This window comes from Bombus huntii, chromosome 6 (assembly GCF_024542735.1).
Source record: "Bombus huntii isolate Logan2020A chromosome 6, iyBomHunt1.1, whole genome shotgun sequence".
NCBI lineage: Eukaryota > Metazoa > Arthropoda > Insecta > Hymenoptera > Apidae > Bombus > Bombus huntii.
Window position 1 is genome coordinate 16,457,138 of NC_066243.1, and position 120,313 is coordinate 16,577,450.

The following is a 120,313-nucleotide window of genomic DNA, read 5'->3' on the forward strand; positions in this document are numbered from 1 at the left end:
AAATCTTTCGAAAGAATCGCGCAACAGGTACCGACGGGACAACTTTGACCGAGTCTTTTTCGCTTTCCAGTCGATCGTCTCTGTCCGACGATCCGACGAGAAAGAAGGCGAAATAGGCGTTACGAACTGCTGTGAAAGACCGGAAAACGGTAAACGAAACGGTATAGTTATTTCTCGTGCGCTTCGCCATCGGAATACTCTTGCGAGAGAATTCGACGAAGGGAACGCGTTAACGAGATTTTTCGACGCGAGACACCCCGTATAGGAGGAGCAACTTAGGTACGAAGCCCGGTAGCCCAGGGCCATAAGGTCGGCCCACCTCTACACCCTCACCTACACGCATTCAACGGCAATGGAAAACGAACAGGAGGAGAAGACGACGACGAGCAGCGGTAGAAGAGAGAGAGAGAGAGAGAGAGAGAGAGAGAGAAGGACCGAGACGAAGCCGAAGAAGGAAAGGGCGAAAAACGGACAAGAAGCGATGGCAGAAGAACAAGGGAAGAAGGAACACGGACAACCACGCGGAAAAGAGAGGAAGAGGGAAGCCGAGAGATCGAGCACATGCGACTCTGCAACTTACACACGCTCTATACTTTGGGTCTACGTGGTATCTGTATCTCAATTCTGACGCCACACGAAGAGGTGACCGCGAGAGGAAAAGGGACGGACGAAAGGCTAAAAAGGAGAAGAGGAGGAGGAAGAAGAAGAAGAAGAAGAAGAAGAAGAAGAAGAAGAAGAAATCGCTCGGTAGGCAGAAGAAGAGAGGGACAGAAAGACCGAGCGGGTCCCTGCGTTGTGTCGGAGCTGACTCCGTAATTTTCTAATTATATACTCCAAAATAATTGGTTATTATCCCCCTGGCGCACGCGGCTGTGTGTGTATGCGATGCTGTGCCGGATCGCGGATCCACGTAGCTCGAGCCTAAAGGGAATCACGAGCTCGCCACCACGGATCTCTTTCTCTTCTTCTTCTTCTTCTCCTTCTTCTTCTGTTCCTTCTTCTTATCCCCCTTCTTCTTCTTCTTGGCGTTTGAATTTCTTTTCTAACTTTCCTTTCTCGCTTTTCGATGCGTGTTCTATCGATCGACGAACGACTTTGCTTCCTATTTTCCTTTCTCTACCTCCCGTTGGTGGAAACGCGGCGTCGTCTCGCGTCACGAGGATAAAAATCAAAGCGGGCTGATTCGCTACGCGAGACCGTTTCCAAGGCAGTGCGCGATTAATCTCTCGAACTCAGCGAGAATTTCGAAGCTACTCCGGAGGAGGTAGAAGGCGTCATCCCGGATGCAGGGGACGAAGGGAAGAGCGGTCCTCGACGATAAATTAGCGTCGAATTCATGAGTTTTCGTCGGTAGCAACGGTAGTCGTTCGAGGACAAAACGATAGTCATCTCCTTTCACGAAGGGTCGAAAAGATTCACGAGTAAGCGGTGCTTCACCCTAATTTGCCGGGGCATAGGCCGGGCATGCGAGCCGGGCTAGGGTATTAATAAAAACGCTGAAAAATAGCTCGCGCAATATCTGGAATCGGTTTTTCCGTTATCGATATTTCCTCCCGCGATTCGTTCACCGCGATACGCGCCACAGCCCCGAGACATTCCGCTCGTGGTTGCCGCGCCTGCTGCCATCGCTTAGTTAAATATGCGTCGATGCGACCGTGTCGATGGTTCCCTCGAGCAGCCTGCTCGAATCCCAGAGATCCGACGTTTACAAGCCGATCAAACGCGTAGTTTATCGTGGAGCCGACGAGACGACGATGTTTCAGCTTGTACAAATTTCAACTCGTGCTGACTCTGATTTCCTGCTGGTCAAGGCCGGGAAGAACGTGTCTCCGGGAACGAGCCGCCTTCGTCGTTTAACGTTCTTCCTCTAACGCGACGAACGCCCGCTGTCCTCTCTCTTTTTTTTCTTTTTTTTTTTTTCTTTTTCCTACTTTCCGTCCGAGAATAGTCGCGCGATTTCCAGCACCGAAGCGAATCGAACAGCTCGCGAGAGACACGGAGCGTGTATCGACGTTGGAAAAAATCGACCGATCGAGGAATCTCGGTGTATAAAAACGCAGGCGATAGGAAGTCGAACAGACCGATAGACCGTACGATATTCACGAAGAATGCGAAAGAAACGGAAATCTCGAACCGCCTCGGACCTCTCTCGTCTCGTCCTGTCCAGCGATATTTTACCTTTGACGAGACAGGCCGCGCAAGGATCGGTGAAAGCGACGCGACACAGAAACGGGTCGTTAGTTTCGAACCGACGACATTATAGTTAGCATTAGCGCGCATTTGTTTACGCGTATCGTCTCGATCGTACGATAGATCGAGCGAGTCTTGGGCAGATTCGTTCAGGCAGCCGGCTCTAAATGGAAAAATTATACCCGTTCGAAGCTCGTCCCTTGAAATTCATGAACATCCAGAGAGATTCCGATCTTTTGTACCAACGCCTGCTTGTCTCGTTCTATCCCCGTCCGAAGAGACCCCGTCATCGGAGAATTCGCCATCCGACGCGATATCGTTTCTCGCGTGATTCGCGAGATTCGCGGCGATCGATCGAGAGAACGCGAAAAATAAAAGGCGAACAGCAACGACGACGGCGATAGCGTCTCGCTGGCATGCGAGCGGGAGAGCGAAAAACAACGAAGCGTAATTTCGGCGCGCTCGAGAGGGCGAAATAAGTGACGGGAGAGGAAAAGAGAGGGAACGAGAGGGATAGGGAGGAAAGGGGTGAAAACCTCGGGTAGGGTAGGGTCGCGGAGGCACGGAGCCGTGGCCGATGGGTGGAAATCAAAAGGGCCGTCTGCCGGTGTCGACGGGGTTGATGCATATGGAAGCAGGAAGGCTCTCGTCAAAAGGTCGTCGAGTCGTTGGTCGTTCGAGTGTCGAAAGGTTATCTCCGTCGCGGACGCGGACACGGCTGTGTCGGACATCGAGGTCGCCCCTTTCCTAGAGACACGAAATGAAATTCAATCTTTGACTACGACAGATTTGCATACTTTCCCTGGTTCGGAAGCGCCGGCGACTGTCAACGCATAAACACGGCATTACCATAAAGGGGATCCATATCCCAGGCGAGAACGCCGATTTTTCGGGACGAACCGGTACGCTGGCATGGTCAACCGTCGACCGAGTGCCGGCAATCTATTTCTCGGACAGCCGTCGACCGATCGATCCGCGTTTCGAAGCTTCCCTTCCAATGAATTTTCATTCGTCGATCTCTCGATCGATACACAACAGGGCCAGCTCGCAGCCAAGCACCGCTCTTCGCGCTTCTCTTCTGGCGTCCATGATTTTTTATCGCGGCCTCGCTCTCTAAATACCGTGGGCAACGTACGAATCGTTTCGATCGACGCGCATTCTTCGAATCTTTGGAAATCGACGAACCACCGTGTAACCTGTTTCACGATGGTTCGACGTCCGAACACGACTGCGAAGCATCCCGAAGGAGAAACACGCGTTCGCAAGACGGTATCGGGGGATCCTGGGGATCGAATCGAAGATCAACGAGGAGACTCGCGAAACGGGAAGACGGGAGCAGAGGCGAGCGGAGCCAGGAAGAGAGGCGAGAAGAGACGAGAATCGAAGGAAACGACGGAGAAGCGGAGGAGAAAGGAGATAGGGCACCGAGAAGAGAAAAAGAACGGAATCGTGGGGTCGTCGTTCCTGCGGATGATGAAGTGGCCCTCTTGTTATCCCTAAATACCACGCGCGGCTCATGAGCAAACACCGACCGCAGTGAGACTGCCCGCCGGTTAACACCGCCGGTCCCTATGGGGCCCCATAAGACCCGCGCCTTAGGGGGGCCGGAGCCCCCACTGGCTTCTAGCACCCTTGTTCAACCCATTATAAACAAGGCCTGTCCGGACCCCAATGCATTATCCCGATATTCCTGGTTCAGCGTCGGATTCGGGACTCGCGCCACTCCTATCCTCCCCCTCGTTTCTGTCTTTCCGTTTCCACCTCTTCTCCTAACCGAATATCTCCGATATCATCGTGCGACCGATGCGAGAACCTCGTCTGCTCTCCGCGAACGGCTGAAATCGATCGCTGTGAAATCTCGCGACGCGCCTTGTCCCGACATCCCGCCAGAACGTTGATTAAATAGCGTACTAATTAAATAATTTATTATCGGCCGGCTGCACACCCACGCCCAGCTGATAAACGACGGCCCATTCCTCGTGACGGGCCCGGAATGCTGACGAATCCAAATAGGAGTTTCTTCTTGGGCGTCGCGATCGTTCAACGGAGAGAAAAAAAAAAAAAAAAAAATCATCGACCGTAAAATTAATGCTCAGCCAACGGTCCACGTCAAACGTGCCACAGTGCCGGGGCATGCGCTCCTTTCTTCCAAGAGAACCGCGAGAACGTTTAATCGAATCGCGTCGTACGACGCGAACAGTATTTCGTTCTTCCTCTATTCTTCGATCTGTTCCGGCGCTCATCCTGCCTTACGCTTATCGGCCAGATGCTCTTAAAAATGTCACCGCGGCTCTATTATTCCTACGTCGAAGCGGTTAACCAGCTTCGAAGAAACGCTCCGAGCGACACGTCGCAAGAGAATGGTACGATCGGTACAAAGGTATCCGCGAACAGATGTCTCCCCCGTACTTCTAAAGTCTATTTAAATCTTTCTTTCAAGATTTTAAATCTTTTTAGAGAGAGAGGATGATGGTCCTTGGACGCGAAGACACCGCCGTGGAAAGAACGATCGTTGGCGAACGATCCCGGTAACCGTCGCGCAAAAGCTGTGTCGCTTAACGAACGGATGAATTAACAGTTAGGGTGAAACGACGAGCAGAGACGACTCCGGATTGAATCGTTTCCGGTTGACGCGTGTTACATCCCCGTCGTATTACCGAGTCATTACTCGTCTACGGACGACTCCATACCCCGGAATACTCACCCCAATCATCGATGGAAATACCCCATATGGGAGATCCATACAGGGGTTCGCAGTGACCCTTCGTTTCGTGTCTCTCGCGCAACCGAGTTTTTTTCGCGTGATACGCGATTCCAGAAACATCGACGACCATTTGCGTCTTACGAAGAAGAGGCGATCGAACGAGGATCGATCGCGTCGCGTCGTATTTTTTTCGCGATATACGCGGCGCAACCAAAGTATACACTTAGACGGTCGTTACGTGGCACGGTCGATGCCAGAGCACGATGGGTCGCGGAATTCCGCGCCATGAAAACAACCTAACCCCCTCGGCCTGAATGGGCTAGGCCGGATCAGAACGAATCATTAGAACCGTTGCGACACAATAGAAGAGCCACGTGGATCCACAGGAAGTTTAGCGTGGAGGATCGACCCCCGGTTTCCACCCGCCCTTCTTTCTTCTCTTCCTTCGAACGGTCGTAATGCGCGCACACGCAAACACAGAACTCGAGGATAGCGGGCCCGGAACGAAAGAGAAATCGCGCGGCGTAATTTACGATTCGTCGTTCCATCTCGATGGTTCGTGCATCCGCCCTCGAAAAACGGCGGCCGCCGTTCGCCGTTCCTTTCTCCGCGAGCGTACACCGAATCGCGCCAAGTGCAATTTCATCCTGCATCGACGAAAGTCGGCACAGGCTACGGATCCGTGCGAAAGAAAACGCGCGACACGCGTACGATCGTTTCGCGTAATCTAACGACGGACCGGGCCCTGTCTCGCCTGCGAGAAACAGTCGAGCCACGTATTTGGAAAATATTTTCCCTATCCCTACGGAGGATCGGCGTTTGGCAAGCGATCGCCGTTCACGAGCGTGGCGCGGCTCGTTCGGTATCGTTGAACAAAAACGCCACACGAAGAACCTGGTCGACAATGATCGACGGAAAGCGATCCTCGGAGTTGTATTGTAGCCGAGAGACCCCGGAGCTCGAGGGACAAATTTCACCCCTAAACACGCAAATAAAGGATAAAGGCCGGCAAATTAGCCGAGTGAAAGCGGCATAAATCAAAATATTAGAAAACAGCGGCGAGGATGGCAGAGTCGAGGCGGATGAAGGATTTATGGGGTTGGTCCGGTATATGGCGCGTATGGTTGGCGTAAAACTCAGGGCGTTCCCTGTCGTCTCGTCCCTTCGCACTGCCTCCGTCTCGTCGCTTTTTCTTTCTCTCGATCCGACGCGGATCACACCGACTTTTGTTTAAAACATGATCTATCGCTTAAATAGCTAAAGCGGAGAATTTATGGGCCTCGGCTGCTGTCTCGGCCACGAAGACGATGCCGCGAAAAGACGAGAGACGCGATGGACGCGAGGGTGGTACGCAACAGCATCGTCCCATTCACGCAGATGAACCACTCTCTCACGGCTTTCTATTTCCTATTTTCCAACCGATCGCTCGTCCGACTACCCCCTTTCCATTCGTGTCCGCTCCCCCATCGAAATTTGACGCGTTCTTTTCATCTCCAGGGATACTAGCTCTCTTTTATCGTTTCGACACACTTTCTAAGATTCCCGCGCGGGGAGACTCGATCCCGCTGTTCTACCGCGCGACAACCTAACGCCTTCTTGTAAATCCGATAACAAGAATTCGTAAAGCGTACGTACACGCGATACGCGTTCGTCGTGCCGCACGCTGGATCGTCGAGTTTCTTCTCTCTGTGACTGACGACGGATCGAATCTGTTCGACTCGTATTCGACTCGTATTCGACTCGTATTCGACTCCGAGTATTCGCTCGAACGGGTATCCGCCGGATTTCGTCGACGAACGCGTCGATAGATCGCCTCTGGATCGTCTAGCGGATCGAATCGACGGAAATCTGATTCGCCCGTGCCGTGAACTTGCGAAACAACAATTGGCGATACGGAAAAGAGACGCGTATCTCGGAAGGTGACGAGAGCGGAAAGCAAGAAACGAAAACACGACTCGGAGGTGACGGCTTTCGACGTCCTTCGGACGCATGCGTTAAGTCGTATCCTTACGTAAAAGTAACAGCGGCGATACGGCGCGGCATAACCGATAAGCCCGTGGCACGCATTTCGATACCTACTAATACGCGATCAAATGGCTGAATAATGGATGTATTTCGGCGTTATCTATGTAGCGGCGGTAGCCATCGACGCGGGATATCGAACAGCGAGTCGATATCCCTGGAGCGACGTGATTCAGATAACGAGAGGTCTCGCCAGACCGACAGGAAAAGCAAAGGGCGTGAGACGTTCAGAAGTAAAATCACAGCCAACGTCTTCGTTAATGCATTTATGTATCTCCGGCGATCGAAACGATATCGGTCCTTCTTTGCTTTTCATTTTTCGGTCTCCGTGTTGGTCGTCGCGACCGTTACCGATGCTCGATCGAAAAATCGCGGCCGTCCCTGCCGACGACACGATGCGACGCGACGTCCGTCCATCGTCCGCAGTGTCGTGCTCGTTTCCTTGTCTCCCCTCCGCCCCGTCTCAAACTCGCTCTCTTCGATATATTCACGGACGAACACGCCCGTCCGGTCGTTCAAATATTTCTCCGTCCATCGATTTACATCGCGTATTCGGTCGTTCGGTCACCACGATTCCCCGAGATCTTTCACGAGATCGATCGTTGCGTCGATCGCGATACGGTCGATCGACGGATCGTTCCATTCCACTTATAACAGATCATAGTTTCTCTCGCGTTTCTCGTTCGTCTTAGCGTCGTCCGTTTATCGATTTGGTAGCGGTCGTGAGAGACGAAGAAACGAGAGAACACGTGTCCAGCTACGTTCGAAACAGCGTCAACGAATCGTCCGAGACTCGGTCCTTCTACCAGCGACGAACCAGTCTCGGACAGATAAGAATTATCGATGAAGGCGAGAACAGGGAAGAGGAAAACGCAAGCAGATCTCTAACTGTTTCGCGTTCGTGACCACGCACGTTTTTTCACCTTTCCTCTCCAAGCGAAACTCCATTTTTCACGGGCTACGTGCAGACCGAGGGTCGCTCTTTGTTTTACCTGATCTCGAACTGAAAACCGACCAGGCAAATCTTACGACCGGTAACAGCAACAGCAGCAGAAGCAGCAGCAGCGGCAACAACAGGTTGACCGGTGGCAGGTTGCGCCGTTGCTTTCCGGTACCAGGAACTGGTGCGGAACGACTATTCAGGGTGTTTTTTTTTTTTTTTTTTTTTCCTCCGGAAGATTATCTGATCCTTGCTCTCATCGCCGAAAGAACAAAATGCGACGCGACCTATCTGCGCACGATCGCGAACCTGCTACATGATCTACGCGCTGCTCTCGTTATCTCGCGGCGATCGAGGATACTTACTCGCCCCGAAAAACGAACGAACGCCCTTTCGATCCTTTCCGAGATCTTGCGGCCTTTCTTCCACGCTTCCATCAACTGCGCAACGTAACGCCACGAATAAATGTTTACTACGAGACCCGTTGTTCTACAAGCTGTACGGTCGCGTTAATCGATCCGGAACGCTCCACCGAGGCTCTTGCGGTTTTTTAACGCACCCCCGTTATCGCTTTCCCTCCGTCCCGTTGCGTCCAGTTCCTTCGATCGAGCGTTCGCCATTCGTTTGCCAAACGCTAGGTTCGCCGTTGTAGATAGAAACGCGACGTCGTCGTTCGTCGCGTTTCGCAGCGGAAAAATTGCGACGCGCGGCGCGAAAGTCTCGCAACGTTCTCCGCACGCGTCTCCGGCGTTCCTTTCATTACGATCGAGAAGACGTCTAGACGAAATTTTCAAACTTTCCAAGTATTTTCATCGCAAGTGGATTTTCCAAGGAATAGACCGGTTCGAGGGGAAGCCGAGTTCCATTCTCGCGGAAAATTCTCCAGGAATTTATCCTGCCGCTGCAAAGTCCACCGATCGCGTGATTTCGATGAAATAAAACTGCTCGAAGAACGTATCAGCCGTTCGAAAGATGTTCCATCTATCGTCTAATGGTATTTTACGAAACGGTCGAATCCCGAGCGGTTCGAACGAAATATTGGACAAAGTACTGGAAGAGTGGGACGACCGCATCGCAGGTAAACTAACTAAACGTCGAAACATGGTTCTATCGATAGCGGCGTACCGTCGAAAGGTCGAACGCACGATCGATTTAGGGCGCGGTGGAACCGTGAAACGAGCGGGTGGAGCGATTCCACGGAAATAAAGTTGCTGAGTGGAAAGGAAGATACAGGGTAGAAGGTAGGAGGGCTCGGGGACCGAGAGAGAAAAGAGAAAAAGGGAGCCACCGCTGTCAGAGCGGGAGACCCAACAAGTTCAGGTAGATGCTAATAGGAACCCATTGTTTTTTCTCTGTTTTCCTCGGACTGCATTGTTCTTGCAACGGGTCCAGCTCTGCTCATCAGTTAACATTGTCCGTACATTAGATCGGCCTTGTTCCAAATTCGAGTTGCGGTCGCGCGACCTCCTCTATCTGCGAAGAATGCAACGTTTCGATCCTGCGCGCACACACACGCGCGCGCGCGCGCACACACACACACACACACACACACACATACGCACTGTCTTCTCGGTAAGCGGAAGAAGAACAGAAAAGAACAGAAGGAGAATAGAGAGGAGAAGGAAAGAGAATGGAAATGGAGACAAAGGTGGCGAGCAGGCGAGAAGCTGCTGCCTCGACTGGTGTAAACGAGCCTCTCGGGTGGCGGACGCGTCCAGGGCGACGCAACGCTTGCCAGTTACGAGATACTTTCCTGTTTAGCCTCCCTTTATCCTTGTTGTTTGGTCGACCGAACGATCGACGGGTCGCGTAAAACAAACAAGGGTTCCTTTTCACCGAAACGAGCGATCCTGCATAAAATATCTTCAAGCGTCGTCAAACATCTCCAACGACTAATTATCGAGAAATTTCGTAGGAGCTGATATTTGCTCCGCGTTAATCCTAAAAGTCAAGTTATTTCGAGTAGTTGGCAGGATGATACGAGGTTCTCGTCGAATAACAGTTCCTGGCCGGTATGTTTCCCAATTATCGTCGAGATCGACGCGCTATGTCTAGGAGATTCGTACGAAACTGACGATGAAGACAAAGTAGCGACCTTCGAGACTGGACGGAGCCTCGGGATTAACCGCAAAGGGTGTCTTTAGAGGAGCAACGCGAACATACATACCCTTGGCAAATGAACAAGAGGAGGTGCCGATATCTCGAGCGTAATTTATCACCGAGCACAGACCGAGTAGAGAAGATGGACTAGGAAAGTTGGCGGGATGGGGCCAGGCATGGGGGCCCGGTCGTGGAACGCGAAATAGCGAAGAGACGCCGAGAGAATCGAGCGAGTTGCTCGGACCCAGCCCTCATTACCACGCCCCTAGACTTCCTAGTCATTATCTGGTTGTTCCAATAGCGAGATCAAATTTCATCACGGATTCCAGAACGGACATTCCACTGCGATAATTGGTCTTCCCTACGACCATCCGTCCGCGCCGGTTGCGGCACGATCTTTCCTTCGAACGTTTCTTCCATTTTTACATTTTTCCCGTCCAATACATTTATCCGGTGAAAGATTCGCGACTCGATCGGTAATCGACGCGATAGCACGCGATGCGAAGCGGTAATCGCAACGATTTCTAGGGGAGTGCGAAAACGCCAAGATCCGCGAACTGACCTCGCTGACGGACGACAGGGATGAGACTGGAGTAATCTTTTTCAAAGGATCGGGCAAGCGAAGAGCGAAGGAGTACCAGCGCGAGCCGCGAAGACATGGGACAAAGCTCGCAGGAGGGGCAAAGCAAACTAGACGGTTCCACTTGGGGGCTGGATGTAAATAATTAAACAGGTCCGGCGAAAACAAATATATCGTTTCGCGCAGTGTGATAGATGATGTTGCTTATTCAGCGTTCTGGATGAGGAGAAAGGTGTGGTAGACGATGAAAAAGAGAAAGATCGCGTGGTCCGAAGAGATGGAAGAAGAACGAAGAGATTCGGGTCTCGGTAAGCTTTTAGGACCGCGTTAGCTGGACCGAGGAGAGGGTTCAAGGGCGTGCTGGACGTTTCGAGGGAAGGATGGCGAGGCAATTAGGGGACTCAGCAGGGTGCCAAAATCTTTGCCCTCTTCCTCGTCCCTCCTTCTTCGCGTTGCATCTCCTCCTACGCCTCTGCTCTCGCGTTTCTGTCTCTATCCTCTGTCTATCCTGCTTTTCGCATCCCTCGCCGTTCTTACCCTCCTTCTCTTTCTCCTCTTGCTTCTCTATTTCTTTTTTTCTTCTTTTCGTTTTCATTCGAATCGATCTCGATACGTTCTTCTTCCTCTTTTCGAACGAATCAGGAAGAACAAGCGTTCTCGGCCCACCTCTCAATCGTCTAACTAACCGAAAACGCCCTTTCCCCTATGTATGTATGTATATATATATATATATATATATATATATTATACGTGTGCGTGCGTGTGTGTATACCATGGTATTAATGCAGGAACCGATGTCCTCGAAGCCACCCAAACGTTAATGTCGATTTTGGGATTTCCAAGCATTTAAAATATTTCGTCATAATGGTTCGACGAAGTCCACGGACATTCTAAAAAAATACTAAGAATTACCTGTAACAGCGTTTTCATCGTTATTATTGTTAATTCGCGAGGATAAATTCCCACCAGTGTTTACATAGCGTAAGGAACATAAAATACCTCAGGGTAACAACAAGAAATGCAAAGAAAAAATTAAATTTATCTTGGTATAATTCGACAATTTCTATCTTCTCTGGTATCGAAGATCTGTACGATGCAACCATGTGTCATGTTTCAAAGTTACGAAACTTATATTTTCCGTAAAACTGTGTTTTCCAACGTTCTAACCTCTGCACTCGATTTAATTGCAATAGGTTAAATCAGACGGTTCTGACTGCATTTTCAAGCAGCTTTGGCATGAATCGGTAAGATGCGTTTCCAATGTAACTATCACTAACAAAATTGGTATCTATCGTACCGATGTGACCAGTAACTCGATACCCGCTTTCACTTTCAAACCAGTTTCGCGCATTCCGTCTGAAATTTCATCTAAAACGTATCTCAAAATCATCTTTTTCGATCTCAAATTCGATTTGATAACAAGAAAAACCATTGATTATTTCTGATTCGAGGATGGTCCGCGTAGATGCTTCTGTAGGTTCTTGTTTCATTTTGATATTTTTTTTTTATTAGTACCTTACTCTCGTAAGATATTCAGCTTACTTTTAAAGTATACCTTATGATACCAACGTTTATTACGTAAAACTGTGGAGTAAAAAATGATTACAAATTCTTATGATTATTTCTTGTGATTTTTTAATTTCAATTATTTCTGTTGTAATTACAAGACATTCGTAATATCTAAAACGTTTTAGAATTAGATATATATTTAAAATATTAACGATAAATAAAACGACTATATAGAAATGTAAAAATAGTTCTCTTAATCCAGAGATACAGGTTTTTATAAAAAATGCACGGAATCAAATACTATCGCTGAGAACACTGAAAACTGAATTACAGAACTATGTCACATAACAAGGAAAACTTTGAAAGCAGATCTATAAGTTTTCGTTTGTAATTAATGTTGTCAAACAGAATCGAAGCTTGTTTTATAACCAAATATTGCCTTGATATTATCTATATATAACAAAAAATTATATATATCCTTCCCTTGATAATCCTTGATGAATGTGTAGATTGGGCTGCATATGCATCTCTAAATTTCGAAATTCCCTGCGCAGTCTATAACCAGTTTTCGCACCCAGATACAACAAACATGTAGTTAACCAATGTAACACGAATGAAATAACTGCCAAATCATATAACCACGATAAATGGTTAAAGTTTGGAGACATTAACTAGTCTCTACGCCAATATTGCCCTCCAAATATTGGTGCTGCTAAAAACAATAAGGTACCTAAAATTCAAAGGTTATTTGAATGTCATAAACATTTTTTGCTATATCGTCATGATAGGATATTGAAAACTTTTATTTACCTGCTATGACACAACGCACAAAAGCAGTGGCTGAAAACGACTACTCGTAATTCAATACAAATTTTAAAGGCTAACAGACTAATGTTAATGCAATCACAGCTTGTGCTAAAAACTAGAGTAGGAGAGAAAGTGTAAAAAATGTTTGCACGATCATTAGCCATCTTGGCAATAACCATACTATAATCAGATAATATTCTTCTGAGAAAATGTGACGACATCTATCAAATTCTTTGTCAAACTGATAATATGGATATCTAAACTGTTCAAAACAATATTCCCAATATGTTTAAAGGTACTAAAAGTCTCCTGGTAAGATTTAATCCAATAAGGTCTGAAATTAAATTAATTTAACCGTTAAAATATTTGTAAATTAACATATGCTTGTTAAAAATATTCTGTCATATATTAAATAGTACTAAAGACATCCACTATATATTCCAGTTAATTAGTATTGAAACATTAACGGTTGAAAATTATTTATTACAATTAACAATAAACCTGCAATACATGTAATTACCCCACCAAGTATCGCCGCGTCTAAAAAAAGCATATAATGGACAATTAATAGAGATTATTCATGTACATTTATATTTTTCACGCAATGTAAATCAAAAAATTATATTGCTTACTCGACTGTTTGTAGTAAACCTACCACACCTCTCATAGTGTTTATCATAGCCATGGCAGCGATGAAAACCGGCAGTCGGCTGTGCAGCGACCATTTAATGTTTCAGTATAGCCATTAACTGAAGTCCTCTGCGATTTCCTACGGTACAACATTATCGGCACGGAATTATCACAGCGACTCTCCAGCGATTATATCGACCAAATACAGTATAGGCATGACATTTGTGCCTACCGATGGTTTGCCGTTTTACCGATATGATTGCTAAGAACTGCTTTATCTACGAAAGGCTGCTGCATATTTGACATCCGAGGCTTGCATCTGATAACAGCAAACATCAATGGGAAAGTTGCCGTCTCCACGTAGGTTAGACCAGCTTATCTCCTACGACGAAGGGTATAAAAGGTCTGTATCAGCCGAGTTCGCACCTTTACCTTTTCGATATGAAATCTCTCGTGCGTTATTGTTTCCATTGCGTTACCTGTTGTTAGCGTTATCATGTATTATATTATCATATAAGATTTGTAATGGTTGTGCCAGTTTTACATCGCTTATTACGGAATATAAGGTTTTAATATACATTCTCGTATAAGTTCTTATTAATAATTAAATATTTTATTCATTTCTTAATCCCATTTCGACAAGTCGAAATTATAGATTCGATGCCCGGCAATATGAGTTACAAGGACCATTGCACGCAATTCTATTGTGAAACAGCACTGAGATGCAGTGTGAACATCTGCATACTGTTAAAAGCCATTCGTTAACCACGAATCTGGGCGCTCCACAGGCAATCTCGTGGATACCGACTATAGGTATCGCTCGTATCCACAGGCCATCTCGTGGATGCCGACTATAAGCGGCGCTCAGAAAGAGTCAAACAGCGGTACAGTCGAAGTTTCGATCGATATGTCTTCGTTATATCGTACGGTAAATATTGATAAGTACCATCTATACCGACTGTAGTTTCGGTCTAAAAAATAGTATCGATGAAATAGTTCTCAGTTGTACTAACCATAAATGTATATTTTTATACGCTCTAAAACAAAATATTAAAACTAATCATAATTGTTATCAATCTCAACCAATTTTTTAAAAATATTTAAACTTTCCCTTCTTTTACAGAAAAATAGACAATATTTAGTTAATTAATATAAAATCTTGGTCGACTATCGTAAAAGTTATATCAATACACACATAAGGAAAACTCTTCCTCTTTGCGTTTCCTTGACAACTGAAGTACACAAGTAGATGGTCTTTGAAACCATTACGAATTTGTGGTCAATCTTACAGCAGGCATTTCATAGAATTTTTTGCAAAAAGAGCGATTAATACGTAATAACGATTGGCTGAAGTAAAACTATCTATTAACATTTATATTTATAACTATATTAAGGAAAAGAGATGGCTACCAGAACGGATATGTGCCGAACGTGTAATCGTGGGATTCACTCTTACAATATACCGGCCAGGGAAGCAGATAGAAAAGAAACTTATACTTTTGTCAAGAGTCCAAGGGCAATTTTGCATGTTCAGAAGAAATATAGAAATCCACCCACGTAAGTTTTCGAAACGTTTCGAAAGATTATAGAAAAATCGCGGCATTTGGTTAGGAAGTCTTTCAAGAGATCATGGGCAAGCATCAACGAAATAAATTGTTTCTATTTTTCCATCTATTTCATCATCTTTTTCCATCATATTTGCCAATTTTCAAACTTCTTCTTATATTCTCATGAAAACTTTCTCAATCGCCTGGAACTTTCAACGTATTCCACGTACATATATCAACTCATGAAATCTTTACACAGTTTTCTGACATGGAAAACTGCTACTACGATCGCCTATGTTCGTCGTTATTATAGCTGGCTGTTCTTACGTTTCGCTAATCAATTTCAAACATCGCCACGCACGGTTTCTTACTTAGGACGAACGTGACACTGCGATTTATACATATAATACAAGAGAAACGAAAGGTTAATTTGTAATAGAAAAATGTTGCAAATTTTTATCGCGATAGAGAGGAAGAAACGCGTAAACAACGTTGAACACGATGGCTAGGTTTTTCTTCAACAATAACCATAATATACTTATCCAAGAGAGAGGTGTGACGATTTCCCGCTGATCGTACGTCAAACGTTCGAATATTTTTGCGATATCATAAGCGGATCATAACGCAATAACGTCTATGATCGATATACACAGCGACGTTATTAAAAGGGAAGGAGCGTAGGCAAAAGACTAAATTGACGATTACACGCGATCAGGCAGTTTAAACGATGTCGTTGATCTTTGTTGGAGTATAAATACAGCGACAAAGTAAGTAGAAACGTAACGCGAACGTTTCATCCAGAAGAGGTTGACGGAGGAGGTCGGATAGTTGAGGGGAAATTCTGGTCGCGGTGCTTTGCAAAACACCAACGGACATACGTGGTCATAGTTACCACCGATTTCGAGCCCCTTTAGCATGACTTAGGCATGCGCAAAGTTCGCGATGGTCAGCGTTATTGAGTGGGCGCTGGGTAAAAATATACGTGTAGCATGTCTGCGGTACATATCGGTCGATTCTAAGGACATTGTCCAGTCCGTGAACACGCTCGCACGATTGCGGATCTATTAGTGGTCATCGTGCAAGCGCTCGAGTCGTCTCGTTCTTCTCGATCTATCGTCCTCGATCCAAACCACTGATCTCGATTCACCGCCTGTTTAAAAACAGAAAAAGCAAGACAGATGAAACGTACGTACGTAGAGACCTGAGGAAAACCAACGGCAACCCGATCAATGTACCGTGTGGTTCGAAAATGCGCGGTATAATTTACCGTAAAACTTCCTGAAAACGCCGGCAACATGCCAGCTGGAATTTCCGCGTTGGCGCCCACAGCCAACGGAGATCCCTTTGATCTCGAACGAAAGAATTCTCCGGCATTTACCATTCTTCGGAAAGATGGCTTGGACACCAATCTGCCTCTTCTTCGTGTGAACGATTGCGGTGAGATGGATCGATCGGTAGTCGATGATTGTTTGGAAAACGTGAAAAACAACCTGTTTGATCGAAAACGTATCAGCAGATCGAACGATCATTTGGTGCAAGCGAATTTGCAATCGAACCAAGCGAATCCATTGAGGAGAGAAGCACGAAGCAGAAGCCAGGAGAGCTCACGATCGGTGGATAAAATACCAGCGATAAAGCCTAGTATGACCTTGTCTACGGAAGACTTCAACGAAGTTCTAAACGCGAAGCTGAAAAAACTTCAGGAACAGGAGCAAGAGAAGGAAGAGCAGCGTAAAAGCGCAAAGAAGAATCAAATTTTCCGTAGAAAACCATTCATCACGACCGTCAAGACAGGCGAATTTCTGATGCCACCGCCGGAAGTTGCGTCTCTTCTCGGCATCGCATCGAACTCTAACGACACCGAGGACTTCGATAGTTGTCCGCTGCGTTCCAAGTTCAAATCACTCGCGTCGTTAACCAAAAAGCCGGAAGTACGTCATAGCAGCCATATTGCCAGGTGTCCGGTTGCTCTCAAGGCCACCGTCGACTTTACTCTCGGAATGACGAACGCGACGACCATGGCTGCCTCGACCTTGGACGACCGAGCGAAGACCGCGAAGAGAAACGACGCGACGTAAGTTTGCCAACATTTTGGGAAACTTATTCGCTGCGTTTTATCTTACGTACTAGAGAAAACGAGAGAGAGAGAGAGAGAGAGAGAGAGAGAGTAACACGAAAGGGTAGTTAAAGTTTGCTTGTAAAGCGTTTAACAAAGCGTGTCGGGAACGGTAGAAACGAGAAGGTCGTAAATAATTTCGTTGCGTGTAAGCAGGAGACGCTGAAGATCATCGAGTGTGGTTGCGTGCACTTGGATCGTAGATACGTTTGTATACATATATACACACTGATAGTATTGTAACGTACACGTGTGTACAACTTAAAATACACCCTGATATGTAATTCATTGACGCTTGCCCAAGATTTCCAACTTAGCTCGCGAAATATGTAAGGTACCTTCGTTTCCTCCCTTTACAGCGATCAACCGATTCCTTTTGGGAATATTATGTTTGACCGTCGCGTCGTCCGGGGAAGCACGTTCGCCACTCCTCCTATCCTTGTAAGTAACGAACCGAACGAACTATCCGCAACTCGTGCACGTATATGGAAGAATACGTAATTACGCATTTGGCTTAGATCGATGGAGAACAATCGATAGCGGCGAGGCAAGCGGAAGCCAGAAGGAGGAATTTGGCGAGGAAACGAGCTCAAGCACAAGCTACTAAAGCTCTGGTCGCTAGGGCAGGTTCGCCACCGCCGGTTCCTGGTCGCAAGCACGAGCCGGTGCAAACGGAAGTTTACCTCGAAGAGGTGAGCAACGTCGCCCTATCCTCGACGATTCGTCGAACTCCCCTCTCGAGTGTCTTGCAACAGCACGTAATCGAACAGTGTACGTTATATTTGGCAGCTATTCGACAAACCAGACGAAACCGATGTCGCGACACAGACGGACTACTTCTTGGATAGACCGCCGACACCGAAATATTGCCCGGATAAAGTTGGCCAAGATGCTAGTACTCAAATCGAGCCTGGTGACGTAAGTTGGAGAAAATCCAGGCGATTCTTCTTCTTGGAAATGTTACACATTTGATCGGCTATCGATCGTTCGAGCAAACGACCTTACTTTCAGCTGTTCGACTTCGACTTCGAGGTGCAACCGATTCTCGAGATGCTTGTTGGTAAAACGATAGAACAGGCATTGATAGAAGTTCTGGAAGAGGAGGAGATTGCCGCTTTGAGGGAGCAACAGAGGAAGTTCTTGGAACTACGCGCTGCGGAAAGAGCCGAAGCGCGAAGACTGGAGGAACAAGAAAGGAGGCTGAGAGAAGAGAAGGTTTGTACATCGTCGATTAATTGTTCGAAAAGTTTCGTTCTTAAGCATCGCCGTTCGAATTCGTTCGACAGGATCAACGATTAAGGCAACACGAGGACGCGATGATAGCTCGAAAGGAAACGGAAGAACGAATCGCAGCGGCTACTCTTTTAACAGGATATATAGCCGAACTTCTACCAGCGGTTCTGGAAGGTTTGAAGATGTCCGGGTTCCTGTTGGACGAAATCAAGGCTGGTTCGTGAACACTCAAGAACACTGCTACTTTTTGTGAATTAGTTCGTTCAGAAAGGTTTATTAATTTTTCTTTATTTATAATCTTTATCCGATAATTCGATAACGAAAGAAGCGTTCGCCCATTTCTCCCACTTCCTTTTTTTTCAACTAGATTAGCAACAAATCAATTCGTTCTAATAAAAAGCTGCGATATTCGTTTTCACAGATGTCGAAGAGGGTTTCATGCCGTGGTTGATGAAGGAGGTTAAAAAAGAAATGGGCTACATGATCGAGAGCAGGGAATTACTCATGGGTAAATATCGTTGACTTATTACTAACTTGGCCCGACATACTGAAAACTCCCGTTGTTTCGACCGTTCGCGGAGAGACGCGATCGCGAGATAGCACGTCAACGAGAGTTGTAAGTTCCCGTTACGATTAAATAATCGACGCCACGAACTGATCGATCCCCTTATTTCGATTATGATAATAAGGGTAGTTCAATGAAATTCCACAGAATTAACACAAATAAATTAATGTTTATTTCAACAACTTATTAACTAGAAACACATAAATGGAACAAAAAAAAAAAAAAATGTAACTGCGTTTTGGTTGATAAGTAATGCGCGATATATGAGATGTGTTGACGGTTCGACTTCTCGGAAAGTTCTGAACGCCTTTCGATTTTTTTCGTTTTTTCTGGAAGGCGACCCCCACTACGTTCGGATCACGCCACATTCTTTTACGCGAGGTAAAATAACGGCCACGAGTCGACGTTTCTGGAGGTCGCCCTGCTTAATGAACTATGCGCTTGCCACTACAATGTTTGTTTGCCGGGCAGCCGCGACGATCCGTCTGCGACATTATAGTGCCGCGATCGACAGTTAAGAATATGACCTATGGCAAGCCACATGGCGTAACACCCGTGGTTCTAGATAATTTCGCTTTCAATTTAAATTATACAATCGAAAACCACGACATTGATACACGTATTATTACGTTCTCGCAAGACGAACGGTTCTCGAAGACGGTAGAAAGTTTTAGCGTACCCTTCGTAAAATACGATTTTTACCTCGCCGGAAGTTGTTCAAGATTTACAGAGATGTTGACAATACCGACATAACGTCCTACCCTTTTCTTTGTGTACTCCTAATGACGCTTTTAACCACGAAGGCAGCGCACAATTGCGTGGAAGATCCATTCCATCCATTTCGTCCTTCATAATTTTTTAGGAAGAACAAAGAATTTAAGTCGAAACTATTGGATCATTCCATAAGATCGTGCCGTTTTTCAAGAGGTTATATATGTGTGGCGGATGAAAAGAGAGTTTTGCGTTTCGTCCTGGGACTACCGGTGGACTCGTCAGTAAGCCTATGCCCGGTAGTCCCTGCCTTAGACGTAGAGGGAGTCTCGCTAGGTGCGGTATTTGTATCATGCGCCCGTATATTCGACCACTAGCGAGATAGACAGACTCGTTGTCGTCGTAGCCCTCTGGTGTTGGCGGTTGGTACCCGCGGATCGCCCGGGAGGTATTGCGCCGCGTTGATGCCTCGACCTGTCGGCGTCCTGTTGATACCGATCCGCCACATATGTTATTTTTTTTAAACACCTATGAATCGCTGTCTTAGGTATTTTCAGAACATTCGACATCTCTTGAACTGTCAAACTTCGTGATCTTTCAACAAGATCCCGAATTTTATCTTCGTCCGTCCGAGGAGGACGCCCGGAGCGTTCCTCGTCTTCTAAACGGAAATTCCCAGATCTAAAACGTTGGAACCACTTCCTACAGGTGCGAGATAAAAACGCATTTTCTCCGTAAACAGCAGATATGTTTTTCGTGGCAATCGTTACAGAACTTCCTTTCCGAAATTCATACAACACGAGATGTCGAAAATGGATACGCGTTTCATTCGTGATTTTTTACCTTTAGAAGTCACTGTGTTCGCTATATTACGATCTTATACCCACGAAAATCTGTTCTAGTCTGTTCTCGATCAGCTAAGCTCAAGTTCATTGGCCCCTTATCGCCGTATGTTTATAAATCGACACATGAAACGTATACGCAAAAGTCGGCACGATCTTATGGGATGACCTAATACTAATCGTAAACATCACATTTTATTAACAACGAGATTCTGACGCAACAACGCTGCGTCGCGTTATAACGACTCGAATCCCTACTGTCGCTATCTATCGTCGCTTTAAACAGACCATAAATGATAAATCTGCAACCATTTAACCTACATTCGTAACAAATTTTTCTGTCCTCTTGTAATCTTTCAGAGATCGTCAGAGAAATTCTAGAAAATCGTGCAGAAGCATACAAAAAGCTTGGCGAAGAGTACGACGTCTCCAGGAGAAGGAAACCGTCGATGGATCATATCGAGGATGGTGGAGATGACCCAAATTTCGTAAATTACGAACCACCCGTTATCGAAAATTCAGACGCCGTTTAATCAACCGAGTCGATCAAACATTCTCGTACGTAAAGTTAACGAAATAAGCCTCCTATACTAATACGTAACGAACTGTCATCGAGCGATCGACGAAGTCGGTGAATTTTTTACTATTCGGATCGTCCTTTGCCAAAGCTTTGATACTCGTTGATCTTGCGACTGAAAAACGAGCATATCATAGTTAGCTTTCGGATTTAGGGACACCTCCACCAGCACCGGAGCAATCCCCATCTCACTGGCTTCTACATTAAGCAGTGTACACAGCTGCGAGACAAATCCATCTCGTCCGGTTGCGCTCCGTGACAGGTCACCGCCGCGTTTTCGATCCCCATAGCAAACACCAACTACCACAGCCGTATTCCGCGAAAATCCATCAGAAATTAATTATCCGTTCTCTAATATATCCGTCCGTGCTGGACTTTTAAAAACAATTCTATCTTCTTCTATTAATTCTCACACGTGGAACAATGACAATTCATTAATTACTGTTTCCAGGTTCGTTTCGAATCGAGGAAGAACAACGACGAGTCGATCGACTGAGATTCATAGGAGAACGAAAGATTCGCAATGATAATTAGTTTCACGAAAGATACTTCGATCGATGCAAATAAACGAAATGTTTATTACTTATGTTACTTATATTATATATTACTTGTATCGTATATTACTTATGTTCCTTTTATTTTCCTCTATTCTTTCAGTGTAACTTCTGTCCGATAAACTTTCCCTTCGTATAATTTAGGAAAAATCGAGCTCCATATATTTGTCGTCAATTTATCTTTTTATCTCTTATTGTACACGGAAATGCAGCTGTGCAGGCGATCGTTAAGTCGAAAATACGAACGTCGCTAAAACCGTCCGACGTAATTTCACTTGTCAGCTCGTCTGTTATTTCAGATTACGAAGGTAAACTATGCGCACTTCGGAAGAAACTCGAATACAACGTGCGATCCTATTTTTCTCTCGTATAATTATACATTGTTTCTAACAGAGATAGGTAAAAATAAAAAAGACCAATTCTTGGGAATTTAAGAAAAAAATAAGGTTCATAGCTTCGAAAAATGAAAGTTATGACAGCAGTAAAATATATTAAACAGGCGCATACCTGGCGCCTACTTTCCAGTTACGGCAAAAACATACTTAAACTGCGATAATATCCATCGAGACGACGGTCTACAGTGAGATCCGTTATAACGAGACGCGACAAAGTGCACGCGTACCGAGCGAAAATTCAAAGTCGATTTTCTCGAAAACAAAGCCTCGAACGAAAAATTTGTATTCTATATTTTCGACTTATTTTTTCGCGTAGAATCACCCCCTTTCCGCTTGTACCATCAGTTACCAACCACCCTGTGTATCTACCAATATACACGTACACTCGCAAATTTTCTTTTTTTACGTTACGTCGTGTGCCATTATGTGCCTCTGCTTTCCCCGCTGAAATTTATTCGTATTCATATTCGAAAAGGAGAGGAAAGAAACAGAATGCGAGAATTAAAAAGAGAAGATTCAACGACGTTCTGTCGAAATGAGATAAGATTCGTCGGTACACCGCGAAAGTAAAAAAAACCTGTCAGGCTCAATCAGGATTAAATAGACGATAATAGGATGAGGTTTCACGGTGAATTGAGATCGGCACAGTTTTAAAAAGCCACCCACCCTCTTAAACCACGCACCCCTTCCGGCGATGAACACGACAAGGTGAGGGGAGCCATATCGTATTGGATTAAATTAAGCGGAGTAAGGAGAGGGAGGAATTGTCCCGATACCTTGCATTATATGCACAAAACTCGTGTGCCAAGTGAATCGTGTTTTTAGGGAGATTCAAGAAGGGAGTACCGTGATAGAGTCTAATCGGTCATAGGGGGTTCCTACGTTGTTCCACCATGTGATCCATGCCACCTGTATTTCAGCGCGTTTCTTTTATCCATCAATACGCGGGAAACCTTCGTTGCGAACATTCCTCTCAAAATGATCTCTTTTTCTACAACTTGCGCAACTGCCACTCGATGGTCGGCTTAAGGAACGTTTTTAAAGTAAAAACTAAATACTAAAACGAAATATCGTTAACGTCTACGAATAAGCATACCAGAGGGAAATATTTTTCGAACAACAGTTAGCCGATAATCGAAAAGTTCGATGCTGCGAGTGAAATGGCAACTTGATTAGACTTTGCGTATTTGTCTGCGTTAAATCATCGAATGAAGTGACTCCCTTAAAATCAAGTAAACAATACCTAATGGTATATAATGGTTAAATAGGAACCTGAACGCGGGGTGAAGCATTCTCAGTAATGGTGTTATAGGGTATTCGATCGGCACGTGTCACGTTACAGAACACTCGACGTCGAGAGACACGAGCAATATGTCAACGACACGTGACCGAAGCAACGAAGTTTTAACTGCAACAAATCTCAACGTGCCTTTACATGTACTCGTTGTCATCTTTATCTTTAGATTATTTTTTATCTTTAGATTAAATCCACGACCAGCAAACAACTAGTATTTGCAAAGATACTTGGCAAATATTAACAACACGCGAACCAGTGTCTCGTTGGAAGAGCTATCAGGAGCATATTTTCGACACTTGCAGAACCAAAACGAATCATATTTATAGTCACCTCCCCGTAAAGCCAACCATAATTCAGCCTTTACCCTGTAACATACAACTTGAATTATATCTATAGAATCTCGTGATAGGGCGCTGAACAATAAGATTTGTTACGTCTCTGTGTATCGAAGGGATCGCGCTTGGATTTTCGATGCCACCTAAGGCTCGAAGCCAAAGATTCGCACTTAAGTTTCCCTATCGAGTATTGAAATTCATACTGGTCGTCTAACGATCGAACGATATAAAGAGGCCTCTAAATAAAATAAGACAGAGCGTACGGACGATGAGTTGAAAAAGGAATGTACGGAAAAGTCGTTGTTGAAGATCTATCGCAGGGCACGTGACGTTGCAAGTGCCTTTGTAAACGTACGGTGATACTACTGTCACAGTACGCGTTGCAAGTAACAGAGCATGGACGCGCAAACTGAACAGGGTGTTTCTTACAGACTTGTTCTGAGCGTCGCACGAGGGGCTGACAATAATACGTAGATGATAATCGCGATATTAATATCGCATTGGGAAGCGCGCACATGCGTGCAAGGGTCCATTGGTCACGGAGGAACACTTGTTCGCTGACTGGCTTGCGGTTCTTTCAATGCACCCTGATTTTAGAAAGAGACAACGAGAGGGTGGAACTCCAAGTTCGGACGATGTCAAAAACTATCTAAGAGACGGACTAAGCCATCATGGAAATGCTATCAACGAAACGCAAAAGAGATTTTTACATTTTAAGTAGCACGCATTTCGCGATAAGGAATCGTTCTTCCTTTAAAAAAGGACACAACCTTACAACGACAGGTACAACGGAAGACAACCTTTTTTTTTTTTTTTTTTTTTTTTTTGTACGTGGAGAAATCCTCATGGACACTCCGCTGCTGCAATAATCGCGTAACAGCAGAGTAGTGTCGGACTCCTACCGACTAAAACTCCACGATGACCATCTTATGCGCGTAACGGAAGACAACCTGTCGTGTGTCGACCCTCTGATTTGTAAAACAATCGACGATAATTAATCAATTACGAAGAAACGCCGGCTCGAAACAGAAAGTATAAAAGATTCGAAGAACGCTTGCCGCAACTTAGCTCGGTACGCAATATTATGTGGTTAATGGCAAAAGACCACTTGTGCTTGAGTTTCGAGGGACCAGGACAAGGGTTGGTACAAGGGATGGTGCAGCTTGTGAACACTCGTGTCATTCCCTGGTCCGGCACCATTCATCCAGGATGAATCACTTTACCAATGGAGGAAATCCATCGAGGAAATACCATGCCCCTCCTTTGATTAGCTTTCCTTCGGTTTAACGAATATGTTACTTTGGCAGCGCCAATTTGTACCTTAAGATCGAAACGAAAATTGAAATTAAATGTTCTTTTAATCAGCTTTCCTGTAGATACGTTTGTTCGAAATGTTAATATACCCATCCTAAATACACCGATCGGAGAAGGTTTAAACAGTAATTAATACCGGAAATTTATCACGAATGACAGTCGAGTCCTTATCGGAAACTAAATTGCTGTAATAATTTTGAAATGTCTCTCTGAGCAGATTTAGATAAGTATCAGTAACCTCGGTCGGTACTAGGTATTACTACTAGAGATACCTGTAACTACGTAACTGCAAACGAGTCATATCGAAGATGGAGGAGCTCATTAGGCTTCCAAACCGTTTTCCAACTTCTTTAGCTGTCCCAAGTTCAAATCCGAAAAGACAGCAACTCATCAAGAAGAATTACTGTCCACCGAGAACAGTTTTCGTTAAGTCACGTACACGTATAGACACGTATACGTACGTGTACGTAACTTATCAGATCGACCCGTCTACTACTTTTTCTCGAACTTATTTTTCGTAATTTATTAATTATCGTAGATTGTTTTACAAATCAGATCAATGCAGAGGGTCGACGCACGACAGGTTGTCTTTCGTTGTATCTGTCGTTGTAAGGTTGTATCCCGCCTTTTTCGAAGGAAGAACGATTCCTTATTGCGAAATGCATCGAACTTAAAAGGTGAAAATCTTTTTTGCGTTTCGTTGATAGTATAAGTCTGTATACATATACGTTATAAGCAAAAAGAGTACGTTTGCGAAAAGAAGAGAATCGGTCATCGGAGATAAGACAAAATCCAAATTGCAATAGGTTAGCTCGCGAGGAGAACGTAAAGATCGAAGAACGATTAGGTAAATCCAAGCGATATCGTTCGATCACGATGTACGCACGCGTGCGAGAAGAATGAGCCACTTAATTTCCTAATCAACAGTTGATTCAGATGCACCTTTCGGCAGCATCCCCCATCCTCCACATGGGAGCTATGTTGGTTTGCAGCTGAGCCAAACAATGTCCTTTCACATGAGGCTTTTATAGCCCCATGAAACACTCAGTCAGAGCCGGCTCCTGGTGACGGCTGCATGACCTGTACGTATCACGTGCTCCGTGATCACAACCAAACGCGAACCAAGATCGACGATGATCCAGAAAAAAGGTATATAGTTCAGAAGAGTAGATGTAGGAGATCTAGCGTTGAATATCGATATTTTGACCAACTATAAGTTTATAGTGGTAACCGTGGTGCTGAACTATTGAACACGCATGAATCCTTTGAAACCATGAGAAAATTAAACGATACGGCGATAAGTGAAATGTTATGGAAATCGTTCTTATCTACGCGGTTGTAGATACAATACCTGCATGTACATTTTTCAACGAAATCTCCAAAAAAATCCTTATACATGTCTGAGATTACGGATGGATCACCCATAGACAATAGCCGATTTTGTGGGTCAAACAATACGGCGCTTATAGTATTTGCAATTAGCTTTGAACAAACAAAATGAGAATGTTGTAATCATCGCTTAACCCTTACTTTGCTCGGTTAAGGACATAATTTTCTCCTTATACCTGTGGTAACAATTTCATTAGACGTGTTAAACGTCTCGAAATTAGTGGAAGTAGGGGCAGTCAATTAGTGGAGTTATTCTTCTTAAGTTTTTCTTCCGGTAGGCTCCTTTTCAACGTATCGTCAGTTAACAGTTATTTGAAATAATGAATTACGCGAATCTTGCTAGGTATACTTTACGTTTCCTCGAAATCTTTGAAAAGGCCCACGTCGTTCGTTAACGTTAACCACATCCATATCTACGTTTACACACCCTCCCCTAATTGATAAAGCATCAGGATTCGCAAGTCGTAAGCACGTGGGCCGTTTAACCTTAGTTCTTTAAATACAATTACACGTATACTAACAGTGGTATGGGGTGTAACAGTGGAGGGGAGCGAGTGTCTAACCCCCTGATACTCAATTCGGGGTACGAGCCCACCGAATATTTAAGCCACGTGCGGAATGCAGTTCGAACTTAGTTGACAGATCGACGTCGTGTTACCATCATCGAGAAACTTTAATACCAACCAAGATCAGTGTCCGCCATATCGTTTTTGCACGAGATAAAGTATCTAGTGCAGTGAGGACAATTTGATGATGAACGCTGAAGAGTACAAAAAGATCGTTTTATTCCAAAAATATTTAAACAAACCTATCGTCAGAGCTGCGGGGCCCATTGGAAAAGATTCTTCGACGGAGATCATTGATGTGAAAAAACTGTCTCAGAATAGTGCAACGGGAATTCAGTATGTATGTATTAAAAATACAGTTTGTGATATCGAAATAGACTGCCGAAATAGAAAAGTGAATTCGTGTAAATTATTTCAACTGCATGGATGAATTGCAGGTTGAAATTATCGATGCGGAAGGTCGCCTGATTTGCGTAAATAAGCTGGTGACCACTCCTTGCTGGTTAAAAATCATCGAATTTGCAAATGACTGTCAAGCCTGTAACGTGCTCTTAATGACTACAGCCGAAGGTGTAATACTGAAAACGATAAGGGACATAACTCCCGGTGAACCACTGCTGATGTGGTTTACCGAATATATTCTCGCTATGTTGAATATACCATTCTTGTCACCATGTAACATACAAGGTAAAGCATATATCAGCAGATAGGACAGAATAAAAGTAAGAAGCAATGGAATTGCGTAAACAGCGAATAAGCATTTTGTAAAATTGTACCCAAAGACGTGTATATTGATTTTAGATCAGACTCGCTATATTTGTCACATATGCAACAACTTGTTCGAGTTCCCAAATCCTTTGAAGATACATTTAGCCCTAAAGTGCAATCGACTGGACAGTAGTCATCTCTGGACGTTGCTAAGCAAAGAATTCAACTTGTCGCCGAGACCAAGCTTGTCTCTCAACCTGTTCCCCAATCCGACTTTCAAATTCGAACTGACCAAATTGCCGCAAACTCCGCCTGTCAGGGTATCACCGATCACAATAAAAACCATAGATAATACCGTTCAGCTTGCAAATATCAATCCATCGAAGTGTTCCGATCAACCCTCTCCATCCTCTTCAAATGCGCTATCTTCTAATTCTTCATCCACCACGCAAATTTCACCAAGCAAACCAGCACCATCGACAAGAGAGCCGTCTATAACGAAAGATACACTTCATCGACAGTCTGCTTTCCAGCCATACTCAAATCAAGGCAGCATCCTTAAAAAGATCCATCCACTAACAAGGAACGAGACTGTTTTAACGCCCTACAATATGCAAACGACTGCCGCACCGATCAGTACCGACGTCCATGCAGCACAAGTGGAAACCATAGTCAGCAATCTCGGTAAATCGAAGCAAGGACACCTCTGCATTTATTGTGGAAAGGTTTACTCGAGAAAATATGGTTTAAAAATCCACATCAGGTCAGTATACCGTTCAGAGTTTCGTTTCATCTAGTATCTAACTTACGCGCTCCAAGTTTTCGACTTTCTTCTCAAAGGAATCATTCTCTATTTTCGACGAATTTCTTATCGAAAAGTTCATCACGAAAAATATTCGTGGAAAATTTTGCATTCTTTCTATTCACAGAACTCATACCGGTTACAAACCCTTAAAATGTAAATATTGCCTGCGACCATTCGGAGATCCTAGCAATTTGAATAAACACGTACGGCTACACTCGGAGGGCGAAACACCATACAGGTGTGACTTATGTGGAAAAGTTTTGGTCAGAAGGAGAGATCTTGAGAGGCATTTAAAATCGAGACACCAAGAAAACATAATCGATAGTACGGATACTTCGTCTGATGGTGCTGACGTTTAAGTAGAAAAAGAGGAGATATTACACGCCGCAATAGGCTTATAGAATTCTAATCATCTTTGATGTCATATGTATGTATTATAAACAACAATTTGCTCATATGTAGTTATAAACGGAATTCCCCATGAACGTCATTTATTTTATAAGTTATCGTCGAAGCTGACGCACTAATAGGAGAGCTGGTTTCCTTATAACAAATTTTATAGTCAAAAATTAATTATTTTTTTAATATTCGAAATAGTTGTAAATATTTTATTATGTAAATATTTAATTATAACAAAAAATTTTAATGAATGCAGGATGTTCGATATAAAAAAAGATATTTAAGTACGCATCATAGGATATATAACGACACTCGACGAGCACTCGATACTAAGTAGTACCAGACGACGACAACGCAATGGTTAACTTAAGTTAACGCCTTAACTTACGAACGTTCGGGACTCGGATTCTCAAGTCCCGACGATCGGACTCCGATTTTTCTTCCACGCATCTAAATTAGGAGAAAAACCGGAGTTACCCCAGCAGAAATCTATAGCTAGAAGCTGTATTACCAGTATTACCAGTATTAACACTTTTCAGAAAATATCATGCATTATGCACGGTAAGAACGAACGAAACAACAAAGTTACAGTCGAGCTTCAACGTGTTTCATTGATTCTGATAATTATTCGTTGTGATACATAAAGCTCTGGTTAAAGTATAAGCCTTTAAGGTAATTTCTTCGATGTTGTTTTTAAATAGCTAACAAGAAATTAGAACCGTATGTAAAATATGTAAAAATCGATCTAGATATAAGATGTATTATACAAATTGAATGTATTACATACATGATACCAGCACCTGCTAACACACATGAAGAATTAATAATGGCACAGCCATGTACATATATACATACATACATATGTATATATATGAACACTGTGTGGTTAAATAAATAATTACAAGTAACTCACGTGTGAAGTTTTTTTCTAAATGCAAAAGTTTTGTTAATTTTGCATGTCAGAGACACAGACTGAATTTCTTGAACACTTTTATTTCAATCAAGTTAATTATTTTCGTTAAGAGAACTTGAATTCGCGCAGCTTTATTTAAATCTAGCAACTGTAGGCAATAAAGAGGACGTTACTGAAACATTTCGATAGTAACGCCATCGTTTGAGCATAATAAAAACCTTGTCATCTGTACTACTTGGTACTATGTATATGTATTAATTGGTTTGGATTTCGTCTGCCTCCTTGCAGTGGCTGATACCAATTTCTACTTACATCTTCGATAACTGCCATAACGTAAGTATTTACAGTATGGAGGATATTTAAATAAATCTAGAAGATGAATGTATTGAACTTGCAGTCAAATTTAATTGCCTTCCATATATGTATCTTGTCTCTTTAACTCGTTTAAATGTAAGAGATGAACAATACATGTAGATCGAATTGTGATGTAACCAGTTTCAGTTATCATTTTATACAACTTTACATAAAACTTCACGAATAATTTTTTGTTACAGTATATTAAAATGGCTACTATCGCACGCAATTTACGCCCTTATTTAAAATATATTCGTAATCAAAAAAGAACTTACGCCGATGCATCCGTTAGCAATGAAATGAAGTTTACATTGGCTGGGGCTAATCAGGTATAAGTGAACACATGGTTTTTTCATGTACATATTCTTTTAAATTTCAATTTTATGAATTTCTAATGAAATTGTGTTACAGGTATTTTATAATGAAAGTGTGATTAAACAAGTAGATGTACCATCATTTTCTGGTTCTTTTGGTATTTTACCAAAACATGTTCCTACCTTGGCTGTATTAAAACCAGGCGTAGTCACAGTATACGAGGAAGATGGGACAGTCAAAAAAGTTTTTGTTTCTTCAGGGACGGTCACTATAAATGAAAACAACAGCGTACAGGTATATATTTGATATATTATATCATTTAAATAAGAGCAGCAAACTGTTAAATAGTTTTTAATGTTATTCTACCCTAAAATATTACAAATTAAAAAATATTGATAGATTTTGGCGGAAGAAGCTCACCCCGTGGAAAATCTTGATGGAACTGCAGCTAGAGAACTTCTTAGTAAAGCTCAGCAACAGCTTTCATCTGCATCGTCGGAACAAGATAAGGCTGAAGCAGCAATTGCGGTTGAAGTTGCAGAAGCTTTAGTACAAGCTGTGCAGTAAACATTGTGCAACTATTGTGTATATATTAAAATATCAAACTGTATAACATTAAATCCTTAGGCAACATATTTTCCATGTTTCTGTCATACTCCTACATGAAAATACAGTAATATTAAAGCTATACAGCTATATTATATATACGCGAGCGCGAGCACGCCTGTGCGTATATATATATATATATGTATGCATACATGTAATCAAACTTATTACAGAAAGAAAATAACAGTACGTACTTTTATGTAATAATTTATTACACGTTAGTAAAATTTTATTTAATCAAACAATCTTTTTTCCATAAGACATACTTTAAAGTAAGTTTTGATTTTTTGTTACATTTAACAAGTACTTTTAATACAACAAAGACTAAAAAATTTCTGTGATTTACTTTGTAAGCAATTCAAAATTTCATATATTTAACAACATTAACATTATTTTCATACTTCGTCACACTTTTTTTACAATTAATCTCCTTAAGTTGATGAATCACCTCCCTTCTGAGCGTTGTACATTAGAAAACAGTTGATAAACAATAAATATTTTATTTTTTCAACTATTAATATGTTTAGTACATCACACACTCGCATGGTCACAGATAATTTATTTTTTCTAAATACTACATAAATCCATAAATATTGTTGATTCCCAATATTACATGAATTTAAGTATCTTACAACAATCATTATGTATAAGAGTTGTATGTACATGGTAATTGCACATTAAAATATGTTATACCCTCGTCTTAATATACAAATATCAAATTTGGCATTTTCGTTTCTTACAATGACATTTTTCTATTTTTTACAGCACACAATGCAATTTTTCCTTTTCTATAAACTATTCAAAACTATTCAACAGCGATGTACATTTAAAAACTTTTAAGTAAAAAATCTACAAATAAATTGACATACTTTAAAAATATATAACATTTACATATTGCATCTATATAACAAAATCTTGAAACATAATACAAATATATACACACAGTCCCATACTCTCGATTGTTCTAGACAAAATTTTTAAACATTGACATTTATAAGAAAAATTAGCTTATATATTACGATAAATAACAGATTCTTATTCAATATTTATGTAAAAATATTTCTTTCGACATGACTAGTTACACACTAAAGTATTTGCCTCATTGGTTTTTTGTTAACTGGCACTTCATTAATGGGGATAACAATTTTTCTCTACAACACGTTATACTGTTAGTACTTTTACAGCAATTACGACTGAATACTTTTTGCAATTGCTGCAATGTTTTTAAACAAATCACAACACAACAAGACCCACAACCACCGGGCTCATTGTCGCAAACACATTCGCTTTGTATACAGGACACTAAATCATCTACTATTTTCGATGAAACGTGCTTTTTAGCCATTTCAGGAATTGTATTGTTTGAGCAATTTTGACAATTTTGTAGATGATCACATTTACAATCAATACATTTGCATATATCTGCTTCGGCTGTAATCTCCTGTAGGATATTTCTACTTTTTTTTATTTTTATTCTATTTTCGCTTTCTTTATCTTTATCGTTCTCTTTACAACATGTGACTTCGGTACATTCGGTATTAATGTTTTCCACGTCTACTAAATTTACATTATTTACTTGTAGTGGTTGCAAGTCATTTTCTATCTGTAAAGGATACGGTTCCGGTTCAACTAAGTCGACTAATGAGTGAACCGCTGTTGGAAAAGCGTTCAATTCCGACCAGGACTGCCGCCTTAAAGCAGATGGGGTTGCCAATGCCATGACATCTATCCAGGGAGAAGGTATTTCCTCCTCGGATGCTATGGCTAGTTCAATAGCTTCCGACTGCGTAGTTGTAATAACATTACAATTCAATACATGTTCAACTTCATTAAGAGATCCAGTTCGTAAACTATCATTAATAAATGGTAAATTTCCTATCTCACTATCAAAGAGTTGAGTCTCACTAGAGGAACTAATTATATTTGACACATGACTAGTAACAGAATTTGTGTTGTACAAAGTCGCATTATTGTTTTCAGCAACCGCACTTACATTTGTTTTATTATCATAAACTTTCTTAGCAATAGTATTGTCATTTACATATTGTTGCACATCACTTGTAAAATTCGTTCCTTCTGAGATGTGAACAATAGTATTTTGTAGGCCGTCTTGTATAATTTTTTGCTCCAAATTTAGTGAATTGGACTTATTTGTATTATTTGCCTTGTTATCTTGCACTTTCGTTGAAGGATTAGAACTATATTGTTGATTTTGCTCCCGTTGTAAATTCGAATTATTTACTTCATTGAATATTTTAAATTTGTCATAACTTTCATTATTATTAAAATTATCAATTGTATGCCCGGTAAAATTATCTATGACAATATTTTCCGACGCAAGAACAGTGACATTTGTTGATTTATTTAAATTTTCAGCATTTTTGTTAGTGATGTTATAATCAAGTTCTTTGGTTAGTCTGTTTTGATTTAAGATATCTATCATATCATTTGTAGAAGATGACTGATCATTTGGATTTTCAATAGATAAATAAGTAATACTTTCCTTATTTTGTGTATTGCTAGAAGATAACGGTATAATGGCATAACATGGCACATTTGTATTTCTCGACGTTATTTCATCAACATCGATTTCGGTTTTCAATATCTCACTGTTTCTTTGGTTTCTGTAATCATCTTTATCGACTTCATGTTTCTGTAATAAAGTAACACAATACGATAGAAACATTGAAAACTGCATAGTAACCCTGCAAAATTTGTTATGTACCGTTTCGTCGATATCAGTCGTTCTCTTATGAGTCTTCAAGTGACTCTTTAAACTATGAGGTGTGGTGAAGGATCGTTTGCAATTGCCTACAGTACATACATAAGGTCGTTCTCCCGTATGTGTTCTTCTGTGCGTTTTCAAATGATGTGATGCTGTAAAAGCCTTACCACATCCTTTTTCCCTACATCTAAAAAAATAATGTTTTTATCCATTATACATATTATATGCATATGTAGTCTGCTTTATGTAATTCACATTTAATATAAGATAGAAGAGATTATACAAATTGAATAGTGCAAAACCAAATCCATAGTTTTAGTGTTCCAGTTGCAATTGTATATTAAAATTTCAGTAATGTGTGTTTATATTCAGCACATAGCTGAAGATGAAAATCAGTTGAAAAGTATCAAAAAACATACTTGTAAGGTCTTTCTTGAGTATGAGTACGTATATGTTTCTTGAGATCACTTAGAGTAGTGAAAAATTTAACACATCCAGTCTCTTCGCAATTAAATGTGTTGCCACTGTGAAGTCTTTGGTGAGCTCTCAGTCTGTAAAGGGTATTGAATGCTTTTTCACAGCCTTTGTGGTTGCATTCAAATGGTTTCACTTTTGTGTGTACTCTAATATGAATCTTAAGGCTGTACGACGTAAGAAATGCCTTGCCACAACTTGGTTCTGCACATTTAAATCGATACTCGCCTGAAAGTTTTGAGAATTCCTTCCACATAAAAAGTTTGCTGGGCTACCTATTGCTTGCAGTATCTGAAAGCCATGCAGGTCGAAGCGTTCCCTTTATACCAGCATTGATGACTTTATAACCAATAGAAAGTATACATGAAAAGTTTGTAAAACATGAGCAGACATTATACCTTTTTATTCATTAATAACAAGTACCACACCAATTGATAACATTTCATAAGCTTACCTTATTTTCCTCAGACTTAGCAGGCAAAAAGAAGGAAAGACAAATTAATATAAACATTATACTACAAGCATAACATGCAAAGCATATAATAATTTTATTTTATTACACAAATAAGATAAGATCAATTTTAAAGCATTACCATTGATATTTTAAATAATTGAGAAGTATAAAATAAAATTATCATGACATGCTGCTACATATAAAGCACATTAGATATTAATAATATAAAAGATCTTTTTATTCCTTGTTTATACAAACTTAGTAAAAATTAACCTTTTATGAAAAATCTATGTTTTATTCATAAATTAAGATATATGCATACATAAAATTTTTACCTTTATGTGTTTTCATATGGGTACGTAGATTACCAACTGTACTATATGTCCTATTACAACCTTCATATTCACAGGTATATCGACCAATATGCTTCTGATTTGCATCTGGAACTATGCTTTGAATTGCAGTAGTTGTATGTGAAGATTTACTTGTTGAAATATCATCTCGGCCAGAATGGATACGCATATAAATTTCATGAGGATTGATTGAATGTATTGACCTATATTAATATATATTTATATACATATATGTCATGCCAACAATTGTATTTACATTATTAATAAAAATACTTTGAATGATAAAATATTAATTGCCACACAGTAATACAAAAGTATACGAAATTATTAAAATAGTAACACAAGTTATTAAATATAAAATACACTTAACTGAAAAAATATATTCTGAACTATAATTGAAAGAAAATGAAATTAATTAAATTTTGTATAATTAAATATATTCATTAAAAACTCCAATAATGTATAAAGGACTTTCGTTCACTGTATAAATACAAAATTTTACACTGAAAAGCAAAAATCTAATTTCAAAATACGTTATATATCTTATATCCTTATAAGGACGTCATACAAAATACTGTTTGCTGTTACAAATTAAGAGGTTAATAATTTATATCTTACTCACTGATTTTCTAATATTTGTATCTAGCTCATATAAAGGAAGTTTGTATTATAAACAAAGTAATAAATATTAAAAGTTTATGTGATCTTACTCGGTAACATTATTATTTGATAGTTTTTCGTCTATAGGAGCATCGTCATCGGAATACTTCTCGTAATCAAATACACCACTTTCTTCATACACTTTCCCAAAACTGGTTAAATCTAAACTATCATCCAGACAATCTTGAAGATCATGTGTCACGAGAATGTTATTAAAGTTCTCTTCGATATCATCGGCATTCCCGATTTCTTGAAATTTTTCGCCTTCCCACGCCGCCATACTTTTCTTAGCTGTACAAACAAATCATGAAATAACATTAAAATAGATGCGTTATTAAAAATACTACAATTTTTTTAAGTTACTCGATCGTTACATTAAATATTTTCTTTACCATCAGCCATATAATATATATTTACTCTAGAAAAATTTACTCTTTCAATAATTATTAAAATGTAATATTTATATGTTATATAAAAATACACTAAGATGTATAAAATACTGTAACTTGCATTGCATTTGATTTTAAATATAATTACTATGGCGATACATATTATAATCTGATTTTGTATCAAATATTTCCTCTCTGATGGAATCGAATCGGTAACGTTGAAATTGACACAAAAATAGTCAGAATGCCATCAGCGCGGCGGGCTCTAAAACTTTTAGAATGTGTAACAGAGAAATACATTGGATGCTAAATCTTATATATTTTATATATTTTACGTATGCTAAAATTACGAGATATTACGTGTATTTGCTACATATTACATCTAAAAAAAGATTTGTCACATGAAAACAGCCTCGATGAAAGATTCAATGCACCAATAATAATGAAATACTGAAAGATAGCAAAAAATATTATGTACCTCTGAAGCATTATATAAATATACATATGTATAATAAAGTATTTAGTGGCACTAAATCATAGTGATATAAAGATAGAGGTAGAGGAAGAGTTGAAAAAGCGATACAGGAATAGAAGAAGAACACTGCATAGAGACTTCTTGCGTCCTTGTCTAATAACACATGCACACTCGTATAGTAAATCTATAAGTATAATACACTGATCAACTGTGCGACGTTAGTGTCATGCCTAATTAGACAAGAATAGAAGACGCCTCTATGTAGCGTTCTCTTTCTGTTCTCATATCGCATTCACTTGCACATACATGACTTGCGTATTCTTTCGCGTATCTTTATATCATCTCTCTGGACTAAAAGGGTGTGAGGTGTAAACAAATTATACCAAAGAAAAAGTATTGAATAGGTAGTTTCATCACGTTCTGTAAATTGTATTTAAATATCAGCTGATCAAGCATGTGTTTTAAAAAAACACCACGAATTCTTTCGATACAAAGTCATGTAGTATCTGGTTACGTTGGTAATAAAAGTGCAGTATTTCCTTTACAGGTAAACAATATGTTCTTTATTATAGAAACCATATTTTTATCAGTAAGTTCATTCTTTCGTACTTTAAAAATGATTTTCATGCTTCATTGCATGTTTATTTAATAATTACATGAATAATATTTTTAACAATAAAGTTGCAATCGCTTGGGCACAAAATAAAAAATATAAAATCATAATCTGTTCTATTTAGCTGCTGGGCTTTGAAGTGGATGCAATTAATTCTGTTCAGCTTTCCAATCATACTGGCTACAAGGTCTTCAAAGGCCAAGTACTAAATGACAAAGATTTAGGTAAGATAGAATTTGTTTAAAGAATGTAATCAATAAAAAATAGTTTAAATATTTCTTAAATTTATACTTTAATTACTTTACAGTATACTTTACTAAATTTATACTATAATTACTTTACAGAGGAGTTAATAAATGGTTTAGTACAAAATAATTTAGATAATTATACTCATTTACTTACTGGATATGTTGGTTCTGCTTCATTTTTAAAAAAAATAGCAGAAGTAGTTCGTGTATTAAAACATAAAAATCCAAATCTTATATATGGTAAACAATTTACATAAATAAGTAATATTTGTTAAAAATATTATTTTATTAATCATACACTTCTTAATAAAAGTATGTGATCCTGTTATGGGAGATAATGGAAAAATGTATGTTCCTGAAGCATTGAAAGAAATTTATAGAGAAGAAATAGTACCATTGGCTGATATTGTAGTACCAAATCAATTTGAATTGGAGTAAGTTATAGACATTGATAAATCTAATATAATTTAAATGTATAATATCATTTTAATTATTATAGATTATTAAGTAACATAAAAATCAATACAATGTCTGAATTACAAGATGCTGTAACTGTATTACATAAAATTGGCCCCCAAACAGTAGCTGTCTCATCAACAGAAATTAATGATAAACTAACAGCAATAATTAGTACAAATAAAGGTAATGAAGTAATTAAGATTGACACTTAGACTAAATAAAATTTTTGAAAATAAAATTTATTTTAATTTCAGAGAATAAATTAATAAAAATCAATATTCCAAAAATACCAGCTAGTTTTACAGGTTCTGGAGATCTTTTTGCTGCTCTATTTTTAGCTCACACATATTTGCAAAATGATATGAAAACTGCCATTGAAAAAACTGTAAATTCTTTATACAGTGTCCTACTAAAAACTTATGAATATTCTAAAGGTATTTGTTCTTCATCATTTCCTTATATAAAGATATAAAATAAATGGTAATAACTTTTTTCAAAATTTTTACTAGCATGTCAAGATAAAGAATCCCAACTTGCAAGAAAAATTGAATTAAAATTAATACAAAGCAAGAATTATATTGAAACTCCAGAAATCTGTTTGTTTGCTGAAGTAATTGTATCAACAAATTAAATGGTCAAAACCCATTTGCTAATATATTATACACATATGTAATAAGCTTTCCAGTAGTTAAAATTATAAAATAACTTGTTGATTAAATTTGTTATATATATGTGTATATAAGTTACATATATAGTACACTACAAATGATATGATTTAATTGATTCAAAGAAATCTATGTTTTAATGTCTTCCAGTAAAAAATAATTACCTTATATATTTTTATAAGTAACTTAACGAATAAAAAATACTTTTATCAATATTTCAGCAAAATTAAATTACACACACAGATACTGTGAATATATAGAATGTCCCAGTTAAATGGAATCACCTGAATATCTTAAGCTATTTCAAGGATCACATTTCCACAATAGAACATAATGTAAAGTGACGTAATATTTAATTATTTAGGCAGATATTTAGGCGATCGCATTTAACTGGGTTACCTTGTATTTACATATGAATATCAGTAACCTTGATTCAAACTACTCACAATAATTTTTTAATGTTAAACGAGGTACAATGTTCATAGATTGAAGTTCTTGGAAAAGTAACTTGCAAGCATAGGGCATAGAAATCGTAGAAACACATGAACTAGAACGACAACTGTGACACCAACCACTATATGCCATCAAGCCACATTTGTTACATACATCAACATCAAATGCATCACTGGATATCATGAGTCTTTCTATTAACATCATACTAGCACCATATCCGATTAAACAATCCCGTTCCATTTCACCTAATCTTAAACCACCTTCCTTGGCCCGACCTTCCGTTGGTTGACGCGTTAACACAGCTCTTGGTCCTCGTGCTCGAGCATGCATTTTATCTTGTACCATATGTTTCAATTTTTGATAATATACCTATGTTTTAAGTTATATCCTTATAATAATGTACATGATCAATATTAAATTGAAATTAAAAATTAAGATATCATCGACTTACTGGTCCAGAATAAATATACGCTTGTAATGGTTCTCCTGTAATACCAGAGTAGAAGATATCTTTGCCCAAGTAATTATAACCATGCTTTACCAATTCGTTACAAACATCTTTAACTTTTGAACCTCCAAATGCTAAATAAAAATGAAAATTGTTATAAATTAGTATTTTAAAAAATTATCAAAACAATAATTTCTTATTATTATACCTGTGCCATAATGAAATTCTCCTTTTATAACACCAGCTTTACCAGCAAGTAATTCTATCAATTTCCCAACTGTCATACGTGAAGGAAAACCATGTGGATTCATTATCATATCAGGACATATACCATAATCATTAAATGGCATATCCTCCTGTTCCACAATTAATCCTGTGTATAAAGGTCGATAGTAATATTAATGTACTTGCAAAATTAAATGATAAAGTATGTGTAAATACATACCAGTTACACCCTTCTGTCCATGTCGACTACTAAATTTGTCACCTATCTCAGGTCGTCGAGTTTGTCGCAATAATAATTTAATTAAAAATGCATCTTCTGCATTACTGGAAATCATAACCTTCTCAACATAAGCAGGAACAGGTCCTTTAAAAACAACTGGGACATCTTTGTATTCTGTTTGCGTTTGAACATTACCAGCATTCACTGGACCTATATTTGCGGCCGGCGATGATTTATTTACCATTACCTACAAAAAGAAAAAATATATGAACTTCCTAATTATGTAAATATATGCAATTCAACTTATTTGTTACTACCAATGTTTAAAACTATACCTTTCTATTTTCCACCATTTCTCCAGGTGCAGCAATTCCATCACTATCGATTATGTCATGTTTCCAAACAGGTTTCTTTGTATTGGAATCAATCAATGGACCCATTATTCGATCGTATGTCTGATTTGCGTATCTTTTTAATGTACATTTTGCATTTCGATATATTAAACATCTACCAAATCCTCTATCAATTGAAGCCTTGTTTAAAATAAGAGCATCTTCAATATCGTAGCCACTATAAGACATAACAGCTACTGTTGCATTTTGACCAGCAGGTAGTTTATCAAAGTTTATTAGTTCTATTGTTCGGGATTTAACCATAGGTGTTTGAGGATAAACTAAATTATACATCAATGTATCGATACGATTACGTTGATTATAACCAATAGTTCCCATTGCTTGCTTTCCCATAGCACATTGATAAGTATTTCTTGGACTTTGATTGTGATGTGGATATGGTACTAGACCAGCACAAACACCAAGTAATGTAAATGGCTCAATTTCTAAATGTGTTGTCTTCTCATTAATGTGTGATTCATTGAATGCAATAGAACTATCATTTTCTTCGTTCACATCCAAATATTCAATTAAACCTAATAATAATGTCATAATATTATTAAAAACATGACAGAATTTTGTTTCTTATATTTTTTACCAACCTTCTTGTAAAAAATCTTCGAAACTTCGTATTCCTTGTTCAAGTAGTTTTATATGTTTTTCTTGTATTAGTGGATTGCCATTCTGTACAATAATGTATGGTCTACATAATCGTCCTCCATCAGAACTAATTTGAATACATCTATGAACATTGTAACAATTATACAAAATTGTAATGTCATATATTATATAAATTTTAGATAAACATTACCTATGCTGGTGCTGTGTATGTATAGAAACGAAACCATTAATTAGACCTTTCCTTCGTAATAATCTAAAAACATTTACTAGTCTCTGATAATTCTTTACTATACCCAGGATATTGCCATTTAAAAATACCATGTAAACTTTTTTATTATTAATTTCTTCTCCACCAAGTATATTAACGTTTTCAACTCCTAAGTTAAAAGCCAATCTAACAATTGGTTCTTCATCAATTTCTGTTGTGATATGTGTCATAAGAGCTAGGTTTTTAACTAAACCACAACCCTATAAAAGGTATTGTATAAATAATTTTATGTATCATAATTAATAATCTCGATTGAAGTATATGTATGGAAGTAACACTCACTTCTCCTTCAGGAGTATCACTAGGACAGAGCATTCCCCATTGAGATGGTTGCAAAGATCGGGGACCAGATACTTTCCTGGTTTTTTCAAATTGAGAATTAACACGTGTCATCATACCAAGTGCAGAAATATAAGAAAGTCTAGACAACACTTGCGTAACTCCATGTCGTTCCATTTTAAATCGTTTAATCGTCCAATTACCCTGTTTAATATATTTTTTGTGTGTAATCTGATATTAACATACTTTTATCTATATATTGAATTTAGTTATTTACTTACAGATGATATGGCAAAAGCCAATCCATTGGTAATTTGGTCTTGTCTCATATGTTTTACAATATCAAATTGTGCAGCCTTAATTTTTGGTATATTTTTATCAGCTATTTGTTTTAACTGCAAACATTAAATATCATAATTTGAACTATGATCCTTATTTAATATTATCATATACAATACCTCCCAATTAAATCTTTTAAATAAATCTTCAAACATCAAAGACAACAAAGAACCAGCCAGTTCTAATCGTTTATTTCCATAATAATCCCTATCATCTATAAGTTTTCCATCAGATTGTGCTTTCATAACTTTACGAATCATTAAAGCAATGTAGGTTGCCTTCATTTTAAAATTAAAATCTATAACCTGTAACACCAGATATCATAGTAATACCGTTTTAGATATTATATTATGATTATAATTACTAAATTACTAACAGGAACATGCGACAAAATATTGGTTGCCAATATATCCTTCATTTCATCCGTAACACTAGCTTTTATGACTGAATACCTTTTTTGCTTTCTTTTATTGCTAAGAAACCTGAAACAATGCTTGTAATCAATGTTCATAATATACATTAATACTTCTTATACTTTTTAATGAAATACCTTAATGCTTGATTTTGAGCAAATACATTTAAAACGTGACATTCTTCTAAAGTGGGTGCAAACTTTTTCATAAATTCTTCTTCTGTACCAATAAGTTGCATAATTTCTTGATCACTCACAATCCCCATTGCTTTAAATATTATTGTCACAGGTATATCCTATATACAACAATATATTTATATTCCATTAAACGTTATTCACACAAGTTTTACCACATAACTGCAATGTACGTACATCTTGAAAAATGTTATGTCTCATGTAATATCTTCCAGCTTTTCCTACTATGTTAGTCTTGGTTTTTCTTTCATGAGTGGAACTATTACAAGATGCTACAATACATCCCTTACTATCTTCCTCTAAAATAATTCTATTTCTAAGCATTTGTTCTTGTATCAAAATTACTTTTTCTTGACCATTCACTATAAAATAACCACCAGGATCATGTGGACATTCATTCATCTTTGACAATTCAAAATGCGATTTACCAGTTAATACACAATTTGAACTTCTTAACATAATAGGCATTCTAGGAAAGTAACAGGTAATTCAGTTCATATTGTTTAATTATTAATAGTTCAAAGATATTTATTAGTTTATACCTGCCAATCAGTAAATTATTTTTGATTATTGGTTGGTGACCTCTTATATATTCAATATCAACTGTAATTGGAGCCGAATAATTTAAATCCCTTAAACGACATTCATGTGGAGTAGTAGAACGTGTTACATTAAAACCTTCCTCAACATCTGGTAGACCTACATGAACGTTCAAATATCTACAAAAGAAAATAATGTAGTAAGTGGTGCAATATAATAGTGTGTAATTAATATGCAAGATAATATTGCTTACTTTACATAAAATAAAGGATCCGCATCACTAAGTACTTTCTCATTTGCTTTTATAATTTTTTTTATCTCCACATTTATGAAGTAGTTAAAAGAATCAATATGTTGCTTAACTAAACCTTTGCCCTTGAGGAAGGCAGGCACAAGTTTCCATTTATCCTATAAAAAAGTAAATTATAATTAATTGCTTATAATAAATTTTGTTAAATAAACCACAGTCCAACCTCCATCATACCTGAATATGTTTTACTACTTTATTATATTTTGTTTCCGACTTAATATTAATTTTCATTTCTCCCATCTTTCTGTTTATGAAAAGTATATATTATAGCGTAAGAATTAAAACAACTTGATGGAGAAATAATTTCACCGCTACACTTTCTTAACCTATATTTCATCGAATCATATTCATCTGATTGTTCCGATATTGTAACGTAATAGAAATCTATAAAAATTATTAATTATATGTGGTAAAATAAAATAGGAAAAAAATGGATTTGTAAACTGTAATATTTTGATATGATGTGGACGTTAGATATGAACCATGTTTAAAGCACTCAAATTTAACGTAATATAATATGCGCTATTTGTAAGCGTTGTGTGTAAGCCATGTTAGATTCTAAGTATGTACATATTAGTTTACATGTAAAATTTATGTTAGTTTTTAAATACATCGTCACAAAATCTATATTAATATTTCATGAAATATTAAAACGGAAATATGATAACAATTTTATTTATACATACAAATATATATAATTTTGGGAAGAAAATATCTGATATGTATTTCAATATATTAACTAGTAAATATTTAGTAGTATTGCTAGTAGTAGTAGTACTGATTAAATGTAAAATAGTAGATAAGAAAATTATCATACATACGTATATATACCGCTAAAGCTGCCTTTCAGTTTTATATATACACAATTCTGAAATCCATAGTAGATTTTTAAAAACATGGAGTTTTATACTAGTAAATTTATGAGACCCCTCTTATGGAAGTTTTTAAAGTCAAATAATAAATTTAATGTGAGATATTCTTCAAAATATTATACTGTAGATGATGATATCTTTGGACTAAACAAAGAACAGAAAGAGGTTAGTAAAATTAGAATAGAATTCGAATTGAGTGATTATACGTGCATACTAACATTGTTAAAATGATGTTTGGAACAAATCATTTTTTAATAATCTACGTTACTCTTATAACCGAAGTCTGATCTTTTCCATTTACATCATTTATTGAATTCAATTAACACAGATACGAGTATTAATAAAGTAAAGCATGCTTGTTTTTTGTAGCTTCGACAATTAATATTTAATTTTGCACAAAAGGAGCTTGCTCCAAAAGCGGCTGAGATCGATAAAAAAAATAATTTCGACGACCTCCGTGTAAGTAAGCGAACATTAAAGGAAGCATGAAATATTGTTTCAGCTATATTAATTATTTAAAAATTATTTCCAGGAATTTTGGAAGAATCTTGGCAAATTAGGTTTATTAGGAATAACAGCAAAATCCGAATACGGTGGTACAGGTGGTACGTATTTAGATAATATTATCGTTATAGAGGAATTGAGCAGGGCATCGGGTGCTATAGGTCTTAGTTATGGCGCTCATTCAAACTTGTGCATTAATCAAATTCACAGAAATGGGACGGAAGAGCAGAAGTACAAATATTTACCAAAGGTAATGTCCGAATTTATATCTAATGTGTAATCTTGTTACGTATATACCTTTTATAGTTATGTAGTGGAGAGCATATCGGGGCACTTGCCATGTCAGAATCGACATCTGGATCTGACGTAATTTCTATGAAATTGCAAGCCGAAAAAAAGGGTGACTACTACATTTTAAACGGTCATAAATTTTGGATCACAAATGGTCCCGATGCTGATACTTTTGTCGTTTATGCGAAAACGGATCCAAATGCGGCTAAACCGCAACACGGTGTTACGGCATTTATCATAGAACGAGGTTTCGAAGGTTTTAGTACTGCTCAAAAGTTAGATAAATTAGGTATGCGAGGTTCCAACACTAGTGAACTTGTATTCGAAGATTGTAAAATTCCTGGTAATTTACATATAATAAAATAATATAATAATTATATATAATAATAACTTATATGATTTTGTTATATTCTGTTCATAAATGAATAATTACAGTTACAAATATACTCGGGGAAGTAAACAAAGGCGTTTACGTACTATTTAGTGGTCTAGATTTGGAACGACTAACGTTATCGGCGGGGCCTTTAGGGTAAGATCTTTTATTTTAGATTAAGATAATGTATTAAGTTTTATAAAGTTATTATATTTTGATATGTTACATGTTAGACTTATTCAGGCTTGTTGCGATGTGGCATTTGATTACGCACATACGAGGACACAATTTGGAAAACGAATAGCAGAATTTCAAATGATCCAAGTATAAAATTAGTTTTTCTTCTTGTTCACAAGTTCTATACTCGAAATTTCTAAAAGTTCAAATTGACATTAATATTTCAGGAAAAAATAGCAAATATGTATACAAGTTTAAGCGTTTGCAGAAATTATTTGTATTCTGTAGCTAGATCTTGCGATGCAGGATATATAAACCGAAAAGATTGTGCCGCGGTGATACTTTACATAGCCGAGTGTGCTACTAATGCTGCGTTGAACGCAATTCAGATACTTGGTAAATTATTCATAATGTTAATTTCCGATAAAAATGTATTAATTTAAAATGTTTCTTGAAATGCATAGACTTCTTTTAGGTGGAAATGGCTACATAAATGATTATCCGACTGGAAGATTTTTAAGAGACGCCAAATTATATGAAATTGGCGCTGGCACCAGTGAAATTCGTCGAATGGTAATTAGTAGAGCGATTAGTGAAGAATATTCATAGACAAAAATATGACGCTCCTTTGAATCTCTCGAAAGAACTGTACTAAATAATTTGTATAAAATAACGTATATTCTATATTAAATTTGTATATCAGTTTGTAACATTAACATCTATTTGTGTATCATCAATCTATCTACGTCAACAGTAGAGTTATTTAACATCTTTAAGGTTTCCTCCTTTGTACAATTAGCTCCATTCCCATCGGCGTTCATTTTTAACAGTTAGCAATATTACCGGGGTATTAACAAATAACAGGCAATTAATATTACTAATTTAGATGCGATATCATTCGGATGAATGCGGCTGTTATGTATATACTTTCTTAGTATCGTGTAAATCGAGATAAATGAGTCACTAGAACGGTACACTCTTAAAAGTGTGATTGACTAACCTTTCGCGCTATAGGTTGCTAATTTAAGTCAAACTTACGTACAATCTCTTCCTCTCGGTTTATTTGATGTACTCTCTTTTACTATTTCTCTTCCTTTCTTGATGTAGTCTCATTAATCACGGTGCAGTCAATTAGATCGAAACAACATAAGGAAGAGACCCTTTCAAGTATTCGTAGATATCACTTACAATTAGTGAAAAAGAGAAGAAAGTGCGGTTGAGAGTTTCAAGAGCTTGAGGCGAAGATGTCTCTTAAATTTTCCGTAGGCAACTTTTACGAAACCTATGTGAGTACATATGTAGCAGCCTGATCAAATCCTACATTTTTCTTCATTTTCTCTCCTCTGTAATTTACGATGATGTAATCTGATGGACTATGTTTCATCCTGCATCGCTTTTTTTTTAAAGATTATATTGTGCAATCCACAGGCATATTTTTCCTTTGTAACTTTGAAGGAAAGCACCCATTGTAATTTATGAATGTGTTTAATAAATGATTTACGTGCAGTGTTTAATTCTGTACATTCATTCAATATCCGGCGACATTTTTCTTATTCCTTATAGACGTGTCATATAATTAATCGTATAATTAAAGTATTTTTACACAAGCATATTTGTTTACAAGTATTTTTACAAGTATATATTTACTTTCATTCATCGTTTAAAGCATACTTTGTAAAGAGAAGATCATTGTGGAAGAATAATGTTTGCGGGTTAAAATTACTAAGAATTTATAATATTGTGATATTTAATTTCATGCACTATCATTGATCCTATCGGTAGGCATAGCAAGGGTAGGGAGGCCGCAAATGCCAGAGAAATGAGTGCAGGTCGGACCAGAACAATACACACGGTATGCCAATTCGAAATGGGGCCAGAATAGCAGAAGCGGCGAGCCGGTAGTTGGGTAACTAAGCTCACAAAAGTAAAGCCTGTCAAAATAAAGTGGCGGTGCAGCCAGTAGTCCTCGTTAGCCAGTAAGGAGCGTAAGCACGGGTTCGATATTGCCTCGAGTCGTCGTACATTTCTCAACGATCTCGCAGTTTATCAATTTTCTCATTTGATTGGAAAAGCTTTTCGTTTCTTTGACCTTTTTTCGTGCTCTTTCGTTATCGTCTTGCTCTTAATACTCAAATTAACGATCGGTCTCTGCGATTTCCGTTCGTTATAAACACGCGATTGCGTTGTTCTGATAGACAGAGTAGAGCATGACGAGGAAACAAACGGTGATCGTGAAGCTTAAGAGATCCAGCACCGGCAAACCTTGGGGAATACGTATCGCTGGAGGCGCTGATTTGGGTACACCGATCGTCGTCACCCGCGTGAGTTCTTCTTTCATGTCTACTGTTACTGTTAGATGCACACAGCTTATGGTTATTATTGGATCTGCAGCAAATCTATTTATCTATCTATAACAGAGAACAGCAAGCAATGGAGATCATTTTCTAATGTACATAAGCTGCTGCTGTTGCTGCTTACCATACAACGATATCTATCCAATTTAAAATACACGAATATTTATTACAAACGGATTTTTATCTTATTCGCAAAGCAATTAACTACCGCCTAATATCGTCACGCTTTTAAACAAGTACAAGATGCCTGTAGATTATACCGTATACGTTAAATCATAATCACGTCTAGCTGACACTTGTGACCTAATCTTGTGCGTCTTTTTGATCGCCTCGACTGCATTTTATCCAATATGACTATTAAATGCAGCACAGAGAAATCGTAAACACATTTGAACGCTATCCAAATGCTTCTATCATTTAATCGTCATTGCATATTACTTTACGTATTCTAATTAAACGGCAAGTCTTCGCATCTTTCGCGCGATAATCTAGAATATAAAAACACCGATATTCGCGGTATTTATGTTTCTGATATTCGCTTGATAGCAACATTTTGTTGATAATGTAACTAATACAGCTTTACAACGTCCGATGTCATGCCTGTTATCTTAATTGTTATAGTCGGAGAGAGAGTCAAACTAACGTTATTTCAATTATTAAAAAAACGATGCCTCGAACGTAGAATTCTCTTACGTTAGTTAAGAAATAGCAAGCCTTTGAAAATCAACGATGAGTGGTTATCTTACGATAGAATTTGTATTTGCAGTCGGAGAACGAGACGCTTCAGAGGGGTGATGTGATCAAGAAAATCGACGATTACGACACGCGAGATGTGAGGCATGTAGACGCGCAGAATCTTCTTCAAAACTCTGAATCAATAAGGCTCGTGGTCGAAAGGTCTGAGCCGTCGAATGCATCTCGTATCAACATTACCACGTCATCTCCGATTATCCAGTTGAACACTGGCGACAGGGCTGCGGTCACTAGTCTGTCAGAAAGCAATTCCACCTTTATTATTATGCGTTCGATTTATCGCATTACTATCGGCACGCTACTACTGCTACGTAACACGACTATTAACGCTTCGTATTAAACTTCTCCCTACCTTATTTTATACATACTTTAATCGCAGCGCCTGATTGACAGCTCATCGCATCAAGAAACATCATCGTTAGTTCGACGATCACTTTCTTTCTTGCAATTACAATAGAATTTTTCGAATCCTTCGTTTCGTAGAAAATCTTCGAAAATTAAAGTAAAAGCGAAAAATGCACGTCTTTGTATCCTTTGATCGACGTATTATATTTAGAAGAGCCAGGGAAAACCACTGATAACTTCAGGGATCGATAAAGCAAGTTTTGGTCCGCTTTGAAATTTCTAACGTTGAAGCATTATCGTTACGCTACGTCTGTACACGATATTAAAACAAAATCTATTTTCTGTATAGTAAATTCAGATGTTTGAAAGTGATCGTCGAAAGTATCATCGAAGCTCTCGTGAGAGGAATTTGTTTCATATTGATTCGTTAGTAAGATACTTTCCCATTCCGCTATAGAGCTAAACAACGGAAAATACCGTCGGAATTACCGAAGAGCCCTGTACCGCCGCCTTTAATCGACGAATACAGGCCGCCTGCATCTTCACCGGAACACCTTAACTTACCGCACGAACATCTCGATGAGGTTCGCGAAGAGAGAGCCAATTTGTCGCAGGTACTTTGAGCAGATTTTGAAACACGAATTCACACGCAGGAGCAAGCAATCTACATCGCTATTCGTCCTGTTGTAATAAACTCGTTCAATATATATTATGTTCAACGTTCTGCCCGAGAATTTGAACAACGATCAAGCGAATGTAAGTATTTGCTCGCTTCTATCTCATCGACAATTAATTTTAGCAAGTGTATTTTAAACAAACAATAGAATCCACGTAACACACGGTATGGCCTCGGAGACAATAGTAAGAACGGATTGTCATTCACTCGGAGCATTTCATTGCAACATCGATTCTTGAAAAAAAAAAAAAAAAGAAAATTGTTTTCTATAGCGCTTCCTAAATTTGAGAATGTAAACGTCGCCTGATTAGTTCATACTACCAGAGTAGTTCGTTGATCCGTAAATGCAATACTATGAAGATGAAGCGAATGATACGTCTTCACGATTGTTGGATGTATTTATAATTCTTTTCCAACACCCTGTAACTCTTTTCGACGACGTTTCGTCGCCGCTGTACATTCTGAATATCATAATGTCCGATAAGTTGCTCTAGATTCACAGATAAATAAAATCGGAAAGTCGATCGTTTAAAAGACTCTATAAAAAGATTGACAAGCAAATAACAAACCCATCCGGCGAAACGACAAAATCATTCGCTAAGTAGAGCAGAGATCGTTATCTATGAAATTAGATATTTTTTTCTATGGCTTCCGTGCCGTCAAAGACTCGAGAGAAATAAAGATAAAGAAATAAGAAATAAATAGAGCAACTGGATTAAACTTGGATAATTGTTGAAAAGTGACATCGTCTTCTGCATGCTCCGCATAATATCGTTCTTCGTAATGAATTTATATGTATATCATGCGACTAGAATATAAATTATTGTATTTCAAAGTACACGGTATATTGCATTTGGCAAGTTACACACCGTTTCGAAATATGTCGTTCGAACGCTTTGAAACTCAATAACTCATAGTTGGATCACCGAGTAGTTGTGGAATGACAGAATATCCGTCGAATATAATTTGCTATTTCCGCATTCTATCTCAAGATGTCAACAAGCTGTACGATGTATTCGATTTCGGTTCAAGTGGAAAAATGATCTTACGGTCGTTTAATAACGAATTTAGGGCAAGCTATCCGTACATGATCGTTAAACATAGATCGATTTGAACCCCTTCGTCGAAACGGCGAGAGTATTTACTCGTTCGTCTTTGACTTTTAGTCGAGCTTTTAGTCCGGTTGTTAATCCATCCATTTATACGGCTACCACTCCCCGCGTATCGCTCTGTCTTCTTAGCTAAGTAGCGGATTATTCTCTTACACTCTTCGTTAAGCTTACGATTTCGACGGGGACACGATTACCGCTGACTTTGTCAGATGGAATCACGGTCTCGGAAGATTTGAGAAATCAATAGCTGTATATGTACGTACAGTTTCGTGATACGAAGACGCCTTTATTCGCGAGACGTCCGAAGCGTGAATATATTTTTGTTGGCCCGCCACGATGCCGGAAAGTCCACGTAGAGGCAGTTGCCACGCTATAAATATCGCTTTTGCATCGAAACCACCTCTCCGATCCAATACTACGCGATCCAGAACGATTTCGGAACACTATTTCGATCCTAGTCTCCGCTTGAAAATACACATTCTTATTGTTCTGCCGATTGCAACAACAAAATGTCAACTTAGAGAAATTCCAAGAGAACGGTACGTGTTAACCGTTATACTCGGTTCGTGCAATAAACGATTCATCGAGTATTAGATTTCCTCCGAAGTAGTCCTATGGCTACTTTAAGGGAAATACAATAGCGAAACTCGGTACAAAACGTTTGTATTTGCTTATGATAAGTAACTAAACCGGCGATGAAAAGGCACGCTGAGCCAAGGAAAACATTTTCCACGATGTTTCGGATATTCGTCCAAGGTCGCGAGATATACCAATCATTATATCGAAGAAAACATCGCCTGGTTAACGAACGTATGTAACAAGCGGAATGTACAAATAAAAAAAGAAGAAAAAAAAAGAAAAAACGAATGCGAGAATGATTGATTCGAAGAACAATTCACATTTGAAATGATTAAGAATACCTATTTTCTAGTTTTCTCGGGATTTGGTTCGAATCCAGATGTGACACAATCGATCAAAAATACATACAAATGGCAATCGAAATAGAAATTAATCGTTTAATGGGTTGTAATTATTCTATCGAAAGGATCGTTTCGGTAAGCATTTTTTATATTGGAGAGGAAATGCTGCTAGCAACGAAAAGGATTGTGGTAGCTGATAGAGATCGACAAGAAAATTATATCGCCGATCAAGAGGATAAAACGTAGGAACGATCGAGATACGTCGGTAATACGTGGAGAGGAGAAGAAAGAGCGCGAGAGGAGTCGCGTGGAAAAGACCAGAGTTAGTGCCGCCCGCGCAACGAGGCAGTGCGTTAGCGAATATTCGTAAGGGAGAGATCCACAGGAAAAAAGTGAAGTAACTTCTCGGTGAAAGCGGGAAGAAAGAGGGGAAGAAAGAAAGCGATTCTCGATTAAGAGTGCTACCGCAGTTGCAGGAATACGAACTTCGGTTCGATTAAGAAAACGATGCCGGCTTACACGACCATTTATCGTCACAACATCGAACACCAGCCGAAAGAGGAGGAGGCTGCCGTGTTTTGGGTACGAAACAGTTATCAGTCATTAAAAGTAAAGGAAACCTATTCCATGTTTCGTCGAATATCGATAATTCATCATCGTTACGATATCATTCAAGTATTTAATTAATCAGAACTTTATGCCGATCTATCCAATCTTTGTTACTACGGCGGTGCAATTTCTTTTCATCTTTTGTTGAATTATCGATCCTTGACGGACAGGAATAGTCTTAATTCAAAAAAAGAATTTTTATCGTCTCGTTGACATTTTGCATCAGTTAACAAGATAAAATATCTTATCATTGTTGAAAATAAAACAACACAGCATCGAGAAAGAAGACCGTGTTGTTCCTAACGCAACGTTTTCCTTCTCATCCGTCTTATATTATTTTTTTCTCGTATCTGTCGACACTGATTCAGAACGGATATTTTAACAGCAATCGTTTTTTCTATAAAGAATTTAAAGATATGGATTAGCGATCGAAATCGACTATTACTCGTTAGAAACGAACACGTAACATAAGATGATCTAAATTTTGAATTACGTCGCCGAGTGCCAACCTTGACACCCTCCGTAAAAGTAGGGCTAGGTCTTGATTCTACCCTAATGACACTGAAAAAGACAAGCAAACGAACTTGCGTACGGCTTATCACGAAACGGTGCACACTGTAAGAACGAATGCAACGGAAGGAAGAGCGATTCAATTGAAAAAAGATTACAGGGGGTATGACTGACTAATAACGCGATGCAATAAAACGAATGTAAGCATGTTACCGACTATTCATTGGAATCTTAATCTATTTTCGTAAATGAGATCTGGGTTACTCAAACACAAGAGGGTCATACAACGACACTCTTACAGCTTGTCCTCTTGACTTTCCAAAGAACTTGCTTCGTTAAAAAATTATTTCGGCAACGTTGAAAAACGTTATCGCACGCTAAGGGAATAAACACGAAAGAAATACATAGGAAAAGGATCGTTGTTGATTATGTAGAAACATTTTAATTTACCAGACCTTTGGTCTATCAGATACTGTGACTCAATTCACAAAATATCGAAACACTTGTTGTCTTTTCTGTGTACCTTGCCAGCAGAATCTAGAAAGTTTTTTCATTGTTGTAGTTCGAGTTTCAGTGCATCGCTACCGAGCCAAACGATAAACAATTTTCGAAACAACTGTTTCGGTGCGTCCGAATTTAGTTCGGGGACATTCTATAAAACGACGTGAAAACAACTTCCTTCTCCGAAATGACATATTTTCGACGGATAGTTAATAATGATATAAGTATATGACATAAGTAGATACTCGATGGAAGTACTTTAATCGTGCTTTCAACTTTTTAATTAAAAAGATCAATGATAATAAAAATTAATCAAGAGTTGACAAGCATTGATCGTGGCGGAGAAAAATTTCGCAGCAGACGGGGTACACGTTATTTTTGCCGGCTAGGGTCCTTCATCTATTTCGAGAGAGAGAGAGAGAGAGAGAGAGAGAGAGAGAGAGAGAGAGAGAGAGAGAGAGAGAAAGAGAGAAAGAGAGAGAAAGAGAGAGACCGTTACTCACCCTCTAAGATAATGTTTCTGACCCATTTATAATGAAATAATCGTTATTTGATATAATTAATGATCTCGTGAAAGCCAGGATTGCATCGATCGTTGCATCGGTCGTTCAATCGTCGTTCGTTCGAAACAAAGTCGATAGTGACTGTATTCAAATTCGATCTTCTATTCTTGCAAGCGCGTCTTATAAATACGACGCGTAACTTTATCCTGCTGTTCACTCTCTTTCTACATCGTTCCACTTGACATTCTCATTTTCGTCATTTTTTAGCAATGACGACAGCCGATCAAACAACATCAAGCAAGCATAATCATCTTACATCTTTATAGCCCACGGTTTCTGTTCTTCAATCTTCTCGACTCTTCTCGAGTTTTCGTGGAAATGTAACAATTGTATTTTTAATAATTTCGTAATTCTGCGTAAAACTCCGTGTAGAACGATAGATAACGTAATCGCAGGAAATACTTGGCAAACGCTTTGTTTGTAACGCCACGGCTTTATGCAATTTTCTCATTGTACAGATACGAGCCAAGTACCAAAAATTTTAGATACTTTTTATACCTTTCATTTGAAACTAATGGTGGTCGAGCATTATATTTCACAGTGCGTGTTCATTTCCGGTTGCTATAGTTGGCCAAAAATATCATCTTCGTTGTAATGATATTTGGTCGTTTAACGAATTGTCATCGTAAAAAGCAATTAAACGTAAATAGAGAACCTACGGAAAAATAACACATCAATATCGAGGAAATAATCGGTAAATATATTTTTAATCACGTTTGAAGATAAAAGCCATACGTTGTTATTGCAACAGTGTCGAAAATTAACGAGGTGTCATCGGTCATCATGGCCTCTTAATAATGGCTTATTTTAGCTTTCGTTGGTTGGTAATTGACACCGTTCTGGCAGAATATTTCACGCCTACTTAGCTTATTAAACACTTTTTTCGTTACACATAATTCGTTAATTATTTTTATCGATTAATTACAACTTTACTCGTACCTTATTTTTACCATTCGTATCATTATTTGTACCATTATTTCAAGGTACAGTTGAAATAGTTACACTCATAATCGATAAACATAAAGAAGTATATTACATGATCTGAATACTATTGATAGCGTCGATTTTTAGCCATACCGCACAACTCCTCTGGTCTTGCCAGGTGCAAAGATAAAAAAGGATGCTCCGCTTGGAGAATGCTACTTGCGCCATCATCCCAATCCGATGATCAGAGCGGCACCGCATCATTACGAACAAGCTCATCCTGAAGTTGCTATGAAACAAAAGGTACGCTTTATTCAATCCTGCGCTGAAAAATGCTTCATTTGTGAAAAACTGTCCTATGTTTCGATTTGCTTGAAACAAAGGACAATCTTTTATATTAATTTGTATATATATTTTGTACAACATCTGATTAGGTGGCAGAAACGGTACTTCAACGTGTCTTGGGACCGAATGAAGTTCCAAAGGTTTGGATTACTTTATACTCAAATCGCTTTTGCTTCCGTGCGATACAATATGCTTTTGCTTTTAGTAAAAACAGTCATTATGTGGCATGTAATCTACATTTTTGTTTCAAATTGTATATTGTTCCTATCAAGCGATTTTTTAAATTTAAATTTATATATCATCTCTACAAGGTACTCTTCTAACTAAACTTTAAGTTTATTTTATAATGTAACTGAAGTTATTATTAAGCTTCAAATAACTAATTGAATACGTGTTAAAACGTTATTAAATAACTGATAGACGCGTTATTATGATAAATTATGAAATTCCAACTAATACATATTTTCAATTTGTTTAGTGGTAAATTTATGACTTAAGAAAAGATTTAAACGAACAATACCATTGTAATAAATTTGCAGTTACTGCAGTTATTATTTTTTATCTCGTACAATTTTATTCTTAGGTTGTCCACAAGCAATTTAACTCACCAATTGGACTCTATTCCGAACAAAATATTGCCGACACTATAAAGAGCCAAACAACCGCTATACCGTAAGTAATAAATAGATATACATAAAACAAATATTAATACGCCGTACAGCTTGCAGTAGCGTAATAAAGTTACTAGCATTAATACTATTAAATTTTTGCTGGATGCTGATACTTATCAAACTATTAACTCTGAGCAGTTATGATCTTGGCGCCATTAACTAACGGATATTTTAAAATTATAAAATTAGAATAATAATGCATCGAAAAAATGACCCATAGTTTACGTGCGAGGGACATTAATCGGAAGTTGCAAATCGAGGATTTATCAATTCATTGGTTATAGACTGTCGGGCACGTGATCAGAACGGGAGTATGGACGTAGAACAGAAAACGCAGCTGTCAGTCCTTACACTGTTGTTTCCTTTTCACAATGGATAACACTCACGTGCAGTTTGTTTGTTTTCCAGCATTTTCATAGACTTTTCCTTCGTGAAACAGAAACAGGAAATACAGGAGCAAGCGAGAATCTTGAAAGAACAGGCCATAGCCGCCGCCTCGAAGAATGTGTGGCCGCAATTCAATAGACCAAATTAATATCCAGTTCGAGACGTTTTTCGATGCTTCTCGCACGTCGTAGTATATCCATAGTTTCAAATTTTATTGTTTTCACGAGAATCATTGGTCACATTCCTTGTCTCGCAATTGTTTCTTTCTCTTAAAATTGTTTATCGTCCTTCCTTCTTTCTTTCTTTTTTAATAAGGCAAATGAGCGTGGCCACTGATCCGTGATTAAGCTCTTGATAATCGTTCGATAAAGTATTTATTGATTCAAACTCTTTTGCTTTACAGTTTAATATCTATAAATCGTAATTATAGGGTCGTGATGCATATAACTACATAGATACATACATATTGCAATTTGTTGTTGTGACTTCAAGTAAATCGATAAAATCGACGGAAAAGCTAGAAAAAAAACAAGTTTCAAAGGAAATTCTTAGAATAACCATACTATATATTTTTCTGCATGCTGTACCATTGAAAGTAATCAATAATTAATCAGAGTAAATGTTCATGCAAATTAGTAGCCTTACTAATTTTGATACTCATACAATCAAGAAGCAATTCTCGAAAATTACAAATCAGTATCACTAAAAGCAGCTATTTGTATCCTATTAGTGAAATATAGTATCTTAAATGTAAGAATCGACACCTCATGTAATTCTCGAGAAAAGCATCAAAGATTTAGTTGAGACATATTTGTGACTCGATTAATGAAAAGGGCATGGAAGCGGTCCGAAAGTCGCTCTCGAACAAACAATTGGCGATATAACCCTGGCTGCTGCTAACCGATCTGACAAAATCGAGGCAAATGAATTAAAAATAGTCCGTGTGTACACATGCGATACAATGGTACAGCTCGAAGAAACCGGTGAAGTACGACCCGAGCAAGAGCGAGGCTTACAAGGCTCTGCAAGAGGAGGCTCTTGGTGACGTAGTGCAGGAAGTAAGACAACCGGCGCGCACCGGTGTTTTCTCTCCGCAAAAGGTTAACCAAAATAGGGTATGCATATAGAATAGTTAAATTCTACTTACTATCTAAACGTTACTCTTGTCTGATCAATAAATATTTTCAGATATACCACGCTCGACCAAAAAGTCCAGCTGGACCATACGTAAGTAAAACTTTAAATACATATTCGGATTTTACATCAGCGTCATTTGACCGCGTTATATGTACATACATGTATAGAATATACGTACGTGGACACATAAGTAAAGTCGGTAGAAACGATATAGTGAGGTTGTACAATCGGTCGACGTTAAAGTCTACATGTTGAAGCCATACATCACAGACATACATACTTAGGTTGAAAGTTGAAATAATATAGGAGAGACTTTAGAGCTTGAGTCTTGTTCGGGACTGTACGATGTCAACACAGAATTACTTTTTTTCTTCAAATAGGGCAGTTAGGCGGCCGGTGCAAAGAATTTCCTGGTAACTCTAGCCACAGGAATGCTTACTGGCTGAGTGCGGCTAGATCACTCGATGTCACCATTTAACTGTAACATTTTAATTTTAATAGACTCACGGCAGTCTTTGTAATTATATAAATTGACTGAATATAGAAATTCTTTTCCCTTTTATAAACACATTATAATCACAAACGATTATTTACATAAATCTGATGCCGATTCGTATATGTCACTTGCATATTTTTACGTATACATTTGTTTATAAATACTGAATAAGATATTTTATGGTGACAGAAAAAATCTTCTCCTTAAATATTTAGAACCAATTCAAAAATTATAATTCATTCAAATGATTCAAACATATGTATTGTATTACTATGAATGCCAAGCGTTTATAAAATTTGTTAACGATATCACTTTATTCAACTACAATGGTAATTTATAATTTTTTTCTAGGTAAATATTCTTGATGACGACGGTGAAAAAATCCACCAGAGTAACAGCTTCAAGAGGATCATGTATAGTGTTTTGGGACAAACTGATTATTAATTTGCGAACTGACGTTATAAATGTACTTTATATAATATAAAATATAAATATATATTTTATTTATTGTTCATTGCAACAAATGTTAAATTAAAACTGATCAAGAATTAATCGCGATAAAAAATTGTTAAAATAACATGATATTATATTTAATTATATTTAAAACATAAAACTTGTAGTTCTTCTACAAATTCTACAAGTTGGTGCAAATTTTATATGCTGCAAAACATGTCAAATCTTTCCTTAATCCACATTCTGATAAAAAATTATGCAATTAAATAAACATTCAGTGTGAATTATGTATGACGAAATGACGATTTTATTATGTCCTTTCAGTCTTTAATGACGTTAAATAATAGTTAGTATTACAATTGAGGGGAAAAAAGTACTAGATTTTATTAAAAGGGGAAAGGTTATTTAAAAATACCTGATAATGGCTAATATAATTTAATTTCATAAGATGCTACAATATTTACCACGATATACCGACATATGTGTACTAATGTAAGTAAACTTCAGTTTATTCTCATTCGTAACTTTGACCTATTAAACTTTAATATCAGAGCATACATGTATATATCGTCGTTATTATGCATGTAATAACAAGAAATGATGAGTGGAATAACAGTACCGCAATTTATTTAGGACCACATTCCATCTATCGTATTCTAGCGGATTACAAAATATCGTGTACTATTGTTACGTATAACTTAAATTTGATACAATACTTTCCAATCAGTGACATGGTACAACAGATATTCCATTCATAAAACTCATTCTTCAAATGATTCACATGTAGAATATAAATACTGTGCCTTCGCAGACTATGGAGCAACCAAGGTATATCATTGGCTAAGATAAAATAATAATAAAATAATTTTTTTTAAATATTCCAACTAGCATTAGCGAATTGTCTTCTATTCCCACCTTTTTAGAGAAGTCTTTGGAACTTTTTGAAGAGTAACATTACGACTCGATCTCGTAAACATTTTTTCTTTCCTATTAAGTTCACATAATCTACATTTTCGCAATACATTACGTAATCGAGTCTAATGCTACGACATATCCCTTTATATATTTCTACCAACCTACCAATTATTTAATTCTTTATAAAAATAAAGCAACGATAAAGAATTAAATCAATTGGCTGTCTTTCGCTACGGCATAAATAAATGAATAAAAAAATTGCCGTAAATAAACATTATCAAACTCCGAAAAGTTTCATTTAAGTCTCCACAGTCGTAACAATCGATTATTTACACTCTGCGTAAACTGTTGTATAAATTAAAAATAATACTTTTTTCTTAATCTTATCCGTTTCATAAAGTTATGTATTAACAAACGAATAAAATACAAACGTCAACGCACGAATATTTTCGATTATTGTAACGACAGATTTAGACAATGAGTAAGTCATGTTAGGTTTCTTGCTAATGTAATTTTTGTTCTTGTGATATATTTACATAATAAAATAAAATGTTTCTGCTAACTCAATCATACACCGGGTTCAACACTCAACTCACATACTAGCATAAATATATGTCACCTATTAAAAAGAAAAAATATACAGGATCGCATTCAAGCATTAAATAAGAATGAAATGCATATATTTACATGGCTTACTCATTGCGTATATGTTTGTATTAGATTAAATTTCTCGTGAAGTTCATATTTTAATCAATTATTCTTTTAATGAAACCAAAGAAATGTTTCAAAATTTTTACGATTGGACCACAGCATCGTAAAATAGGAATCAAATAAAAAGAAAGTCGATGTCTTGAATCTAGATAAAGGTTTTTAACTAGGTTTATCACGATCAAGAAAGTATTCGTGCGTGTACGTTAATTCATCTAAATAAATCAGTAATGAAGAAACTATTTCAAATTATGTTAATCTCCTCTTAGGATGTATATAGAGCAGGGCAAAGGGAACATAACAAATATAATAAGAGAAAATAAATAAAATGTGTTCTACATAGTGCTACGAAGGATAATTAAACGTCGAAGGAGTCATCAAGTAATTGTTTTAGTTCTTTGAGGTGCTGCATTTTGCTTCCTGTTGCGGGTGAAGCACCTGTCGGGCGACCAACGTACCTGAAACAAAAATTTAGATTTACGGATCAAAGTTAATCATAAACTATACATTTATATCCTTCTACAGCTATACCTTATCATATATTTACATTAAAGTATGATAATAAAAGCTATAATAAATATCCTATTCAAATACTATAACCAACATTACCTTAATGTTCTCTGTTTGGGTTTATTAGATTCTATTGACAGCGACTCGGACACATTCGTTGGTTTAGTTGATGAGAACCAACCACTAAACCACCCTCCGCTACCCCTACTGTCGTATGACGTACTTCCGCTGCTGTAACATGGCCCAATTTTTTGCTTTGCTTAGCAAGCACGCGTACAAGACAAATTATTGATAAATTTTGTGCTTAAGTACATTGCTTATTAGTGATATATTTACACACATCAAAATTTTATAAATTACATCGAAAACGAAACTGTGACAAAGTAAAAAATTTGGGCCACGTGAACAGCTAAACATATGACAAACGTATTGCACAACCAAAATATCGTAATTTTATAATTTGTGTTACAAGTATCAATTAGGTGATTTTGCAACACAAATTCATTATAATGAAAACACGAGCAATTTATACGTATTTTTGTAAGCTAAAATTATACATACATATTGCAAAAGACAGATCTTAATATTTGTTTGAATTTCGATACTCACGATACAGAACGAGCTCCATTCAAAGCTGTATGAAATCTAGGTTGAATGTATGTCCATGCACCCTGATTTTTGTGTTCTTCTTGAGCCCATATTAATTCTGCATTAGCATATTTATCGGCTTCTTTCTTAACTAAATCGTATGGGAAAGGTGAAATCTATAAAAACAAAAGAATACGAGTAAATTTAATTAATAGAATGAAAATAAACAAAAAGGTTTTCGAATTTGATAGCAACTAATATTTACCTGTTCGACTCTCACAATGGCGACTTTATCGTCCAATTCCTTCTCCGCGCGTGCTTTCTTTAAATCGTAATAAACTTTACCAGAACAGAAAATTATCCTTTTAACATTACTGGGATTTTGAGAAGCTACACCTTCTTCTGGTATCACTCTAAGAAATTCTGTATTTTCCAGCATCAAATCGAAACTAGACTTTGCTTCTGGATGACGAAGCAATGATTTTGGTGTCATTAAAATCAAAGGTTTCCTAAATGGCAATGCAATCTGTCTTCTTAGAATATGGAAATAATTTGCTGGTGTACTGCAATTGGCTACAATCCAATTGCTATCGTGTAACTGACGCACAGCAAATTCTTCGCTTTCAGGAGGGAAATAATCTGGATCATCAGCAGACATTTGTAGGAAACGTTCCAAGCGGGCACTGGAGTGTTCAGGTCCCTAGAACAGACGGACAATCATGTAGATAATTATATACTGTCATATAACAAATTTTTTAAACACATATTTAAGAACTTACCATTCCCTCAAGCCCATGAGGTTGTAACATTACAAGACCAGATTGACGTACCCATTTAGCTTGACCACTGCTGATAAATTGATCAATTATGCACTGTGCCGTGTTATTGAAATCACCAAATTGTGCTTCCCAGCACACTAGTGCATTAGGATTAGTCATAGAATAACCTAATTCAAATCCTAAAAGTTTAACAAAAAAAAAATATTTTTATTCGTAATATCATTAAAACATATATATAAAGCCAATTTAAGTAATATCATAACATTACCAAGTACACCAAACTCTGATAAAGAACTATTGCATACAGTATATGGAGCTTGATCTGGGTAAAGATAACACAGTGGTCTGTAAGTAGCTTTATCCACAGTTTGATGATGGAGAACATGATGTCTGTGTGAAAAAGTTCCTCTTTCTACATCTTGACCTGATAATCTAACATGAATACCCTCTTTAAGTAAAGAACCAAAGGCCATAGCTTCTCCAAGAGCCCAATCAACTGTTCGCGCTTCTATCATTTCCATACGAGATTTTAAAATACGCTCGATACCTGTATGTTTATATGTTTCAAATTAATATATATCTAATTAATTAATTCATCCATAATTAGAGAGACATTTACCTTTATGAACCACAAATTCAGCTGCGTTGGGTGGTGGTGAAGAGAATTTTTTTCCAATATGAATGAGTGTGTCTTCTTTAATACCGGTAGGAGATACTTTTAAAGGGTCTTTTCCTTCAAAGAAACCGGACCATGGAGAATCCAACCAATCTTTGTACTTAATATGTGTTTCTTGTCTAGCATTGACATATGCTTCTTCACAAATTTTCTCATATTTATCTTTAACATCCTGTAATATCATTACAAAAACTTAGTCACATATACTCAAATAAGTAAAATATTTCTTATTTCAGTACCTTAACTTCTTCAGCAGAAACAACACTATCATCAATAAGACTTTTGGCATATATGTCTAAAACTGGTGGAGTATTTCTAATTTTTCGATACATCAAAGGCTGTGTAAACATAGGTTCATCAATCTCATTGTGACCATTTCGTCTATATGATACAATATCAATAACAACATCTTTATGGAAAGTTGCTCTCCATTCTGCAGCAACTTTACAAACATGCATTACTGCCTCAGGATCATCCGAATTTACATGGAAAATGGGTGCATTCACTACTCTTGCAACATCTTTCATAAAATCATTAATGATTAGAGTAACCTTAGAACACAAAAAGATTATCTTTTATGTGTATGATGAGATACTTACCAGTACAATATGGAGAGGATCGTGAATGTCTTGGATCTGTAGTAAATCCAATTTGATTATTCACCACAATATGAATAGTACCATGAGTTGTATAATCTGGTAAGTCTGACAAGTGCATTGTTTCAAAAACAATACCCTGCCCACAGAATGCAGCATCGCCGTGCAGAAGAATAGACATGACCTGTTAATATCAGTTTAATCATGAAGCTTCCAGAGAAGTAATAAAATTTTGTTATCAATGTAAATCACTCTGTATAGTGTACCTTCTTGCCTTCGCCATCACCGCGATAAAATTGTTCTGCACGAGTCTTTCCTTGTACTACTGGATCGACAGCTTCTAAATGAGATGGATTTGCCACAACAGCTAAACGAATGTTTTTGTTTGTTACTCGATTCAAACGCTCAATGTATGTTCCCAAATGATATTTAACATCACCAGAACCCTAGATTATTAAGAATTAGTAAAACATATCCATATAAATGACAAGATCAAATTTCGTATTGTAAATATCATATACACTTACATCATCAGCTGCTTCTAGAGCCGCAAATTGAGTGAATATTTGACTCAAGGGTTTACGACAAACGTTAGCAAGGACATTTAAACGGCCACGATGAGGCATACCCATGACAATGGATTCAACTCCTAACTCAGTTGATTTATCAATTACCTGCTTCATAGCAGGAATCAGAATTTCACATCCTTCCAATCCAAATCTCTTCTCAGATGACCACTTGCGTGCAAGGAATGCTTCAAATCTACAGTGAGAATACAAAATATAACAATAAACATTTTATTGTTGGTGTAAATGTAAAAATGTTTAATTTCGATATTTTATATACCCAGTTGCACGAGTTAATCTAGCCAAAATAAGTCTTCTTTCATCATTCGTCATTTCCATAATACCAGGAGTCTCCATTTTTTGTCGAATCCAATTGCATTGTTCCAGAGAATTGATAAACATGAATTCCACACCGATGTGGCCGCAGTAAGCAGCTTCTAGTCTTTTTAAGATTTCACGAAGGGGCAATGATTTTTCTTTGCCACCAATAAAAGTGGTGGATGGCAACTTGAAAATACGATCCATATCGGATTCCTCTGTAGAAATCGAACAATGAAATATTTGCTTATTTTAAAAAAACATGAATATAATAAAAGGCAAACGCAATGCCACGTCACGTATGTATTTATAATAGAATCAATATAGGATAATTAATTCCAAATATATCTAAAAAGACATCTCTTTTGTTATAACTACTTATTATATATAGTACGCACTTCTTTTCATTGAAATATAGTGTATATATTTTTGTAACTGATACTGAAAATGTAAACTATGAAGCAAAAAAAGAGAATTTTATATGGCATGAAACTCAAATACAGTGTTTTCTATATTTGCATTATAAATATATGCAAATAGTTCTTTTAATATCATATGTGAATATATGTATACAAAATGTTTGGCACATGATATATACATGCATCATTTCTTTAAAAAAAAACAAATAGTTAAGATTATAACAAACCCTCTCCACAATATTTGTAAGAAGAGAAATAAATAGAAAACTGAAAAAAATATTCAAATACAAAGCTGTAAAACTCAATGAAGCATTATTAATAAAAGCAATCACCAAAAATACTAAAATGATAACAGTACAATAATATGACAAAATTTTTACACATTGGCCACACAATTTATAAAATAAAATAAGATACAGAAAAGTGTAGAAATTTGAAAAATGATATTAAAACATATAGATTATACAAAAATCATTTAATAAATAAATAGGAACTTGAGGAGGAAGTATTTGCGAAAAGTATGCTCTATAAAAATACTTATACAAACATCTTTTATTACATCGTACATAAACTGTTAGGTGTGGTAATAATATTATTTATTATCCTACACTTCCTCCAATTTTTCCCCCCAAAAAAAAATATTCAAAAATTATTCCTGGCACAAATACCTTTACAGCAAAATATAGCAATCAATGTTCATATAAAGGACCCAAGCACCTTTACAATTTACCTTTAATGCCAATTTTTATGTAATCCCATAGCGAACCATCACATCCCAAAAATACTAATATTTTACAAAAGCTTTAAATTGAACTCTCATTTTAATTATTATTCTTACATACTTTTCATAAGTGTAGCTATTCTGTACTGTAGTTCCTGTGAGTAAGTAGTAGTATGTGCTCTGTTCCCTGTGGACATTATGCTTAAACTGAATAATTAAATTATTGAGCAAAACTCTTTTTATATGTATTACAATAAGGTTTCGCCACTAAATATATTTATCTAAAAACAATATTAATATCATTTTATCAATTTTTACTGTAACTAACTTTGCAATATTGTTTAGATTTAAGGTATCTTTTCTGTTTATTATGCTGTACTTTGTGTCCAGGAAGAAAATGAGATGAAATATGAATCATAATAATAAAAATGATATTTCCAATAATAACAAGTATCATATTGTGGTGAAATAAGTAAATTATTACACAAACATCTTCAAGTTAGGACAATGTTAAAGAAATAATGAAGCAAAATATTGCTTACTTCAAGCAGTTAAATTTTTGATAGTCTTTTTAATACATAGTAATACCTCACATAAAGTACACTCTGGACCTTCATTCCTTTGATTTATGCAGAAACACATTTATTTAGGCTTACCGAATGAGTAATGATTATAGAGCAATTCTTGTGGGTGTCTATCATCAAGATCAGCGCTGTTGATGCCAAGTGGATCCAATTTAGCGATATGATGGCCACGAATCTGTCAATTTAACGCCACATTCATACGAACCAAGTAGTTTTTAGTCCTTCAAACTTCTTAACTCATTACAAACATTAAAATAAATCACTGTGACTAATGTTTACTTAAATGTGTCTTAAAATATTGACTCATATGTTTTCAAGGAATAAAAAGAGAAAAATTATCTTTTAAAAACATCACATCACAGTAATTAAAAGCAAACATACCTATTAATAAAATAAATATTCGTTAATATTGATATGTTAACAGTTAAAGCATGTTATATACATGCTTTCTATAACTAAACCTAGTTTATGTATTTAGAACAAGAATATTTTATTATTTGTTATTTTATTACTTTTTAAGGATTAAATTAAGCAAACATAACTCAAATATCCTTCCACAAAACAGAAACTAATGGTTGTAATACGATATAGATAGTTAAATAATAACTTGTTCCAGAAACAAACATTCCAAATTATAATTGCAAACATATAAAAGCAAAGCTGCTAACATCATCTGCAAGCATGCATAGCAATGATTTCCAATACATTTTCTTACCTTAGACAGTTTATTTGTGCATGATATTTGAAAATACGTCATAAATACTAATACACTTATCATAAGAAGCAACTTAAGAACATTATTCATGCACATGTAATATACTATCGATACAAATTGTAAAATATAAACCGATAAACATCCCACTCTTCCTTAAGAGGGACGAGAACATTTTCAGTATCAGTAAAACTTATCATGAATCTACATTCACATAACACCTTCTCAATATATTCAATCCAACAACTTCTTTCTTGTATTTTACTAATATTTTATAAATTTCATGTATTTCATAAAATCTTCTTTATTAAAATACATACACATAAATTACTCCAATTATTTATGAAGAAGGAAGGTATGATAATGGTTAAGAAGGAGTTAATGCATATGATAGAAACCATGATGTTTGTTTTTATGATGTGAAATGTGACATATATTTGGTGAAGGTGTTTTAAAAAGCTCTGGTACTTTAAAAGTCACAATAATCACATAAATTTTGACAAAATTAACTAAACAGATATAATCTAAAACCAGCATTGTAATATAGCATTTATAAACACACCTTTACTTTATACATATAAAAACTAAAGTAATACTTTAAGGAATTGGTTTGGGTAAAAGCCTTACCAAGCATATATTGTCGCAGAACTTGTTCAGGAGATCCCTTGCGGGCTGCATAATGGTTATGTATCAGGTCTGTTTGCATAATACCCAGTGGGTCCAGATCAGCAACTAAGTGACCTCGAGCCTATATGCCAATAAATAATTCCAAAAGGACCCCAATGTATATCAGTTTTTCCATTTTTTTAACTACCATACATTACTACATTATAGAAATACAATATTGCTATTAAAAGTGTAATCACCCCTTAACTATTCACTAATTATTGCTATAGCTCATTAAAACTTTCAATTTAGACCTTTAAATTAACCCCTTTAAATTAACCTTTAATTCTAAACTCATATAAAAATATGCATCATAATTTTTTAAACGAAATCTGTAATATTTCTTAAAATTAAAGCTACCGTAACCTTTGGGTAAAATTTTAACTTCATTTGATATATTTGTATAATTATAATTTTACAAAATATAAAATAATATAAAAATATAACTTTAATTTACTTTCTGAAGATCAATTGCCTTTTAATATCATTTTATGCTTTTACTAATTCTCTATTGGTTTCCCTCTTTTTTAGATATGTATTAATAAGTTATAATTTAGAGCTATAATTTACATCACAAATCTAACACATAATTTGTGGGAAATATTTAATTGTAAAACATGCTAGAGGTGATAGATGCAATAAGCATCTAATAAAATAAGGCTATTATGCAATACTTGAATATAATCTGACATTCTTAATCAGTGCTCGAAATATTTTTTCAATGATAGGACGCAATGATGGATTATTTCATGAAATACATGATAGCCCTTAATGAAATAGTTTCAGTATCAATTTCTTATGTCCTATATGTTTCATAAGTTTGCTTTTTTTTTTTTTCTTCTTATCAATTGCAGAACTAACATATCAACTAGATTAGTGAACATAAATATGGTATTAAGAAAAGAAATAAAGATTAGGACATGTGGAAATTGAAACAAAACTCTTATTTGATATCACATGCAACATGATAGTAGAAGTTTCCCTTCAACATAAAACATACATACAATGTTTCTAGAACACATGCTATAATGTTTCAAGATCAAATAATGACTGAATTATAGTCAAAATATTAAGACACTTTTTCTAATAATCAAAAAGATAATATAGAACATCTAAAAGCTTTAACATGAAGCCATAAAACATTATATAATTTCACTTAAATTGAATATCTTATGTAAAATAAAAAATATAATTAAATTTTTGTAATGTATTTAATAATAATACACACGTATAAAAAATTTGGTGCTTGGAAACATAATATTTTGTTGAAACATAGTTGTTGTTATCCCAGTTTTTTTTAAATACGCAATATAAAATTAACATACCTGATAAGAACGAATAATAGCTTGAACAGCCAGATGGTCATCAATAATCTTTTCATTAACAGGTATTTGGCTCAATTGTGTACCACCACCAAGTGGTAATAATGCTCCTAATGGAACTTGGTTATGACTTGGAGCAAGAGAAGGAGGCGCCTGATATGCAAGACCTGGTGCAGCTCCAGCAGTACTACTGCGAAAAAATGAGTCCCAAGACTAAAAATAAAAGTAATAAAATTCATAAAAAATTACAGTTAATGTTTACTTCAATAACAAGGATATATTCCATGAATTTACTACTAACCACATGTACACTATGAGGATCTTGTAGCCATGCATTATACATTTCTTCTACATAAGTGCTGGAACTGCCATTGAGAAAAGGTTCTGTGGCTACCTTGCTATACTTTCTAATTGGTTCGATAACTATCACCTGTGTGGTCCTTGTCAGAGGATGGCTTCGAACCAACCATGATGCAAACCTTTCAGGCCTGCACATTCGTGGCGCTAAAGGGGCCAACGTACTAAATAGGGTCCTTGCCTTATACATTTTTACCTGCAACATATATTAGTATCAATATATCTGTTCACTAGGTATCCAAAACTTATAAATCATATATTTATACATTATTTTATGGTATAACTAAACTATTTATATATAATTCATATGATTAAAACTACAAGTATATAAGTACATTATTATCTTTGAGATTGTATTGTACAAAGATCTTTATCTGTAATTACTCACAAAATTGATAGTTTTTATTCAAAATTACTAGTAAATCTTTAGTGCTTTTATCAAATTTTATCAACTTTACTTCATATAAAGATTGGAAAAAATAGATAATTACCAATAATACATTTTGCATTTAAAGGAAACAGCATATTTCCTTAAACAATCCTTTTGTTACAAAACCATAGGATATGTTTGTGTAATAAGAACAAATATGTCCTATTGCTTTGTAAAAAAATTTTGTAATCAAGTCTTTTGCAAGACTTTAATCTATTTATAAAAAAATATTTTTAAATTTCTCTTTAATTTTAATTGTAGATTTCAGTTGCACAACCATGTATGATGTGCCAACTTTAAAACTTAGCACATGATGAAATCAATAACTCTAAGTATATGTATACCACTTACAATTATGGAAGATACACATTTTTTAAAGTAATAATTAAGATATTGTTGTTGATAAATATTTCTTTGAAATAATATAAGTGGTAATCTGCTGATATAGCATATCTAAATCTGCATGTCTACTCAAATTATGTTGATTAGAAATGTACATACATACTTATATATTTTTCATGTATAAAATATAACTTCTTTTTATGCTTCTGAACATTAGCATGTTAGAGGTATATAAAATGAGAAATGGTAAATATCCAAAAGATGCTAATGTTACATTGCATATAAAACATAAAATATATATGATATTTAACATTTCTATAGTTTAATAACATTAAAATAATTTTTGTGTAACAGATGTTGTTAAGAAAATGTACAAAAATTTTGCATAAGCTGAAACTAAGATATTAATATATATGGATATGAATTTAAGTATATTAATGGTAAAACAAAGAACATACATGTATATGCATTATAATGCAGACTGGTCTGCACAAATGACATAGTCTATCATAATAAATGACTAATGTAAGACAGATAAGCTAACAAGAAAATCAAAACACATTAAGGAGATTCATAATAAACTCTTTATATTCAACTTTATTGACATGTTACAAAACATAAGTAGATATACATTTAAAACAAAAATATTAGGTTAGATTATAATTTATAATATCAAAATTCAATGTGTCACTAACACTAATTATGGTATTACATTGTGTAACTCATATTGAAGTTAACAAAAACTATTCATATTAATTACGCTATACAGACGATAACGAATTATCTATCATTACAACATCAGTAGTCGGTGTGTATATCAATACGTACTTACAATTACTTCATATAGTAGTTTTAATAAAAAATAAATAGCAAAGGATTATTAAAATATATTTCTAGTTTTTAAAACAGTTATGCAAATAAGACGCAATCCTTTGTCAATTAGACAATGTCAGAAACATATGACATTTGTCCGAAAAACGTGGTCAAACGTCAATTTTTTGGCATACCGATAGGGATTAGCAAGAACAAATGAATCTAAGAATCTTATTAAAAGTGAAACTACGAAAAAAAGTGCAGAATTTACGATAGATTTCTAAATACCTATTGCAACTACACAATTACATTTATATCTACATATATGAAAGATAATATTTTTCATTTGAACACAATCATATTGTAGGTTATTTAATTCAATCATTAAGAATATTTTATTATTGATGGGTTAATATGAAAGTGTAAAATAAATGTTAAAAGTTATTAAGGATCTTTTCTAAAAAAAAAAAATACGAAAGAAATAACTATATCTCTTAAGTCAGGTGACTATTTTCGTCTGGTGCAATAATTTTACGTAATCAAAGGTGTCATGAAACAAGATTTCAAGAAAGAATAATATTTATTATTAGAACTGATGTTCTTTATAAGGCGATCAACAATTCTTCGTAGAAATCATCATTATTTTTCATTAATGTCATAATTAAAAATCAAACATAAATGAGATACAAATCTACGTACCTGATGTTAACGCGACAACGATGACAGGCCATCCACCATTTACAACTCAGGATTAGACCGAACTACGTCTTCTTAAAGTACAACATATCTATAAGCAAGAAACAGACTTCAGCGCACCTAACGGCTAAATATTACAAACCAGTATTACAGTAATTCAATTTAAAAATTTACCAGAGATTTCCCTATTCTAGATTTTTCTTTTTCATTTTAAACTTATCTTTGAATTTAATTATTTCTGAGTATTGTTAGATTGTTGTAGCACTTACATAGTCTTATAATTAAGAAGTATGATTTTTATTTACATTTATTGCAAACATTTTTGCATTCTACTTGTCTAGAAATAAATTTGATTTTCATTTAATATTAAGAAATCTATAGGCAACTTTTAAAACAATTTAATATTTTTACAATTTGGTACATTTAACAAAAATCAAATGCTTTAGTTAATAATAACATTGGAATAATAAATGTAATTTTTAAAATGTTTGAAAAGTTAAATGAAAGTCAATATTAGAACGGGTAATACATGTTTAAATATTTTACGAGCTTTTGTAAGAAGCTGACTAAAAACTAAAATTTTCCCTTAGACGATTTTCTTTTAATGAAAGAAGAACATGTTGGAAACAAAAGATATATAAGTAAAAATGTAATCGATAAACAATAAAAACGTAACCTGTGAGTTCTTATTCTTTGAATTTTTTATAGATTTCTTTTACAAATTTCTTTTATCCATCAAAAAACTTTTATTATTAATCTTACTAATGATGGTTGTTTGGTAATTAAACTATGTATATTTATTAACTAAAAACAGAATATGGATGTTAATTACAAGAAAAAATATTACACTGGTAATTATATATTTTGCATACGTGATTTAAATATATCAAAATAACTTATATTAATCTATATGTTATATTTACACTACAGTAATAGAAATAATTTAGTTTAATTATGTTGAGTTTTATTCATTTAGACGTGAAAAATGTAAAACAATGGTTCTATTCTACGAAAGAAAGATGTGATTCGTTAAAATCTCATATGAAATATATGAAAATGTTATATCATGATATGCCAAAAATACAAGAAACTAAAAAGACTTTGTGTGATCCAAATTGGCAAAATTGTAAAATAAAGACTTCTAGTAATGATGAAACTATAGTTTCCAGACAAGTGAATTGTAATAATTCCTTGGAAAAGTATTCTGATACGCTATGTATGTTTTTAAATGAAAATGATGCAATAAAATGCAATAAAATATTTTTTTTCACTGTATATTCTTTTATTATTGTGAACTATAAAAAAATAAATTCAAATGCATTCTCTATGTTACAGATGATAAGATCCACAAAGATAAACCTTTCACAACTTCAAATTTAGCCAATATTTTATCAGAAAATAATCTGCAGAAGAAAGAAGAAGAAAAAGAAAAACAAAAGAACTTAAATAAACAGAAAGGAACAGAAACTGAATTATCTTCGATTACACTTCAAAGTTATGCTATTTCACAGAACACAGAATCAAGATCGTTACTATCAACTCAGAAAGATAACATGGCAGTATGTATATTGTGTTTAAGTTATGAATATATTTGATATGCATTCTAAATGAAGTTGTTCTTCATAACTATATTCATAAAAATCTTATTAGCAGTGTGAAGAACACAATTACAATTGGCAATTCCCATATCAAAAGCATCTAACAGAATATTCTACAGAATTAATAGGAAATAATGAAACCTTAACCAAATCTTTTGAACAATTAAATCTGGATAATCAAAATAGCTATTTACTTCAAGAATCATTTTCTGCAAAAGATGATATTAAACTAAATATTTCTGGTAATGTTAAAGATGGATCCGTGGATAAAAGTAAAGTCTCTACAAAAAACGAAAAAAAAGAAAAAGCTATTTCTTCAGCATTATCAAGCAAGAAAGGCTCCTTATGTAAGCTAGATGACATTGTTCCATTGAAGATTAAAAGACGAAGAAAAAAAATACACTGTTCTAATTCACGGAGTACTGTAACTACAAGAGATACAATTTTTTTAGGAAAAAAGGATACAAAAAAACGAAAACAAAAAAGTATCATATAAAGATGTTCATTTGAAAACTTCATATTGATTTTTATGTATATTTTAGATAGTGTAAGTAATCGTCATACATTCAAGTCTCAACAAACATCTAATGATGTAGTGGAAATTTATCATAATGCAGCAGCAAAGAGTGGTAGCACATCTGCTATTCCTAGTAAACATTCAAAACTTGAACATCACATGAACTATATTAACATATTAACATCTTCAGCTATGAATAAACAACAAAACATATCCATAAAACCAAAATATGAAGATAATAATTATCAAAATGTTAGTGATGTTAATGTAGATTGTCCCAAAAATTATTCTCAAAAGCAACATCAAACTGATCAGAAAACAGTGTAAGGACTCATGGTAGTGGTTATAGCAATGATATTATATAATATCAAATATAATATTAACTTCTATTTTCAGAGGAAGGATTACAATTAATAATGATCTAAGTAATAATTTGAAAATTTCAACCAGTCCTGCATGTACCATGGAAAAGTACAATTCGCATCACTGTCAACATGCAATTATACAAGCATCATATTGCGACCCAATAGTTACTCATAATTATGAAATGCCAACTTTAGCTTCTAAATTAAAGAGAGCCAATCGTTCATATTTCGGTAGATTTAACTTTCAAAATATACCCTTTGTAGTGGGTACTTCTGTAACCCCAAGTCATAATTTAGGTTTAAATATACAGCAAGTATGTTATTAAATATAAAAGTAAGCTATGCTTATTGTTACAATCTTTCTTTATTCAAAAGGTTTTGAGCATTATGAAAACAAGGCAAATTGCTGCAACAGGAGTGACACCTCTTCTTATTCGTAAAATTAGCAGAGGTATGAAACCTGCATCTGTTCTTGTAGAACAGATAAACAATCAACAGAGTAAACTGTCTCATATAAATTCCCAAATGAATAATATACATATACAGAAAGAAAATTTGTTTATGAGTAAAGGTGATCATTTATTAGAAAATGAAAATATGTTTTTAAAATATGATAGGAAAGGAATAAGTAATTTAAATGTAAATTTAAAATCAAATATTGAGCAATATCAGAATTTACAAAAAGGAATTAATGGCAGTGTAAATAAATATGGGAATTTTCATAAGAAAAAGGTTTGCTTAGTAGACAATATTAAATGTAATATCATTGGAAATGTTCATCTTTCATTTCAGAACATAAAAATATTTCTTGTTATTTACAGGATACTAGATCAGAGAATCAATTGAATACACTGAATACAATACTACATGTAACAGACAATAAAATGTTGAAATTATTTGCTTCCCAACAAAATGTAAACACAAAGATGGAAAACCCAGAAATGCAATCCAAAATATATCAGGTAAAGTTATCTAGATGAATAGATTGTTTAAAAATATTAATCTAGAACACATTACAGGGCAATATTTGTGATAAACACATTTCTAATACCTCAACAGTTAATCATTCTCAAGATTCTAAAGGAATAAGGGAAGTTCTCATTAACCTTCATGATCAGTTCGAGGAAATGAACACGTAAGTTAAGTCAACCAATGATAAAGTAAAACTCAATAATCTATATTAATCTAATATTTCTTAACATATGTACACACACTATAGAAAATATGAAAGATTACAAGCAAAAGCAAAAAAATACAGTGATAAAGATTTAGAAGAAGAAATACTACATTTAGAAAAAGAATTAAGCATTAAAGAAGATGAGATAAATGCTGTTGTTAACTTGTATAAAGAGGTAAGATTATTTTGCAGATTTTTTATTTATACTTAGACTAAATCGTGATATTTTACAGCTTATACACAATACCAATATTTATAAAAAATGTTTTGATGTTTTTAATCCTAGGTGATGTCATTAAAACATCAGATGAAATTATTACAAAAAAAGAACAGTTACGTTTGTATATCAACTGAAATTCCACTGGGATCAGATAAATTGTATGCAGCTATGCCATTTACATCAACTAAATCTAATGGATCAAATGGATCAAATTTTCAGCAAAGACTTATTCACAAAAGGGGAAATAGTGCTGTCACAAGGGAACCTATTTCTCTTCGTCTAGCTGGTCTCTTACGGCAAATTCAAACATTTCAGAAGCAATTGAAACTAACATCATGGTAACAATACAATGTGGATCATATTTATCACGTAAGCTGAAATTATTAACAAATTTGTTACATGATATTAATTGAAACTATTTTTTATGTAGTATTGTCACAAAAAGTGGTCTGAAATTTGATAAAACATGATAAACACATATAAAGTATAATGCAAATAAAATTTGTAATATTTTTTCTTAAGTAAGCAATTGTGTGGTCCCAATAAGAGATTTGTTTCTTATCACTATAATGCTTAGAAGATTATTAATCTAAATATTAAAATATAAAATATGCACTATAAAAGAAATATCAAGGATTTTGTTAAGGTTATTCAGTATAACAAAAACAATATTTTTAGCAGATCATATTTTTCTTTTATTCAATTCTACATGCTACTTGTTATAACGACTAATAGATTTGTTTAGTTTCGTATATTGATATACGCCCTTGCTTTCAATCTATACATACCGTTTATACGTATATACACAATTTCATATTTTCAAACGCTGCAGAATAATTAAAATTGTTGTTTATTTATTTTTTATTTTTACCTTTAATATTTAAATACATCATCAAGAGCGAATTATTTTTACGAAATAAAAAAGCAATTTATATTTTTCGTAAACGAAATTTCAATCTAATAGTGGCAATAATATTTATCTTGTAAGCGATTATACAAAATCACACATCAACAGATATGTCTCTTGTACTTTATGTACGAGATCTATTTCAAAAAACGTTAATAGAAAATGTTATTTTACTCCTGAAGCAGTATCTTTTTTTTACTTTTATCATAAAAATTAATACACATCCAAAATTGATTGAATATCTTATGATATCTATGATGTTTAATATAAAATTAGTCTTTTTAAAAGACTAATAAAATATAATGAGCCTATTTCTGCAAATATATTCGTAAATACAATAATAAATCTGAAAATCGTGTGAAAGGAAATTAATCGTTAAAATATAGTTTTGTTGGATTATTAAAAAATACAAAAAATTGTAAGTTTTATTAAATTAAATTAAATTATTCGGATTTTTCACTTTTGATTTTTCTACTTCAGTCGCTCTTTCTCATTCTTTTCTTTTTTTCGTATAAAAGAATGTAACGTTACTTAAATTACTACTTTTATTTTACGATCTTTTAAACAGATCATCAATCTCGATTACCTTCTACGAAGGAGATGACCGAAAACATTTCCTCACGTCAAGAAATCGTTTCCTCAAAAAAAATGAAGTCCTTCTCACACACACTCTCCCATATTAACATAAATAATATATCTCTCATATTATATCACAGACTAAAAAATGCTTTGGTCTAAAAAATCTTTTTCTGTTCCATTAATTCCGCATATTTTAATTCAGCGGGTAAATTTTATAACAAATGTCGACTGGATCAATGCAATATTAATATATTCAAAGAAATCAGATTCTTCATACGAGTGTGCGAAATGGATTAGCGCTAAAGAACTGGGGCCGCCATAAGTTTATTTGTAACAAAAAAACATAGATTAAACCAAAATATGTTGCAAGGAACCAATTGAAACTACGCATATATTCCAGCAATTTTTTATAATCAATTTAAAAATTTGAACATCGGTTGATTTTAGTCAAGATTTAAAATCATATACATATATGTATAAATATATAATAATTTATAGAATATTTCCTACATTGTTTTATTTTTTAGTTCTTAATACATAAGTACTAGTTAAGCTCTGTAATTCTTGTTTGCTGCAAAATCATAATATTAAAAACGCGAACCCCTTCGGCGCACTTCCATGTTGCTAAAATTCGCAAAGCATTTCTTTCGTTTGATAAGATTAAAACTGAAACTTTAGCACCTTCGTTTAAGACGCTTTATCAAGTTGAATTTTAAGGCTACTGTTTATATACGTCATACTTGCATTATATTTCAGAATAATTGCCTTAAAATTTTACTTGCACAAATATAAAACGGAAAAATTAACGAGGTTTTAATGAATATGTTTAATACAGCTATAAGACTGTAACAGTTTATAGTACTCTACAATTATAACATGTGATATTTCTTACAAGGTACTTACATTACAAATAACCCCACAGATCCGTTCTTTACTCTCAACATTCAATATGATGATAATCTTCGACTAATGAAATAAATATCAATTTTAGTTTAAATAATGTATAATCTAGAATCTAAATATCTGTTCTTTCTATTTTCATTCAATTGATGTATTAGCTTTTAAAGAAGGTGATATCCTATGTCATGTAATATAAAAAAAGATATAAATTTGTTAAAAATAGTAATTTGAAAATGGCAATAATATTATTAATCGATAGAGTACAAAGACGTATGTAAATATATAATGCCTACTAAAAAAAGAAGTCAACATACAATGTATTCGTTAAATTCGTTTCAATTATGAAATTATTTTCATAATTTGTCACTGTTCGTCCTTAATACTTCTTTTGTAGTTTACTTTTGCATGTTAGCATCCATTGATATATAGCAAGATACGTACATATAATAATTTTTCAAGCAATAATTCATTTCTTTATGTCTTTGTTTTTTTACATACTCAACATTTAATCAAACATAAAGAAATGCACAAACATGGAAAAATATGATGCAATATACGTGTATATGCAAATAATATAAAATAGGAAGGAGTAAATTTTTTAAAATTTCTATTAAAATGTGAAATAACACAATAAAAAATTTTAAATAACACTAGTAGAAATATGTAAAATGGAGCAGGTCAGTGGCATGTTTTTCTTTAATATTTTTTTATGTGATGTACTTATTCGTATAAATTGGCAGTTTACAATAACCATGCAATAAGCATTTCCTTACTTTATTGAATCTGACGTTGAGTATTTGAAGGAAATTGAATGCAAATCGACAGATTGTTTATAACGCGGTAGCCACTGTTACTTTCTAACTATTAGTGTTTAGAGTTCAGAATACTAACCTGGTACTAATTTTATTATTTATTATCGTATGATATCGTTTTATAATATGCACTTCACTGAGTCATTAAAATAACAAGAGTCTTATCAAAACAATCTAGTTAATTAGAATAATTGAAATTGTCGTTGAAAATATTTCGTACAAATATCATATTACACGCAATAAACATTTTTATCAGAATTAAAGGTAAATTAATTTATCAATGTACTGATTTCAATAACTGAGATTTCAGTATATGAGTAGTTGAGAATAGAGTTTTGCATACATGTTCTTATATCGGTTTGATAGTTTGATTTAAAATAGATCGTTGGCCAATTATAATCAATACATACGAAGTCAAAGTATTACAGCCAGAGACAGCCTCTCCATTGTTCTCTTAAAATATTTTGATTTTTGGATAAATTCAAATTATCAGACATATATACTAGTGTCTTGTTTTAATATCCTTCATTTTGGATAGATGTTTTTTGTTGCCTCCTGTTGCACAATAGCATTTTTTATGAATGTTGTATGAAATTTCGGTTTTATAATAACCACTGCATATATTTCGGATGTTTTATAATGTTTGAAGTTTTCTTTATTGTTAGATGTATGTAAATTTCAAGATATTCATTAAATACTGCGTCAAGCATTTTTAGCTACTAGAGCATCGATCAGTCGAAGCTTTGCTTTAGCCTGCTTATATGATTCGTAAACGGTTGTGACTTGCGGGCCACGATCTTCTCTTTGCATTCTACGGCCGGCACGAGCTTCGAATTGTGCTTCTAATTCTTTTAAAGCACGTCGCAGACGCTTTTTCTCTTCTCTAGTTAATTTCTGTTGTACCAATAATTCCTCTCTAATATCAAATTAAGTAGTTGTTAATACCTTTCTAGGAAATAGATATTAGTGAATTATATATACTAAAAACTTACTGTGGAAGTGCGTGAAGACTTTCGTTGTTACTACGACTTCCTTCGCTACTGCTGTGCTGACTATCACTATCAGTTGGTAATTGATCTACTGAATCTATACAATCCAAAATACCTCTATGTGACATATCAGGTTCGCTAGCTCTCCTCTCTGTATCAGATGGATTGTTAGGTAAATTAGATGATGTAAAATCCATTGCTTCATGTTCCAAAATAGTAGCCAACTCTGAAATGCTATCTTTATTTTTGCTCTGTAAGAAAAACAGAAAGAAAGTTTAAAGATAATTTATATGTACATACATACAATTATATATATAATTAAGATTATTATTAGATTTATAAAATATGTCGCTTACCACGCCTGCTCTAATAAGTAATCTTTTTAAAGTTCTGTATTTATCATATAAAGATCGCACGACAGCTCTATCTTCTTTAGAAACTGGTCTCCCAAAAGTATTCTCAATATGAAGCAAAGCTTTTTGAACAGCAGTTTTTTCATCTATTAATTGTTCATAAGTTAGTTCTTCCATATTTTCGGGTCTATTATATTTCAATCTCTTTTCACTTAGTTTTTTTTCTATTTCTTTTATCATCTCTTCCATCGAAACTGTTCTAGATTTTTCTTGGCTGTTATTGTTGTTTGTCGGACTACCGTTAGTTGTTGTTCTTGTTTTGTTATTTGCATTAGCTAATAACGCGCTCACCGGATCTTCCTTTAATAACTTATGCTCCTTTCGCAATTTACTTAATTCTGTACACAATCGTTTGATGTCCTTGTTGCTCATCTTATCAGAATGACTTGGACGATAACCAAAATTTTCTTCAAATTCGTCTTCGTATTTCTTTATCTTTTTTTTCAAGCCATTTATATACTTGGTTAAATTTTTTAAACCAAGTTCTGCGATATTCGGAGCATTAGGTTGCATTTCATTTTCAGAATAAAAACGTCTAGGTAGTAATAAAGAATTTCTTGGAGAAAGCATAGCTTCTACTCGTGCATCGGCAGCTTCGTCCTACAAATATTAGATTAATATGTAATATTGTCATTGAATATAATTGAGCTTATCCTAGTTTTGTTTACATTTTCTTGTCGTTGAAAAGTCCAGTTAGTTAGGCTGGGATTATTTAGATCTTCATGACTAACTGTTGGAGGACGAGCCGGTGATGGCGATCGGCTCGGTCCACTGCTCAACATTTCCAAAAAACTTTGTGCTGGAGATCCATTGCAGCTATTAGGATTCGATGAGACATAAATATTATCGGTTTCTTCTTCGTTTTCCTAACGAAAGAATTTTTGTTTCAATTTAATACAAATTCTATAGATTCTGTTTTGTTACATGTCACATGTAAAGAACAAATAGAAATTTTACCTTACTAGAATTCTCTGCGTCTGTAACTTTATGCACCCTCCTTCGTCGAGCCTGCCTTCGTCCTCTCGGAGTAATACTTCGACTGAAACGTTCGCTGCTTCTCAATTTCTCGGCATCGCATTCAAATTTTTCTGTTTCTAAAGCTGTCTCGCACGGTGACGAAGTTGGTGGAGTTTTTTTGGACACAGGTGAAACATTTGTTCTTTCATGTAAGGGAAGACTTCCGCATCTCTGTAAATAAAGTACCTTACACGTGTAAAGCTGAATTCAAAAGTAATAAACATTACTTGCATATTGGAAAAAACTCACCACACCATGACCCATGTCTTGTCCGAGCTGAGATAAAATATGCAAATGTTTTTCACTGTTAAAATCTTCGTGACTGCTCACACGTCTAATCGTGTCCGTGGTTTCAGCGGGACTTTCAAGAACACGCTCCTCGCTACTACTTCTAAAAGTGTTCGATTCGTTGAGAGAGAATAGGAGAAGTCAAACTGGTCTTATATATAATCTTTATAACTTCGTTAAAGCATTTTCTTTCTCCATTTGTTTATCGTACCTTATCAGTTTTCGTTCTTGACAACAGGATTCGTGACGTTCTTTACGCTTACGCGGTTTCAGCGCGCAAAGCAACGACGCTCCTTCAAAATCTTTTGGTTCGTCCTTTGTATCCTTGCAAATCTTACAATCACTTGCAGAGATCACGCCGTTCACCACGTTATCTCGGATGCTGAAAACAAACCCATCATTAGAGTTAAATGCTCCTATTAAAGTGCTGTTCCTTCTATTCTAGTGAAGTATGATTGATAAAGGAATCCGAAAAATACTCTATATAAATCAAAATTCTATAAATACAATAAGTAAAAGGACTAAGTCAAGATTTTATGTTATGATATTATTAAAGATATTTTAGTAGTAGTAGTAGTAATAGTAGTAGTAGTAGTAGTAGTAGTAGTAGTAGTAGTAGTAGTAGTAGTAGTAGTAGTAGTAGTAGTAATAGTAGTAGTAGTAGTAGTAGTAATAGTAGTAGTAGTAGCAGCAGTAGCAGTAGCAGTAGCAGTAGTAGTAGCAGTAGTAGCAGTAGCAGTAGCAGTAGCAGTAGCAGTAGCAGTAGCAGTAGCAGTAGCAGTAGTAGTAGTAGTAGTAGTAGTAGTAGTAGTAGTAGTAGTAGTAGTAGTAGTATTACTACTACTACTACTAGCAGTAGTAGTAAGAATAGTAATAATAATAATAATAAAAGATGAGGAAATTGCAAGTGAGTCACCGGTTCTTGCGCTAATGTATTTCTTTTTCACGAGAACGATACTACTAAACCAAAACTTATATTAGAAACAAAAATAGACCTAATGCAGTGAGAAGTAAAATGTGCTTTACGAAATCAAAGTCCTCAATCTTGTTATACACATTGTAACATTCCTATTTTTACACACGCTGCTTTATCCTTCGTAATACGCGAGGGATTGGAAAATTCCATTGCCACGCCAGTGAGGACCGCCTCGATCAGAATGTACAAAAAATTAACCATGTTGAATGAAATAATCGAAACGTAAGATAATTAAAAGTAAGAGTGTATTGAAAGAAAGAGTAAGAGTAAGAGAGAAGCTCGTAATACCTTTACATAACGTTTAAAAAATTAATATGTAGATACTAAATAAGTGGTATTAAAAACTATAGTAAAAATAGATATACAAAAGTTTTATAAATCAAATGAAACATAATTTTTTTTAATTTAAATTCTAAAATATTAAGATGTAAATAAAAAAAATACCATGCTACGAAATTTCATATCTTTGTTTAGATTCGACTTGTCTGGCAGCACCCAATGCATCGTTGGGAAATTGAAAAGTTACATACTTGAGTGAGTCGAGTCGTTCTTTCAACAAGAGAAAAAAGGTACGGTGGACTGTGATCGATCAGCGTTAGAGAGAAATGCCTTTGAGAACGCCAACCACGAGGTAGGTCACGTCAGTACGCGTTTTATTGTGCTTTCCTGGTGAGATTTTTCTCGCTGTCCCATGGAAACACATTCATATTTGACAATGTAACGACGTTATTTTCTTCACAGGTACAGAAAAGCACATTCAAGGTACATCGACGTTTATAATCGTCCCAAATGATATTTTATATTGTATGCACATATCCTAGTGGCGAACGAATAAAGACAAACAAGATAAAAAGTGAGAACAGGCTAACAATTAAATTAAAAAGAGAAAACATTTTTACTAGAATTCTAATGTAAGGAACTGCTTCCTCTTAAGCTATGTATTTTAAATCAGGGTGAACTGTTTTATCGATTAATCGTAAGTAACAAATTGTCGGCATATCCGTTAAAAGGGATCGATTAAAAAACTTCCAGGAATGCAAGGATTATTTAGCAACGAAGTACGTAAGAAATACATCCTCGTGTGCTCAGAAATAATTAATATCCTTCATAGTACATGTTTACCATGAAGGCAAAGAAAAGTTGCATTTTTATGGATGCTTTTTTAGCAGATTTTAATAAAACCGCGAGATCTCGTATCGCGCTGACATTACATAACAACACATCGTATATTCCTATTTTCAGACTTCTTTCTTAAATCGAATTACCTCTTACGTTAATATCATGCATGATTAAGTTGCATAATTTGTCACATTAAATGGATCAACTTCTTAGCCTTGTTGTATTTTTGCAATACTTGGAATTGACCAATTGCGACTCGTCTATCTGTATTTTTAGAAAAGAATTTCGGTTGGAAAGAAGTATGAACATGAAAATATAAGAAGAGGAATCGTCGATAAATACGGAAAACGGGAAAGGAATCGACCCTTTATTTGCATTTGTTATGTTGGTGATGCGTGCAATAAACTTACTGTACGCGTATCCCTTTTGCAGTAGAAGTTATTCATGTAATCACGAACACCAACTTTCTTTTCCAATGGCGGACCACCGGCGCGAACACAAGTCTCTCAGTGATTCGATGGAACATTTATAGTCGTCTGCTTGTAGAACTAGACGAGAGAGCGTTCTCAGTCGACTCGTACGCAAGAAATGCGAACACTTTTCGATCGAAAGTTCCAAAGAACTACTGTCCTTCACAACGAACAGACAACACTTAATTCCCGCATAATTAGTCAAGATATATGTCTGCTGATTCGTATGAAAGTACACGTTTAGAAGTCGTGAGTCTAAACACAGAACCTAGAATTTTCGAGGAAGAAATTAGTTGGATTCACGGACGATTTCACGTTCACAAACGCGTGCGTTGCGCGTTGTACGTTGCCTCCGATTTGAAGGTACGCGTTGACCAAATGAAAGTTTCGAACAAGTCAGAAATTAGACTGCGGCTGTTGCCGATCGACTCTTCTCTATATTCTGTTCCTTCAACTGACACCGATCTTGTAGTTCGTCTTTGCGCGTGACGAGCGTGACGCACGCGACTTCCCGAGCGTTACTACTTACTGTCTATCAACCGTGAGTGTATATACAGCGAATATACATGTAATACACGTGACAGCCTCGAGAATCGATCGAATGGAAACTCTTTCTCTATCCATATTCCCGTTGACTCATGTTTGTTGGCACTGGTTACGCGTTCGTAAAATTGACCATAATTAACATAGGAATTTCACCCAAACTCCATAGCTCTGTTGCAATGCTTCACATACTAAACTACACAGAAGCCACTACGGTGTCCGCTTTCCTATGCTGCACCGGAAGAAACAAACCCTCCGAAACCGGTTTGGAGCTTGTTGTCACTAGCAATATCGTGATTAACTTATGAGTATAGTTTCGATACGAATCCTACTCTTTTAAGACAATATAAAATACTTTTATCTAATAAATGAGACTTTGTAATTTACATGACAGCGATAATAGCTCGATACCCAGTGGTTCCAACGATGCCCCTAACGATGACTTCGTCGATCCCTACGATGATTTATAATTTATGACAGATAATTCATGAATTAGTTCCAATTCTTTCTTCCATACGTGCAATAATATAACCGCCTCTATCGAAATGAAATAAGATTAAAATCATTTTCTTCGTTAGTATGAAATTGTATTAAATGACGATCTATAACAAATGTAACATGGATATCTGTGACCGCATGTTTGACACCTTGACGTCAACGAAACATTATTTTTGGTCGACGATGTATGTACATTTAGCACGGAGCTACATCGTAAAATCACTAGTAATAGAATACCAACGATTTTTAGGTAAACTCGTTCGATAACGTTTGTCAGTCAACATTCTCTTTTGAAAACTTGTCGTTTACTTATTTACGAAAATAGCCGAAAGATCGAAGGTAAAGCCAAACTGCGTGTGTATGAACGATTCCATTTGTATGCTAAATACATATATACTTTGCCAACTTTCGTGTAGAGGGATCTCGATTTCTGAACTATTTTCGTTGGTAGGCGTGTTTCTTGCTGAAACCGGCTTGTGCCAAACGGCTCTTCCTTCAACTACGGATACATAACACGTAACTACGTAACGATTCTATGTATGTATTTGTGCATGGTTAGATAGTGTTTAAGATGGACGAAACTTATTAAGGAGGATTACGTCATTGTTGGATCAGTGCCTCGAACGACTAGACTGCATGATATACATATGTTGCAAACGCATCGATTATAAAACACAATGACTCGTGATTCACGATTACTTTAGAGCTTATAAACGCATATGATTGATTCAGGCATCTTTGAATCAGTCAATAATAATTTTTACTTAGGATAGACAAAACTAAGATGTCCGTAGTATCCTAGACGAAAAGCATGTTTTCGATTCTTCTACGTAAAAATTCAATTCTTTGTAAAGTAGCTAATTTTCGTTTATCGATGAAATTTGTCTTCCTTCGGGACGAGTGGGAGCAGCCGACGAATCTTGGATTTCAAGGTTGATAAAAATTAATATAGGATTTATTGTAATCCTGTTTTCCAAGAGAAAACTTGATGATTTCTCTGTCTATAGTTTTTAGCAATTATCGAAGATAACAGTTAAGAATTTTTTATCGTAACCTGTCCTTTGATTTGATAACTTATGCAAAATTATGCTCTACAACTCTACGAAAAAACAGCAAGAACGTTATTTGCCGCAGTTTCATACGAGTCGATGACTATTAACGAGTTTAAGCGTTTATTTCGATACGCATAAAAAACAGGTTCTTCTCCGTATTTTTTGTCGTACTAAACAGTACATTGTTGGTTGAATAACATGAACCGCGTGACTGGACGATCTCTTCAGGCTAAATTGAGGAACTACGCACTTTAGTGGTAAAGTTAAAATAATTTTAGCTAAAATATCTGGGTAAAGTTTCCATGCTATGAAATGACATAGAATACACTAAATTCAATGTTAAGGATGTTTCGTACATATAAAATAAGGCAAAATTTATGTATATATTTGCAATTAATGTTTGAATTTGACAGAGAAAGAGACAAAAGATTAAAGAAATTTTTAAGTCTTCGAGTCTGAAATAAAAATATTTCTTTTGACTTGTACGTAAATGTAACAAACTCGTTGTTATATGTATGTAAATAAACCTTGTTACTGTTTTATTTCTTCTTTTTTTTTCTTCTTGCGTAAAAGATGAAAGTACTTACATTAATAAATTACTCATTATTAAATATAATACAATATATGTATATATATATGTGTATATATATACATATATGTATTATATTTATTATACATACATATATATATCTCGAATTTTAATCGTACTTTATCTCTTTGTCATACGATATATATCAACGATATCATTGACCAAACCATAAGAAAACAGAGACGATACGTTGCATTATACGTATCTATCATACGAAGGTATTAATACGAGGAGGCATTACTGAAATAATGCAGTCATATTGATCGAAAACACCCGATATTTTATTACGTATTTAATGTGAGAGAAGAAAAAAATGCTAGCCGAAAAAATTTTTGCGACGTTTCCTCTCTTTATAGTTACAGCTGAAAATGCTAAAATCGATCTAAAACGCATGCCTGTGATATTGATATGCAAGAGCACGTGGCGTATACCTTGAACGTTAATCGAAAAATAAGTATAAGACAGAAGGAAGTATCGACTGCGTTTTCAAGAACATTCGTCGGTATTGAATTATTCCAACAAGATCAAGGATCGATACGTATGCTTTAATAGGAAGCGAGCATAATTTGCGATAACGATGATATCGAATATATGTAATAAAAATAAGTTTACAAAATACAAGAAACTTAATGGTATTTTGAGAACATAAAGTGACTTAATGTAAATAGCATACCTATTTGTACGTAGAACCGTAGGAAGTTGAGCTATACACGTGAGCGAACACGAGCCAAGAGTTTTAAGACGTGCTAACATGTAATTGCAAGCCTACCGATTGGATTTCTTTATGAGATAACACTGATAATAACGCGATTTATAATTGCTTCTCTTATAGTTAAAATTACGTGTATTTTAAACTTATCTTGTCTTTATCTTTTTCTTTTTATTGGTCAGAATTAATTAAAAATATAACTGTTGAATCACGATAATGCGGTTTATGCACATTTATGGTCAATAATCGTATGGCCTATATAGTTCAAATCTGGCATTGAGCCACAAAGTTGGATATCGCGATATTTATTTAACAGGTTTAACAGGTTTTCATTTGACCAATTTAACATGACTACATCTTACAGCAAATGCATGCACTTGAAAAAGGTAAGAAAAAAGGTGTATATATATGCAACTTACCAATCTGGAAAAAGCACAGATGCTTCGGCTAAGATATCACGAAGAAGGGTGGTAGCAGGCGGAACATGAGGTAGAATTACAGGGGCGAATACTCCGCAAACGCCGGCACTACGTCCATGTTTAGCTTCGTACTTGCTTAGATAAAGAGCCAAGTAACCAAGCAAACGATAGTGGGAGGTTGGCAGAGTTGACAGTAGCTCTTTCGTTAAATTAATCCAACAGTCATGATCGTTAGCATAATTTTCTGTGAACAAATGGTTTATGATTTTTTCTTTTCAAATGAACATGTTACATAAAAAGAAGCGGAAAAGAAAAAAGGCAGCGTGCTAGAATAATTAAAGTAACAGATGCTTACGGGCATGAATGGACAATAGCCTAGCTACAAGGGTTGATGGTACAACAGGTTGTGGTAATTCTTTTAGATACTGGCGAAGAAGCGTTGCCGCAGTCGGGGGACAGGCTGCTGTTTCTAAGTCAGCATCTCCTCTTCTCTCAAACGCGGCCCTCAATCTTTCTGCCAGTCTTGGGCTTCCACCGGACAAACGGAACACCGCGGCGCTTTGGAATCCATGAGCTTCGATATAATTACACAATCGGTGCACCACAAAAGGCACACCGGTGTCGAGGTATGGCTCGATCGAATCTAGTCGAGTACCAAAGACCCTCGTAGATCCTGCGTTACGTCTTAATAACGATACTGTCAGAACGCGTTTCACTTTCGCTAAACGGGATTCGTCCTTGGAAATAGTTGAATTTCAGTATAAATTATTGACATTTGAAAAACGTGAAACGTACTTAAAGGAAATTACCTTGTCGTGAACTTGTCGAGATCGTGTAGGACTCGACGAAGATCCATGATGATGGTGGTGGTGTTGCTGATGATAGTAATGATGATTATGATGATGATGATGATGGTGGTGGTGGTTGCTGTGGAGATGGTGATGATCTTGCTGAGGACGTCTCATCCCACTTTGTCTACAACGCGAACCGCCGCCACCGCCGCCGCACTGATTAAATTGACAATTTTTGTTTGTCTCTATTAAGCTAGTTTACCAATATCAAACGAATAAAGTATACTTTTATGGCGTTGAACTAGCAACTGTGTAATTTTTAACTGTTTAACGTCTACTGCAAAGTTGCGTTTCACGATAAATCTAAACAGAAGACAATATGCCTGTGTCGATGAGAATTCGATACCGATCGAACAATGGACTTTGCGATATTCAATCTCTCAAGAGTAGGTTGATCGATAAACTTTTTATGCTATGCGCTTCTTTAATGTACATCAGGACGACAACGATTGCTCTATCTGAGATCGTGTATCGGATAGTATCAATGACGAATCGTCTGTCGTTGCACGTTTACCGAAATTTACTATAGAAATTGTTAAAAACTGCAAACTCACAATACACTCCCTCGCGACCCTCCACAGGTTGAAGTAGATGGAGTTCAGCCTGGATACTACTTCGAGTTACACTTTTTGGTTATTTGCTCTCCTTCGCAGTCGATTTCCCGAGTGGATATGTTATACCTGGTAAGAAAGTACTTTCGAAATTATCTTGCATATTATTCTTTTGACTGCGAAATGATAGCTAGCGGAAGAGTAAAGTATTTTATTCGATGAAGCTTTCTTTAATAAACTTTGCGTATCACCTTGTTTATTTCGTTATGAAATCTTTTTGTTCGATGTATTTTATGTTGATTCTCCGTGACAGCTTGATTGTTCGATGTTGACGATGGCGTGAACGTTGACGGTGGAGTTGACGTTGATAGTGATGTTGTGCCGATGTTGATAATGACGTTGACGTTTACAGCAAGTCACGAATTTTCAGTTCCGCACGGAAGAGATTCGTTAAACAGAGGGTAAGGAACAATGTGTGGGGTAAGCGAATAATGAAAATTAGAAGGACGGGTGAATATGAAAACTTTCGAAGGAGAAGGGACCGGCGAAGAAAAGTCCTTCGTCGACACTCGCACGAAATCTTCGAGCAACTTTAAATCGATGTTGGCAACCAATATGATGTTAAAAAGAGATCGTTTAATTTGACTAGTTTTGGGTTCATGTCCCTATCACGGCACATCGCATCGAGCCCTTTCTGTAAGGCGAAGGGCACTGCCTATGGCTGCTTCAAGAAATGAGTCGACACCAGTCGTAGCGTAAGCATCGAGGGTCAGAACCAAGGATGAGTTTTAGGTCACCACTTCGCCCCTTAACCTGGCATGGTCCACGTGTCTCCTTAAACTTTTATTGTAGTTGCCTTCTGAAATCAAAATAAAGAATCTTTCAATCATCTCGTCCATTTTCTTACGTTACGCCAGTTTTTCATTGATGCACAATGAAGCAGAAATCGTCAATTCTATTCATTGCCGTTGAAGATGAATCATTACACGTAAATAGATAGCGGTGATCATGAAGTTCGTAAAAACTATTTTCAACCGAAAGTTTTGTAGAGTCTAGTTGATTTGAACAATAATTCTCCTTGTTATTAGATAAGTATAAACATGAACGTTTCTTAGTCCAGAACTTTCCACGACGATATATTACGTGAATAGGGCAAAAAATGTCAATTCATTTATGAGCTTGAAACATTCTGTGACGCTCGCTTGCAAGGAAAACAATCTTTGCTCAAAAAATAGAAAATTACAATACGTTCAATTCTAAATATGAACAACTCAATATTCGTTAAAACATATAGAGGAGGATAGAAAATGGTGTAATAACTTGGTACAAAGAAGATAGAGGGGGAAAAGGAAAAAATTTTAATTAGCGGAATATATGAATAACTGTGATGTTCGAAAGATTCACTGTGAAATGATACAACTCGTAAAAGGAGAACGTTTAATGTGACACGTCATCGAAGCATTGTTTACTTTCGCATTAGAACCTGCAGTGAAACAATAGCAACTGGCTAATACATCTTGAAATCTTGTCGTACATCTTGGTCAAGAATTCAGATTACGATAACACGCGTTTATTTAGACAAATATTGGTTTTTATGCCATTCGTTAACTTGCTTTTTCACATTTTTAACACGCGCAGAACGTCACATGATCGACCGTCGTGCAATGAAAAGCATCTCTATAACACTAAGGAAATAAATAAAAGAATTGAAGACACGTATACAACAAGTAATATTCTATCGCAGCGGTTTCCGTTAGTAAATATTTCCGTTAGTAATATCGAACTTTCCGAAGAATTTTTATATGTAATCACAAACCGTGAAAAAATTACTGAAAAAGCTGTCTAACTACATCAATGATTTTCAGGTGAAGAGAGACAGAAATAAACATACCTCATGAAAACTATGGTAATCATAGCGATTACAGCGAATCGTGCACGAGCGCCCCACGAAGCGATACTGAGATTTTACGACCGTGTGGCTCCCCTTTTCTGTCTTTTCTCTCGTTCACCCTTTCGTCTCTATGTACAACGATAGCCCCTTTACGTCTCTTCTGTTGGCGAACGGAACTCGAGCAGCGTTTTCAGCGTATCACATACCCCCTTGGCAGCAGATATTGCGAGCACGAGGGCGCATGCACTACCTCACCTCCAAGAATCAATAGACGTTCTGGTCACGTGAAGCATCCGCGAGAACAGAGACCTACCTTAGACGGAGGCAAAATTATATACAGAAAAGGGAAGAGAATAGTGGAGGAAGCACCAGAAAGAGAAAAGGAGAGAAAAGAGAGAAAATATAAAGGATAGAGAATAAAGGGTGAACGAAAGAAAAGGTAACAAAACGAATAAAGCGAGATAAAGAGAAACAAGGTGAGAAACTGTGGAAGAATAAGATATGAACAAGAGCTAAGATTGATTAAAGTGGAACAAGAGCGGAGGAGTTCGCAAATAATTAACTCATTTGAAAATTTCAATTAATAAATTTTTATAGAAATGGAAGCTTGTTAAATTTATTTTATAAGATAACAATGAAATTTCATAAAATTTTTACACCGGTTTTAACCGATTTGTGTAAGTTATAAATTTTTGTCTCATGTGTGATAATTTTGAAAACTGTAGCTGTAATAACCGATCTCCAATTTTAGATCTCTCCCTACACTACGACTGCAATTTACCCTACGTGTTTTCAAAGCTTTATTCAGTCAACAAGTCCTATAAATGTAATATCTCTTATTATTCATATTTATGCCTCTGTTAATGACTAGTAATTGGATTTCTTACATGATATTATGAAAAGTACTGTTATATAATATATATATTGTTATATACATATTTATTTAATAGGATTTATATGTTCTGAAAGAATCAATTCTAATACTTAAACTTTGTCCTAAGCATATTGTTTACCTTATACATCTAAACAACATACGTGCATAATATTTTTAAATCCACAAAATTAATGATAATGATACATTCATGATAATGACAATGATGATGATAAAGTGATACATTTCAATCGATTTCTACTATATCAACAGGAATAGAAATATGTACGATGACCTTTTGTAGCTATGTGCGTTTGTTTACTACTAGACTATAGGGTAACTATTTTCGATGCACCCTACTAATTGTTCTTCCATTTCAAACAATTGTGATTAATATCATAGAAAAGGGTAAACATATATTTTTTTTTGTTTCGAATATACTTTACTTAACATTTAATATATTTGATTATTTATTTGTATCTATTTTATAATTACTAGTAAATAAATGTGTAGTAATTTATACATGTGTTACTTTCGACTTGTATATTTTAATCCTTCTAAAGAAAAATTTATTATTATCTTTACTTTTTTACCAAAAGTAAAAGATAGATATAAAAGCTATCCGAAAAAGAAAACATACACATTCATATATAAAATACAAATGCATTATGTACAGAGTACAATATTACATATGCTAAAGTGAAATATTTAAATAAATCAAAATTAACATACCTTTCTAAAGACTACATATTCTATGTTCTACAGGGACAATAATCGTTATCTTCGAAATTTGTAAAATGCGAGACGAATGTTGAATCGCAATTTACCCAAACTCCATTACCAAGACTTAATGTATTATCAGAATGCAGAAATTGTAGAAAATCCATCGATAAAATTTCTTGCACTATTAAACGATATAAACAGATTCACACAAATATATAAATAAGTACAATATTTCTTTTTACGCTTTATTATGATTTATGACATGACTATCAAACCCATGATATCGGCATGATAGCATTATAGATCATATTACAGGTATAGACATATTAGACACATATCAGCATATTACATCTTTACATTCAAATAGAATTAATTACGCGATGAATATATAATATTTTTATATTATAAGAATAATTATTTAATAATAAGGTAATAAATTTTATGTACGTAATTTATGTATTGTAAGTAATGAACAAAGCAACCGTGAAAGAAATAATTAACTGACATCTCATGTAGAACAGACGTTGCATGCGAAGATAAATTCTTAAATTAAAAATGCATTAACTGAAATAAGTCAAAATAATGTCTAACCATTTTTTTATCATATTTTATCATATGTTTTATATATATCTTATACAAAAAACATAGGTGAATTTTTGTTTATTTGTAAAGTCATTTTGCTTTTCTGCTCCTCTCCGAGCTTATCAATATTTAAGGGAACACTGCAAACACATATAAATAATTTTATAATAAATATATGAGACATTAATACATATGCATATACCGAACTTACTTGTGTATTAATGCTCTTGCTCTAAAAGCAGCTAAATGAGCATAGTATGTAGGTGCAGGATAACTAACAGATCGTGTACATCGTGCGAACATATGACAAAGATAATATGTAAGTTGCTCAATTTCATCTTCCTGCATATGATTTTCATTACATATGCACCTGTATTTCGTAGGTCTAGCAGTACCCTATAAGTGTTTTTTTTTCTATTAATTATTAATGTAACTACTTTTAACGGCATATAATATAATGTAAGATATAGGACTTACTTGTATGCTAGCATGAGATACAAGATAAAAGTCTCCATAAATTGGATGTGTAATTTCTGTATCAACGACAGTGCCTGCTTGTACATTAAAGTTTCTATCATCGGAATTTCTTTTGTCAGTCGGAAAAAGACGTATGTGATGCCTTTTTTGAACTACAAAAAATGTGATCGCAATGTCACGCTCTTGACTTTTGTTTAAACGATTTATAGCTCTTTTTATTGCTTCCAATTCATAATGCATCACTTGTAAAAGTTGTCCATCGCTTACACCATCCCTATACACGTGTAAATAAGTATTTGTTAAGAATATTCTATATAATTGAATTTACCCATTAACCTTACATATCGCTTAATATTCTAATCCATTTACCGATAGAAGATTATTCTTCTAGGCTTATATCCTGTTTGCGCATAAAAGTACTTCAACTGAATTATCATAATTTCTTCCATGTCGCGTATCATTTCCTCTCTCGGCTGCTGAAGTCTTATTTCAACGTTATATTGGAAAGCATTAGGATCATGACTTGCTGCAACCTAAATTACGGTATTATATATATATACACATTTTTTTGCATGATTCGATAATTTGATAATGAAGAGAAGATTCTTACAGCTGCAATCGAAGGTATATTCGTCGCATCAGGGGATGGATGAGTCACATCGGCACCAACGATCATGCATGGTTCTCTTAAACAAGGTGGACTAAAGAAAATAATACTTTATGTACATAAAACGCAAATATATAGTAGTGCACAATATACATATAGTAGCTCACGAAACATTTATCACAAAAAGTTCGTTATGAATATATAATGTTCATTCTACGGAACTTTTTGAAATTTCACTAACTCTATAATGAGATATTATTGTAATCATAATAGCATTGCAACCAATACGAAAATGTACCAGAAATTTATTGCAAACAGGAAAAATTAATATGCAGCATAAATAGTAGACAATTAGCGCTAAAGATGGTCTCATTATATATGTATTGTGATCTATTAATATAATGAATAATTGAATGTTCAAATACTGTGGTCATCTTTGTGAAGTGTATGCTTCAAATACATATTTTGTAACTCCTATATACATTTTCAGATCCGTATCAAATTTTAACAATATAATCACTGTAGTCGTATCTCGTTATAGTACTAATGAAATTTCAAAATATTTTGTATAATATACATACAAAGTTTCTAGGAGTATCAAAATACTTTCGTGAGATATTGCATATTATAAAAAACATAAGAGATAATATTACCGATAAGAACGAGCAAAGGTGTGATTAACACCATTAAGCTTTGAATTAATTTTTAACAAAATATTTCCAACCGTTGAATCATTTAATTTCCTCATAGTTTGCTGTTTTATACATTGAGTTACAATACCTCCAAGTATTTTAAGTTCAGAAATTTGTTTCACAACACCTACAGTCAATAAAACATTTTATTAAAAATTTTCCTTTCGTATATGTATAAAATAATACCATACTTACTGTAAGCACTGTCCATATTCGGAAGTATTACTAGTACTAATTTTATATTTTGTTTCTTTTTTTGCTCAAAATAAGCAATAATGTTCGTAATATCATTTTCTAATCTTAATTTTGCGAATGGAGTTAGTGCCCTATTAATTGTCATGTTCAGAGATGAACCTAAGAAGTAATATAGCAACAAAATTTTATGTTACTATAAAAGAATATTTTAAATATTATGTTGGAAAATTTATTTTTAACGTACTAACCATCGTGTCGTAGTTTATCGTGCAAATTATGTAAATCAGAATCACGCACGTATCCGTCTAAACTTAATATAGTCCATGAATTTTCTGGCAAATCACATGGTTTTAAAAATTTGTCTGCTCTCCAGGTTCCCTTAAATACGTTAACTTGTCTGTCATTGTATTGTAACTTGGGAGCTTCAAGAACTCTTGCTGGCACTTTTTCAAATTCTCCATGTACAGAGAAACGAAATTCATTCAGTAAACTTGGTTGATGGTTCAAATCCATCTTAGCAAACTGTGAACATATTTATATTTTAGTTTACTTTGTTAATGATAACAAATTGATTTGACAGTTTTCAATTATAAAAATTATTTAAAAAGCCTCTTACACCACTCATAATTTTCTCTTTACGTATTTGGGTATTAGTTGCTGTTTCGCGAATCATTTTAGAAGTCTGAACATCGTCCAGCTTTTTCCGTATAGCTTGTCCAGCTATAATTGTACATAACTGTAAAATATGAATACAGGTATCGTTAATTATTATTTAGGTATAATAACTTCAATCATGTAAACATATTTCTTTTTCATTTATATTTACCTCGGCAGGTACGTGAATGTTGCTATTTTTAGATCCTACCCAAATACAAGGCAGTTCAGGGTATTTTATTCTATATCTTTTCGTTTGTAAAAAATATTGTTCAACCGTAGAAGTACTTCCATCTTTTAAAGTAAATTTGTTTTCTCTTGCACAATCGACTAATCCATTTATGACATAAACTCTTTTACTGCTAGGTTGATCTTGTAATTCATATTGTACTTTTAATCCCTTTAAAAATCTCGTTATTTTATCTCGATTATATTTTATGTCCCTTGGAGTTAGATGTTCCAGCACTGTACCAGTTTTAGGATTCTGACATAATTCTTTCATCAAATCAATAACTGACTGTTCTTTAGGAAATCCCTTATGTGCAACTATTCATAAAACATATTAAAATTTATATGCATAATTAGCAATAGGTAATAATATTATTATGTTAATATATTACCATCTACATTCAAATATGCTCTAGATCCAACTATAGCAGATTGGAATACACCAAACCATAAATTTAAACCATTCGTCAATGACACAACTCTACCCGGTTCCGGTGCTTGAAAAAGTGATCTACCGACCTATCAACATGTTAAGTAATGTATTAATAATATTAAATTTATCGTAACATACTATATATATTATATATCATTACCACATGCAATTAATATGATAGTATATAAATCAAATATTTGCATAAATAAAATTTGAATTATTTAAGAAAATTACCGTTACGTATTGCGATGCAGGTCCATGGCGCAAAATGATATCCAATGCCTGAATACATTGCTGTTTTGTGTCAGACTCAAATGCATCATACTTTAAATTTTTGATCCATGACAAATCAAGAAACGCAACCTTTTTTAAATATATCTTGAAAATTCTTTCTTTTTGGAATTCATTATCAAAAAGAGTTATTGATTCTTCCTTCTATAATGTATACATACATATATATAACAAAAATATATAAGATACTAAGAAACTATGTATATGTATAATCATAAAAGCACATTATTTATTTACTTACACTTTGATCACCAAAGGGAAGATCATTTGCACTATATGCATTTTTTCTGCCATCAAATGCAGGATATCTCTTTGGACACTGTATTTTTCTAAATTCTTCGAAAACAGATCTTAAAAAACATTTTGGTTTGTCTGGTGTAATGACTACATCATAATGAATAACATTTGTTTCAAAATTTCTAGGAAAGATGAGTCTAAACATGTTTGTTTCTACTGTAATTTTTCTGCCCATAGTTCCTACACTAGTTTTTTGTGGCATCTGACTCCAGTACATTTCTTGCAAACTTTTTGAAAACACCTGTTTATTCTTTGGAACTACAGCAGTTACCTAAATAGAAATATACAAAAGTAAAATACAAATTACCATTTAATATTTCTACATACAATTTCATTTTGACTTCATTAAAGTATAAACAATACCTGCTGTGGCTGTTCTGAACCAGATGCCTGTGGTTGGACATCATATGACTGTCCCCTTGGTGAGAAAGGTGTCTGCTTTTGTCCAATATGAGAAAATTGTTGTTGTCGTTGACTTGACCCTTGCTGTGGTATACCACTTGGCCCTTGTTGTTGTCTACCACTTGGCCCTTGCTGTTGTCTACCACTTGGCCCTTGCTGTTGTCTACCACTTGGCCCTTGCTGTGGTATACCACTTGGCCCTTGTTCTATGTCAAGTGATCCAGATGTGGATGTTTGCTTTTTGCTCTTCTTTTCTGTGCGATATATATATATATATATATATACATTTATCTTTTGCCTTATAAGAGAACAGCCTCAAGCGTAAATCGCCAATTTGGATACATATCATAAATCTTTCATACCATCCATTACTAGCTCTCATTTATAAGATCATTACGGTTGAAGTATTGATTTTGATTACTCAAAGAACTAATGCAATACAGCATATTATGCTCATGTAGAAGATCACAAACTGTTAAAATTTTTACGATTAAATTATTTTCTAAACTTAATAATTTCTGAGACGTTCAAAATTAGCGATTTTGCTTGGAAACATATTCTTATTACTGTAGCATGCAATATGTAATATGTAATACTATTTTGTAAATCATTTGTTTGTTGTTGTGAGTAATTTGTCCGATGTCGTGAAGAATGTGTTACGTATTGTGAATCATGTATCTGTTGCTTTGAGCTGGACATGTCAATGTCACCTGTTAGGACAGGTGTTCGTTCGTTAGGACATTTGTTCGTTTTTTCTGTGTAACATATGTAAATATATTTGCTTTCTGTCTTAATATATTATTACTGTAATATATAGAATGCATGTAAAAGTTACATAAAAGCGGGCACGAGATAATTCCTCATGACAAAGTAAGAAGAACACATAAAACAACAAATATATTTATTCAAGGTTCAGCATATCAGAAAATTAAATTTGAAATCGAGCAATGTGTGACATATATCGTTCGTATACAACTGCGCGACTTGAATAATCTGCAGCCATATAACATGACCACATTTATTACGGAATACTTTAGCTAAAAAATCGTTATTTACATTTTTTACATAAGAACGATGTTCCTTGACCAGATTTTTATTTATAATGCCACATCAACTGTATACGTTACGGTTATGAAATGGATTTTCAAATTCGATATTCTCGAAAGCTAAGTTTCAAATGACCAAATCTTATCCTATTTCATTTTTATCTTTTTATGAAAGATTACTTTATGTCCGCTTGAACATGCGTAACTTTCGGACGCATCCAATAATATTATAATATTCGTGCAACTTACTCCGAGTCATTTTCACAACTTTCCCAGAAAACAACTTATTGATCTTTGTGTTTTTAATGATTACTTCAAACCCAAATTTTGTTTCACTTGCGTGAAATTATAAATTCACGTACTTCCTTACATACAACAAGCACGACCTTTATTACTTTCTGTGTGAGATTGGGGAAGACCTACGACATATTTTTTATCGATTATAAGGCTTACCAACTTGTTACCTATAAATGTTATAATTAAATACAAAAACAGGCAAAAGGAATAAAGTACAAAAAAAGATCTTTTCAATGGTATATAATTTATGTCAAACAGAGGACCTCAAAAAATTGTTTAAAATTGTTTAACAATTTCCTATGTTAATGCATGTAATGTATTAGTGAGAATGTACAATACGTTAAATGTTAGAGATTTTCATTAATTGTTGTATCTATTGGCATAAAGTGGTAAAATTCCCTAAGAAATCTGATTTATAAATCGTGAAACAATATAAATATCGTTCAAAATCTATACATTGATATCTTCTTTCACCTATATGATATTTTAAAGTAGATCAGTTTAAAGAATCAGAATACAATTTTTTTATTTTCTTAGTTAGTATTTAATTTTTCATTATTGAAATGGTATATTATATTAATCATTGTTTAACTGTTAAATAATAGAATTATAAATATTATTATTGTCGTCGATGTTTAGAAAATATGTATTGCAAAATTACAAAAATAATTAGAATACTGACAAAAATATATAGTAGAAAACTTGTTAGAGAAAGATATTAAAGACAGGTATATTTCCACAAAAATCAAAATAGGTTCTAATTTAAAAAAATTATATTTTGTATACTGAACTGGCAATTAATTATAAAAGATCTGCAATTTCGATTAGGCTGTTTGCGAGTGTTCCATTCAGTAAGAGAACCACGGTTCTCGAAATGATCATAGTGGTTGTTATGTTTCTTTAAAGAATATGGCAAGATGGCGACATATTTGAAGCGAACGTCAAAATTATTTGATATTTCTTTGACACGACCATCGGTGGATATTAGTCTACGAGATTTAATATGCCCAGTATGCCGCAGCATCCTGATTGAGCCAGTAACATTACCGTGCACACACAATCTTTGCTTAAAATGTTTGAAAGGTACTTTCGAACACAATAGTTTGAGTTGCCCTCTCTGTAGAATACGAGTCGGTTCTTGGCTACGTACAGCAACGAAGACCGAAACATTAGTTAATAACGGTCTTTGGGAATTAATTCGAACTAAATTTTCTAAAGAAGTTGAAAGCAAATATAGCGGTGACGACAGAAGTATCGATTTGGATGCTGGTAAGTTTCCTATAAGACAAGATAAACAAATGTAACATAACCTCTTTAGTTATATATTATCATAACATTAATATGTATAGAAATATACGCATGTATAAATGATTGAAAGTATAAAATGAATCTTCTCAAAAATAAAAAAATACAATTTTGTAATAGTAGGAATTATTTTGTGCTACTTATCATTCCTATTTGTTGTTATTGAAAACAAAGTATGATTTAAATGTTATTTGAAATTATGTGATCGTTATATATAATAGATGTGTAATAAACTATTTTTCTCTTACAGACTATACTGGTGCTAAAAAAATACTTAGTGCAGCTGGAGAAATTCGGCAGGAATATGAAGTGCAACTTCAAATGGCAGAGGAAGAAATACGATGTCAAAGGAAAGCTGAGCAGATAGCCAGCGAGTCTTTAATTCGCAAAATTCAGGAAGAAGAACAGCAACAACAACTAGCTCAATTAACTCAAGATCAGTTACTTGCTAAATCTTTAGTAAAGAAACAGCTTGTGGGCAAACACAAAGAAGTTTCTAAATATAAGGACTCTCTTAATGTATCTAATAGTTGTTTTCATGCTTCAAGATTGAATGTTGCCACTATGACTGAAGTAAATTCATATAACGTAGAAGCGCAAAGTTCGAAGTATGAAAAACCGCCTCTTTTAGATTCTCAAGATAATCCAGGTTTAAGAAGGTCAAATATTGCATTAATATCTAAAATCCGTGCAGAAAGATATGCGTCCAGTATAAAAAACAATGCAAACTTGCCTAGAACATGTAATGATCCTACAAGTAAATTTTGTTGTCAGAAACCAACTGTACATAATGCTATTTCAAGAACTTTAAAGCATCAAACAGTGTCTAAAATAATTGAACCTTGTATCTCAAAATGTTCCTTGGAACCTAGAACATCTACTTCGAAAATATATGGTACTCAGAGCAAAGAAGAGTTGCATGTACCAAATGATATTGTAAACAGTAAAAAGAAAAGTTTAAGTGTGGAAGTGTGTGTGTCTTCGGGAGACGATGACGAAAGAACGGGAAGTGCTGAAAGTGCTGGTAGTCATGATAGCATTAACCAAGAAATTCATCATTTTAAACCTATCAAGGCCATGCCAAGAACACCATTAAAAATGTCTACAGGTTGAATTTTGTTTTTATTGTATACACTTACGTTCAAATTTCAACTCTTTTTTAAATAATTTGTATAATATTGCATTACAGATGGAAGACAAATAGATCCAAAATTAATTAGAGTTGTTCCTATACTTAAAAGAATATCTAACGTTGTACCTAAACCACCATCTCAGGCACATTTGAAACGAATTATTGGATGTTCCTGGAGTGCATTTCGAGGTAGGTTAATTTTACAATGCAATGCAGTTTTTACAGGATATAATGTCACACGAGTAGAAACAATCATACTTTTAAATATCGTAGGGAAAACTAAACAGAGCTCTAAGGAGAAAGATGTGTGTAAAGAAGAGATTGAACAGAAACCATCAACATCTTGTAATCAATCACAAACAAAATTTCAAACAGACGATAGTATCCATAAACTTGAATATATTTCAGAGGTATCGTTTGATTCTAATAAGAATTATGCTAAGAATGTGAATAATATAATTAATGGCACTAAAATCAGTAAAAACTTAATATTAGAAGAGCATAGAGATATTAGAAAGGTACAAAAATCATGGAAATCTCATATTAGAAACGGCATGGTATGTAAATCTAAACGACAAAAATCTTTATGGATTAAACAAGATATTAAGGCTGCAACAAATATGAAATATATGAGTGATATCGAAATGAGAAATTTGAGTTCTCCATCTGAATCTATAAAGCTAAATTCACTTTACAATGAGAAGTCCGAAATACGAGGCGAGAATGAAATAACAATTGAAAATATTGCGGAAAGAATAAAGAAAAGAAAAATAAACACGGATAAAAAGAATTCCAATAGAGTATCCTCGTCAGGTTTAGAAACAATCATGAAAAGAGACACAAGAAAGAGACTATGTAGGAAAGAGGAGATTGAATATAAGATGACAGATGATGTTCCTGTTACAGTACAGAACAGAAGTAGAACTAAGTTTACTAGAGCTACTTTATCGAAATCGAAACAGCGAAGGGCATGCCCAGAAAAACAGTCTAGTACAGAAAATTCTGAAAAAGGAGATCCTTCTATAAGATTAAATTGCCAGAATAACAATTCTGGCTTAAAAAGAACAACTCGAAAGATACGACACACGAACAGTTCCATAAATAGTGGCACAAATATAACATATGAGCATATGGACAATATGGACACTTGTAATTTGTCTGAATCTTGTGTCGAGATGCAAACATGTATATCAGAGAATAATAATACTACTGAAACAAGTATAATTGTAGAGAAAAATGTTCTTTCGGATGAAGAAATTATTAAAGAGCAGGAACGAATGGAAAGATTAGTTATTCAAGAAAAGGAAGATTTTGAATTGGCCCAGAGATTGCAGGCAAAGTTCGACGAGATGGAAGGAATAGCTGCTCGAACCAGAAGATCTAGGAGGGCGATTGAGAGTGAAACGATTGAGTTAGACTTATATAAAATCGATGCCGGGAGAAATGTACAAAAAGCAATGAATTCGCATACTGCCAAATCATCGATTATCAACCACACTGTAAACACTGAGGCTAAGAAACGTGGTAGACCTCCGAAGCGTATAAAATAATCTATCAACATGGATCATTATGTCGGCAAATCGCGAACCTTCCACATGGATGTTCCTATAAAGTATAAAAGAAAGGTTTGAATGACACATTGTACAATAATTTATCTATCTTAATCGAATTATTTGCGTGGCTTGATGTGTGTACCTGGATATATTATTATGACCGTAAAAAGAGACAAAAAGTCACAATGCGTTCAGGAAAATGTTTAATGAACGTATATGATCGTGTTTTGTAACATATTTTATTTACATTTGATGTTAAAAATGGAAAAGTACTGTATTAAATCGCAAAGCGATAAGGTATTTTGAAAAACAACTAATCCTAAAGAAACAAAAGCAAAGCTTTTTCTCAAGCATTTTTATTCTTTGTTGTCTTCAAATTATATAATAATTAATAGGAGACACAATTCGACTGACGCATAAAAAATGGGATTCTTGAGATTAAAATTATAGCTTTAAAAAGAGTTACTACGTATAAAAACAATACACACAAAATACGTAGTGGTACTATTATACAGTTAAGTATTCATTTTATAAAAATGAAGGTAATCATTAAAACTTAGTATCACATTTATATCTGAAATAGTATTATCTTCTTTTATATAAAAACAAGAGAAGAGCTCTAGTTTTCTGCTAAATGCAATTATAGGCCAAGCAAAATTAAGATCTTGTTTCTCTCCTGTTTTATAGAGCATTTTTTTGTGTCTTATCATTTACCACAGCAACGTTGATTAATGTCCTTTAATCTAACGAATTTCACTGAATTAACAATGGTAAAACGTCGCACTTAACGTTTGGTAGCAAATTATATAAGCGTAATATTATTATTGTTAATCTTATAGAAATTTGTAGCATTTTCGGTTTCTAACCGAACTTCGTAAGTTAGACAAATTGTTTTTTCACACAGTGATTTGACCGGGAAATCTTTCTGTGGAAAGAAATTTGATTTTGTACGCTTCGTAATCGTATTGCTAATGTCATATTGTTATATGCAATATTTTGGAATATTTGTAATTGTTGCACGTATCAACAGTTTTCTGTCTCTCTTCCGATCATTTTCTTTTCATTTCCACACAGTTTTTCCTTTTTCGTTTTTTTTTCTTTCTTTCTTATCTTTACCGTACTCTAAAGTATTAAATCTTCGACGAAGTAATGACTAATTTGATCGAAATGTGTATCTTTTTAACTTCATACGCGGTACACAGAACAAAATATTGCAGACATAAATTATGTTTCGACCAGAAGACTTCAAACATATGATTTACTAATTGTTATTTACGTCATGCGTTTATAGTTGTACACGAATTAATAGCATCGACAGAGTACAAGTTATTTCTGATGAACGATGAACGACGGGGATTTGAGGGAATGTGAACGGAGTGGGGGCGGCAGTGGAAGAAGTAAAATAGGGAGAAAGTGGAAAGAATTTTTGCGAACGCATAAGTATGATATCGAGGTGCTTCAACGCTAGTTGCATAGCAGCGTTGTAACATGTTGTTACACAATAATAGAGTAATATGCGTCAGACATCTCGTTAGATTTATTTCTTACTCCGTCAATAGTGATAGTCTTTCAATTCACGTAGATACATACATGCATTCATACAATACATAAATCATATATGTATATATATGATTAGTAGATATAATTAAATATCGTATACACTAGTGTACGATTTCGAAGGAAGTAAATTAATCAAGATTAATACATTATAGCTTCGAATACAACTTATCGCGCAAATGTACTAAAAGTGCGTATTGATGAAGATTCAAAGGGATTAAACTAACTAAACTATAAGATTTACGAATGTATAAAGAAAATATTTACATATAGATTAATTACATGATATCGTCGAACAATATGTATCAGTAAATAAGGAATGGCGAGATATGTATAATCCAGATTTGAAAACAGAAAAACGAATACAAGAATAATGTAACAACGGTGAATAACATGGATTTTTGAAAAGTCATTTTTATATACATTGCACGACTTGCAGATAGAAATAATGTATCGAAAGTAATGGGAAGGAATCAATCATCGAGTACCTTGTTGTACTATTGTTCTTCCTGATACCTTTTATGTATCAATACAAATAAACAGATGTAATTATTCTACGAAACATTTCTCTTTATACGTATACTTGTACTTGTCTGAATAGTTAAGTTTCTTGAATAGATTTGTATCAACCAATAAAATTATCAATACTGTAAAATCACAATTAAGTTAAACGCGCCGGTCGATATTAAAATTTACAGTTAAACGAATTAAAGAGTATATTTGTTTATGGAATCCAGCGTGTGATCGATGTATCAACGCCGAGTCAGCTGCATCGCGTTACATCACTGGTGTATATCTATAGTGTAATATGTACTGAAAAAAATGGTAATGCGTATGCGCGTGACAATTCGGTCAAGGGTATCTTAGAGGTAAATATCCTAACCTACGAGATTTATATAATGAGCTTTCATGAGATTTCTATGGGCTAGCAAGAAAAATTGATGAATTCTTTTACAATAGTTTTTATAAAGTAGAGATCATTTTGTAAATGCGTTTACAGACCAGAGTAAGAATTTTTGATTAGGTTTGATATTAAAGTCTATGAAATTTTCGCATGAAATCAGTCGATAATAGTCAATACAGAGTGGAGTAAAAAAGAACAATTGCAGCATCTCCCAGTAATCCTTGCATCGGTTGTATGAAATAACAAAATAATAAGACGATCCACTTTCTCCGCGCAAAGTGTTAATTAAGTGCAACGATATCGACTGATTAAATGGAAAAAAAAACGGTATCTACCTATTCAGAGCATGACAGAACGAACGATGAGCAGAATGTACGAATGCTAAAATAAAAGAAGAAAAGAAACAGTAAGAGGAAAGGAAAAAGGAAATGATAAGCGGTATATACATACATAGAAGAGGCGTATAGAACCACGGCGGGTGCAACGTGACCGATGAACCACGTGATCGAGTTGGCCAATTGCAAGGTACGCGGGGACGCTGTCACGTTGCATTCGGCGTGGCTCCGCGTCCCCTTGCTCTTACAGCATATCTCTCCTTCTCTATGTCTACTGGACAAGTTGTACGTTGTACGTTGGCATATGCGAGCAACTGTTTCTTGTGCGCGTTTCGCATCCATGTTCGTTCGTTCGTTCGTTGCAAATTACTTTTACGTCCGTTCTCCCGGAAAGCTGGAAAAATTCCATTATCCGAAACAAGTATCGAATTTCACCGGTCGCAACAATCGCCGCCGATCTTACCAATGAGTTACTATTATCTTTGCATGATCATTCAATCATCTAAACGCGTGGAATGTTAAACCGAATGTGTATGCTGTTTTTTCTAGTTCTGATAAGTTTGTCCAGTGCGTCGTTTAACTAACGTTCAACGATATCGCGAATTCGGATACATTAAAATGTCCGCGCATCCACACGATTGTAAGTGTTCGTTCGTAAATGCACGTTAGACGTTTTGCTTCCAAATTTCACCTTCGCTCCCTTGCTAATTCCGGTTATCGCAACGCAATCTTCTGTTGCTAGTAGTGACATTCTTAACCGACTATCTTTATCTTGTATCATCTTAAAGTTTTATAGCGTGTCTTTCCTGCTTTTCATCGATCATCTAACGATTTCTTGTCGATTGACACAATATTCATTCTATAATTGGATGATCGATATTTACAAGTAAACATTAATCGCGGATAAGCACATGCAGCTTTTGTGTTATCCAATCGATCTTTGCTGCAACGATTTATCAAATTGTTGTACTTGTTTATTTGCATTTGTCTCACTTTTGTTTTATGGATATACGTAACACATACAGCCATTATCGAATGTAAAATGTTCTCTTCGATCGAATCGCTTAACATTAAATGAAACAGTACATATTGAGAAGCAAGTATCGTTATGCCGCGTCCTTTTTTATCGACAGAACCCCGACTTCACGACTATGTGCAGAGATTTATAATATTTGCGTCACATTTTTCAAGCCATTAAAAGAGAGCGATTATAGCAATAGCATATAGGGAAAAATATAAATTGCAAAATATTATCGAAATTATTTAGCGTCTAAATGAATTTTACTTAATTAATTAAATTTAAACGATTTTAATTGTACAAGGATTTTATAAAGGGATCTTATAAAAAGACTTTAGAAAATTAAACATTATTCTTAGAAGAATTATAACTTTGGATTTAAGAGAGTAATTTTGAAGTCAGAAAGCTCGATCGCCTCGTAGATATACCATTCGATATTGCTGATGCTGTTGGTTCTTATCGCAGTAGATCAAGTTGAAGACCTATCGTTGAAGATGTGTGCTGTGACAATTTGCACGTTGAACGAAGGATGCCGGTAATCAATCGATCACCGAAATCAATTTCAAGGAGAATAGACAGTGGCTGCGAAAGAGGCTAAGCTCCGTCCACGAAACTTCACGTTCCGAGAAACAGGTATTACAATCATATAATTATATAATACTCGTCTATATTCGGGCATGACGGGGAGTGCTAGTTACGTGAATCGACCTGGAATTAATTCACAGAAAGAAAAACCTAATACTACAATACATATATAATGTGTCATACGTCGTATCGTTGATAGACTTTATTTCATTATTTTTATTCATATTTACTTCTAATGTTTTTACGGACTTGTTTATAAATAGAAATAACTAATAGAGGGATATAATACTTCTGTGATTTCGACTGTTCGGGTTCTGATCGATCGTTCCAATCGTAATCGATAAAAGTTGCGGTAGCTAGCCACAGTGCGATAAATTTCCAATTTGTATCTTGATACCTGTCGCCATTCATCGAAATAACACGTAACTCGTTAGTGTTTGCGTACGCGTTAATCGTCACTCTTCTTTTCTGGTACGAAGGTTTAAGAAGACGATTGACACGGGTGAACGGAACTTAACAGACGGTATTTACGTTCGCGCAGACATTTCTAAATGTTACGAGTGTGACATAATAACACGGCAACGATAAACCGAACGCCTGTTACTATCGATTCCCCTCCCTGCGTACTACAGTGGAGTCGACCGTGATACGTCATACGTCAGTTAGTGCGTAACGTGCACCACAGTAGAAATGTCGGAAATGTGTCAGACGTAGAAATTAGGCGATGTATGATATATCGATGCACGGGTTCGTTGATTCACTGCTCTCTCTTTCTTTTTCATTGTTCTTTGGGGGTGTCCGATGCGAAGCTCGTATCGGACTAAATCGGAATGATCGAGACCTACTGCTGCAAGAGTGTTTTATAAGATTATAATGCAAAGTAAAAAAAAATTCCAGACAATATACCCCGATATCGCCTACCGTGCTTTCTTCCTCTACCTTCTCTCCTGGGATCGCTCTGTTTAAAGAACTTCTACGTAATAGCTACTTCTAGCTACTACTAAATGATCGAATGATGCCGAAAGACAAATAAGATTAAAAGACGCTAGAGACGTAGCAAAAAAACAAAAGAAAGGACCAATTGGAGAAGATAAGGAAAAGCCAAACCTATAGAAACTACGAAGAGAATAGATAGTGGCGCGCGATATAAATCGATCACGTTTGAGCGGCAGGAATTCTTCCTTTCCATAGACGGTAGAAAATCTCGATCGAGAGAATAGTAAATCGATCGATCTTGTTCTCGACTTTGATGACGTAAAAACGAGGCGGAATCGATTTGTCAGGACGATGATACTCGAAGACTGAAGATACTGTTCCATCGAGGTGGTTAACTTAAAAATTTACAAAGAAGTGCATCCTTCGGATTATCTCTCTCCTAGGAGAGGAATGACGGAAAAAGGAAAACATAGGGAGGGAAAAGGAACGAAGGGAGGGCAAGAAAATTAAAAAAAGATGTTAAAGAATGTTGCGTCTGTGTTCGTATGCGTATATGTATGTGCGTGTGCCCGCGCCCGCATCTGTATGTACGCGCGAGTGTGTGTGTACTCTGTGCCTGTGAAACAGTGACAAGAACACGCAGGGACAGATACGAAGAGCAGAGGGAGAGCTGTTTAGTTGTTTAAAAATGTGCTGCTTGTTTAATAGAACACCGCTGTTATTACCGAAAATTTGAAAAGATCGAGAGGAGAAAAGACGAATTTGAAGAAAATCGACCGACCTAGCAGGAGAAGGGAAAATGACGGGTAGTCGTAGTAGCGAAATAAATCCGGATGTGACGGTGCGTGGCGAGGGTGGAAAGCATACGGTTCATTGGTTTCGCAAAGGTCTCAGGCTTCACGATAATCCTTCGCTGAGGGAAGGTCTTACCGGAGCCACTACGTTTCGTTGCGTGTTCGTTTTGGATCCATGGTTCGCCGGAAGTACCAACGTTGGCATCAATAAGTGGAGGTGAGTACGCGAGTTAACGTTTAACAAATACAGTTCGCTTTACAATTCGGTTTTTCCACAGGTTCTTGCTACAGTGTTTGGAAGATCTCGACTGCTCCTTGCGAAAATTGAACTCCAGACTATTCGTGATAAGAGGTCAGCCGGCGGACGCTCTGCCGAAATTGTTCAAGGAATGGGGTACCACGAATTTGACCTTCGAGGAAGATCCAGAGCCATTCGGACGCGTGCGAGACCACAACATCTCGGCACTCTGCAAGGAGCTTGGTATCTCGGTGGTCCAAAAGGTCTCGCATACTCTTTACAAGTTGGACGAGTGAGTGGAAATACTATCATTCGATCGACCTTCCATTCTTAAATTCGCTTCTCTTCCCTAGCCGGTTATTGGTCGTCGATAGACGTCGCGAGCTATCCACTAGTCCTTCCAGTGGTGTAATGTTTTTTCTGTTCCGATAATATTTATAAATTTCCTGGTAATATTCTTTCCCCGTGTATGTGACGATGTCAGCGAGCATCGACGATCGTGTCTTTCGCGTTTCAGGATCATCGAGAGGAACGGAGGGAAGCCACCGTTGACTTATCATCAATTTCAAAATGTGGTTGCCAGTATGGATCCTCCAGAACCATCGGTGCCGACTGTCACTTCTGCTTGCATAGGTTCGGCCTACACCCCTCTGAAAGAGGACCACGATGATCATTACGGTGTTCCAACGCTCGAAGAACTTGGTAAACTTACGCGTTCGTTTATCGCGTATTTATTTCGAGTGATTATTTCGGCTATGTAGAGGGAACTGGATCGAGAGTTTCGTTGTAAGGAGTTAGTTATCCTAATGATTAACAGGCTTCGACACGGAGGGTCTTCTTCCGCCTGTATGGGTTGGAGGCGAAAGCGAGGCTCTGGCACGGTTGGAGCGTCATCTAGAAAGGAAGGCCTGGGTGGCTAGTTTCGGGAGACCGAAAATGACCCCGCAATCATTGTTGCCCAGTCAAACCGGTCTTTCGCCTTATTTACGATTCGGATGCTTGAGTACCCGGCTATTTTATTATCAGCTCACTGACCTCTATAAGAAGGTAAGGTAACATTATCCATTTAATCGACGTGGATCGCAACTGCTGCGATTGTAAATTATAAATTAGTCACAATCATCGACATTCGATTGAAAGATTATACGTATCAATGTTTTATAGATAAAGAAAGCCGTACCACCGCTTTCGTTGCACGGGCAACTTTTATGGCGTGAATTTTTTTACTGCGCTGCTACGAAGAACCCAAATTTCGATCGGATGCAGGGTAATCCAATTTGCGTGCAAATCCCTTGGGACAAGAATGTCGAAGCACTTGCCAAGTGGGCAAACGTGAGTGAATTCGTTTATAGACAAATCGTCCGTTATTTCTTGAGTTTTCATAAAAAATCGTAAGAGACGTTTGTCGGACAGGGCCAAACGGGATTTCCCTGGATCGATGCGATCATGACACAACTAAGAGAAGAAGGTTGGATACATCACTTGGCTAGACACGCGGTCGCCTGTTTCTTAACCAGAGGCGACCTTTGGATCTCCTGGGAAGAAGGAATGAAGGTAAAATGCCACTTGTTGTACATTGACATTTCGACTAGCATTCTAGAGGATTGACTGTAGCATACTTTGCTGTCTCGCGATATCATAAAACTACTTAAGTCCGTTTCGTTCGACGTTTGTCCCATTAGTTTCATCTCTGTCGATCGTCTTTCTTGCCATATTGGTTGCCAGTTCGTTCAGCGAGATACAAAGTTAATCGAAATTTTTGTCAAAGGTGTTCGACGAGTTGTTGCTAGATGCTGATTGGTCGGTGAACGCGGGAATGTGGATGTGGTTATCGTGCAGTTCTTTCTTCCAACAATTCTTCCACTGCTATTGCCCGGTGAGATTCGGCAGAAAAGCTGATCCGAATGGCGATTACATTAGGTAACTTTAGATCGCTTCTAAACGACGTTTCTTCGGCATTAGAGTTTCGATTGTGATTTTGACTTTCGACATCTCGTAATCTATACTATACACGATACCGAATGACTTCGTCTCGTGATTTGTTTTCTTTTGTATTCTATTTTGATACAGGCGATACTTGCCGATCTTGAAAAATTTTCCTACGAGATATATTCATGAACCGTGGAACGCACCACTTAGCGTGCAACGTGCAGCCAAATGTATTATTGGCAAAGACTATTCATTACCGATGGTGAATCACAGCAAGAGCTCCAGGATCAACATCGAGAGAATGAAGCAAGTCTATCAGCAATTAAACAAATATCGTGGAAACGGTGTGTTCTCGACTCGCTCTTTAGCAGAATCTTAAACGTTTGACATTTAAAGTGCGAAAATATTACTTCTATTCTTTTTTTTTATCGTTGCAGGCGCCTCCCTTAAAGGAGAAACAGTTGGTAAGTCGTTTATACCATTCATTTTCACCTCCTTTATCGTTCAATTTACTCAGAAGTATGAACTCTTAAGGTATAAACTAAGGTATATCTCTTGAAACGAAAGTATATTCTACATATCACCTTCCTTATGTACACACAACAAATATGTAACAAATAGTTTTTTTTCGACAAGGTTTATTGAATGCACTACCGCCTCCATCGGTAAAAGAGAACGAGGAAGAGAAGAAGAAGACGAAGCAATCTCCGCCTCCCCCGGAGAATCAATCCAAGATGGAAGCTCTTGCCAAGACAACGCAACATCAGCAACAGCACCATCAACATCAATAACGACGACTACACTGACGTCGTCGAAGCAATTAGGCGATAATCCGAAGAAACGAAATTTTGATTATTTCCTATTTCTACTTAATTCACACTTATTTATTTGCCGTCATTACGTCGATGCTGGAATCATCTTAATTGTAATTCATCGTAACGCGTGTAATCGTTAATAGTTTGAAAAAGTTATTTGCAGTGAAAGCAAAGCCATCCATCGTGTCTGTTCAAATGTTCGTTTGTATTTAGAAGTATGTTTCGAAACAAGAAACGTAAAACTTGAACGTTATGGCAAGAAAAATGACGATGAGACGAATTTTATAATTCCAATCGTTGTACATAATACATCCATTATACGTCGTAAATAAAAATTTTTCATGCAAACTTGTTTGATAATAATTGCTTCTGATTGTGCAATCAGCTATACCGATCCCTGCCACTCTTTTTTTCTATACATTAAACTAAAACCATCGTATACATTAGCCACAATTTATCGTACAAAAGAACGATATCCTACTTACCGCGTCATAAAGTTTCATCGTTACTTACTAGGCGGGAAAAGGTGATAAAGGAAATTAAAAGAAAGTAAAAAATGAAACAAACGATATGTCGACCGATAATACGATCAAATGGGGAGAATTCGTTAAAAAAATATGCACAAGCGTTACTCTGAACACCAACAATTTACTCGTTTCGAACATTTATCCCTCAAGGTATGTTCTTTGATAGGGACAAGTGTTGAGAAAGGAGTTTAGTATTGCCGAGCCTGAACCTCGATGAGACGAAGACTCGACGAGGTATCTAATTGACGTATTTCTTGTTTTCGATCGAATCGCAGACCGATTCGTCTAGAAAGTAGAGAATCGCGTTTCTTACCTAATAATCCTTAACACGGAACAACGTATCGTTCTCTTTTTCGCTTATAACTTTCGTCGTTGCTAAAGACGTTTACATCGATGCAATGCGCGCGTATGTGTATTTGTACTCACGCCGATCGTTCGCACGGCATCGTGCCAGGAATAATTTACATTAGTGGGATCATTTTTTTATTTTTTCATGTCAACAAATGATATATTTTTAGTGCCTATAGTACTTATAGTTTTACAGTACATTTCTCGTTAGATTTAAACAATTACAAATGAACATTCTTCAACACTCAAAGACGGAACTCTAATGTTTCTCTTTTGCAAAGTTCCTTTCTCTCTGCTGCTCGCACGCCCATACATACGCATATGCATACCACGCGCACGATCTTCTCTCACTTGCATTCGTATTTACCTCATCTTCCTCTCTTTTCTTTCTTTTGTTCCTTCGTTCGTGCGTTCGCTCTTAAATTACAGATTTATTCATCTTATAGGGCTGTTAGTTCTTCGTGTTGCGCATTTCTTGTGTATTTTATAAATGCTTATATGTCTCGTAGTATATTCCCCGTGCAGCACAAGAATCAGAAACTTGCAAATTTCTATGACCACGTTAATAAGTCTCCAAAATGCGTAGCGTTACCAGGATCGGCTATTATCGGGTTAACGCGTTCTTTTCCTATATATATATAATATATATATAGTGTATATATAGTATATATATAGTATATATATAGTATACTATATATATATATACACCGTAAGTATCGTAAGATACGTTTCTTAACGCCGGTTTTTTCTTTCCTGTGATCTACAAAGCAGCGATTTGGCTGCTTACTCTGTTTCCTATTGACATTCGATCAGAATTAAAAACGTAGCTTCGCGTTTGAAAGTCGAATTCTGGAAGTTTGAGCAACCGACGAACAAGCAGTGATTTGTTGCGAGAATTGCTAGGTAGTAAACGAAGAGATCGAAGAAAGAAAGAAAAGGCGATAAAGATTACGAAAGGAAGCTTCGTGATCTCGTTTCGCTCATGGACTAAGACGGCAGCTTTAATTTTCCCGTTACCTGTGCGCTTTGTACTTGTATTTTCGATGCAACTTCCTTTCTATTTATTTCTCATACACGCACGCACACTCACCCGCACGTACATCTCAAGATCGTGCGTTATAGCCAAGGAAGAGCTATACACCAAAGTGAAAGTCCTTCCTAGATAAAGATTTGTCTTCGTTTCACGAAAGCAATAAAAATCTGCACGATTTTCTCACTGGTATAAAGCAACGCTGCGCTAGCAAACGTAAACGAACGTCGAGGTTTCGCCGACAACGTTCTTTCTACGTCGAGAGAACAAACTTTAAGAGAGTTAGTCGATAAATCAGAGGTTAGAGATATCGCTTTGATCGTATCGCCGAATTCGATGAGTCGACGATCTTTGAGCTGTTATCGTGCGAGGAAAATGGCGTCGATACATTTTAACATTTCGTCGTAAAATAATCGGAGAAAAGAAGATCGAGTTTTAGGAAAAATTCCATTAGACTTGACGGAAGAAAGTTGATCGAATCTCGATTTTTGTGCTCGTCTTGGAATGGTACAGTCCAACGTGGCACGTGTTTGCCTGCACGAATGTATAGTGTGTAGGTCACGTGTACGGGGAAGCTATTACCAGTAGTAGACTCTAGAAACTAGATCAAATCAATAACCTAATTAGTTAACGGATAATTGATCGCATTTCAATGGTCGCTGTTTCGTGGGGCAAATATTTGAAAAAGGACGTTGCAATCCGATATCTTGAGATCTCGGGGTAAATTATCGCGTAGGCTGACGAATGGGCTCGAAACAACCATATTTTTGATAATTAAATCGTATCGCATACGTGGTATACGTGTACGTGTACGTGTACTTGCACGTGATTTTCATCGTACGTAGGTGGCCGCACAACGATCGCGAATACCGAAAATAGGCAAATATACTCAAAGATGCTTGTTACTCGGTTTGCGCCGAGTCGTCGTTTCAGAGGTTATGTCGACTATCGCGATTTCGTAGATTCGTTTTATTTCCGCGACGCATTTTGAAGAAACACACGCCAGATCGAATATACATGCACAAGTCCATGCATGCACGGCCATTTGCGCCCGCAATTTGTCTAATTCTTTCTATTTCTTCCTCCACTTCGAGAATACATTCGATTCTTATCCGTCGTTGAATTTCACGTTGCTTCCTTTTCCCCTTCGCCAAATTCTTTTCTTTTCCCACTTGTTCATTTACACACACGCTCTCAAACGTACTTTCTCACACACACGTTTATCTCACATTTTCATTCTTCTTCACTTTTGTATGTTAGTCACTCTTTCGTTCGTTTAACTCGGCTTGATTCGCGTACAACGTAAGTACGCGTTATTGAAGTAGACTTCGATAATTATTTTCGGAATTAAATGTAATCCACTTTTCGGTACAATTAGTGCGGTTAACTAATCTATACTATTAACTATGTTCACAATGATCGCTACAATTACTCATAGTTCATAGTATAAATGTCGACAGCTTACGATACGTACGCTACGCTAACATCGGATTTAAAGTGGTAGTTTTGAGTGCGACACGCTATCGGAAATCTCATTTTCCTCCATCGAACATGTCGTCCGTTCGACGATTCTCTCCTCTGGTATCGTGGCCGATACGCGCATTCACGATCGGCGCGCGTCCTGTTTTCCTCTCTTTCCTTCGCTTCGTTTCATTTCATTTCGTTTCGTTTCATTTTGTTGTTTTCGTAAGGCAAGAGCAGAAAACAAAGTCAAAGAGAAAGACAAAGAATTTCGCGAGTACCGATACTCGTATAATAAAAGCGACGCGTTCTTCTCACCGTTTCCTCGTTTTCCTTTTCTCTTTCCGTGTTCGCCCTTCCTTTTCCATTTTCCTCCTTCCTCTCCCTCTCTTTTTTTTTCTTTTTTTTTTTTATCACCGATCTCCTCTGTTTTCCATCTCGCTTCCCGCCCTTTCGTATTCTCTATCTTCGTATGCGACAAGCGACGTTTAATAATCCTACATAAAACTATGCGTTAATACGCCTATTTAATTGCGGGCACGAGGGGTTAAGTATATATTTACGTTACGCGCTTAAATACAACTGCTAATTAGTTTTACAATACGTTCAACATTTTTGTCCTCCTGATTTCTCTAAGTACCGTTATCTTTTTCTTTTTTTTTTTGGTTAACAACAACAGACTTACTTAACTCTAATTATGTTTCTGGTTTGTTACTTTCTAAGGCCTTGTTTCTAGCACAAATCCTGCTGTCGCTAAGGCAGTGGCTCTTTTAACTTTCTCTCTCTCTCCCTCTCTCTCCCTCTCTCTCTCTCTCCCTCTCTCTCTCTCTCTCTCTCTCTCTCTCTCTCACACATATTTTTCGTTCGCTCTTGCATGCACGCATTCACACTTGTATACGCACGTACTTGATTTTTTATATAATTCGTTCGTTTCGCAATAAATTGTGACAGACTTCCGGTCGATCGAAGGTCGCGCAAACGATCGAGTTCTTTTCAAAGAAATGCCAGGCTAAACGACCGAAACCTGAGGCCGGATTTTTTCTGGAGGGGGAGGACGTGGGGGATTTATCCGCGAAGAACGTGGATTGCGAATCGCTTACATTTCGAACTTATTTCGTGCGAAGAAAGCAGTCGAGTGGGCAAACGAGCGAGAAAGAGAGAGAGGGTAGGGAAAGGGGGCGGGGGGGGGGGGGCAGCGAATGACAAAATTACCAAAAGAATCATTGGAAGATTCTCGACGATACGAGAAGGAATTCGTTCAGATTTGTTCTGGAACAAAAAAAAAAAAAAAGGAAAAAACGCTTCCGATGTGCCTGTTTCAGCCGTGAAATTTACGTCGACTGGATCGGAAGTTGCGCAACGAGACGTTTACCGAACAAATCGGCAGTTTAATTCGTCGTCGTACTTTCATACCGGTGGGTCGTCTCGGTTAAACTTCGTTTCATAGGCGGTCGTAGGTATAAGTCGCGATAACAAGGGAAACGATAATCGAAGAAAGAGAAAGAGAAAGAAAAAGGAAAAAAAGAAGAAACGGGCAAACGTTCCCGGTTACGAAACCACCACGACTGTGACTACGTAAACGTCGACGTCGACGTCGACAGGCTGCTGGCCTGTTTTATGCAAACGCTCTATGTTGGGAGACTTGCGAAATCAATACGTAGTCTGCACCTCTTGCCTCTCTGCCTCTGTCACGCACACATTGTATGCACGTACACGCACACGTACACACACCCACGTGTTCTATCCCTTCACCGTTCCAACCCTATTTCTTCGACACTCTCTTGCTTCAACTTTTTCTCTCGCTAATTTTATGTGGCAGTACTCTCAGTCTCTCTCTCTCTCTCTCTCTCTCCCTCTCCCCCTCCCCCCTCTCTCTCACCTTTTTTCATCTTATCATCGTGCCCATGGTTAGCCTCCTCGTCGAAACTCGAGCACCGCTCAAACTAGCCCTCGCCCAAAACTTCTCTCTCGACGGCTGATAGCCAGCTGTTGTCCATCTCCTTTTTCCTTTTCTTCGTGTTCTACGATTCGGATACACGCGAAGCCCCCTTACGCGAAGCGTACATCTGCCCTTTCACGTCGCGTTATTCTCGATTTCTTTGATTTAAAGCGTTAACAGCGTGGAAGGCTGAAGAAGAAGAAGAAAAAGAAGAAGAAGAAGAAGAAGAAGAGGAAGAAAAAGAAGAGAAGCAACGCTGCGAATGATCGAAACATTTCTGTAAAACTAGCGAATTTGCGGTATTAGCTAAATAAATGTCTCTCATCGACGATCGAACGAGTGTTTTTACCTTGATCCTGATACCATGGGTCAGCATTGTGCGATTTTCTCACTGTCCTTTGCTCGTGTTTTGATCTTTGGTCTTGTCGTGCGATATGCTTTTTTTCTTTTTACTAGAACGGACGATAGATAGACAGACAGACAGAGAGAAACGAAGGAAAAGACGAACGAACGATAGGATACGATAAGAAACAGTTGGAAGAGGACAAGGAAAACTTTCAACGAATTTGTTACGAGGATCGCACGGGGATAGGGGAATTTCTTAATTCTTTTACGAACAACTTGCTGGAGTCAGATGGGTACGGATTCCTGGGACCACGGTCGTTGTCGCGTCTCGTCGTCGATCTCGCGAGGTGACGCGGACAAAACGAAAAGAAGGCGAAAGAAGAAGGAAAGAGGGGAATGATAAAACGGGAGTGAAAAAGGTCGGAATGAATTTTCAGTAACAGTCGTAAAAACGTGGAAGATCAAAGGAACGGTCTAGCTCGAAGCACAGGCCTTTTACTTCTGTAACGATATTATCGTGCTTCCACCCATTCGCACCTTATTATTTTCCCTTTGTAGGCGAAAACAATATTCGCGTGCAACGTCCGCGTGACGTTCGCGAGAAACGAATTTCCCCTTGAAACAAAAGATGACGGATTCGTTGAGAAATCCGCGACTACGAGCTCGACAGCGAAGGTTCGCGGGTTTCGAGAAACGAGTAGTTTCTCGTAAGGAAGCGCGTTAGGCGCATTAGCACCGCGATATCGCGAATGGGCGTGACGGTTGTTATCGATTCGCGATTGAGAATTCCAAACAAGAGACAGAATCGCCGTTCATCGATTGCTTCTTTTCGAGCGCGAATAGCGGAAAAAAAGAGGGAGGAGATGGACAAAAGAGGAAGCACCGCAGAGAGCTTCTCGGATTCGAGCGGAGTTTCGGATCGATCGGAACGTAAATGCGACCGCGTCTCTAAAGACTCTTTAGAAACGAGAACATCGAAAGAACGTTCGAAACGCAGCTGAGCTTTGGTCAGTGAACGCGGACATACGCTGTTAGGAAAGGACTTCGTGTACTTGGCACGATGCTTCCTTACCCATTCTTCCTATCGTCACGCACTTGCTTTCGCTGCTTCTTAGTATAATCTATAAAAAAATTATATCGGAATCAACGATGCGAAAATATTCTTATTACTCCGTCGATTTTTCCCTTCGTTAATGGTCCAAGAACATTGCTTATCATTTTCTAAACGAACGAACGAACGAACGAACGAACGAACGAACGAACGAACGAACGAACGAACGAACGAGCAAGACGCGATCTACGAGAACGATAAAGTTGGCGAGCAAACATTTCGGCGTTGGTACCGATTTATGGTTTATCGTTTCTCGAAGATGCGAAACGCGGTTGATAGAGAGAAGTAATATCGACCGGAAGTCGATCGACGAGGCATGATCGACAAGAAAATTGAGACGAGTCGAACCGATAGAAAGAGAAGAGACGAAATAACGAAAAGAGCGAAGCTCGCGAGAGTAGATCTACGAGAGTTGGATAAATTTTAACGCGTTAATCGTGGTTCCGGCAAATTACTGAAACGTTTATCGTTAAAACCCTACGTTAGATTAGTCTGTTTCAGAGATCGTCGCTTTCCAAGTAAGATAGATCGTGCGCGAATTAAAAGCCAGCCAGCCTGACGATTAACGCGTTAACGTAATACGTGCGTCTTCTTTTAAAATCGATTTATCCGTCTTGGTTATGTTTACGTTCAAGCGCGTACGCGTAGGTGCGCGCGTATTTACGTATCGATAAAGCGTAATTGCGCGTACCTCGCGCACCCGTCACCGACGAGTCACGCGCGTTTACGATTCAATGGTTCGTGGTTCGTGTCAGGCTGAACCATTCCTACAACCAATGTCGCTTCGCCGAAACTAATCTGGGCTAGATGGCGGTCGCCTAGGAAGAAAGAATAGATCACTTATGGCGCTGGCTATCGCTTTGCGTTCCTCTCGGCCGTTTCAATTTTTCTTCTCCACTCGTCATCGTTCGTACGTACGGAGTGTGTACGCACGGAGACGGCTGCGCGTACACCCGTGTCTCTTAACCATCCAACACGGACGAACATTCTTTCACCTTGTTGTTTCCTTTTTTTTCTTTCTCCTTTCTTTCTTTTTCTTTTTTTCTTATTCCCGTCTTTCGCTCAGGCACAACGTCACGGCGATCGTATTCGACGGAATTGCCATTTCAACGCGTTTCAAGTTATTGCTCCGGTTACCGTTCGACGGACTCGTCTGTCGTTTAAGCGAAAAAATGTAACTCGTATAATTGCGTTTGCGTGTTGTGCGTTTCATCCTCTCGCCCCTCACCGGAAATTAATCGCCTTAAAGTCTACACCGCGTCTAGCAGCCTTCCCCCTCTCCGTTGACCGTCGTTTCGTCGATGTTCGATCGTTATGGGCCATACGCTTCCCTTTTCGCATACTCCGCTATACATATCATCTCTTTTTTTCTTTTTCTTTTCCACTGTTTCGTTCAACCGCAAAAATTGCACGGAAAGCAGTCGCGGATAGCCAGACTCTCACTAGTTATTTTTCGCTCTCGGCACACTCATACGTCGCATCGCTAGTATTTTTCTTTGTCTCTCGCTAGTTCTCATACATACGCGGAAACAGGTGTATATATGTTTACATGTGTGCGCATACATGAACGTTCACATGTGCGTTTACACACCCACACAACGTACATACATATGTATACACGTAAACTTTACATATATACATATACATGTAAATACATATATTTACATATAGTCGAGCAATCGTGTTTTTTAAGACCGTTTCATCTACATGGTTTTATTTTCTTTGTTCTTTCTCTCTCTCTCTTTCACTCTCACTCACTCTCTCTCTCTCTCTCCCCCATTGGCAATTCTTTCGCGTAATACCTATTTATATATTTATAATATTTATATGTCTTTTTTCCCGTGCATTGGCCATACCTTTGTTAACTTTGGTTTGCAGTCGATTTCTTCCTCTCACACTTTCACTCGTTTCTTCCTCCCTCTTCTCATTCGCGCTGTCTTTCGCACTCTGTCTCTCCTTGTAACACTCGTACACAGACTCTCTCTCTCACTCCCTCTCTCACTCTCTCTCTCTCTCTCTTTCTGTTTCGCTACTCTCTTCGTTCATCTTATAAATGTACGTTAGTAACAATTATGTATTGGACAATGTTTAACAACGTAATGAATGCACACGCGGGACACAGTGTCTGTTCTCCTTATCTCCGCGAATGCATTTCTTATTTCCGTGTACGCTGCACGTATGTATATGCGTGTACCTCTATTATGCGTGTAAGTAAGTGTATAAGACATGCTTTTCTTGTGCACGACCTCCTGCAATTTTACGACACAACGATGAC

At 36.0% G+C, this 120,313-nt stretch overlaps 13 protein-coding genes and 2 long non-coding RNA genes across 65 annotated transcripts; 9 read left to right on the plus strand and 6 right to left on the minus strand.

Moving 5' to 3' along the window:
- Window positions 1–15,875: 15,875 nt before the first annotated feature.
- LOC126866629 (radial spoke head protein 3 homolog) lies at window positions 15,876–21,691 on the plus strand. 2 transcript variants are annotated; one of them, XM_050620453.1, is made up of 9 exons: window positions 15,882–17,103; window positions 17,505–17,586; window positions 17,664–17,837; window positions 17,935–18,063; window positions 18,157–18,360; window positions 18,432–18,594; window positions 18,800–18,886; window positions 20,857–21,054; window positions 21,525–21,691. In XM_050620453.1, the coding sequence occupies exons 1-8, from the start codon at window positions 16,325–16,327 to the stop codon at window positions 21,027–21,029; spliced, it is 1,791 nt and encodes a 596-aa protein (XP_050476410.1). In that variant the 5' UTR covers window positions 15,882–16,324; the 3' UTR covers window positions 21,030–21,054; window positions 21,525–21,691. The 2 variants fall into 2 exon arrangements, 1 of the variants encoding a protein (XP_050476410.1); XR_007689977.1 differs by lacking the exon at window positions 21,525–21,691 and having other exon boundaries at window positions 15,876–17,103; window positions 18,432–18,649; window positions 20,857–20,910.
- A 4,937-nt stretch (window positions 21,692–26,628) lies between these two features.
- LOC126866636 (zinc finger protein SNAI1) lies at window positions 26,629–28,823 on the plus strand. The gene is made up of 4 exons (XM_050620477.1): window positions 26,629–27,263; window positions 27,361–27,610; window positions 27,725–28,394; window positions 28,561–28,823. The coding sequence occupies exons 1-4, from the start codon at window positions 27,108–27,110 to the stop codon at window positions 28,793–28,795; spliced, it is 1,311 nt and encodes a 436-aa protein (XP_050476434.1). The 5' UTR covers window positions 26,629–27,107; the 3' UTR covers window positions 28,796–28,823.
- A 1,106-nt stretch (window positions 28,824–29,929) lies between these two features.
- On the plus strand, window positions 29,930–31,052 carry LOC126866634 (ATP synthase subunit delta, mitochondrial). The gene is made up of 4 exons (XM_050620473.1): window positions 29,930–30,081; window positions 30,303–30,431; window positions 30,514–30,711; window positions 30,817–31,052. Exons 2-4 carry the CDS (start codon window positions 30,312–30,314, stop codon window positions 30,982–30,984), a joined length of 486 nt encoding a protein of 161 aa, XP_050476430.1. The 5' UTR covers window positions 29,930–30,081; window positions 30,303–30,311; the 3' UTR covers window positions 30,985–31,052.
- A 162-nt stretch (window positions 31,053–31,214) lies between these two features.
- On the minus strand, window positions 31,215–36,705 carry LOC126866627 (putative uncharacterized protein DDB_G0282133). Of its 9 annotated transcripts, none has more exons than XM_050620447.1 (6): window positions 36,557–36,705; window positions 35,740–35,980; window positions 35,012–35,232; window positions 34,168–34,450; window positions 33,749–33,935; window positions 31,215–33,676 (listed from the first exon to the last, which is right to left on the minus strand). In XM_050620447.1, the coding sequence occupies exons 2-6, from the start codon at window positions 35,967–35,969 to the stop codon at window positions 32,123–32,125; spliced, it is 2,475 nt and encodes an 824-aa protein (XP_050476404.1). In that variant the 5' UTR covers window positions 35,970–35,980; window positions 36,557–36,705; the 3' UTR covers window positions 31,215–32,122. The 9 variants fall into 9 exon arrangements, with proteins under 9 accessions (XP_050476404.1, XP_050476402.1, XP_050476401.1 ...); XM_050620445.1 differs by lacking the exon at window positions 36,557–36,705 and adding an exon at window positions 36,200–36,353; XM_050620444.1 differs by lacking the exon at window positions 36,557–36,705 and adding an exon at window positions 36,082–36,353.
- Window positions 36,706–36,837: 132 nt separating this feature from the next.
- LOC126866633 (pyridoxal kinase) lies at window positions 36,838–38,753 on the plus strand. Its single transcript, XM_050620472.1, has 7 exons — window positions 36,838–37,100; window positions 37,291–37,390; window positions 37,511–37,654; window positions 37,728–37,848; window positions 37,914–38,056; window positions 38,128–38,307; window positions 38,383–38,753. The coding sequence occupies exons 1-7, from the start codon at window positions 37,008–37,010 to the stop codon at window positions 38,502–38,504; spliced, it is 903 nt and encodes a 300-aa protein (XP_050476429.1). The 5' UTR covers window positions 36,838–37,007; the 3' UTR covers window positions 38,505–38,753.
- A 217-nt stretch (window positions 38,754–38,970) lies between these two features.
- Window positions 38,971–43,608, minus strand: LOC126866620 (DNA-directed RNA polymerase III subunit RPC2). The gene is made up of 16 exons (XM_050620414.1): window positions 43,415–43,608; window positions 43,184–43,338; window positions 42,933–43,109; window positions 42,568–42,859; window positions 42,334–42,491; window positions 42,160–42,265; window positions 41,903–42,088; window positions 41,726–41,839; window positions 41,448–41,648; window positions 41,088–41,365; window positions 40,879–41,018; window positions 40,220–40,812; window positions 39,885–40,131; window positions 39,648–39,812; window positions 39,443–39,573; window positions 38,971–39,360 (listed from the first exon to the last, which is right to left on the minus strand). The coding sequence occupies exons 1-16, from the start codon at window positions 43,478–43,480 to the stop codon at window positions 38,977–38,979; spliced, it is 3,393 nt and encodes a 1,130-aa protein (XP_050476371.1). The 5' UTR covers window positions 43,481–43,608; the 3' UTR covers window positions 38,971–38,976.
- Window positions 43,609–44,134: 526 nt separating this feature from the next.
- LOC126866631 (isovaleryl-CoA dehydrogenase, mitochondrial) lies at window positions 44,135–46,169 on the plus strand. The gene is made up of 8 exons (XM_050620456.1): window positions 44,135–44,277; window positions 44,482–44,571; window positions 44,645–44,866; window positions 44,923–45,250; window positions 45,343–45,436; window positions 45,514–45,604; window positions 45,685–45,853; window positions 45,933–46,169. Exons 1-8 carry the CDS (start codon window positions 44,137–44,139, stop codon window positions 46,064–46,066), a joined length of 1,269 nt encoding a protein of 422 aa, XP_050476413.1. The 5' UTR covers window positions 44,135–44,136; the 3' UTR covers window positions 46,067–46,169.
- A 26-nt stretch (window positions 46,170–46,195) lies between these two features.
- Window positions 46,196–60,107, plus strand: LOC126866632 (PDZ and LIM domain protein 3). 14 transcript variants are annotated; one of them, XM_050620459.1, is made up of 11 exons: window positions 46,272–46,743; window positions 47,240–47,452; window positions 47,653–47,778; window positions 48,578–48,801; window positions 49,367–49,523; window positions 54,872–55,027; window positions 55,159–55,209; window positions 55,653–55,741; window positions 57,098–57,242; window positions 57,316–57,354; window positions 58,112–60,107. In XM_050620459.1, exons 3-11 carry the CDS (start codon window positions 47,665–47,667, stop codon window positions 58,202–58,204), a joined length of 1,068 nt encoding a protein of 355 aa, XP_050476416.1. In that variant the 5' UTR covers window positions 46,272–46,743; window positions 47,240–47,452; window positions 47,653–47,664; the 3' UTR covers window positions 58,205–60,107. The 14 variants fall into 14 exon arrangements, with proteins under 14 accessions (XP_050476428.1, XP_050476425.1, XP_050476427.1 ...); XM_050620458.1 differs by having other exon boundaries at window positions 47,240–47,442; XM_050620460.1 differs by having other exon boundaries at window positions 47,240–47,433.
- Window positions 52,409–54,865, minus strand: LOC126866638 (uncharacterized). Its single transcript, XR_007689982.1, has 2 exons — window positions 54,536–54,865; window positions 52,409–54,455 (listed from the first exon to the last, which is right to left on the minus strand). It is a non-coding gene; the product is annotated as an uncharacterized LOC126866638 (long non-coding RNA).
- On the minus strand, window positions 58,633–71,041 carry LOC126866621 (2-oxoglutarate dehydrogenase complex component E1). Of its 9 annotated transcripts, none has more exons than XM_050620415.1 (17): window positions 70,935–71,041; window positions 68,595–68,846; window positions 68,297–68,506; window positions 65,666–65,768; window positions 65,131–65,196; window positions 63,832–64,087; window positions 63,513–63,747; window positions 63,252–63,431; window positions 62,989–63,169; window positions 62,629–62,909; window positions 62,333–62,561; window positions 61,982–62,260; window positions 61,714–61,892; window positions 61,200–61,634; window positions 60,956–61,110; window positions 60,446–60,577; window positions 58,633–60,294 (listed from the first exon to the last, which is right to left on the minus strand). In XM_050620415.1, exons 2-17 carry the CDS (start codon window positions 68,838–68,840, stop codon window positions 60,195–60,197), a joined length of 3,267 nt encoding a protein of 1,088 aa, XP_050476372.1. In that variant the 5' UTR covers window positions 68,841–68,846; window positions 70,935–71,041; the 3' UTR covers window positions 58,633–60,194. The 9 variants fall into 9 exon arrangements, with proteins under 9 accessions (XP_050476372.1, XP_050476373.1, XP_050476375.1 ...); XM_050620416.1 differs by having other exon boundaries at window positions 60,446–60,574; window positions 70,935–71,022; XM_050620418.1 differs by lacking the exon at window positions 65,131–65,196 and having other exon boundaries at window positions 70,935–71,022.
- On the plus strand, window positions 70,960–85,913 carry LOC126866626 (uncharacterized). 13 transcript variants are annotated; one of them, XM_050620432.1, is made up of 15 exons: window positions 71,232–71,453; window positions 71,522–71,609; window positions 71,746–71,782; window positions 71,908–72,147; window positions 72,267–72,490; window positions 72,582–73,014; window positions 73,072–73,369; window positions 73,443–73,725; window positions 73,787–74,143; window positions 74,233–74,373; window positions 74,419–74,546; window positions 74,631–74,763; window positions 74,875–75,177; window positions 82,164–82,320; window positions 82,431–85,913. In XM_050620432.1, the coding sequence occupies exons 3-13, from the start codon at window positions 71,749–71,751 to the stop codon at window positions 75,148–75,150; spliced, it is 2,547 nt and encodes an 848-aa protein (XP_050476389.1). In that variant the 5' UTR covers window positions 71,232–71,453; window positions 71,522–71,609; window positions 71,746–71,748; the 3' UTR covers window positions 75,151–75,177; window positions 82,164–82,320; window positions 82,431–85,913. The 13 variants fall into 13 exon arrangements, with proteins under 13 accessions (XP_050476400.1, XP_050476399.1, XP_050476390.1 ...); XM_050620429.1 differs by having other exon boundaries at window positions 71,232–71,782; window positions 82,431–82,665; window positions 83,085–85,913; XM_050620437.1 differs by lacking the exon at window positions 71,908–72,147.
- Window positions 77,133–90,543, minus strand: LOC126866625 (protein FAM13B). The gene is made up of 13 exons (XM_050620428.1): window positions 90,382–90,543; window positions 88,742–89,349; window positions 88,494–88,619; window positions 87,898–88,095; window positions 87,444–87,825; window positions 87,089–87,332; window positions 80,925–81,095; window positions 80,675–80,816; window positions 80,366–80,596; window positions 80,077–80,274; window positions 79,352–80,008; window positions 78,999–79,246; window positions 77,133–78,922 (listed from the first exon to the last, which is right to left on the minus strand). The coding sequence occupies exons 4-13, from the start codon at window positions 88,051–88,053 to the stop codon at window positions 78,709–78,711; spliced, it is 2,643 nt and encodes an 880-aa protein (XP_050476385.1). The 5' UTR covers window positions 88,054–88,095; window positions 88,494–88,619; window positions 88,742–89,349; window positions 90,382–90,543; the 3' UTR covers window positions 77,133–78,708.
- Window positions 90,544–90,711: 168 nt separating this feature from the next.
- On the plus strand, window positions 90,712–92,464 carry LOC126866637 (uncharacterized). The gene is made up of 2 exons (XR_007689981.1): window positions 90,712–91,058; window positions 91,133–92,464. It is a non-coding gene; the product is annotated as an uncharacterized LOC126866637 (long non-coding RNA).
- Window positions 92,190–98,325, minus strand: LOC126866623 (protein argonaute-2). Of its 3 annotated transcripts, none has more exons than XM_050620426.1 (16): window positions 98,129–98,325; window positions 97,430–97,543; window positions 96,795–97,087; window positions 96,376–96,702; window positions 96,078–96,278; window positions 95,803–95,929; window positions 95,355–95,728; window positions 95,145–95,264; window positions 94,777–95,050; window positions 94,529–94,687; window positions 94,295–94,460; window positions 93,645–93,735; window positions 93,404–93,567; window positions 93,035–93,308; window positions 92,769–92,953; window positions 92,190–92,697 (listed from the first exon to the last, which is right to left on the minus strand). In XM_050620426.1, exons 1-16 carry the CDS (start codon window positions 98,136–98,138, stop codon window positions 92,607–92,609), a joined length of 2,970 nt encoding a protein of 989 aa, XP_050476383.1. In that variant the 5' UTR covers window positions 98,139–98,325; the 3' UTR covers window positions 92,190–92,606. The 3 variants fall into 3 exon arrangements, with proteins under 3 accessions (XP_050476383.1, XP_050476382.1, XP_050476384.1); XM_050620425.1 differs by having other exon boundaries at window positions 97,430–97,588; XM_050620427.1 differs by lacking the exon at window positions 97,430–97,543.
- A 584-nt stretch (window positions 98,326–98,909) lies between these two features.
- On the plus strand, window positions 98,910–115,319 carry LOC126866832 (cryptochrome-1-like). 7 transcript variants are annotated; one of them, XM_050620792.1, is made up of 12 exons: window positions 102,159–105,602; window positions 106,446–106,613; window positions 107,463–108,512; window positions 108,574–108,825; window positions 109,051–109,235; window positions 109,351–109,580; window positions 109,698–109,865; window positions 109,947–110,087; window positions 110,302–110,453; window positions 110,604–110,806; window positions 110,900–110,926; window positions 111,099–115,319. In XM_050620792.1, exons 3-12 carry the CDS (start codon window positions 108,301–108,303, stop codon window positions 111,251–111,253), a joined length of 1,725 nt encoding a protein of 574 aa, XP_050476749.1. In that variant the 5' UTR covers window positions 102,159–105,602; window positions 106,446–106,613; window positions 107,463–108,300; the 3' UTR covers window positions 111,254–115,319. The 7 variants fall into 7 exon arrangements, 1 of the variants encoding a protein (XP_050476749.1); XR_007690047.1 differs by lacking the exons at window positions 108,574–108,825; window positions 109,051–109,235; window positions 109,351–109,580; ... (4 more) ...; window positions 110,900–110,926; window positions 111,099–115,319 and adding exons at window positions 98,910–99,445; window positions 99,732–100,589; window positions 100,671–100,802 and having other exon boundaries at window positions 100,887–105,431; window positions 105,512–105,602; window positions 107,463–107,994; XR_007690049.1 differs by lacking the exons at window positions 108,574–108,825; window positions 109,051–109,235; window positions 109,351–109,580; ... (4 more) ...; window positions 110,900–110,926; window positions 111,099–115,319 and adding exons at window positions 98,910–99,445; window positions 99,732–100,589; window positions 100,671–100,802 and having other exon boundaries at window positions 100,887–105,431; window positions 105,512–105,602; window positions 106,449–106,613; window positions 107,463–107,994.
- Window positions 115,320–120,313: the final 4,994 nt, after the last annotated feature.

Excerpts from the sequence above, each read along its gene's own strand:
- LOC126866631 (XM_050620456.1), top strand. The coding sequence starts at position 44,137 with ATGGAGTTTTATACTAGTAAATTTATGAGACCCCTCTTATGGAAGTTT. Across the intron at positions 44,278-44,481 it reads TAAACAAAGAACAGAAAGAG|CTTCGACAATTAATATTTAA; the intron begins GTTAGTAAAATT and ends TGTTTTTTGTAG. Across the intron at positions 44,867-44,922 it reads AGTACAAATATTTACCAAAG|TTATGTAGTGGAGAGCATAT; the intron begins GTAATGTCCGAA and ends TACCTTTTATAG.
- LOC126866636 (XM_050620477.1), top strand. The coding sequence starts at position 27,108 with ATGATGAACGCTGAAGAGTACAAAAAGATCGTTTTATTCCAAAAATAT. Across the intron at positions 27,611-27,724 it reads GTCACCATGTAACATACAAG|ATCAGACTCGCTATATTTGT; the intron begins GTAAAGCATATA and ends TATTGATTTTAG. Across the intron at positions 28,395-28,560 it reads GGTTTAAAAATCCACATCAG|AACTCATACCGGTTACAAAC; the intron begins GTCAGTATACCG and ends TTCTATTCACAG.
- LOC126866620 (XM_050620414.1), bottom strand. The coding sequence starts at position 43,480 with ATGGGAGAAATGAAAATTAATATTAAGTCGGAAACAAAATATAATAAA. Across the intron at positions 40,813-40,878 it reads CGAAGATTTTTTACAAGAAG|GTTTAATTGAATATTTGGAT; the intron begins GTTGGTAAAAAA and ends CATTATTATTAG. Across the intron at positions 39,361-39,442 it reads CGTATATTTATTCTGGACCA|GTATATTATCAAAAATTGAA; the intron begins GTAAGTCGATGA and ends CTTAAAACATAG.
- LOC126866625 (XM_050620428.1), bottom strand. The coding sequence starts at position 88,053 with ATGAGACGTCCTCAGCAAGATCATCACCATCTCCACAGCAACCACCAC. Across the intron at positions 80,597-80,674 it reads AAGACATGGGTCATGGTGTG|AGATGCGGAAGTCTTCCCTT; the intron begins GTGAGTTTTTTC and ends CTTTATTTACAG. Across the intron at positions 80,275-80,365 it reads ACGCAGAGAATTCTAGTAAG|GAAAACGAAGAAGAAACCGA; the intron begins GTAAAATTTCTA and ends TTCTTTCGTTAG.
- LOC126866626 (XM_050620433.1), top strand. The coding sequence starts at position 71,749 with ATGGATGTTAATTACAAGAAAAAATATTACACTG. Across the intron at positions 73,726-73,786 it reads TAGGTTTAAATATACAGCAA|GTTTTGAGCATTATGAAAAC; the intron begins GTATGTTATTAA and ends TTTATTCAAAAG. Across the intron at positions 74,764-74,874 it reads TTGTTAACTTGTATAAAGAG|GTGATGTCATTAAAACATCA; the intron begins GTAAGATTATTT and ends TTTTAATCCTAG.
- LOC126866629 (XM_050620453.1), top strand. The coding sequence starts at position 16,325 with ATGCCAGCTGGAATTTCCGCGTTGGCGCCCACAGCCAACGGAGATCCC. Across the intron at positions 18,361-18,431 it reads GGAGGCTGAGAGAAGAGAAG|GATCAACGATTAAGGCAACA; the intron begins GTTTGTACATCG and ends TTCGTTCGACAG. Across the intron at positions 18,595-18,799 it reads GTTGGACGAAATCAAGGCTG|ATGTCGAAGAGGGTTTCATG; the intron begins GTTCGTGAACAC and ends TCGTTTTCACAG.
- LOC126866627 (XM_050620444.1), bottom strand. Across the intron at positions 34,451-35,011 it reads CCATATGAAAACACATAAAG|GCGAGTATCGATTTAAATGT; the intron begins GTAAAAATTTTA and ends CAAAACTTTCAG. Across the intron at positions 33,677-33,748 it reads CGACTGATATCGACGAAACG|AAACATGAAGTCGATAAAGA; the intron begins GTACATAACAAA and ends ACTTTATTACAG.
- LOC126866832 (XM_050620792.1), top strand. The coding sequence starts at position 108,301 with ATGACGGGTAGTCGTAGTAGCGAAATAAATCCGGATGTGACGGTGCGT. Across the intron at positions 109,866-109,946 it reads CACTTGCCAAGTGGGCAAAC|GGCCAAACGGGATTTCCCTG; the intron begins GTGAGTGAATTC and ends TTTGTCGGACAG. Across the intron at positions 110,454-110,603 it reads CCGAATGGCGATTACATTAG|GCGATACTTGCCGATCTTGA; the intron begins GTAACTTTAGAT and ends ATTTTGATACAG.
- LOC126866633 (XM_050620472.1), top strand. The coding sequence starts at position 37,008 with ATGTGTTTTAAAAAAACACCACGAATTCTTTCGATACAAAGTCATGTA. Across the intron at positions 37,101-37,290 it reads GTGCAGTATTTCCTTTACAG|CTGCTGGGCTTTGAAGTGGA; the intron begins GTAAACAATATG and ends TGTTCTATTTAG. Across the intron at positions 37,391-37,510 it reads ACTAAATGACAAAGATTTAG|AGGAGTTAATAAATGGTTTA; the intron begins GTAAGATAGAAT and ends ATTACTTTACAG.
- LOC126866621 (XM_050620415.1), bottom strand. The coding sequence starts at position 68,840 with ATGTATAAGGCAAGGACCCTATTTAGTACGTTGGCCCCTTTAGCGCCA. Across the intron at positions 65,197-65,665 it reads CTATAATCATTACTCATTCG|GGAACAGAGCACATACTACT; the intron begins GTAAGCCTAAAT and ends TAATGTCCACAG. Across the intron at positions 62,910-62,988 it reads ATCCTCTCCATATTGTACTG|ATGTTGCAAGAGTAGTGAAT; the intron begins GTAAGTATCTCA and ends ATTTTATGAAAG.
- LOC126866634 (XM_050620473.1), top strand. The coding sequence starts at position 30,312 with ATGGCTACTATCGCACGCAATTTACGCCCTTATTTAAAATATATTCGT. Across the intron at positions 30,432-30,513 it reads CATTGGCTGGGGCTAATCAG|GTATTTTATAATGAAAGTGT; the intron begins GTATAAGTGAAC and ends ATTGTGTTACAG. Across the intron at positions 30,712-30,816 it reads ATGAAAACAACAGCGTACAG|ATTTTGGCGGAAGAAGCTCA; the intron begins GTATATATTTGA and ends AAATATTGATAG.
- LOC126866632 (XM_050620459.1), top strand. The coding sequence starts at position 47,665 with ATGACGAGGAAACAAACGGTGATCGTGAAGCTTAAGAGATCCAGCACC. Across the intron at positions 48,802-49,366 it reads AGGGCTGCGGTCACTAGTCT|AGCTAAACAACGGAAAATAC; the intron begins GTCAGAAAGCAA and ends ATTCCGCTATAG. Across the intron at positions 57,355-58,111 it reads AAAGTCCAGCTGGACCATAC|GTAAATATTCTTGATGACGA; the intron begins GTAAGTAAAACT and ends ATTTTTTTCTAG.
- LOC126866623 (XM_050620425.1), bottom strand. Across the intron at positions 93,568-93,644 it reads ATATACCTTCGATTGCAGCT|GTTGCAGCAAGTCATGATCC; the intron begins GTAAGAATCTTC and ends ACCGTAATTTAG. Across the intron at positions 92,954-93,034 it reads TATCTCATGCTAGCATACAA|GGTACTGCTAGACCTACGAA; the intron begins GTAAGTCCTATA and ends AAACACTTATAG.